At 37.0% G+C, this 144179-nt stretch overlaps 2 protein-coding genes, 1 long non-coding RNA gene and 1 other non-coding gene across 6 annotated transcripts; 1 reads left to right on the top strand and 3 right to left on the bottom strand.

The window, feature by feature from the left end:
* Positions 1–11680: 11680 nt before the first annotated feature.
* Positions 11681–11787, bottom strand: LOC145060759 (small nucleolar RNA R71). Its single transcript, XR_013686943.1, has one exon. It is a non-coding gene; the product is annotated as a small nucleolar RNA R71 (small nucleolar RNA).
* A 52138-nt stretch (positions 11788–63925) lies between these two features.
* On the bottom strand, positions 63926–65248 carry LOC145058211 (uncharacterized). Its single transcript, XR_013686270.1, has 2 exons — positions 64391–65248; positions 63926–64155 (listed from the first exon to the last, which is right to left on the bottom strand). It is a non-coding gene; the product is annotated as an uncharacterized LOC145058211 (long non-coding RNA).
* An 11743-nt stretch (positions 65249–76991) lies between these two features.
* LOC145059073 (protein NRT1/ PTR FAMILY 6.3-like) lies at positions 76992–81643 on the top strand. Its single transcript, XM_079006941.1, has 5 exons — positions 76992–77231; positions 77391–77568; positions 77680–77719; positions 77867–78447; positions 80563–81643. Exons 1-5 carry the CDS (start codon positions 77117–77119, stop codon positions 81437–81439), a joined length of 1791 nt encoding a protein of 596 aa, XP_078863067.1. The 5' UTR covers positions 76992–77116; the 3' UTR covers positions 81440–81643.
* Positions 81644–99793: 18150 nt separating this feature from the next.
* On the bottom strand, positions 99794–104791 carry ORP2A (OSBP(oxysterol binding protein)-related protein 2A). Of its 3 annotated transcripts, none has more exons than XM_079004653.1 (12): positions 104517–104791; positions 103919–104398; positions 102554–102913; positions 102361–102457; positions 101917–102287; positions 101686–101841; positions 101344–101511; positions 101005–101145; positions 100684–100896; positions 100486–100599; positions 100204–100395; positions 99794–100125 (listed from the first exon to the last, which is right to left on the bottom strand). In XM_079004653.1, exons 2-11 carry the CDS (start codon positions 104333–104335, stop codon positions 100216–100218), a joined length of 2217 nt encoding a protein of 738 aa, XP_078860779.1. In that variant the 5' UTR covers positions 104336–104398; positions 104517–104791; the 3' UTR covers positions 99794–100125; positions 100204–100215. The 3 variants fall into 3 exon arrangements, with proteins under 3 accessions (XP_078860779.1, XP_078860780.1, XP_078860781.1); XM_079004654.1 differs by having other exon boundaries at positions 104485–104791; XM_079004655.1 differs by lacking the exons at positions 103919–104398; positions 104517–104791 and adding an exon at positions 103386–103524.
* Between the last annotated feature and the right edge of the window lie 39388 nt (positions 104792–144179).

The following is a 144179-nucleotide window of genomic DNA, read 5'->3' on the forward strand; positions in this document are numbered from 1 at the left end:
TTGTCCCACTACAAGTCTATAATATATAGTACTATATTTATAAAAATATAAAATTTATAAAAAATGAAATATAATTAAATGGGTCATGTTCGAATCCTCTTCAGTTGAAAGTGTTGACCCTAACTCAACTCATTACTTTTCGTGTCGTGTCGTATCAACCCGTTACTTAAACGTATCGAGATCTCTTACCCAAACTCGTTAATTTCATATTGCGGTTCGTTTCGGGTTGTCGTATCGTGTTAGGCTTTGGCCAGGTCAAACTATATTCTCTTTTATTATGGTTCCTTATAGGAAAGCTTTTAATTATTTTGGTTTTTCGCGGGTTCTGAATTTCCTTATTTTTTTAAAGGGAAATTTGCAAAAGAACTTTTAAGTTTACGGAGTTTTTATAGTTTTACCATAAATATATGATTTTTTTTTCAAATTTACCACATAATTTTCATGTAACTTGTAATTTTATCCTTTTCAGGAACTTGACAATTGGCATGTCGCATGATCGTCTTATAAAAACTGGATACGATGATGAAGGGTTGCTCGAACTCGAGACGTATTAGGCGTAAGACATTCACCCTATTTGTTTCCCTTTCTAATGATTGCAAGTTTATTGTAACATCTCTTATCCGGGTTATTTGAAAACAAAAATTTACAACCAATTTTTAATATTAAAACAGAAGTTTAGATTTTAAAGTTTTGCGGAATGAAAAACTGTCCCAAAAGTATTTAAAAATTTTGTTGTTTCAAAATGTGAACTGTCAATAGGTATCATAAACAAGATTCAAGTTCCCCACAAGTCAGGACTTTTAATATGTCTTGCAACTCTAGTTCCTTAATTCTTCAATCCAAACACACAATAAAATAAGTTGGGCAATGAATTTTCCTAGTGAGTTACCTCAGATTGATTTAGTCATCGTAATAGATGACAATCCAACTTACACCAATCAAACATCCAAAAACAATTTAAATATATATATAACACATATTTTTAATAACCTAAATCAAGTCAAAGGGTATTATATGCCCAAAATATTAACTTCAAATAGTATTATTTCCAAAAGGACACATTGTTGGTTTCTCTACATCTAAACACATGATTATGCGCAACAAAAAAAACAATAATTCATATGTGTTCATGCAACCAAGATGATCTAACTTTCTTAATATTACCGCTACTACTACAAGAAAACAAGAAAAGTACAAACCTCTTTAGAATCCAATGATCTTCTTGCTTGAGAATTTGTTCTTTTCACCTTACTTGGATGAGAGGACCCAAATTAAAATCCCTTTAACACTTCACACCCAAGAACAATAAAGAACAAAACAAAATAAAACTAGGATAGAGGATAGACTGAAATTTATACAAACCCTACAAGGATTAAAAAATTCGATTACCTCAAGGAGAAGATGGGAGAACAAAATTTAGAAGCCTTGAATGAGCAAATAAGGTTCAATCCCTAGCACCCTATTTACATGCTTTAGTTGCTTAGTCCCAAAGAAAATCAAAATCCATGGATAAGCCCTATCCAATTCCATCCCTTACCCTATCCCTTAGGGATTTCCCGAATGTTTCAATTAATTAACATTCATCCCCTTGAATTAATTAATTCCCTATTAATTTCAAAAATGTTTCTAATTAATTTTTTAAGCCATGACAAATTAATAAACTAATTTCTACTAAAGTATTTTTGTCTTTTAATTAGGGAAACCGAAAAGGAACCTTCTAGTATCAGTAATATTACCAATAGTTATTGACCTTGGACACTCTTTGCAACACACAAAAGTCCCACATATTTCATAAACGGGTAAACTAGGTTCATAACACGATATAAGAGGCAATGCATGCAATTATTTCCACCTTTTGATAATGTCATAAGTCCAACTCACCATCAAATGCCTGATATGCAAAGATCACGACAAATGAAATTGTCAATGTTTTCTCTAATATCCACAAAGTAATCTCGATGGATAGATATGTAAGGCTCATGACGCACTAAACCGCCAAATTTTGCCTAAATATCCTTAAACTAGTCATTATGAGCCATCACTCTAAGCCACATAAGGGGTAGTGAACCTCTATATGTATACGTGAGGATTATCTAGAAATCTACTCAACAAAAGAAAAAAGGAAAAACAAAGGTCAATTTTGGTACTCGGGACCTACCTGTCACAACCTGTCCTCGCATGATATACAGAAGTGGGAGGCTTAAAAGATATTCAAAGAATGTAAGATTTTTGCTTATTATATTCAAATCATTATAAAAAAATTACATTTCTTGAATGCAATATTACATATAATAGACGAGTAGCAAGATATTCATTTTAGGAAAAACATAACAAACCTAAATGTAAGGTAGGGGATGTGTGTTCCCCATAATTCAACTTAGTCCAAAGCTTAGCAAACATCATACTCATCTTAGTTTGAACTACTTTTCTTCAAGCTATATTTTTCTTAATGAACGCATAGAGTTCTCACTAAGAGGTGTCAAATGACCAATATACATTTCTAGAATGGTTCTAGAACTTAAGCATCACCTAGAAGTAACTATGAATGAGTCAACATTCCATTAAGTGACTTATTAATACATTTATTAAGCTATTAACTACAATATGTATTTTTATAGTGTCAAAGCATTTCGTATACTAAAATATGAATGTAGGCAAAAACAATGTGTGATTTTGAGTCTCTACACAAAAGTTATGAAAAAAATATATATATATTTTTTTTGTCACAAAGTATAAAATGAATGCAGGGGAGCGAATTACAGAACTTGTTTTCTTTGCATTATATGAAACGTTTGACATAGTACTTCTATTTTTCATTTTACTTTCTCATTCGATAATCCTATTTTGAATATATGTTTTAAGTTATTTCCCAAACCTTTCAAACCAATTATATATGATCCTACACAAGTTTAGAGGATGTTTAATAAAAGGGAAATATTACTCTTATCTTTTGATAAAATATTTTTTTGGGTAACTAATTTTATAAATAATAATTTTCGAATCACTAACAAACATTTTTAATGTCTTCAAATGGAAACTCTTCAGGTTTAAATTTTTCACTACTGACTATCCTCTTGATGGATAACCTAAATGGCTTAAATTACATTGTTTGGTATTGAAATTTGGAATTTTACTCAAGTACGATAACAAAAATTAAGTCATTGAAGAATCTCTTCATGAAGAATATCCAATTAATGCAACCATAACTAAAAGTATGATGCTTGTTTTACTAATTGGACTAAGGTGGCTTGTCTAATGTTACCAAACATATTTATGTAACTCCAAAAGAGCCATGACAATCTTGGGGGATATGACATGGTCTTGCATCTCAAGAACATGTTCCAAGAGTAGGCATGAGCAGAGCGATTTGATACTATAAAATCTATCATTGGTTACAGGCTATAAAAGTAATTAGTATCAATGTACACATCCTTAAAATGAAGGTGAGATTTAACCAGTTGGAGCACCTAGACTTTATGATTATACATGAGTAAGCTACAGACATGATCCTAAACAAATTATCCAACACATAAAACCACTTCATTTTGAACTTTCATGTAAACAATCTGAAAATGACTATTACAAAGTTACATGGCATGATTAAGACTATCGTTTCTAACTTGAAAAAAAAAACAATACCTCTAGCTCAATTTCTCTCGTGTTATATATAAGGGAATAAAGTATAAAATGAGAAAGGCAAAGCCATTAGATGATAAACGAAAGGAAAAACTTTGTACAACCAACTTAGAGCCCAAGTTCAAATAAGGGAAATATCAAAGAGTCCTCAAGAACTCATATTCTTCCACCGCCACAGGATTAGAAAATTGAGGCATAAATGTCTATATTATCCAAATGTGCTCAAGAATGTAAACTTCAAGGGGTCGGGCAGCTCACACACACACACAGACACACACACACACACACATATATATATATATATATATATATATATATATATATATATATATGTGTGTGTGTGTGTGTGTGTGTTTGTGTGTGTGTGTGTGATAATGACTTGAGAGGTTAACCTATTTTAGTTTTTGATCATATTTGGTCATTAAATTAATATTCGTGTTTTATTAACCCATGAACTTGTTGAAACATGTATATTATACCAATATGACCGGTAATAATGGGTTTTGCTGGTTTCTGACGTTGTTTCCGGCTAAACATGAGTTTTCTAGTCATCTTCTCTGGTCAAACTCGATTTTCTAGCATTATTTCCGACGACATCTCTGTGAATACCCAAAATGGTCAAGAACTCTGATCTATTCTCTCATTCTCTTTTTACATGAACTCATGAACTCCAAAACATATACCATATCTTTGATTTGTGATGGACACACACATACATACTTATCAGATCACTGTTCATCGTCTTCAACCTCTGGTTATGGTGTTCTTAAGCAAATCTGAAATGATTTCTTGAGCTAAACTCTGGTTTTTTGAAGAATAAAACCTATAACTCAGAAAACATACTCAATCAAATCCTCCATGGCAGATCTAGCAAAAAAAAAAAAAACAAATCATACACATATATAAATCTAGTTCATGTTCATAAAATATCCTTATGGGTTTCATTTCGATTAATGGTAGATTTTGTTTCGATTTATAAACCCATAACTCAAATCTAAAGCACACACAGACACATGAACTCGAATCTGAAAAGGAGTTCATACAAGAAATCGACCTTCGGGATTTTTGGGTTTCTGATGAAGGAACTTGAGTTCTTCAAAACTTCCTTCTCGAAAATGGATTTCTGATCAGGGTTTCTTCAAAAAACAATGAGTTTGTTCCTTCAGGAAAATGGATTTTAAATCTGCCATGGATTTGTTCTTCAAAACTTGATTTATGATCTTCAAAAACCGATGAGTTTGTTGCTTTTGGAAAATGGATTTCAGATCGGCCATTGATGTGTTCTTCAAAACTTGATTTCTGATTTTATGTTGATTGACGCTGAAACTCATTTTCTGGGTTGAAGTGGTTGAATGATTTCTGGGTTGAAGAATTTTTGGGTCGAAGGGATGAACATGATTTTTGAGTTCAAGAGATTGATGAGCAAAAACACCATGAATCTGGAAAAAAATCGCATCTAGAGGAATTTAGGGCTAAGTTATTTTGTTTCTTACATTTATTGTGTGCTAGAATGCACCAATAGGAATTTAGTAAATTAAATAATTATTTAATTAAATAGATATAGATATTAAATGATTTCCATAATTATATGTATATTAAATTATATCTATAATTATAATTCTCTTTTTATGGAAATTAATTAAATCTGTTATTAATGTCAACAATAACATTCTTTCAGAATAAATTCGTATCTAGATTTTTATATATGAGTTCGTATTTTGTTTCAGGACTTATTCACTTATAATACAATAAAGTTGCATGGAATATGAAGAACGAGAGTGTATTCTACTAGAATACACTCTCATTCGTCTAGATATGAATTCATTCTGAAAGAATGTTATTGTTGACATTAATGATGAATTTAATTAGTTTGTATAAAAATGAGTTATAAGTATGGATAACATTTAATATATGTATAATTAATACTAAATTCCTATTGGTGCATTCTAGCACACAACAGATATGAAAAACATTTGAACCTACCTACCTATATATATATATATATATATATATATATATATATATATATATATATATATATATATATATATATATTAGACATGTGCCCGCGCAAAGTGGCGGCGACAAATAGTGTTCGGACGGTAATTAATTTATTTCGATGAATAGTTTCATTGCGGCTATTGGATCAAACCATAAAAACCTTTAAGTATAACCAAGTTACAATATTGATAATTTTTTCGTTTTTACAATCCTCAAACATTGAAAAGTCCATTTATCTGTCGTTTCTTTGTAAATTGCAATTAATCACTCATTCATAATGTTAACTTCTAATTACCGTAACATCTTAACCTGTTTCACAACTTTGACCGGTTTGCTGGGTTGTAAATTCAATCCGTTTTTTTTTCAATCTATTTTAAGTTGTTTTTTGTAGTCCTGAAACCATTTTAATTTATAAATTTAATGCAAATGTTTATCTATTTATTTGTTTATTATAGCATTTTACTTTTATTTTTTAATAACGTATTTTTCAATTTTTTTATCACTACCTCTCAGGAAAATCCTATGGTGTGAAGAAAACTACTGGAACATATCTCACCCGTATTTAAGATTTTCAACGTACTAAATATACAAACACCATGATATAATGGTTATAGATTTGATACCAATTAAGATTTTCAACCTACTAAATATACAAATGTAATATGTGTATTGAATGGTAAGCATAAGTTGATTGTACATGATGTAGTAGGTTTGGTACCTCTTAAATTTCAATGTCTAAAATGCTTTATATAATATATATATATATATATATATATATATAATAAAACTCCATTGTAATTTTACTTCTAATTCCTATATGTTAGACACACAATACAATACTCACATTTGTAGTGATGTGAAATAATCAAAATGAGGTAGTAGTACAATACATAAAACTTAACTTGATCACGAGCAACAAGAAAACATTTGTCTATAGTATTGAGAATTTTTAACATTCGTTTAATGGTGGTTAATTATCTTTATTTTTTAGATTTACACTAATTGATTTATGTGACAAAAAAACCAATATATCGTTATATGCATTATATAGAGATTGTTATGACTTTGGTTTCTGATAATGATACCAATTTATTTCATAAAAATAATGTAAATTTGTCTTCATGAAAAAGACTAACATACATGGAAAGGTATACATATAAAACATCACTTGTCGTAAAAGAATATGCTGAAACTAATTGAATTGGTTATGAGTAAACTTTTTTACTAGTGGGAATGATAAAATCTATCATGATTTTGATTACAATAGTAGCATATCATGACTATAAAATATGGAAAATATATGTAAAAACCATATTCCTCTACAAAATACTTATAGATGATTTATTCATGATAGAACTTGAGGTATTTGTATATGCCAAGTATCTAAACAAAATGTGTAAGCTTCAGATGTCTATTTATGGACTCAAGAAAGCATTTTAAAGCTGGAATCACAGCTTTAATGAGAAAATTAAGAAGTTTGGTTTTTGTTGTCATCTAATGACATAATACCCATTGGAAACGATGTTCCAATCTTGAATAGTACTAGATCTTGGTTTATTTATTTATTTTTATTTATTTTTATTATTTTTTTGTAAAAGACATGGGAGATGAAACATACTTTATGGTGTATCAACAAGTGTAGACATGGATCAAGATGCTTTACTAGGTTAGCACATAGTACATAAATATATAAGGTCTTGAAAAGATTCAAGATGCAAGACTATATCAGAGGGTTCATACCTATGCAACAAGATTTGGCATTTAACCTATCTTAGTATCCTAGCACAACCGTGGAGATAGAAATGATAAGTTTGATCCCATATGTTTATGTTATAAGATTAATAATGTATATCATGATATATATATATATATATATATATATATATATATATATATATATATATATATGATGCATGGTATGTCATGTGTATTAAGAATGACAAGTGGATATCATGAAAATCTAGGAAAAGCCCATTGGATGGCTGTTAAAAGTGTCCATAAATATTTGAGAATAAGAGCTCAAGGTAAAGGGTTACACTATTTCAAGATTCTTATATAGTGGTGAAGTATAGCTCAAAGTGATGGGTTACACTCATGCCGACTTCTAAACTGGTAGATATGATTCTCATTTACAGTTAGGATTTGAGTTCTTAGTGAACAGATGAGTAGTAACTTAATGTAGTACCAAGCAAAATATTATTGTTGATGAAAAAATGTATTCTTGAGTACATTGCAGCAATTAAAAATGCAAACGAAACCATAGACGAAGAAGTTCATTAGTGATCTTGGTGTTATTCCTAGTATAAGGATCATGTACATATTTATTGTGACAACGAGGGTGAAATATCTACGGAGAAATAACCCACGTCACATTGAAACACGTAAAATATACTTACAAAATATCATTATATTTGAAAGGGTGTTCAAATTAGAGACATTATGGTTATCAAAGATTATTTAGAAGGAAAACTTTGCTAATCCATTAACCAAGTTATCACTCCATACTAATAATGACTTTCATACTAGGTCTATTGGTATTAGACATGAAAATAACTTAGTTTATTTATTTTTTGAATTCATATAATATGGAATTTAAATAATATATTGACTATTATGCTGGGAGCTTAATATATGATGTACAACACTTATTTTTGTTAATTTGTTTATGTTTCTTTTATATTTATTAACTTCCTAAAATATTATTAATAATCTCCAAAGTCATTTGTTCTTCATTTGAACAATGTAGTGAATTAAGACAAATGTGCACTGCTAGTAGATTATCCAAAAATATTGGTATATAATAGAGATGAGACTATGACTTAAATATATTTTATAGAGATCAAGTATTGGAGTAACATGTACATAGAGATTACTTCATGGAAATGTGTCATGAGTATTTCAAAGATGGTAATATCTTATGCCTTTGAAATAATGATATGCAAGGAATAATAATAGTTTGTTTTACTTTTACGTGCTCTGATATTTTTTTCTAACTAACAACCATACTGATATTCTCAGGTATGATATGATAAATGCATAAAGCTCTATATTAGAAAGGTTAATTTGTTCTTCTTACATATGGTAGACGTTATACACATGGTCCCCTGGATCATTTGGTGATGAAAATAAAATTATAACTATACTCAAACTAAAATAATATGACTCAGTTATGTAGTTTATGCTTTAGTTCACCACAAATCTACATCGAGAAACATAAGCTTGAATGATTTATTAGAGACTTTCCATTCATGATGATATCTAAAGCAAAAGGATGATTGATCACTTATCTTGGACTGGATCCTACCTTAGGATTTAGATTTTTGTACTTGTCGCGGGTGACTTACCCAATTCTATTTTTGAGTGACAATGTATAGTTGTTGTTTCAAGTGCCGGTGGAAGTCCGTTGGAGATATTCCCACTTGCATGACAAATTGGTCATACTCCTAATAAATAGGCATATTGGTTTACACACTAATACAATAAAAAAGAAAGAGAACATAAAAAAGGTTAGTTTGTTATTCATCAATAAACAATGGTTTAGTTAGAAACAAAATGAGAGGGATCCATTTTGTCATTAGGAAAATGTTTAAAGGATAGTTATAATAAGATAATTATTATACGATAAACATCTTATTTATATAACCAGCATGCTGAGTTCCCGGTAAAGCTTCAGGAATTTTGGAATGGTGATTTTGAAGACGTGAATACCGTCAAAAGCGGGAGGTACAAAGAAGTGACCACTTCGTGATTGCAAAACGTTTCAACTCTTGCCTCATCCAACATTTGGATCGACGATGAACAACTTTACAACTCCGAGATACCAAACACCATCGCAATGAATCCTTTTCGAGAAATTGAGGGACGGTAGCAAACTTTACCCAATAGATTTCGAAAAAGCAGGTTATTACCACACCTAGAGAAAGAGAAGACGAAATTTGAAATTAATCCCAACAAATTCCAGATAAATGAAGGTGAAGAAGGAAAACCGAAATTAAAAGCCAAAGGGGGTCGAAGGCGGTGCGCTTGTGGTCTCCGTTCACCTCCAAACGGGAAATCGATGGGTAATCCTTCAACCGATTTAGGGTTCGAAGATGGATCGTACGTCTTCTTCATGGTCGTTGTCGTGCTATTCCGATCGTCACCGACAAATATCGGAGAAATTAACAAAAAAAAAAGAATATTGATTTTAATCGTCAACCTACACCATCAATTTAGAGCAGAAACATGAACATGCATCCAGGGTTCCTGAAGTTGGAGCTGTGGGAAGAACGGATCAGGCAGTGGTTGGCGGTGGAGGGAGCAAAGTGTAGAAGAAAGTAAGAGACTCGATTTGGTAGGCGGTGGAAGGATCGAGAAGAAAACATTGATAGCTGAGTATAACCGAGAGATAAAGGAGTAAATGGTGATGGGGCGATTACTATGGTCGAGAAGTGAACCCAAGGAACAGTACCCTGGTTAGCTACTGTTTCTAACAATGGTCATTCTTTAATATATATATATATATATATATATATATATATATATATATATATATATATATATATATATATATATATATATATATATATATATATATATATATAAAGAATTACCATAATATAAACTTACGTTGGTGAACATATAATTCACAAGGGATCGCATAAGTATAAAGGGCTCATTTTAACCCTATATGGAAGTGGAATTTTTATTCTCACTCTCTTTTTCTCCACTTTCTCTTGTTCGACTGACAAGATACACAAACCATTATAGGGTTTTGCGGCTCAATGCAAATTGACACATAACCTTTGTATGGTCGATTTTTATAATTGTTCTAACCATCTGGTTACTTGAATTTCCATTATTAGGGTATGACTACATTAGATGAGGCAAGAACATTGCTAGAAATGTAAACAATTTGATAAGGAAACATAAGGAAATTATGTATGTGAATCAATTTTTGAGTTATTATAAACTAATTTATAACCCGTGGGAACCACGGGTTATAAAATTAATTAAACTTTTATAATAAAAATTTATAATTATTAATTAATTTTTTTAAATAAATCATTTTAAATAAATTATTAATTAAGAGATATATCAAATTTTCAAAGTTATTATAATTTCAAATTTAACATATAATTAGAAAATGTAAATTTGACTTTTGAAATGAGTTGCTTAATATATCTACATAACATATGGTATAATATTAATGAGGAGTTGTATTAGAATGACACTTGGCAAAAGAAAATTAAAACTATTCATTTATTAGAATAGGGATATAACTTTTAATTATCATTGCCTTATCTACAAGAAGTTACTTTTCTACAATTAATTAATTTTTTCTCTTTGAGGTGCAACCGTCTTCACCATGTCGTGGTCCCGCTTCAGCGAATTTATTAGTTTATTGATTTTTATTCCTTTTACGCATTTTTTTTGTTTTTGCTTTGTTTCAGTGATTTATGACCCAAGGATCTAAAACTCCAATTGTTCCTCCACTAGAAGATCTAGAATCTGCTTTCCACTAGAAGAAGGACAAGAAGGGCGAATCGAAAAATACTTTCAAATCCGAAAAATTCGAACTTTTTGAGAGGACTCCAAGCAAGAAGGATGTAGGATACGAGCCAGAATCCTCTACCAAAGGAAGTTCATATGATTTAGAGTTAAAAATCGAAGAAGAATAGATGCAGACATTACGAGGATGACGAAGGGAGACTACAAGAAGAGGATACATGAAAAACATGGACCAGGTCTTGTTCCACCCGAGATACCATCCGAGAGAAGTTTTGAGCTCAAGGGACACATTTTATCCATCCTTAAGGGCATACCTTTCGCTGGTAAATACCATGAAGATGATTTCAAGCACATTGATGAGGTCAAAGACATTGCCAACTATTTTCATGATCCTAATTTACCAATGGAATCTGTTTTAATAAGGATGCTTCTGGTGACATTTATCGGTGAAGCAGAGTTTTGGTTGAAGTCTCTTGCACCTAGATCCTTCACTACATGGGAAAACCTTCGTGATGCTTTCATTGAGCAATTTAGTCCACTTTAGAATATCTCAAATCTTAAAAAGAAGATTTCTAACTTTCAACAAGAGGTAAGAGAGTCCTTATATGATGCTTGGGAGAGGTACAAGGTCTTGCTAAGAAGTTTCCCTCAACATGATTTGAATGTTCAACAAGAAGTTTCCATCTTCTATGATGGAGTCAACGTAACTACCCGACAACTTCTTTACTCACAAGAGCCTATGAAGAAGAAGGAACTGACAACTATAAAAGAATTAATTGAATAATTTTCAAATCATTCACACGAGTACCATACTCCACGAGATGATGTCACAAAAGGAAAAGGAAATGGAGGAAATGAGAATTCAGGTACAATCACAACTAAAGTAGATTATATGGATTGACGAATGACAAAATTAGATGAATCCATTCATTCCATAAGAGTTGGGTGTGATAATTGTAATGACCCATATTTGACTAAGGATTGTTATTTGGATGAAGTTGGGAAAAAGAAAGCACAAGTGTTCTACTGAAGTTGTGACAAGTATGATGAAGATTGGAGGAAGCCCAAGAAGGAGTGGTTTCCATACTATAAGTATAAGGAGCAAAAGGATGAGAAGTATAGCCAAACCAGTAGAGGTTTCTATCAAAAAGAGCAACCACCACCCGAAAAGAAGATGGATTTTGAGTCGGTATGTCATAGATTTATGGAAGCATCTGAAAAGAGACATGATACTACTAATTCAAATGTCAAAAATCATCAAGCTTCCATAAAAAATATAGAGACTCAACTTGGGCAATTGACCACCTAAAAACCTAGACCAAAGTCACAACCTCATGTCATGGAAATCTACACCGAAAAAGAGGTTCATTTTGAGCCCATAATGATCTATTAAGCAGCTATAATACAACCCAAGTCGTGTTTGGAAGATGTGAATCCCGAGGAAAAAAGATCAAAAAATGAAGTATTATCCGATGCCACACCACGTCGTGGTGATATGACCACGTCGTTGTCTAAAGTAGAAGAAATGTTATCTCTTCTTAATTCATTTCAGCCACATTTGCCATTTCTATCTCGAGCAATCAAACATTCTCTGGAGCCTGAGGCAAGGAAATTTAACAAGTGCTCTCACTCTCATTTAACCCCCATTCCTCAAATCAATGGCAAAACTTCCAAAGTTTTCAAAAGATATAATGAGTAATAGAAAGGAGTTGGAAATGCCCCAACAATAGTTCTTAATGAGTTGTGTTCAGCTGTGATTATCAAAGGATTACCAATCAAGATGGGAGATCCAGGTCAACTCACTCTGCCTTGTGAATTTGGCAATTCGACTTCTATTAATGCTTTAGCCGATTCAGGGGCAAGAATTAATCTCATGCCATATGCTTTCTACCAAAAGCTCGGATTACAAAAGCTCCAAGACCAAGGATGACCATTCGAATGGTGGATCACTTGACCACATATCCATGAGGAATCATTGAAGACTTACTAGTAAAAGTAGGAAAGTTTGTTTTTCTAGTCGACTTTTTGGTTCTCGACATGAAAGAGGAAAAAGAACTTCCAATTATTTTAGGAAGACCATTTTTTAGTACGGCAGAAGAATTAGTTGACATACATGACTCAAAGCTCACACTTCGTGTGGAAGATGATGTTATTACCTTTGAGATGAGTCCTAAAGTAAATCAGGAAGAGCCAAAAGATAAAGTGTCGAAGATGGATGTTGTGGAAGAAAATCTTGATATGTTTGTTGCAATTAAAAAGATGATGGAAGAAGAGTTAAAGGTTTGGGGGAGCTCCATGGTGAAAAAGTCGAACGTTTGAAACCAAGAGCATTGATTCCCATAACGTTTGAGGTGCTTGCGTTTACTACAGCTAAGGTTCAAGAGGAAGAAGATGTTGATGAAATAAAAGAGGACTTGTATGAAGAAGTAGAAGTAATTGATGATGAAATGTGTGGAGATTTGAAGGAGCCAAATTTTGTCAAGCTGGAGGTAGACAAGGAAGGTCCTAAGGGAGATGACAAGAAGGTAAAAAAAATCAAAGAAGAAAGAGAAGGGGTGAAGCGCAAGCATGAGGAAAGTGATGAGAAGAAGAAGAAGGAGAATTCGAAGAAGGCACACAAGAGAAGGGTTCAAGCTTACAAGCGAAAATGGAAGGAACAAAAGGAGAAAAGGGAGATCCCACTCTCAACCACAACAACGTAGAGTGGGAAGGAGTCTTACTCATGACTCATCAAAAAGAAGCGCTTCTCGGACAACCCGATTTTTAGAGTTTGCATTTTATTTACCTTTTGAATTCTTTTTTGTTTTTATTTTATTTTGGTTTTAGTTTGTTTTTTATCTAACCAATTGATCAAGTGTTTCTCTAGTCTTCTGACTTTATTTTGTAGTATATAAAAAAGAGATGTGAAGCAATGGAATGAACTTTACATATGATTTTATTATATTATATATAAATACAATATATGGTTTTAACTTTTAATAGTAATACTATTCTAGATGTAATTTAATTATTGCTATATAGTTTATTGTTTACAAAACAAAAAACATAATCATAATAAAAGCTCATTAAATTCCAAATAAGATAATAATAAAATTAATTCCTTCTAGTTATTTTTAGAAAAGAAACTTATTATTTAATTAAATATTACGAAATTCTAAAAAAAAACTTAAATAAAAAAGCATTATATTACAATCTTCATTCCAATCTATGATGGAATGAAAATTAGCTAAATGGAAGGAATCAGAATTCAAATGCCTTTGGGAATGCTCAATTCCATTCCATTCTTCCGATTCCATCATACCAAAAAAAAAAAAAATTCTTAATGCAAAAAAATAACTCGATAACGACTGAAGTAAAAATAAAGATATTACCAGGACTTCAAATTTGACCACATTATGGGAAGTCAACGCACCATCGTTTTCAACAATAGTCAACTCATCTCCAAAATAATTATGACTACTTTGCATAGAATCATTCACCATGCGTTTGGCACACCTGTGACCCACCTACATTTCATATTGTAATGACCTATTTTTTCCAACACACGTTCAACTCTTACTGTCATTATCTCTTGAGGACGTGCTCGAGACTGTAAAAAGAAAAATAAAAAACAATAAGAAAAAAATGTTTAATTTATTTAATTATTTCAAGAAACTTAACCTGAAATCCAAGAGCCCATTTTCATTCGACTTGGTTTCTGATATTCATTCCTTGATAATCCATGTAAGCAGGTGAGCGTTGTTCCATAATTGGAGAAGTAGGAGATTCGTTTGAAGTCATGCGGTTGAAGCCATCTTGTATTTTTTTCAGCCAAGGGCAAATCGGTAAATTGACAAACTTTGGATATATCATGTCATATATGTAATATTTATACGTGTATAGACCATAGATATATGAGTAAACAATTTTTTTCCCATTTTATAGAATACATGACAAACTTTTTAAGGATGGTTTTCATGAGAAGGACATTTTTTACTTTAAGCACCTGTAAAATGTTTTATAAAAATTATATATTTTGACAAAAAGTCAAAAACACCCCTCTTGTTTTACTCTATTTTAGACTTTTACTAATCCGACCTTCATGGGTATCTTTCATTTTCCAATTAACTTGGCAAGATCAAGCATAATGTTGTATGTGCTACGATTACTAAGGATTCTTCAAATCTGATTAAGGTTGTTTATTCTTTTAACAATGGTCAAAAGATGTTGTGCTTAAATTGTAAAAAATATAAAAAAAAATTTGTTGGTGGTTAAATTGAAAAAAAATTCTAAATCAAAGTCTTAGTGGTTAAATAAGATAAATACTTTTCTAGTGGTTAAAAACATAAACTAAAAACTTTTCACACAATAGTGATTTTGACAATTTCCCCTAAAAACAATTGAAGTAAAAAAGCTTACCTGTAAATCTGATTCGATGTTAAAGCTTTTTTTGTGAAAACTGTCTTTTTACTGCAACCTTAACTGATTAAAGAACACCAAGAAGTTAGGTGCTTACCTGTAAAACTTCTTGTTGCAAGATATTTTTAATAAACTAATTTCATCTGCAAATTTAATAAAAAAAATCAAAAAGAAAAATAAAAAACAATAAGAAAAAAAATGTTTAAAATTTTTAATTATTTCAAGAAACTTAACCTGAAGTCCAAGAGCCCATTTTCTTTCGACTTGGTTTCTGATATTCATTCATTGATAATCCATGTAAGTAGATGGGCGTTGTTCCACAATTGGAGAAGTAGGAGCTTCGTTTGAAGTCATGCGGTTGAATCCATCCTGTATTTTTTTCAGCCAAGGGCAAATCAGTAAATTGACAAACTTTGGATATATCATATCATATATGTAATATTTATACGTGTATAGACCATAGATATATGAGTTGCAGTAAGTGAGTGATGACTCAATATCAAATGTTACATTAGAGGAAATAGTTGCAGCAAGGATTTTACAATTTAGATGATTTCACTCTATAATTCCATCACAAAAGAGCTGTTTGCCAGGCTTGTTCACTAACATGTTCAAGCCATTGTCAATCGATCGTTTGTATCAAGTAAAAGCAAATTACAATGGTTATATATGTCATAATCAAGAACACTTTGAAATATAAAAGAAAGTCTAACCTCTCCATTAGCCTTCCATTGTTTCTTTGACTGAAAATAATCAAAGAAAGCAGGAAAAAATACATGTAAGAACAAATATTAGGTAAAGTTGGAAACCTTACCACAATCAACCCCAGAAAATCATTATTTTTGTTACTACAACTTGTTAAGTACAAAAAAAAAAAAACAGTTTGAATTCAAGAATTATGAGGGTAGTGATGCACAAAATCCCCATTACAAGAATCTTCGATCACCCCATCTTAACTAACGAAAAAATCTAACTAATCTACTCTCTCACTTTCTATATATATATATATATATATATATATATATATATATATATATATATCAAAATACTCATGTAAACAAGAAATTTTGTGTTTTAGGTAAAAAAAGAAATGGTATACAGTTTCTCCATTAATGTTTGTAAATATGCTTTATGATTGAGTATTTTGGGAAAACTATAGGAAGATACTTCAAGAATAAATAAGAGTGGTTAATTATCGGAGGTGAATCCTCGCACAACTCCGTCGTATTCATCGTCTCCGACTCCAATTTTCCACTCCAAGCTCTAACTTTCTACCTCTGTCATTTTCATTTCCCTCTCCAACCTTTGATTTTTTCTTTAATCCTCGATGTCTACCTCGACTTATAATCTCTAACCTTGTCACTTCCCGCTTGTCATACTCTCCACAAAATCACATAAGATTGCAGAAGCAATTTGGACCAATTTTAAGTTTGCTGGTTTTAATACTTTCTAAAACTCAAATCTGACCATCATCCGAACCAATAGATTTAATACATGAAAAGTTGATTTGGGTATAACAGTTTTCTACAAACATTTGCTTATTTGTAATACCTATGTGATCGATTTTTACGTACCTGAATGGTTCGTAGTCGCTACCGACAGAGATTCCGGCGGAGTTACAGAGTGGAGCGGAGATTCCGACGGAGTCGCTGCCGACGACATAGGCGGAAGCTTGGCAGATGACGTGAATCAGGTATTTGCGCAAAGGAGGTAGTGGTGGACTCTCGCCACCATATACTCGGTCGATTAGGGTTTTTTTATGCACACCCAAATCCATACACGAATTCGATCCGGTTTGAGCAATGAGGAACTTGTTAAGGTGATTGAAATGGCTTGAAATGTCTTCGGGTTGATGGGTTGTAGATGATTATGTCACGTGTGCCATCGATTAAACATACTAATCCATTGCAAGAACCCATAATCTTGATTGAAGTTTTAGGGTCCGTCTCAGGTGGCTTTGATTTGATGAGTAGTATTGTGTGTTTTGGAAGGAGACGGAAAGAATAAGGTTTCTATTTTGTGATGGCCGTTGTTGTGTGTAGAGGGAAGATTAGGGTACCATCTAATACCTAATACCATGTATAGCTATACTATGTGATTATAAGTTTAGTATTGTTGTACATGAGGTAATAGGTATTGTACCTCTTAATTTTCAAGAAATGGACAATATCCTTAATAATATAGTGTGTGTCTATATATATATATATATATATATATATATATATATATATATATATATATATACACACACACACTTCTTTTTATACTTTCATATAATTTTACAACATTTTTCAAGTGTTTCACATATTTTCTATGACAATTTAATATTTCCATATAACATTTTACAATAATTTCGTTAAAATGATAGTTTAAAACGTTGTATTAGAAAATTAAAAGTTTATAAACATATAATTAAAAAATATTAAAAAGTTGGAATAATTTTAAAATATTTACATTATATAGATTTTTTTGTTTTTGATTTGCTAAGTAATATTTTATTTTTAATTTTTTTAAAAGATCCTCCTTACTTATTGTTACATATTTAATTTATTTAATTTTATTATTAGATACTATTTACTTTAAAAATATTGTATATGTTTAAAAAAATAAGTAAAAAAATATAAGAGGCTATATATAATATTTCACAAAACAAAAACATATTTATTAATTTAGAAGTAAAGTTTAAAATTAATCAATATTTAATTATTATTTGAGAAATTATGGATATTTTAAAAATAACATTTGAAAAAAAAAAATAATACAAACAAAATATAAAAAAATAAAATTGCTACTAAAAGTGGGGAAAATAATTTATCAGGGTAATTAAGTGTTCGATTTGTTCACATTTATGCAATTTGTTTTAATAAAAATTTGACCATTTAACTTATTAATTTTTTCACAAATTACCATTGTCAACTGGTATAATCGATGACATTGAAAATATTAAGAAGGAATGAATTATTAATAAAACGACAATTAATACAAAAGTATATAAAACGACAATTAATACAAAAGCATATATGTGGTGCAAATTCAGTCCCAACAAAATGAATGACTCAGTTCGGTCTTTTTTATCATCAAATATTCTACTCAAAGTGCCTTTCAGCTTCACGTGTCAGTTGACTTTATCTCATATATCCCGGCACGAGTTTTCTTTTTCGTTTCTTAATGCCATCGCTTTATTTATATCCCTATTCTAATAAAAATGTGTTATCATATTAGGTCTTCTAATTAATATATATTTTATTCTTTTTTTATGTATCACCCTATTAAACCTCTTAATTAATACATGCTACTTGTCAACCTATTAATTATTTATTTCAAATTTTAAAATTTTCACTTTAATTACAATAAATTAATTACAATGCAATAAAAATTTAAAATAAAATTAATACAAATTATAACGTTATAATTTGTATAAATATAAATATAAATACTAGAGAGAGAGGGCACGAGTTTTCTTTTTCGTTTCTTAATGCCATTGTTTTATTTATATATAAATATAAATAAGAGAGAGAGAGAGAGAGAGAGAGAGAGAGAGAGAGAGAGAGAGAGAGAGAGAGAGAGAGAGAGAGAGAGAGAGAGAGAGAGAGAGAGAGAGAGAGAGAGAGAGAGAGAGAGAGAGAGAGAGAGAGAGAGAGAGAGAGAGAGAGAGAGAGAGAGAGAGAGAGAGAGAGAGAGAGAGAGAGAGAGAGAGAGAGAGAGAGAGAGAGAGAGAGAGAGAGAGAGAGAGAGAGAGAGAGAGAGAGAGAGAGAGAGAGAGAGAGAGAGAGAGAGAGAGAGAGAGAGAGAGAGAGTAATAATTTTTCAGTGGGACGTTAAACTCTGCCATTGACTCATTGATCCATTGAGTGAGACGTGGTGGAAAGAAAGAAAGAAATATATGTGGTTAATCGTTGTCTGGATTTTCAATTGTGTTTTTTATAGTTGATTTAAACCTTATATAAAATATATATCGTTTTATGCTATTATATAAATAAATTCTTTTATAAAACAGATGATCTGCATATTAAAAAAAATGTTGGATAAGTCATACCAGTGCGAGTAGCCAGTAGGTGCTGTAGTCAATTTAGAAAATTGAATTTGTTATTAAATTGTATAAATTTTCTTATATGATAGAAAAGGAAAAAAAAAATGATGATTCTGAAGTTGATACAATCCATTCAAGTTTTGACAAAATTTATCCTAAAATATAAATATATTAGGCTTTAAGCTTTCATTTATTGTTCGTTGTTTAACGTCCCACGCTTAGTATGGCAGAGTTTGTCTATTTAGTCGTTTATAGTCTTCTATATATCTTTATATTTATTTAGATTGCATGTAAACAATTTTTCTAGGATAAGTTAGTACTCATTTTTATTAGCTTATTCATGACACAACTATCCTTACGATTTACACTATTATTATTACTGACTCCGCACAGTAGAAGTTCTTCTTTTTGCGAAATTTCGTTATATATATATATATATATATATATATATATATATATAATATATATAAACTGATGCTAGGTAGCTTCTCAAACTGAGGATCGATACACTAGATGGTCCGTTTGACGATGTTACGAAGGAAGTTACACTGCAAAATAAGTAAACACTAGGTCAAGAAGCACTACCAAGAGACGGACCACAGTATTGCTCCCGAATGACTACGTTAAATATCAGATATTGATATTGTTTAATTGCTAGTAAACGAGTTATGGCCGGTCCAAAGGTTTCTTATGCCCCGGACGAAAAAAAAGTTATAATTCCCATTGGCCAATGTTTGTACAGTACATGTTAAACAAGTTAATATGTCATATAAATTTCTAAAACAAAACACTCGGGTGAAGTTTGCTTGAATTCATAAGAATTGGAATTGTATTCCATTAAAAGTTATGCTCGGTTCAAAATTATTCAGGAATTGAATTAGCTTAAAATTTCTAAAAAAAACTACCACCAAGTTAAATTAACTTACCATCCAACAAATAGGGGAATTGAATTACATTACTTCTTTATTTATAAAATACTAAAATACCATTATAAAATCTAGATTTATTTAAGTTTTTTGTTATCTCTTTCAAAATCTTTCACTCAACCGGCTCCCTTTTCATGTTTCTAACCGAATGTTGTACTTCATCTCCTCTTCTGCAATCGACTATTTACTCTTTAGACAAATGAAAAAAAATGATATGGATCAATGATCAAGTAATGGTTATCACATGATGAAATATGTATTAAAAGCCTTTTGTTATTTTTTAACCAAACATGTCACATTACTTTAATTTTCTTAAACTCCGAATAGATTGAAATCCAATCTTTTTTGATGAATTTCACTTTCTTTTCAAAACATTGCATGAACCAAACACCCCCTTAGACTTCTGTTAAAGAATCTATAATCATACAAATTCACCAAATGCGGTTCAGTGATCTTTGCCTGATTCTTTAAATTTTTTCCTAAAATATTTATTAAAATCTTTGCAAGGATTTAACAAAACTTGACCATAGAAGAAAAAACATGAAAAAAGCTCATAATTCCTTCTTGTTTGGTGATCAAAACTACTTAACAACCAATCTTCGATAACTTCCATCTTGGTTGCTCATCCAAACTGTTGACTCAACAATGAACTCATGTCAAGTACCTTTCTGAGTTCAAACCCATCATAAAGTGAGAAATATCAGTATAACAACAACATTTTATAACGAAATCTGATCATATGCAAAAAACAGAAACTCTAGTTAAAAACAAACATTCTACAAATAAATACAAAGAGAGAACCCTAACTCTTTATGATGTTCATATACAGCAAAACAACATTTTTTTGTAACTACAAGAAAATTAAGGAAAAACTTAAATGCATCTAATACTTTTGTACTATTAACCCATATGTAACAACATTTCAACGCCATTAAAACATAAAGAGTATAAAAAATCAATACTTTTGTCAATTCCACAATAACTTTTATACATTGCTACCTACAAACGGAAAATGTTCACTCAAAAGTCCAAATATCAAAGGCCTAGTGTTAGTATAATGAACTTCTAACAAACCCAGCAAAATTGGAATAATTTATGTAATTAATTCATTCAAAATTAAAATTCTAATTAAGTACAAATTAAATAAAATCCAAAAGTAACATATCAAAAAGATCTATATAAATTTTAATAATCACAACTGTAAATTCTTTGGAATATTCTTATTGGGTATGACTCATTTTAGCACCAAACAAATTTGCGTCTAGCTAGTAATTTAGGTGCATTTATTTTTTCACCATCCTTTGGTATGGTAGATGCTGGTGTTACTTGTAAGAAATTAAAAACCAATGTATCAAACATTAAATAAATCGTGAAGGATTATTATATAGATGTAGGTTGATAAAACATATACATATGTGTACCTACTGCATCCTTAACGGTTTTATTGATCAATTAAAACGACCTGGCCCTTTGGGCATGCCACAAAACAACCTACTACATCCTTAACGGTTTTGAAACCGTTATTTCCTATGTCGAGTATGCATGCTGCATCCACCAATGATTCTTGAATTGACACTTTACAACATGTTTTTGGGATTGGTTTGTGATGAAGCATTTGCTTCCCATATGTGATGTATACTTTACCAATAACAATCATTTGTGTTCTATAGTTGTGCCATAATTTACACCTCATTTCCTATCAAATAACCAATATTGGCATGTATGCATCAGAAAGAAATCAAAGTAAATAATATGTGAACATTTTGATGGATATACATACTTTTGGTGTTACTATTGGAGACATATTCTGTTGTGATTGAGACACTGAACTTGGAGACGTGTTTTGTTGTTATTCCGGGGTATTTATATCCGTCACATACTTTTGAATTTCCTATTTATATATAAAACACGTGAAAGAAGTTATTTATATATTTAAACTTCCTATGACATGCATAAATAATTAATTAGAAGCTTGTAATTGAAAAGTTTTAATACTTACCAATGATGTTATAGCCTAGACATCACTCCCATGAGTATATCAGTCAGACATCACTAAATGTAAGTCTTTGTTTTATAGTTCTTTTCGCAACTATAATAACGGTATTTTAGATTCCTCAATAATCCCAATGAATACATCAAGATATAGCTGATAAAGAATAACCATGTAAGATCATATTGGAGGTAGGATCTTTTTGGTAAATATGTGTATATATATATATATATATATATATATATAATATACTATTTGGAAAATCCATTTTAAACACCTTACTAAATCTAGCCCAGACATGACTCCCATGAGTATATCAGTCAATATAATGACTAGAATCATTAATAAATATTATTTATAGGTCCATAATAATGACTATTATTATAAATATAAGTTACACTTAAAGCAAAAGAAAGTGTAGCTTAAATTACAGACTTTTTTTAACAAAGTCTGGAAAGTTCGCAGGCAGGACTTCAGCCCGAAAGCTTCTATTTTCTAGGCTCTCTGATGTCTCATAGTTTTGCCAAAGTGGCTAAAACTTAAAGCAAATAAGAATTTAAGAGAGGAGCAAATGATTTTCAAGTGATAAAGGAAGTACAATTGAGCTGCTATTTATAGGTTGGTTTCAAGGGAGGTGCATCGTGCCCTTGTATGAGGCGCGTCGCTTCGGTAAGTTGGGCAACATGACCTTCACTATCATCGTGAAACATAAAGGAAGGGGAGTGATGCAACGTTGGCTTGTTGGCTGATGAAGTGAGTTGTCCGATAAGGACACATGGTACCTTCTGGTAGTGCGACGTCATCTCTTAACGGGTAATGTTTTGTAATCAAAAAATCATAATTTTAGCCTACGAGCTCCATTATCTACGTTCTTTATATCCAAGCATAGATGTCGATGAGTACTACAACTTTCATTCATACTTCTTCGGCTAATTCTCATCTTATTTTAAATTGAACAGTCCATGAAGATTAAACTGTAAAAAACCATGCAAATTTCATAACTTCTTCATATGAACTCTGTGCTCGACACTCTCTTTATCGACACGTATGTATTTCAAGAAATCAGACTTTCATTTAGATTAATTTGGCTAACAATCAACCAACATTTATTTTGATTTTTATGTGACACACTGATGTACCGTGTCGCATCGAAACTACGAAAAATTATAACTTACTCAATCATCCTAAATATTCTTTTACTTTTTTTTTTATGGAAACATGGTGTTCAAGATCAATTTTCGAAACATATAAATTTTTATTCTACAACGGAATAGATTAGAATAAAACGTGAACATCTTGAAATTCGACAAAGGATCACATTACATTAGCATGAAAGATTTAAATCAACAACCATAGAAGGATACGATGAACATCCTTTGTTTTCCTTTGGTCCTCACAGGAGGTTAAATGATGATGATGATGGCAAGAACCCAAAGTAGAATCACTCTAGAGAAAGTCCACCTACAAGCTCCAAACTCTTGATAGTACAACCTTTTGAGCTTGAACCACCAAGAACGAATTTTTGGTATTCAAGAGAGTGTGTATTCTCTTCTTTTATCAACTAATAACTTAGAAAGAGAAGGGGGAGAGTTTTTGAGAGATAATTTTCATTCATTTGCTAGAGCATTAGTAGAAATGAAAGGCTTTCACTCCTTTTAATCACCCCACACATGCAAAACTCAATCATAACTAACACAAATGTTTTTACATGCATCGACCATACATAAATGTGGTGTTGGGAGTGATTACACGAAATCATGAGTTAGAGAAGGAAGAGTTAGTCAAACACTCATTCTCTCTTCTGTTTAACACTCCAAGTCTTTTATTTTATAAAAGTAGTTTTTATATTTTATAAATACTTTCTAAAACATATATATCTCACACAAACTAAATAAATAAATCTCACACAAACTAAATCATTTAATAATTACACAACATAAGTACTAAACTTATAATAATTCATACACTTATGAATCACATTTTATTATTATTATTATTATTATTATTATTATTATTATTATTATTATCAAACAATAATTCCACGAGGTCTAATATTTTAATATGAAACAATTATTATTATTATTATTATTATTATTATTATTATGAAACAATAATTCCTGGGCACTTCATATATCAAAAGCATATGGATCGCTCTTTCTAGGTTTGAAGTTGTGACATTGGGAAGCTTCCAATAACCATATCTAAGGCTTAGGGATCCTCCATGATTGACTAAATAATCATTAAGGAGAATTTTCATATGCCATTTTGCATACCGTGGGCCGTGTTTAGAAGATGCGTGAGCATTCCGCATGGAAGACCAGCAGCAAGTCAGATCTTTAGTCGTATTTGTCGGAATTCAAGGAGACCGTAAGGTAGGCATATCGAGTTTGAATGCATGATGTGTAATGGTGTTCATAGTTTCAAGGTAGTTTGAGATTGGATCAGTCATGGGTGTAAGATCGGTGGTCCTCAAGTTCACACCTTTGAAGCGAGGTCAGTTGCAGGTTGTATGAGGATCGCTCTAGGTGCAAGTAAGTGATCAAACATGTTAGATACTTGTTCGATATTGAGAAGTTGTTCCTCATCTACCGATCAGTCGCCAAGGATTTGTGGTGGATTCAGCAGAAAGTGCTTAAGGATTTTGAGATTCTTTGAGGTATTGGGAATGATCACCCGGTATTGGAATGTACAAGTGATAGGCTTGGCCGGTCAAGGAAGACTAGCTGTTGTAAAGCTCAGGATGTCGAGTACTACCATTAGTAGGGATTGAGTGGTGGTAAGGCATTACTCTTAAGTGATGGGAAGTATCATTCGATTGGGTTATTTTATTCATTGAGATTGTCAACGGAAATTGAATGGTATCTCTTGTCGAAATTTAAATATCTCGATCCTTCGACATGGGAGTTATTGAATTGATGATTTTTCTGTTCCGATTAAAGGTTATAGTTCTATGTCGCGATCTGAAGCGGCTTAAGTATTTAGAGTCGTATCATTGGAAGCACTTGACATTATTGAGCTCGTTGAGATTTCAGAAATTATTCATCTGGTTTTGGAATGTCTGTGATCACTAATATTAGCTAGTAATGGAATGCTATTTCTTGTAAGCTTTGGTTGCCGGAATTTTGAATTATAAGGTTGTGAGATGGAATGGAAATCCATCAAATCTTGAGGATTGAAAGGGTGCAGTCGAACCCAAGTGGGGGAGAATCGTTATTCTAATGGATTTCACAAGAAAGGATATTCGGGTTTTGTTGCACATTAATAGTGATGCATGGCGGGTATGTGGATAGACCCAGGTCGACGGTGGTGTTAGAGCCTCTCTGACTACTCTTGTCTGATTAAGGCTTTGGGGTTTGAAGCATGACCCGAACACCTTGTTGATTCATGAAAAGTGAATCTCTAGTAATCCAAAGCAATCAAGTTCTGATGTCAGCTGAGTCAGAGATGAGATGAAGTTCTAAGATGAAGATCAATTCGAGATCAAGCAATTCCGAGATCAGAAGTCTACTTATGCCATTAATGTGTTTTGTCTTATTGTTGATGTAACAATTCATAGGACTTGCTTTTTTTTTATCTTTTAGATATCAGTTTGTCAAACACTGATTATTATCCAGTCCTAAGAATTTTCTTTAGTTTGTACTATGTTCTTCCTCCGCTATATAAGGAGTGAATGTTTTACCATTTCAAAACACAGTGAACAATTCAAAGTTATAATCCAAGAATAGCAAATATTCTCTTTGCATCACTTTCACTCTTCTTTAAGTCAAGTTCATTCATAACATTCTTGTTGTTCCTTAAATATATTTTCATCGATTATACTCTAAGTTTTCTTCATTTATTACTTGAACAGTTTGTGTAATATTTACCTTCAAGTCTTAACTAGTATTACCATATTCGATTGGAACCTAACATTAAGAGCAGACATTGATCTTAAAGATTAACTCAAGGTTTGAGTTTTCAAACCTTGTCCCTGTGCATTGGTAGAGAGACAACCGAGATGATCGTCCAAATTAAGGAACGAGTAAAGGCATCCAGGGACCGACAAAAGAGCTACGCGGATAAACGACGGAAACCCTTGGAATTCCAAGTTGACGACCGCGTGATGTTAAAGGTCTCGCCCTGGAAAAAGATGGTACACTTTGGGAAGCATGGAAATTGAATCCGAGGTACATTGGACCATTCGAGATCCTTGCCAGGATTGGTCCAGTGGCTTATAGACTTCGATTACCACAAGAACATAACAACATACATCCTACTTTCCATGTGTCCAATTTGAAGAAATGCATGTCTGATGAAACTCTCGTTGTCCCGCTTGATGAGATTGAGGTAAATGAGAACCTTCATTTCGTCGAGGAACCCGTAGAAATAATGGATAGGGAGGCTAAACGAACAAAACAAAGTCGCATCCCCATCGTGAAGGTCCGATGGAGCGCTAAACGAAGGCCCGAATTCACTTGGGAAAGTGAAGATCAAATGAAACAAAAGTACCCACATCTCTTCCCAAGTTCATGAGTGCCTACTCTAAATTAATTTTGGGCCTCAATTCCCTCTAACGGGGGGATGATGTAACAACTAGAAAATTCTGGGTCAAACCAAGTCTAAGGGGTCTTGTGTATAAGTGTACCCTCAATGTATATCTATGTAACCTTGATGCAATTATATTACAAAGTATATCTCTCTAAACTCTCTCAGTTTTAAATCTCTCTTTATCTCAAGTCTCTCCCAAACCTCTTTTAATGATATATAAAAAAAGAGAAATCACACTTCTTACCTCGGAACCTCATGACCTTGGAATTTTCCTCCACTCCGGAACCTTGGATTGAGTCCGGAAGTTTTGATCTTGGAGCCTCTAGCTTGCTTCGGAACTCTCACTCCGGAATGTGGACTCCAGAACATGTCGCATCAGACAGTCTCGCTCTGGAAGATCTCACATGCACTGGACTAGCTCGCAGCCTCGATAAGCTTGGCATCGCGGAAGGCCGACCCACACCGGACCCGCTGACTCTGTAACTGACTGAATGAATCCGTAACTTTCCCTTCTAACTCCGGAACTAGCTAAATGACTCTGGAACCCCTCCCGATTCCGAGCTCCACTCCGGATTTTGGCCATTTCAGACCTTTTCTTCATTCTGAGGAATTTTGATGTCAGGAATTCCATCAAACTCACATTTTTCATAACTTAGACCATCTAAACTCTTATTTTATACCAATTTAAAGGTTTAAAACACATTTGCATAGTAAAATATCTTTAAATCATAAAGTGACTTTGGTGATAATAAAGACAAGAAGGGTGTTGACTTGGTGACTTGATGACTATCCTCTTTTCCCATGCAAGAATAACAGCCATCAGTAACCCATGCAAAGTCTAATAGGTAACTAGGCAATTATCAAATCCAACCCTTCCTCTCTTAAAATGGCGTAAACAGCCATAAACCCCCACCACTTCTATTTCCTCCAATTTTACTCCAAAAATCTCTCAAGAAAACACACCAATGATCTTCCAAGTTCAAAAATCCTTCAAGTAGGTTCTTAAATTTGGTAAGTAATTTCGAGATTCCTAGTGTTTTAATACATTTCCATGTCTATTTCATCCTATTTACACACATTAAAAATGTGTTAAACCTTTAGGATAATATTACTCTCAAGGAAGTTCATCTACTCCATTCGAGTACCTAGGCTTGAAAACTTTTCAACACCTCTTCAAAATAAACCAACAAACCACTCAAGGTGAGTTCATATCCCACTATTTTTGAGATTTCTCAAATTTTTTTTTTGGGGGGGGGGATACAACCCAAACTATGTTATAACAAAATGTTATGATATGTGTTCATCTATATGTTGTATATGTGAATGCTATGTGATTTATTAGTTATTTCTAAACTTCCATGCATGATATGGAGTAGTTATGGCATATAACTATACAAAAACAAGTTTAAATTATATTACATGAACATATGGGAAAAATAATGACTTTTATGATAAAATAAGTTTTTCTATCAAGAATGAGTTTTTATAACTACTCTATGACAATGTTCTTTTGGGTTAAACCAAGTTATAGACTTTTTAAATCCATTATTTTTGGTATAACAAAATGTATAAATGGGTTTACTTTTCTCTGAATCTACAACTTTTTCAGTTAAACTATAATGGGTATAGTTTGTGGTTTATAGACACTAGCTTTTCTAGCTTAATACAAATAATTATATAGAATTATAATTATGTCACTCTATAAACTAGATGTTTTCACATACAAAAAGTATTACAGTACATTACACATAAAACGTTGGTACAGTTTGTAAGACACTTTCTTCACGTACTTTACTTAAACCACACCTTAAGTCCTGCATCATAACTAGAATCTCCTGGAGGGAAAGCGAGCGCGTTATGTATAGATCTTTACGGGATTGACAACCTCGTACCTAAGTTGTTCACTATAGTTCGACCAGAAGTCTAGGGTGACAAATGTCTACCAGCTCCGACGCCTGAAGGACGTCGTACATGCCACTTGTCATATTAAGTATGGTTATAATAAATCACATAAGGTATTAACAATCATTGGTTTACGGGGCTAATGCATCTTCATTCGGTTTTATAACATATGTAAAGCTATATGATACTACTTTACAATATGTCAGTTCTTACATATTTGGACTTAGGGTTTTAAGACTACATTTTAAACTTAAGAAAATATTGGATTTTTTGGAAAACTTTACGCTATCATTTACAAAGAAACATTATATATTTTATTCATACAAAAACGCTTATGAACTTACCAACTTTAATGTTGACGCTTTTCAAAACTGCTTGTATTCTCAGGAAACCAGTGAGCAGGTATTACAAAAACATTTCGAGGACAAGCATCACTACATCATGATTTTTACATTTTAATTATTTGTATATAACTTTTGAGTAAACAAGGTCTGTAAACAATGTAAAACTTGTATTCTTAATGTATGAATGTTTTTGATGCTATGATTCATTTGTATTCAGTTGTTGTGATACTGTCCATGAAGTCACTCCATCCGCCCTTAGACGTTTCTGCCATTCTAGTTTGGGGGTGTGACACGCGAAAAGATCGCGCAACCTCTCATCAATGGGCTCGGTATCGTAGCCCAACCTGGATCCCGATCCTGGTCCTGATCCAGATCCCCCAGCTCCATATCGTGTCACCACCATACTGCACTGCAATACCATAAAACATATCGATCAGGATGTCCAAAGAGAGGATCCTCCTACACCGGTTCTCCTTAGAGCTTCCAGATCTAACATCAATTCGGGTACAGGTCCTGTGCTTTCAGTAGTATGGGCCCAATACTACCTTCCACACCTACCTGTACCTTCCCCAAATCTCTACCTGGTAACCCTAATTCGTCCCAGATCAAAACATATTTCACGGGCTACTGCATGTCTCAAATCTTAGGTTATCCTAAGATTTTCTCAATCCCATTAAATCAGATATCAAATCAATCATAACAGGTTGCCTTTATGCATTCAAATTATACACAGTACAATATCAAATAGACTTTCAAATAATAGATTCTACCCTAAGACCACAACCAGACAAGGAGCAAGAAATAAGGCCAAATCAATCATTCTAAGGCTATAAGCTCCTAACTGTATACAATTTTTAAAGCATACACATAAGAAAATCCAAATGACTATTATAATCCAAATATCAGCATAACAGGGCTAAACATATTGGGGGAACTACTTACTTGAGCTTGGCCGATCATGCGCATTGCACTCTCCTCTTTTTCCATTTTAAGGAGTTTCCAACTTTTGATTTTTGAAAACAATTTTACCATTTCCTTAGTTTGAGTCCTGACACATCCGAGATTATGCTCGGATCCTCCAAACCAAGGCTCTGATACCAACTTGTAACGACCCAAATTTTCAAATAAAATTTTCATTTTTAATTAACCAAAACATTCCCATAAAATATGAAATGACAATGATAATTGTTTTAAAAATCCATAACATCAACATTTTATTTCAAATATCAGAGTGTCCCATCAAATTAAATGTCGGAGACTGCATGCCACACTATCAAGCTTTGTCATTGCCCTTAGGCTTAGAAGTACCTGAAACAAATCAACAAACTTTAAGCTAATGCTTAGTGAGTTCCCCAGAGCATAACCCACACAATCCACATAATCACATAATCTATATTAGCTACAAAATCTACATAAACCACATAAGCCATGCATATAACCTATAGGGATACCGTGAGCTCCCCCAGGGTCTTACTCCAGGATGCTATGGGCTTCCAACATGATCTTAAACCTAAGGGCCATGGGCTCCCCCATGGTCTTTAATAGGAAAGCCATGGGCTCCCGACATGGTCTTATATCCAAGTGTCATGGGCTCCCCCAGTGGTCTTTAATAGGAAAGCCATGGGCTCTCCACATGGTCTTACATCCAAGTACCATGGGCTCTCCACATGGTCTTACATCCAAGTGCCATGGGCTCCCCGATGGTTTTTCATACAAGTATACCACAGATAAAACTAGAATACCTCCTAGCATATAACCAACAATCATGCCACATAACACTACATCAACTAGTGTACCACATATAATAAAATGGGCCGGCCTTGGTGCCTTCGACCCATTGGTATGGTGAGGAGGCTCACGTCTCAAAAATGCTAAACTGATAAGATAAGATCAGATAAGTCCCAACACGCAGCTCCAACTCAACTGCTTACAATCATCATGTGACTGGTTTTGTCAAAATCCCGAAATACCAAAAATATCCTCAAAGTCAAACTTGGTCAACCATGGTCAAAGTCAAGGTCACCAATCCATGTTGAGCCATCTCGTCGAGTGGATATAGCAACTCGTCGAGTTCCTTATGTGTTCAGAAAACCGGGGAAAACCCTAGCCAACTTGCCGAGTTGCGTAGCATCCAAAAACAAGGAAACTCGTCCCAACTTGTCGAGTCGTCAGGGCAACTCGTCGAGTTTCCCCTGTCTTCATGCTTTCACTCCTTTCTAGATGAATCTAAAGCTCCATAGAACAATTCCTTAACCATAGAGACGTCTATAAGGGTAAAGTTTCCAACTTTTCCCCCAATGACCATCTAATATGCCTTAAACTCAAACCCTAGCTTCTTTGAGAAAGGTCTTGACTCATTAAGCCTTTAAACCCTCAACCCATCGACCCAAAACACGGTTTAGAGCTCAAACGGTTTTAAGAGTTCAAACATATTACTTATAATAATAAAAAAAACCATAAGGTATAAGATAATTAACTTAAATCATAAACAACTAATATCTTAAAAACATCAAATCAATACAAATTAACAATAAATATCTTAAAATTGTCTAATTTCATAATTTTTCAAAGTTGAACATAACAAAAAACCAATACTTTTGTCTTCTAGTATTTTATCCATCTTTCATCCATTAAACTTGTCTTATTTTTAATATATAATATATTAATAATTAATAAAGGCTTAATGAGTCAAGACCTTTCTCAAAGAAGCTAGGGTTTGAGTTTAAGGCATATTAGATGGTCATTGGGGGAAAAGTTGGAAACTTTACCCTTATAGACGTCTCTATGGTTAAGGATTTGTTCTATGGAGCTTTAGATTCATCTAGAAAGGAGTGAAAGCATGAAGACAGGGGAAACTCGACGAGTTGCCCTGACGACTCGACAAGTTGGGACGAGTTTCCTTGTTTTTGGATGCTACGCAACTCGGCGAGTTGGCTAGGGTTTTCCCCGGTTTTCTGAACACATAAGGAACTCGACGAGTTGCTATATCCACTTGACGAGTTGGCTCAACATGGATTGTTGACCTTGACTTTGACCATGGTTGACCAAGTTTGACTTTGAGGATATTTTTGGTATTTCGGGATTTTGACAAAACCAGTCACATGATGATTGTAAGCAGTTGATTTGGAGCTGCGTGTTGGGACTTATCTGATCTTATCTTATCAATTTAGCATTTTTGAGAGGTGAGCCTCCTCACCATACCAATGGGTCGAAGGCACCAAGGCCGGCCCATTTTATTATATGTGGTACACTAGTTGATGTAGTGTTATGTGGCATGATTGTTGGTTATATGCTAGGAGGTATTCTAGTTTTATATGTGGTATACTTGTATGAAAAACCATCGAGGAGCCCATGGCACTTGGATGTAAGACCATGTGGAGAGCCCATGGTACTTAGATGTAAGACCATGTGGAGAGCCCATGGCTTTCCTATTAAAGACCACTGGGGGAGCCCATGACACTTGGATATAAGACCATGTGGGGAGCCCATGGTTTTCCTATTAAAGACCATGGGGGAGCCCATGGCCCTTAGGTGTAAGATCATGTTGGAAGCCCGTAGCATCTTGGGGCAAGACCCTGGGGGGAGATCACGGTATCCCTATAGGTTATATACATGGCTTATGTGGTTTATGTAGCTTTTATAGCTAATATAGATTATGTGATTATGTGGATTGTGTGGGGTATGCTCTAGGGAGCTCACTAAGCATTAGCTTAATGTTTGTTGATTTGTTTCAGGTACTTCTAAGCCTAAGGGCAATGGCAAAGCTTGATAGCGTGGCATGCACTCTCCGACATTTAATTTGATGGGACACTCTGATATTTGAAATAAAATGTTGATGTTATGGATTTTTAAAACAATTGTCATTGTCATTTCATATTTTATGGGAATGTTTTGGTTAATTAAAAATGAAAAATTTATTTAAAAGTTTAGTGACTAAATGAACACAATTTTAAAAGTTAGGTGACTAAATGTGACCAAACCAAAAGTTAAATGACTAAATGAGCACAAAACCAAAAGTTTGATGACCTTTTAAAACTTAAAAAGAGTTAAGTGAGCAAATAAGCACAAAATTAAAAGTTAAGTGACAAAAATGACCTAAACCCTTTTTGAAAAACAGAAAACCTCACCATTGGCTTTTATTGTGGTTGCGGTTTTTACGGTTAATTTAAGTTGCGGTGCGGTTTTTGCTCACCCCTATCAGAAAGACATACCCAAAATATTGCATCCAACAATCATAAATGATGGACCGAATACGGCTCTCGTACCATGTAAACTAATGAACAAAATATCGCTACGGTTTAATTATTGAATAATAAAATAGTAGAATTACTCTCTATCTCTCTCTCTCTCTCTCTCTCTCTCTCTATATATATATATATATATATATATATATATATATATATATGACAAAACTGCAAAATTGGTCCCTATGGTATTCAAAAAACTTTGGATAGGGTCCAAAAAGTTTTTAACTTGCATGGATGGTCCAAAATCAAGGTTTTTCTTAGTTTTTGGTTTTGAAAAAACTGAAATGTCTATTTTACCCTTATTATTTCTTTTTTCCACTTTTTTTTATTGAGTTTAGTATTTAAAAAATTATAAATAATAAAAAAAAGATCACCCTACCCCTCTCTACGACTCCACCCACAACACCCCCTTCTCTCTCTCTCTCTCCCCCTTCTTCTTCTTCACCTGCAAATTAAAAAAAAAGATCAACCCATAACCCCATCGTTCTTCCATTTGACTTTCTTTTTGTCCCTCTCTTTCTCTCTCTCATACAAAACCTGCAACTCAAGAAAAAATTAAGAACAAAAAATTTGTATGTGTGTGCGCTTCGTTAGACACCAAGATCTCCAGCGAACACCAGAACTCCAAGATCGCCCCTACAATCTTCCCCTCGCCCTTTCACATGCAAAATCTTACTTTAACCTGCATCATCTTCCATATCTCTATCGACATCTTCCTAATTCAAAACTCAAATACACTAATGAAAACACATGCATAGACACACACACACAAACAACCTACAATAAATTTCCAGGTTTGAATCTTAACTTTACAAGCCCAAGATTTGCAATATCCATGACAGTCAACCTTAGAATTTACAAGACCCGTGTTGAATCGATTCATTTGGTTCAGTTAGACCTTGAACCTATGATTGAAGGGTAAGACTTCCATGTCTCTCCTATCTTCTTCTTGACCAAGAAACCCATCTGGATTAATCAGATGAAAAGATTCAGAATCCGGTCCACCCACAATGCATTCATAGATTGAATCAATTTGAGCATGAGATGAATAGGTTTATCTGTTTCAGAATTGTCGTTCAAATCAGAAAGATGGAATAACGTCAACACCCACATTCGTGGATTGAATCGATTCTGGTGAGTTATAGCATTCGAGGGCTAATCGGAACAAATTGCGAGCCAAATAGGGCTGCGGTAGTGGTCGACGATGGTGTCGATGATCACGGGTTTAGAGGATCATGGTGGTGTCACTGGGTTTAGGGAGGAGTATACGAAAGGAGAGGAAGAGTTCGAGCAGTGATCTTCTTGGTCATTAGAGAGAGAGAGAGAGAGAGTTTGTGTGTGTGTGTGTGTGTGCGCGTGTGTGTGAAGTAGGTCCATTCTTTTCTTTTCTATTTTTCATTGATACAAGATTAAAATAAAAATACAAAAAATACAAAAAAGAAATTAGAAGGGTAAAATCGTCCTTTCAGATTTCCCTAGGACCAAAAGCATAGAAATTTCTTAATTTTAGGAGTAAAACCACGGAAAGTATTCGATTTTAGACCTTCCATGCAAGTCAGAAACTTTTTAGACCCTATCCACAGATTTTCGTAAACCACAAGGACCAATTTTGCAGTTCTCTCTCTCTCTCTCTCTCTCTCTCTCTCTATATATATATATATATATATATATATATATATATATATATATATATATATATATATATATATATATATATATAGACACTGAGAAAGAGAGGTAAGTTCTTTTGAAAACTTAAAGTTTTACCAGAACTCGAGAACCATAATCCACTCATAATTTTTCAAAGTCAAAACTATCATTAGACCCATACTAAAAAAGATTTTGATCAAACTTGCTAAAATAAAAATTAGTAAAGTGCAAATTTGATCCTTATGGTATGCTAAAAAAATGCATATTAAGTCCACTTTTATTTGCATTGTCAGTCAAAATAAAAGTTCTAAATAACGTTAGACATAACTTAAAGAGACAAGTTAGTATATATATATATATATATATATATATATATATATATATATATATATATATATATATATATTCAATTAAGATTCATTTTTTATATACATATATGACTTAATGCGTCATTTTGTTAAAGTTTTACGTCAAATACAAGCTTTGAAGTCATGTGAGGACATGAAAAGCTTTTTAAAACTTTTGCAAAATTGAAACTTAGATGGAGATTTGGTTCTTGGGGTATTTAAAAAAGTGGGTATTTGATACCTCAATTTAGATGCCATCCAAGAAAAAAGGATTCAAACAGTACTATTTTAGGTATCACCCCGACCAAATCTGCACATAAGTTTTAATTTTGGATTGACTATTCCAATAAAAGAAAAAATGGACATAAACTGCATTTTTGGCATACAATTCTACAATTTACTCTAAAATATAAATTAGCAACAGAATACAATAAAGATTAAATTCATCAATTCTGAATTAGATGAAAGGAAATAAGTTAAATACCATGAAATTGAAGTGAAGTTGTGAAAGGAATCCATTCTTTTGTAGCATTTCTTATTTTCCTATCCCACATCAGACTAAGAATTTAAGTGAACTTAAAAAGTTTATATAAATGTAATAGAGGTCCTCTCCGTTTGCTGCGAGCGATTATGTTGGTAATTTGTTTATTTCTGCTTCATTGTCCCACTCTGGGAGATAAGCAAGTAAATGGACCTCAAGTCTTTACATAGTGAAATTGGTACCCCTATATTGTTTTGTGTCTTTCTTGTGCGTGGAATAATATATCTAGATTTTTATGATTTGATAATTTATATGAATGAGTAAGTACATATAATAGCATTCCTTACAAATTTATAGGCCAACTTCATTTTCTGCCATCTCTTTTATTGTAAGATACTTGGAATTAAAAAAATTTGTAGGGACAAATTAAAATTTTAATAAAATTTATGTCTAGAAGTATTGTTTTTATTGTGGCTAACGACGGTAAATCCAAAATCTCTAACAAAATATAGTTGACAAAGACAAAACAAGATTTGTAAATTCAATCACACAATTATATAAATAAACAAATCCGAACATCAAAATTTTTAATGATTTACTTGAACGTGATGCTAACTCCGCATGATTCACTTTCCGGCTGGATCTACTAATAGGGTCGTATATACATATGATTGAACCGACATTATATTACAAGAATGATCGTATCAATCTCTCAACCTATTTACTAAGGAGAAAATGGAGGACTCTAAATAAACAAATACTTACAACGATATATATATATATATATATATATATATATATATATATATATATATATATATATATATATATATATATATATATATATATATATATATATAGGGAAGTAAAAGACTGGAGGTTTGCAATTTTCGTTAGGCATTGATAATGTAGAGCTCATCACAAATAGGGTAGGAAAATCATATCATGCAACAAGGCAACTAGCAGAACAGAAGACAAACTCTTCCAAGCATTAGTTCACAAAATGTTGATGTTTTTGTCTTTAAAAACCAAGCAGCGCTACGGACAGTTTTCCTCCCAAATAGCTTGGACTTCAGGGTTTCCCACTATTTTGAGTTATAATGAAAATTCATAAACACTAATAAATGAAAATTCAAAAACACTTAATGAAAATTCAAAAACACTTAAAATTATAATTTTTTTTTATATAAAATATTTTAAAAAATAAACCTATTTTTTTTTTTTATTTCATATCTACTGTAATAAACGAATATAATTTTGCCACATATTATTCTCTAATTAGTTTTGATACTTTTCATTTTGTGATATTTTTTCAATAAATAATATCCACATGTTAATTTATGGTTTTTTTCAATTTTTAAAGTTAAAAAACTATACAATACTTATACTTATATATGTAAAGTATCAAATGTAATAAATATTATACTAAATTGCATTTCTTCATTCCTTATTTCAAAATTTTATTTTAAAAAATATTTATTATTTACATTTTAATAGTTTATTTTTTTTAATTAACCCATGTCATACACGGGTTTTACACCTAGTCTACTCTAATAAATGAAACTCTTTTTGTCACATGTCGTACTTTCATTGATCTGACCACATGTCATTTTGTGATTATTTTCAATTAAATTTTTTTCACATGATATTTTGTTGTTTTTTCCATTTTATTAAATTTCACATAATTTAAAATATAATAATAGCAATAAATGTAATAATAAATACATATCAATTTCAGTAATTGATTTTCCTTCTAATTTCAGTATTTCGAAATGAAAAATTTATTAGTTTTTTTTTTTTTTTTTATCTAAATTATTTGTTTAAATTTAAAAGATAGAAAATCACTTTAATTTTAATAATTCATTATTTTTCTAATTTTTCTTATAACTTCAAACTTTTTCAAATGTTTAGAATTTTCATATTTATTTTTCTTTTAAATAAACTGATATAATATATGAGTTTTACACCTAGTACGTTAAAAAGACAAAAAACAATTAAAAAAAGATCACAAATATACGCTCACTCTAATTTATATAGCATTCAAAAAAATTAAAAAATAATTAAAAATCCGAAAAAACCATCTCTTTTTCGGTATACGTCTAGGAGATATCCATGTTAATAAAAAAACATTTCACGAATTTATTTATTTATTTTGGAATGTACATATATTCACATTTGAATGTTCATATATGTACATGCATTCACATTTAATGTTTATTTTTTCAAAATATTTCAAAATCAACACAGCAATAGAACTCTAATACCAATGTTTAAAAGAATCGCAACTTGAAACCGTCCAAAAATCATCGAAAACATATATGTGTAGGCATTAGATGTGCATATATATATATATATATATATATATATATATATATATATATATATATATATATATATATATATATATATATATATATATATATATATATATATGCACATTTTCAAAAAATAAACAAATAAATAAATCGTCAAATTTTTTTTATCATGGATCTCCTCTTAGACAAAGATCTAGAAGTCCAATGGTAAGTTTGGTTTTGAAAAATGATGAACGGATTAGAAGTTCTCGAATTTTTAAAAAACATAGAAAACATAAATGTGCATGCATTATATATAGAGATGCACAAAACCCGAATCCGATCCGGATCCGAATCCGATCCGGTTTCGCTTACGTCATCAAAAATCCGATCCGAATCCGGGCAAAATCCGATCCGGTTCCAACCAAAATCCGAATCCGATTCTAATCCGATTTGAAACCGGTTTAAACCGATTTTAGTGGGTTTTAATCGGATTTTGGGGCGGATTTGGATCCGGTTTTTAGCGAATCCGGTTTACGATCCGGTATCAAATCCGATTTGGAATATAGGATTAGGATCCGATTGAAAATCCGGTTTTAAATCCGATCCGATCTGGTTTGGTCAAAACCGGTTTTGACCCAATCCGGTTTCGGATTGGATCCGGTTTTGAATAGTGAAACCGGTTTTTGTGTGCATCTCTAATTATATAAGATCAAATGATAACCATAAAAGGTTAAAAACCGTAATAACCACTCATTTTAAGTTATTCTAATATTTTGATTTTTTGTGTTTTGATAAATAGCTAAAAACCAATAAGAGCATAGTGGTCATTTTTAACTCTAGCAATAAATATATAACATCTAGTGACATTTCAAACACTTCCAAAAATTTTTGCAATAAAACTCTTTCATACCCTCTCAAACTCTCCCAACAACACAACCCTAACACCACTTATGTCACCTACCTTCGCCACCTGCCCCTACAGTCGTCGCCACCTGCCACCTTCCCTAGTCGGAATATCCACCATCGACCACTGGTAATCTCAGATCTAGACAAAAACTCCATCGTGGAACATCACCACTGATGAACGTGTAAAAATTGCCAAGCACGCATCACGTGCGTGTCTAGCGATCAAATTCACTGAGATTTGGGAGACGTGGATGAGCAGGAGAGCGACATGTGTCAACCTTTTGGTGGAGCCAACGCACTGGTGAGTGTTGCGCACCTATAAACGCATCGTGTGCACCCTAAAAATCCAACTATAAATAGAAGGTTCAACCCTCTTTATTTCACACCTCAAATCAGTTCTCTCTCTCTCTGGTTCAACGTTATCCCTCTTCCGAGCAATTTCGATCCGCCGAGCTTCCTGACGCAACACCCCAACTTTGAAAAGCACATTTCGAAAGCGAGTTTACACCCCCACTTTTAAAAATTTCAAAAGTTTTCTGGTGGGGGGGGGGGGGTGGAATACATGTTAGTCAATAAATTATTGATTTCTAAAATTATCTATAAATATTATATCATTATGACGCAACTTTATTATACTCAAATCCTTAGGATAATATTATGTCTGGTAGTTGCTCTACCTAAATGTCATGGATAATATTATGTCAAGTTGTCATGTTGTACAAATACTAAGGATAATATTATGTCTGGTAGTTACTCTACCCAAATCCTTAGGATAAAATTATGCCTAGTCGTTACTATGGTCGAATCTTTCAAATAAAATTGTATCTAGGCAGTACTCTGCCTGAGAATCCATACGAATCAACTAAACTAATATAATTATAAAGTAAAATCCAATTATATGAGCAAGGAAAAAATCAAAAGTATAATACAAGGCTAATCAAAATAAATGTTAATGAGACAGCTATTCCTCTGTTAGCGACTTAAACTTTAGCTAATCCCCGACCTATAATCGCTAAATCTTAAGTTAGTGGGAAAAGTTTGTATAGATCTATACGAGGGTGACACCCACACATGCAGTTGCTAGGTACAACCCATGGATAACTTTATAATCTACTACGACGTCCGATGAAGCGTCGTGTAGGGCAATTTTAAGTAAAAACTCGATTATGGAAACTCATTGTAACATTGCTCCGCTAACCTTAATTAAATAATCTACTTAGAGGGGAGTGCCTCGAAGTAGGATTGGTATACAAATTCAATGAAAAGAATAGCCTAAAAGAACAATAGTATAAGCATTATAGTTTAAAGGTGAAGAACGATAAAATAAGGAAAATATTCTTAAACTATACAATTTGTTTGTAGTTATTGACATCAGTGTCCATGACCAGTGGAAATCTAAATTATCTAGATAAATAAGTAATGATAAGGGTATAGCAAACTATTCATAAACAAAGATCCTGATTATTACTTAGGGATTATTTGGTGAAATCCCATCAGGAAAGATATACTTTCAATATCTAAGTAAAAACATGTGAGCTCACAAACATTATGTTGATGATTTTCAAAAATAGCATGTATTCCTAGGAAATCAAAGGATGGAAACTTGCGTCAGAAGAGAGCAAGACACAAGGATATAAACTAGTAATATGTTGTACTATTTAAGCCTAAATTTTTGAAGGTATTCAAACTAATGTAACCCCTGTTTTCAGTAATGTAATATTGAATATTTATGTCATTCTACCATTCAATAAATGTTCAATATCTATGATCCAACAATCTAACGCCGCACTACCCAACATTTTCGCCACTAATAGGCGGTGTGACATAACATCATCACCGACAACCACGACTGATGTCTCTTCACTTTGGTGAAACACGAAGCGCTTATATCCATTTATTTCCTCATGATATCCTATAGGACAAACGACTATATCTGTATCAGATTTGATGTAATTGAGCTCCAAAACCGATAAACACCACCATCGTCATCAATCACCACCATCGTTGTTGCTTATTTGCTCCGGTGAAACACGAAGAGCTTGCTTATATCTCTTTATCCATGATCTCCAGTGAAAAAAAAGTATATTTGCATCAAATCTGATGTATTTAAGCTCTAACAACGACAAAACGCCACCAATGTCGTCAATAGACGTCGCCTCTATTGTCCATTTCTTTGATGAAACTCCGCCAGGTTACATGCATCAATTCTTTCTAATATTCAGTGATACACCACTAGATCTACATAAGATCTTATGCGTTTGATGTACTTCAGTTATAGATTTGGTGGTTGTTGTGCACTTCAAGGTGGTCGACGACAGTTCAACCACCATTTAAAATTTGATGTACCTCCTTCTTATCTTCTATTCTTTGTGTATTTTTTCTTTGGATGGATCTCTAATGGTAATATTTAGATAGAAAGGTTCTTAAGTCAGATGAACAAAAGGTGTGGATGAAATGCCTCAATGAAAAGAAGGTATCTTTGATGTTGTGAATGAGTATTTGAAATAGTACCTTAAGTTGTGAATAGATTTATGAATTAGTCTTTTAAGTTGTGACTGAGTGTCTAAACTAGTATTTTAAAGTTTGAATAATAAATGAATTAGTATATTAAAGTGTGAACTCTGATTTTTCTTATCCATATATGATTTTTGGAGCTTGCTAAAGTTTAAGAGCTCCACATTTGATGATGTATGAGGAAACAAAACAACAAATAATATGTATTAGGGTTTTTCATATTATGATTTCTCCTCTTACCTGATTAGGTTTTTAATCTCTTGAAAGCTTAGTGCTCACTTTATCTATATCTCCTTGTTCTCTACTCTTTTATTTGACCACTTAATAGTATTTATGATATATTTATTAAGTTTAAATTCACTACAAGAAATTTGACATATAACCACTCTTTTTAAAAGCCAAAAAAATGTGACCATATCCTATTGTCACACTTTTTTGGTAAAAAATGTGACCGTATGTCATGACACCCTAGGTATCTTATGGTCACATTGAAATTCAACGTTTAAACGTGTGACCATATAATAAAAAAGTGTGGCAATTTTGTAATACCTCGATTTTCAAATATTATATTTTGACACTTTGAGTGAGATTTATTTTCAAAAAGGGTCCCATGTGGCAATTTAGGAACAGTGTGTGCCTGCATGAGTATGTTGGGTGTACTCTGTCCAGGCCAAACCCTAATTATTTAGGGTTTGAGCACTATATATTCGTCTTTATGGCTCAAGACCCCTTCCCCTCTTCAGCATCCATCTGGAAAATCGCTCCTTAGCCAACCCTAATACTCTCAAGCGTATTTTTGAGCAAATGTATATATTTTGGTATAACACCCTGTTCTGTATCATTTTCCATTTTGGGGTGGTGATCAAGGATTAAGAATTAGCAGACTTAGGACCCTTTAGAAACTGAGATGTGGACTCATTTGGAGGTGGATGATGTAATTTAGATGATTCGGGTATATGGTTTGAGTTTTGGAACCAAAGGGTATTTTGGTAATATCTCAGCTCGGGCTTTCATGGAAATTGGATGTTTGTTCAAGAAATTTTAAGGAAAGTATGAGTTGACTAAAGTGTAGAGCTTCTTATTAACTTTTCATGGATATAAGAATCATCGCAATCGGATTTATAATGAAGAATTTATAGCCTTCAGAGTGTTTTAGAGTATAAGAGGAAACCCTAGTACGCGGGGTGTACCTAAGGAGTACGTGGGGCGCACTGGTGCGAGGGTCAGTACGCGAGGCGTACATTGGTGTATGCTTAGCATACAAAGATGTATGGATCGGGGATGCGAGACCACATACGTTGGGCATACGAGGAGTACGCGAGGCGTACGAGGAATAAGTGAAAACCCTAATTTAGGGTGTTGTACCCTATATAAGCACTTTATGTCTGTAGGGATGGCCTCTCTACCAGCCTCCAAACCCCCAAAACTCTAGAAATCATCCCTTCTCCTCCATTGTTGTGTTTTTGAGCTCATTATGTACATCTTGATGTGTTTTGGTTCAGATTCACGAAGATGGAGTTTAGTGCAAGGTTGTGGATCAAGGAAGAGCTTGTGGATACTGATTCTATACTTCATTTCCAGCTTGTTTGAGGTAAAAAGTTATTACCTTGCTCATTAGAAGCTTAGATATAGCCTATATCGGTTTTAGACCCTTTTTGGCCCCATGAATGAGATCTAGTGGTTGGACACCACTCTAGGAGCTATGAGTTTCCACTCTTAGTGTTTCTAAGGTTTAAAGTCCATAAAGTTGTCACCTTTAGGGTTTAGAATCATCCGTGCATGAGATTATATCCTTTTTGTGAAAGTAAGGTGCTATATCTTGAAGTTGGGTTCTTTTGGGGCATGCAAAGTTACCAAGTCAGTGACTTTATGGTTCTAGACATTTATTAAGAAGTAGATTTGTGGTTTGGACTTCTAGTCTTAAGAATTAAGTTTTTATGAGGGTTTTTGCTAGTTAGGTGAGTACGTTGGGCGTATAAGTCTGTATGCATGGCATACAATCCATTTAGCCTGTACGCTTAGTGTTCAGTTGAGTATGCCTCACATACTCACCAGGATCGGACTTCAATGTTGGGCTATCTATTAGGCTTAGTTGTTTTGGGCCCTATTGGGCCATCAGGTTTTGGGCTAATATTTATTTTGAGAAGGCCTACAATGATTTGGGCCCATTTTGGAAAATTACACCATGAATTGGGCAGTGGGTGGCTAATTTTTTATTTGGGCCTTTTGGATTATTAGGTTTGGGCTTAAGTATTGGTCCAAATTAGGTAAGAGGTAAATTGGTCATTTACCCAAGTTATGGCTGATGGTTTGGATAAGGATTCCAATTGTTAAATGAATGTTATTTGATATTGATAGATCTGGGATTGTCGGACCAACAGCCAAGGTTATCGGTATGTTTCAGCAGTACGAGGTGAGTTTCCTCACTTGGTTTAGCCGTTAGCGGGTCGAAGGTACCAATGTCGGATATGGTATATGTTAGGTTGCCATATGTATGTGTGAGTCTTGCATGTGTTGTGTGATTGTATGCTTACCGGGCGAGGCCCGATGCCAGGTGGGGCCTGATGAGTATATTGTATGCTAGTTATCAGTATGTGTTTTTATAATTACCGGACGACGCCCGATATCGGGCAGGGCTCGATGACTGTATGGTATGCTATGGTCCTTGTGATTATTGCAGGTGTTTTTGTAACACTGTAAATTTTCAAACAAATATTTTTTTTTCATTTTTAAAACCCAATATCACATTTCTCAAAATCTCAAATGTATAAATTGTTTAAAACACAAGACCACAAAATGTCTGATAATATACCAGAATCCTCAAAGCATAATCTCAAACTAGTGTGTACAATCAAGTCGGCGCCTTCCCATGATCTTGAGAGGTACCTGAAACACATTTCACACAACGCTGTAAGCACAAATCTTAGTGAGTTCCCCAAAATACCACATACACAAATAATAAGCCTCTCATGGCTATAGCTCGACATGGACCCTCCGGTCATTTGTCTCGGTGAGGACCCTCCGGTCTCACGGATCAGTGTGGACCCTCCAGTCATGTGTCTCAGTGAAGATACCTCGGTATCACAGCTCGGGTTGGACCCTCCAGTCATGTATCTCAGTGAAGACCCTCCGGTCTCACAAATCGGTTTGGACCCTCCGGTCCTAACTCAGTAAGGCACAGAATAACATATAGCATAAATCACAAAGACAAAATGCATAGTATCACATAACTCAATATAAGCACATAAGACCCTCTGATCAATAACTCAAATAAGACCCTCCGGTCACACGGTATTACCACTCAGGTAAGTATAGTGAGAAGACTTACCTTGTAAGTAACCAAGTAGGTCTCGTACTCAACGATCGGTCTAGACTCCGCCTACATATCATAATCATCTCTAATTAACTCTTTATAACAACAACTTGTTGGGTCAAAAATATGGTTTATACTTTGCTTTTCTAAACATTTATTGTTTTTATTATTTAGGCCGAAAATAGTATTAGATTATTTGTAGCTTGGACCGAAAACCCATGTGTTTTTGGTCTAGCATTGGGTTTAGGCCTTGAGTTTGTGGCCCATATATATATATATATATATATATATATATATATATAAGTGTAAGGGGTGAGGAGTGAAAGAGACATAGAATAGAGAGGGACAAGGAGCTTAAGTGTATGTATTCTAAGGTGTGTTCTAGTGAGAGAAACAAGAGAGAAGAAGAGAGAGTGTGTGTGAATCTTGTGTAATGAACTTCAATCATATCATCAATACATTCAAGATTCATCATTGTCTTCTTCTCCTTCTCTTCTATTTTGATCTGACATTATCCGTTTGATTGAGATTCCGCACCATCAAACGGAGCTGATTGATACACAAGCAGATTTGGGGACTTACAATTGGTATCAGAGCTTGGATTGTATCAATCAATTTTGTCAGATCTGCAACTTATTTGATCTTATTTTTGAAGGATTTCCACGTTTTTGGATAGATCTTGGCAAAATAAGGGGGTTTGTTCTTCGTGTTTTTGATAAAAATGGGGTTTTGATCGATTTTTGGAGCTAAAAAGTCAAAAATCGTTGTTTTTGGTCGTAACCAGCGAGGGGGTGGCGGCGTGTATGGTCAGCAGTTAGGGTTTCCTCGGTTTACGGTCTGAGTTTATGGTCCTCGGTCTACGGTCGTCATCGCACGTGTACGACTCGGAGTTCACGGTCCAACAGTGTTTCCGGTTCGCACCTCGTTCTCGGTCTTTGCTTCGGTCTCGGTCAACAGTTGTAGTCGTCTTCGCACCTCGCACCTGTTCAGTAACCTTCGTCCTTGCATAAGCTTAATATAAAAAAAGAAATCGGATTTTTGGAGGTGTTGGGGATCGAACCCAGGTCTCTTGCCTCAGCATCACACGCGTCTTACCAATTGCTCTAGGCTGTCACTTCTTATTTCTCTTCCGAAGTTAATTAATAAAGCGTCTCTCTCGGTTCCAACTTTCACATTTTTGTCAATTTCAGCCAAAAAAATCAATTTCTTTTATTTTTAAATTCCTTTTTCACCCAAAAATTTTAGTTTTTAATTTTTGACTTTTAATTTTTACTTTTCACTTAAAATTTTGACTTTGACTTTCAAGTTTGACCTTTGACTTTAAAACTTTGACTTTTTCGTTTAACCTTCAAATTTTCAAATTTAGCTTTTCGGTTTTACTTTTAAGTTTGACTTTTTAAATTTGACTTTTAAGGTTGACTTTTGAGGTCTCAAGTCAAAGGGCACTTTTGATAAAAATGAGTTCCTCGTCCATTCCGGTTAATGAAGTTCCATGCTCTCAATCTTGTTAAACTACTATTAAATTTCTTCGAGATCAAATCGATTTATTAAAAAGAGAAAATGAGGATCTTAAATATGATGGCTATACTCTAAGGAAAGGTCAAAAACCCTTAAAAGCACAATTAGAAGCCAAAATCAAGGATTTCCGAAAGCTTCAAGATTACAACAACAAGTGTGAAAATTACGATTACATTAAGAAACAACTTGCTGCTGTAACTGAAGAATTTGACACTTTGAAAATTAAGTGTGGAAAAACAGATGTTAGTTTCAAAAATTATACTGCGTCAAGTAAGACAGTCGAGTCCTTAGTAGAAAAACAATTGATTTTTAAAGATAATCAATCCAAGGGTTTAGGGTATCACAGTGTGCCACCACCTTTTAATCATAACTATAACCCACCACTTGAGACCAACGAGGAAGAAATGCCTACTCAGTATGGCCAAACCCCTGCTCCAACTTCAGGTAAGACTGAACAATTAGGGCCAACTGAGGGTGTTGAGATGAAGGATACTAATGTTTCTACTTCCTGTGTAGGGAAAGTTATAGAGGATGAGAACAAGGAGAACACTATTGAACAAACCAATGACTCCTTGAACTCTGAATCTGTTGCTTCAAACTCAGTTTCTTCTAATCAACCTGCTGTTGAGAAGTACATGCCACCAAATCAAGTGAAACAGCCAATTTGCTGCAAGTGTGCTTGTGAGAACAATCAGAAACAAGAAAAGGACACACCACAAGGGGCAGGAAGAAACAACTTCACAGTGAAGAAAAAGAGTTTTTTCACTGTGGAACACCTTGACACATTGCCAGAAATTGTCCTAATCGCGCATACGTTCCCTACTATGCACAAGGCTGGTAGAACGCGCCAAAAGGGAGATACTTCAAAAGAAACCCCTCAAGGTCACGATCAGACCATGGTGACTGGAACGCGCACAAGGCCAATAATCCGAATCCCAAGGGCAAGAAGGGAATGCTAGCCAAGAAGTCCAATCCAAGAGATGCTCCAACGGAACAAAGACCGACTAGGTCAAAGTCATCCCGAAGATCGGCTTCAAGTTCCATATCAAATGCTGAGGCACCCATCGGATCGAAAAAGAAATGGGTTAAACCCAACTACCAATGGGTACCAAAGGCTCACTCTCCCAAATCTTCTAATGATTCTAATATTTCGTTATCTTCTGTTTGTGACAAGTAGGATATGTTATGGGAGAGGGTACCTTGCAAAGATGATAAAGGTCGACCTAGTTTCAAAATGGATTGGGTTCCAAAGACCAATTGATCTCACTCTGTGTCGGAGCAGCTATGGGGGCATATCATCAGACTTCGGTTTGTTGGTAGTGGCTGTTCCAGGCACATGATAGGGGACATTTCTCAATTTTACAACATTCAAACATTTGTTTGAGAGTATGTGTCCTATTGCAGGAAAGGAGGAAAGGAAGGAGTCACTCATAGGGTTTGTGCTTAACGACATGAAGAATTTTCGGATCTGTTCTGAGATTATGCGTGTTGTTCTCAGACCTTCTGGATGCAAATTCAATCGGTGACTTATGGTTTGAGTTTTCTTCTCTATACTCCTGAGCTTATCTTAAATTGTTTCGTTTTGAAAACAATCTTTTATTTTCTTATAGCTTTTTGTTAGTAGGTATTATTGGGAAGTGATATAAACATGTGTGATAACAGGCAATTAAAATCTGTGTAAAGTACCAAAGCTAAATTGTCTAGGCTCTGTGTTCGATACGCTGGTAGGCACGAATATTTAAATGGACTTGACTAGGCAGAAATGAACTTAAGGAATCTAAAGACTTGAAAAATCTTGACCTAGACAGTTCCATTTATACGACGCTTGGGTAGGTTGATCAGGGAGATATACATGAGAATCTACAGGTCACATTAAAAGAACTCGTATCTAGAACTGTGGTTTAACTTTTCCTTGATGTACGGATTTTGTCCTTAATTCCGGTATTGATGGGGCGACCGGGGAATTTCGATAAATTAGGTCTGTAGAAAGTTATTTTCTTTCTTTCTTACTGTTAGTCATATATTGCCTCCTCTGCGTGATCGAGAGATCCGACTTGGACTGCAACATATGCAACTATGTCTCTCTGCATCTTTTATCTATGTTATTCTTTTTGTCTGTTAGCCATATGCTGTCTCCTTTGCGTGATTAATAATCCGACCTGGTACATAACATATGCACCATTCTACTTCTCAATCCCTCTAAAACTCTAGTCAGTCATATGTTTGACCCTCTGCGTGATTGGAAGAGATCCGACCTGGGTGTACAACATATGCATTCTAAATCTATCATCTCTCCGAATAATTGTCTGCTCACCTAAAGTAAGGAGTATTTTGGAAGTCCTTGATTATTGGAGTATGTCAGGAAGTGGGAAACACGTTCTAGTACATTTAAAATTGAACAATTAATGAATTATGTGTAGATCTCGCTGCTCAACTTAGGTAGACAACAATATCCTTGGTCGTCGTCAGATGAATGGTCCTTAGGATGTTTATCTAGGAACACTGGATCAAATTGTCTTGTCACTTATATCATGTCCAAAATTTGTCACAATTTTTCTTGCTTAAGTGGACCACAATACCGGCGATCGACCAAATCTATTCATGAAAGGGGAGGTACCGACAAACGGATTAAGACTATCTAACAACTTTGATCCCAAATATTTTTGTTTTCATTAAATTTGTTCATAGTTTCCTCTATTCACAAATTTAGTGGGAGAATTAAAAAAAATTCAAAAATCAAACAAAAATCAGAAAATTCAAAAATCAAACAAAAATCAGAAAAACAAAAATCCAAAAATATTTTTGTTTCTGTTTTAGTTTGTGTGCTAAGGTTTCTTTTAGTTTGGTTTTGTCTTGAAAAGTGAATCCAGGTGTAGATGAGACTCATGGAGACTGTATCGAAGATTTTTCTGAGCCAAGGCTTCATCCGTGATCATCGAAGAATTCTCATTCGAAGGAGCAAGAAATGAAGATTATTCTTTCGACATTCAATCTTTCAACCCCTGAAGCAAGGTAAAGCTGAAATTGAAGATTATGTGACGGATTGCATTGAAGCCTCCTCAATCAGTCTGCTGCTATTTCGAACTTGCTAAAGTGATCCAGAAGATTAGTTCTCTCTGATGTTCTCTCTAAAGATTCTCAAACTGAAAGCGCTATCTTTCAAGAATCTTATCAAAAAGTCTCCTCACCCAATGTGCGTTTAGAGTCAAATTTTGAAGACAAGGCCAACTGCTCAAAATGAATTCATTCGTTGAAGATTCATCAAGTTCATCTTGAAGTTGTGAATAATTTGAAGATTAATGTTGAAGCCAACCTCTCGATGAAGATTGACAAGAAAAGCCAGCTACTTTTTAGGGCGAGCGTGTTGGGTAAATTAGAAAAGAAAGCTATAAACCAAGGGGGAGATTGTTGGGTCAAAAATATGGTTTATACTTTGCTTTTCTTAACATTTATTGTTTTTATTATTTGGGCCGAAAATAGTATTGGATTATTTGTAGCTTGGACCGAAAACCCATGTGTTTTCGGTCTAGCATTGGGTTTAGGCCGTGAGTTTGTGGCCCATATATATATATATATATATATATATATATATATATATATAAGTGTAAGGGATGAGGAGTGAAAGAGACATAGAATAGTGAGGGACAAGGAGCTTAAGTGTATGTATTCTAAGGTGTGTTCTTGAGAGAGAAACAAGAGAGAAGAAGTGTGTGTGTGTGTGTGTGAATCTTGTGTAACGAACTTGAATCATATCATTAATACATTCAAGATTCATCATCTTCTTCTTCTCCTTCTCTTCTATTTTGATATGACATCATCCGTTTGATTGGGATTCTGCACCATCAAACGGATCTGATTGATACACAAGCAGATTTGGGGACTTACACAACTCTAAATTGTTAGGTTACCCCTTTTCTAACTCTCGGAAAGGGTGAAAGACCATTTTACCCCTCCATGGTCTCCATAATCCATGTCTTGACAAAACCCTAAAAGTTGACGGAAGTCGACACTGTAGTTAACAGTCCATGTTGACCCAAATCGTCGTGTACATCTATGTGACTCATCGAGTTCCTTCATTTTCTCCGAAGTATCAGGGAAATCCAACTCAACTTGTCGAGTTGTCTCACTAACTCGCCGAGTTGTAACGTGTCCAGACTATCGGGGAAAAGCCTAGCCAAATCGTCGAGTCCCTTCAGCCATTCTCTCATTTAGACGATTTTAAGCAGAACTAAGGCCTCATACTCTAGATCTAGCCCTCTAAGGCTGAATTATCACGTAAAGTTGCAAGCTTTACGTCCATGCATGGCATCTAGGACTCAAAATGCAAAAACAAGCTCTATAGAGGGTTTAATACATGAAAGTTGGCCAATAGCTTGATAAAGCTTGAATCTTTAGGCCCAAGGGACCTCATATTGTCCAGATCCGAAGTCTCAACTCCATGGCAAACTCAAACAACTTAAGGACCCAAAGAAAAGATGGAAATGGCCATAAACTTCCTAGTGAAGAGATCTAACCAAACAATGATTAGGGTGATAGCTTTTTTACCTCCAAATAGTAGCTAGCACTGAAAGAACACTGGATCCAAGGGCTTCTTCTCGTTCCAAGCCTTTTGCTCTTCAATTTCCTTCCAAAAATGCACTAGAACATACAATCTTAGCCTTTCTCTCTCTCTCTCTCTCACATCTCACATATGAATACAGTTCGCTTAGGGTTTCTCTTAGTGGGTCAAGATGATAAGGGAGGTGGAAATGAAGGCTTAAGGTCCTTTAAATAGGGTATAAACTTTGAAAATTAGGGTTTTCACACTCAGCTCCTACTCATTGATTTGGGGTCCTCCAACTCGTCGAGTAGACTCTAAAAATCGCGTGGCCATTCTAACTCTCTACTCAACGAGTTGGATCCTCCAACTCGTCGAGTTGCTTTGACAAAATGAATATAATTTAATTAAATATTATAATTGGGAGTCGGGATGTTACAGTTTTTGCGACTATATTTTTATACGATTATAAGGTTATATGATTGTAGGTGTATCGAGCGGGGCCCAATGTCAGGTGGGGCGTGGTGATTGACCGATATGTAATCCGAGTGGGGTTCGATGTCGGGCGGAGCTTGAGGCCGAGTGGGACTCAATACCGGGCGAGGGCCGATGGAGGATGGTGGCCCAGTATATAATTTATATATGTGTGGTGTGTGGTATCTTGGAGAACTCACTAAGCTTTGTGCTTACGGTTTTCATTTTATGTTTCAGGTACTTCGGTTTTCATATGGAAGAGCTTGGGATGATTGCAGAGCACACACCACATATTTTTGCATTTTGTGATTTTTTTTCTAATATAATGATGTTTTGGATAAATCTTAATCACATTGTTTTTTGTGTAAATGATATTTATTAACGGTTTATTAATTTAAAAGCGATAAATTTAAGGTATTATATGTGGGACGTTAGAAGTTGGTATCAGAACCTTGGTTTGAGAGATTCGAACACACTCTCGGGTGTGTCTGAACTCCAATTGAGGATTTGGTAAAGTTTTTCAAAAATGAAAGAAAAATGATTTAAAAGAGAAAACAATTTTTCTAATACAAGAAAGGGTGTGGTGAGTGCAATCGAACGAGCTCAAGTAAGTTTCTCCCAAAATACGCACACATGTTATCTGGTATGATTTGATTTATGAATCTTTGAATCGCATGCTACTTAGGGATAAGGATCTGATTAGTTTTTCATGATAGAATGCTAGGAGAGATGCCTTGTATGCCTATTATATGAGCTTGTAGACTTGCATGCTAGTTCAGATTAGCTAGTGATAGGTTGGCCTGATATGTGATGCCTTGTAGCCTAGGAAGCATGGGATGCTAAATTGGGTATAATTTGTATGAAAAAGGCAATCAGTAGTGGGAGTGGGAGCTCCTAGTATGAGTGGTAGTATGTAGGATTGGATGCTTGTGATTATTCTATGGATTGGAGTGGTACTTTACTAATGTTACTTGCTTTGTGCTTTGTGGGACTCATAGGTGATGGGAGTTAGCTACTAAGTGAATATGATAAGTCATATGCGGCAAAGGTTGAATAATCTCAGAGTGATGGACATGACCCTATTGCACAGCTCTTTTATGATTCTAACCATTTTAGGGATGAGTCTGTTACTCGAAGGATTATCTAAGCTCTTTTTTTTGCATATGATTGTATTAATGAGGTGGGTGACTGGAATTATGGGGAGTCCTTCAGCAGTTGATGCTACGGTGAGGTCGTGAACCTAGGAAAACCTAGGGAATTGCTTTAGTGGGCATTGATTGTGTTGGCTAGCGAGTGTTTGGTGTATGGATTCGAGAAGGTTACATAGAGGATTTGAGAGGATTCTTGAGGAAAGTATGGATAAGTGTGGAAAGTAGTATTGGCTTTGTACTACTAAAAGCACAGGATCTATACTTGAATTGCGGAGAGTCTTGAAGAATCTGGGAAACCTATGGATGAGGATTCTTCGGTATGTTCTGATTATTTGCATTTTGTTTTTGGTATGGTGTTAAACACTCAGGAATGGGGTTCAAGTTCTGGTTCCGGCTAAGCTGCGGGTGTTGAGCCGATCGATGTGTGCATGCGAGAGTTCATCTCATTGGGGATTAATCGTGGTATTTTGGAATGGACCCAAGTGGTCTTTGGTTCAGTCAATGAAGGGATTTTGGAGCTCTTGGATGGTCATATCGGTGCCTTTCGGGCATAGATTGTAGCGGGGTAGTTAGGGGTTCATTTAGAGGCCAAAGCTTGTGGATCCCTAGAATCCTTCAGGAAGGAGGATCCTATTATTAATTCTTGTCATTTGGGATCACATGTGAGTTTTGCACCATGTCCTCAAGATGGTTGGTGTAACTCGGGAGGAGGAGGCCAAGATTCCTACAGATGCTTTTGTGGGTATGTTATCTTCTGCTTTCTTCTGTGTTGTTATCGGAAATTTGTATTATTTCGGAATTTTTCTTGGGTATGGGTAAGCAATATCTTGGGTTGGTTCTCTGCTATTTTTTGGGTTATCAAATATTGTTAAATGCCATTCTACATGCCGAGAGTCTTCAATGAATCTTTAGTGGGTTGTATCTATTGAGCAGATTTTTGTATGTTCAGTTGTTATTTCGAATATTGATAGGATCAATTCAAGGGTATTGTTTGGAGGATCCTTGGTTAGGGTTAGCGAGTTAGTTCTCAAGTAAAGTCAGGGTTCAATTGTTTTACCTTTTAATCTGGTGGGATCGGTAGTTGTTTATGGAAGAACTTTTTGGAGTTCAAACACTATCGTTGTTAGGAGAGGAACGGTAATAGGAAGATGGTGGTATCAGTTGCATGAGTTGTTTTTCCATATGAAATGTTAGGGGAGTTTTATTATCGCATGGTTTGTAGACGGTTAGATTCAATGATTCTTTTAGAATCGAAGTTGGGGTGAAGATTCGTCGGTTCAGGGCAAGTAATGGAACGCTAGTATTGGCAAGATCAGATCATAGTCGGTTCATGTTGTTCGAAGATAAGATGAGTTAGGAATCCATCAAGTTTCATGGGATAGGAGAACTTTGACAACTCTAAGTGGGGGAATATCGATCAGAATTTTCGGGAGTTGGATCAGGTGCGAAACTAGGGCAAGTTTCATATCCTAGTCAGGAGGAGAGACGACCCAAGTAGCCATTTAGATTGAGGTTGTGTATGTGGGAGGTCAGTAAACATCCAACTACTGGTCGGAGTCTCCTTGTTATGCCTAGCAGGCTTATGGTTAAGACCAGGTTAAGGGCTTCGGAGTTCGAAGCATGATACAAACACCTGATTGGATGCATTTGGATGCAGGTTTCAGCTCAGGATGTGTGAAGTTGTGATGGTTTGGGTGTGGTAAGGCCATGGGTGGTAACCATGGTTGGTTAGAAGTGTTGTAAGACTGCGATGGGATCGTAGCATTCACCAGTTCGAGGTAGACTATCGTTGGAGATGGTCATGAGCGTAAAGGAGATCAGTTTGTGCCTTGGGCATGCTGGTCAGGATTGTCGAGGAGTATTTCTGTGTTTTAGGTTAAGGACCATTAGGGTCCGAGGCGGAGTCGGGCTTGTATAGCTCTAGATGGGTGGGACCCATGGGCGAGGCCGCTCCATGGTATAGTTTGGGCGGGACCCGAGGGTGAGGCCCGTGTGATTATGGAAATACAGGTGAGACATGGTAAGAGACCATTGGGTCAAGGTATTGGATCTTGAGTTACAAGATTAAGTGTGTGGCCAGTGTGTGGCGTAAAGAGATATATAGGCTGGGTAGCCTTGTTATTTGGACTTTTGGGAACCTGGTGGCAGGACCAAGTGTGAGACTGGTAGTCTCTATGATGGGTTGGGAACCTTTATATATCCCGGGTTAGCGAGGGGTTGTTGTGAATCAGAAGGTTCCTGGTGAAATGCGAGTGTAGATCCTTGGATCTCAGGTTATAAGTTGTGTACCAAGTTGATTCCTGGTAGGAACTCGCATTGGGGATCGTGGGTATTTGCGTGTAAGGTCTTCGTTTCAGTGGGATATGAATTAAGGAATACGCATGCCAAGGTTATCATCTGAAGTATTTAGGGTTAAAGGATGGGTTCCAATTTGAAGGTAGATCAGACTCTTGTGGTTGTGTTTTGGGTTGGTTCTGTTTGTGGGGGGGGGGGTGGTCAAGTAAGCATGTGGTTTCAGAAATTCATCAGCAGTACATTGGTTCGACAGTTCAAGGAAGCAGTGTCTTGTTCAGCACCAGAAGGTTTATCTCCCAGTTTGTCTCGTGTTGTTCATTATGTTCATGGAGTTGTTATTACCAGGATAGGTCTTTCTCGAAGGATTATTTGAGCTTTCTGTCAAGAATAAGTGTTCTGCATCAATAATTGGTCTATGATTCTGTTTTCTAGTGGGAACCTCAAGTTATTTGAAGTTGAGTAGTTAGTTGGGAGTTAAGTGGAATGGATTTAACAATGGATCAGTATGGGCGGTCTGTCAGGGAGTCATACCATCAAGAGACTTCAGATTTCAGGTTGAGTATAGATAGTTATTTTGCAAGGGGTTATTTTAGGTTGACAAAGGATTCGTTCATCTTTGGGTTAGCGAGCCCTGATAGGGTTAGTCTGGGTTGCCTTAGGAAGGCTAAGGTATACTCGTGGTTGTGGCCATGTTGCTCAGATTGTCTGGTGTGCCGGGGATGGTAAGGAATGATTTCGAGGACAAAATCTAATTTAAGTGGGTGAGAGTTGTAACACCCTATTCCGAATTGTTTTCCACTTCGGGGTGGTGATCAAGGATTGAAAATTAGTAGACTTAGGACCCTTGAGGAGTTGACATTTGGACTCATTTGGAGGTGGATGATGTAATTTAGATGATCCGGGTGTTCGGTTTGTGTTTTGGAGGAAAAGGGTATCTTCGTAATATCTCAACTCGGTCTTTCATGGAAATTAGATGTTTGTTCGAGAAATTGTAAGGAAAGTATGACTTGATTAAAGCGTAGAGCATCTTGTTACCGTTTCATGGATATAAAGATCGTTGGAATCGGATTTATAACGAAGAAGTTATGGCCTTCGGAGTGTTTTAGGGTTTAAGAAGTAACCCTAGCACACGGGGCGTACTGGTACGATGGTCGGTATGCAAGGCGTATATTGGTGTACGCTTAGCATACTGCAAAGTGTTGATTGGGGATGTGAGACCTCGTACGTTGGGCATACGAAGAGTATGCGGGGCGTACGAGGAGTATGTGAAAACCCTAATTTAGAGTGTTGTAGCCTATATAAGCACTTTAAGTTTGTAGGGCTGGCCTCTCTACTATCCCCCAAGCCCACAAAACCCTACAAATCATCCCTTAGACTCCATTGTTGTGTATTTGAGCTCATTATGTGCATCTTGGTGTGTTTTGGTTCATATTCAAAAAGAAGGATTTTGGTACAAGGTTGTGGATCAAGGAAGAGCTTGTGAATCCTGATTCTCTGCTTCATTTCTAGCGTGTTTGAGGTAAAAGCTATGAACTTGCTCATTAGAAGCTGAGATCTAGCCTATATAGGTTTTGGACCCTTTTTGGCCCCATGAATGAGATCTAGTGGTTGGACACCGCTCTAGGAGCTATGAGTTGCAACTCTTGGTGTTTCTAAGATTCAAAGTCCATAAAGTTGTTACCTTTAGGGTTTAGAATTATCCGTGCATGAGATTATATCCATTTTGTGAAAGTAAGGTGCTATATCTTCAAGTTGGGTTCTTTTGGGGCCTGCAAAGTCACCAAGTCAATGACTTTATGGTTCTACACGTTTATTAAGATGTGGATCTGTGTTTTGGACTTCTAGTCTTAAGCATTAATTGATTAATGAGCGTTTTGGCTTGTTGGGTTTGTACGTATGGCGTACATGTCTGTACGCGTTGCGTACAAGCTATTTAGCATGTACGCTTCGCGTACAGCTGAGTACGCCCCACGTACTCAGCAAGATTGGAGTTCGATGTTGGGCTTCGACTTGGGCCATCTTATGGGTTTAGTTTTTTGGGCCCTATTGGGCCATCACGTTTTGGACTGATAATTATTTTGAGAAGGCCAACAATGGGTTTTGGCCCAATTTGGAAAATTGGGCCCTGAATTGGGCCTTGGGTGGCTAATTTCTTATTTGGCCCTTTTGGATTATTAGGTTTGGGCTTACGTCATGGTCCAAACTAGGTAAGGGGTAAAATTTTCATTTACCCTAGTTATGGTCTGATGGTTTGGATGGGAACCCAATTGTTATTTGAATTTTATTTGATATTGATAAATTAGGGATTGTCGAACCACCAGTTATGGACTATCTATATGTATCGGCACTGTGAGGTGAGTTTCTTTCTAGGATCAACGGGTCGAAGGCACCAATGTTGGCCCATGGTATATGTTACGATGTTAGATGTCTGCGTGACTCTTGCATGTGTTGTGTGGTGGTATGCATACCGGGTGAGGAACGATGCCAGGTGGGGCCTGATGAATATATTGTATGCTATTTATCAGTATGTTTTTTAATGCTTACTGGGTGAGGCCCGATGATGGGTGAGGCTTGATGACTGTATGGTATGCTGTGGTCCTTGTGATTATTGCAGGTGTTCGTAAGAATATATGTTTACATGATTATAAGGTTATATGATTACGGGTGTATCGGGTGGGGCCCAATGTCAGGCAGGGCTTGGTGATTGACAGATTTGTAATCAGAGCGGGGCTCGATGTCGGGCGGGGCCCGAGGCCAAGTGGGACTCGATATCAGGCGAGCCCTGGTGGAGGGCGGGGGCCTAGTATGTGATTGATGTATGTGCAGTATGTGGTATCTTGGGGAACTCACTAAGCTTTGTGCTGATGGTTTTCAGTTTATGTTTCAGGTACTTTGGTTTTCTAATGGAAAAGATCGGGATGATTGTAGAGCACACACTACATGTTTCTGCATTATGTGATTTACTCTGATATGATGATGTTTTGGATAAATGTTGATGACTTTATTTTTTGTGGAAATGATATGTATTAACAGTTTATTAATTTAAAAACGATATTTTTATGGGATTATATGTAGGACGTTACATTTGGTGTCGTTGGAGGAAAAATTTAGAAGAGAAGATCATCCTTAAAGAGTGGAACACCTTGGATACTATATCCAACCATCTTTTGGCACCCTTTGGAGGTATAAAGTTCTGAACTTGATGCTGATTTCATTTAGATCTTTTTAGCCATAGATTTGTGGTTATTTTTGGTCCCATGAGCTTGGTTTTATGAATAGGAGGTACTCTAATTCTTTTTAGTTGTTCTTTTAAAAGTTTGGGAGTGTCTTGAAGCATAAAAATGTGATCTTGGATGTGATATTTAGCCCATGCATGTGTTAGAGGATCTTATTGGGTTAAGAACATAGGGTTTTGGGTATTAAGCATTTCATAGCCAAGCAAAGTCATAAACTTGGAAACTTTATGACTTAGGACATCTTTTTCGGCTTTGATCTGAGTTTTGGGTGGAATGGATTAATGAAATAAGCTCTTAATGGAGTGTTCGTGTGTCATAGTTCTAGTCGACTCCACTGCTCAAATGTTGCTTGCTCTATGCTTTGTGGGACTCATATTGATTTGAGTAACTATTAAATGATTACGTTAAATTACATGTTATCAAGTTTAAATAATCTTAGAGTGAAGGATTTGGTCATATTATGCAGATCTTTTTTGAGTCTAACCATAGTAGTGTTGAGTGTTTTAGTCGAAATATTATTAATTTTTGTTGTATGTAATTGTATTCAAGAAGTGGTTAGCTGACATTAATTAATAGGGGTTCCTTTAGCAGCTAATGGCAGGGGGACGTGGGGAATCCTAGAGGGCCTAAGAAGTGCTTTAGTGTGGTTGTTACGCTGTTGAGCAAGTATTGGGAGTATTATTATGAATACATGACTTAGAAGACTCAGGATAATTCTTGAGGAAAATATGGATAGGTGTGGAATGTAGTATTAGGCCCATACTACTTGAAGCGTAGGTTTCATACTCGAACCGAGAAAAAAATCCAGAGATTCTAAGAAGTTGATCGGGCAGAAGATAACATGGTTTGATACCATGATTCGTGGTAGTTGTTCCATATCTGTCAGTCTTTTGGTTATGTTTTTTCAGGGATGAGGATGGGTCTGGTAATTGTTTTGGGCCTTAGGGGCGATGTTAGTTGAGTTTGATTGGTGTAGACCTAGGTGAGTTTGGTGGTTTTAAGGCCTCTAGGGCCTTGCTCAAGGTCGTGCATTTGAGTCGTGGGACTTAATAAGGAAACAATTGTTAAGATCGGATTGAGGATTGCAGCTGGAACTTGATTGGTTGACAGATGGATTAGAATGTCGTATCTATGGCAAGGATTATGTCCTGACAGTTTTCTGAGAAGGAGTGAGCAAGCTTGTGACTTTAAAAGTTGGGATGTAAACCTAACATGGGGGCTAGTTGGTTGCAGTGTTTGGCAGCAATATGATAGTGTGGGAATGCGTAGGAGGATTGATGTGGTGTGGATGCTCAATGATGTGATCAAGGGTCTGTTTTCCTTGGATGTAGGCAGGTCAGGTAACGGATTGATGGTTGGGATTGTAGGCAAGGAGTGTATGTTTGGGATATTAAGTCGGTGTTTTGCTTATGCAGTTGCATGAAATCCTTAATGTTAAAGGTGGTTTTGATTGAAAAAATTTATGAGGTTTTCATATGAAATTCAGAATCTCTTAGGGTTTCCTTAGTCCTTATCTGGAAGATCATCTTGCGTATGTTATACCATACAAGAGTCGGGGATGGTTTGTACTTGGTTGATTTGGTTTGATATATGGTTTGGATGCAACACCAATGGGTGATAGTTCGAACCCTAATTGGGGGAGAAATAGGTATTCTGTTGGAGGATCATCGATCTGTTCAAGTTTGTGATGTTGAAAGAATGGTTCATAAGGATTTGTGGTACGGGTTTATGCAATTTTGGTTCAATACTTGGCCAAGTCAGGGGTGTAGAGTAAGTGGTTATCGGAGGTATGTGTTCAGAGGATACACGAGTTGTCTCTCGGCAGAAAGTAGTTGCTTAACGAGCTCGTTGTATCCATTGGTTCCTTTTTGGATTCCAATTTATAAATGAGGAGTCGCCAGGATCATTCAGGTTGAGTATCGGTTGTTGAGGGATTTGCCAGCTCATTGTATGGATTACTATTTATAATCTAGCTTAGGCAGTTGTTGATTTGGAAATCAGTTACAGATTTGACTGGAATGCTGGTGATCACAATTAAGATGGGAATAACCATGAAAACCCGCTCAAACACCATCGATCAGTTTATAATCTCTCATTGATGTGCCGGTTAACTACACACGCTCCATTAACAATCATAAACAAGAGTTGTTTCATCATTTCACCTTTATAGTCCCAAATTAGTGTGATGGTTAACCACACATGCTTCGCTAACGACTCATAAGGAACGATGTGTGTTTTCATGGATTAGAATACAATTTCACATTTTTCCTAAAGTAACTAGAGTGGGATTTATAAAAGGTTTAGTTTCTTTGTAGTGTAATACTTTTAGAGGTTATGTCCTATCAAATCTGTTCGTGTAACGACCCTCCACCATACAATTGAGTGGTGGGTGAGAGTGGACACCCATTCAACGGTCATTTTATAGGTTGTTATCCTTATACCCTGCTTAGAGTATAACTTCATGAATAAGGCCTACTAATGATTTGAATGACTTGTCTTATACGTATAATATATTAAACTTTTAATCTAGGCCTGGCAAGCGTGTCGTGTTCGGGTTGGCGTGACGCAGGTTGGCGGGTTGGCGGCTCAAAATATGTCAACCCAAACACGACCCATTTAAATATACAGTTCACGGGTTGGCGGGTTTGGAACATAAACCCATATATGACCCACCAACCCATTTATTTATACGGGTTAACAAGTTGGCGGGTTCGTGGGTCAGATTTGGGTTCGTGGGTCCGAATTTTAGATATTTAAGTCTTAAACATCCAAATGAAAATTAAAAACATTTATAGATACATGTTACAGACTTAGCCTTATAGGTTATGACTTATGACCTTAGACCATCTACCACGAGTTATAATGTCAAAACAGTCAAATGGTGTGTGAATAAATGGTATATATTATATAATACTTATTAAATATTAATATTTGATACATAAATACATTTAAAAATAAAATAATTTTATTTACTAAGAATATAAATGGGTTGGCGGGTCAACCCGTTTATTTTTTGAGAAACTCATATATGACCCGTTTAATAAACGGGTTGGCAGGTTTAGCGGGTTGGCGGGTTGAAAAACTTAACCCAAACCCATTTATTTCGTGTCGTGTCGCATGTCGTGTTGAGAATTGTCAGCCTTATTTTAATCATAGATAGTATAAGGTGTATTTTAAATCTTTTCAAAATACTAGGTTTAAATATTAATTATCTAAATTAATAATATACATGATTAATCAATTTAAACATATCATGGATTTATAATTATCTTTTAATTAATTTTATAATTAAATTTATTATTAAACCGATAAGGGATAATTCAATTCTAATTAAACAATTATCAAGTAAGGATATCTCCTAATATTAAGGGATTTTATTTAACCATCGAAAACATGAAAAATCGGATCTTAACTGATTTCTAAGTAGATAATTCCCAAATAACAATCAGATAAATCAAATTAGGCAAGAAATCTTGAAATTATGTATTTATACTGAGTTCATGTCATAACAAACAATTTTCATGTCGTGAGATCAATCTGAGAGAAAAAAAATTGTTCAATTTAACTAATTTGCAATCAATGTTTGATAAGCCTAAGCTTTGATGCCAGTGATAGGTTTTATAGAAAACAAAATCATATAAAATTCAAAAAAAATAATTAACAATTAATAGGGTACATGCATCCTATAAAATATCTATGTCACAACACTTTGAAGGCAACATACTATGCACAAAAGAACAAGCATAAACCCTAACGAAATCAAAATAATTAGATTGGGGTTACATACATTTGATTTATTGTAGTAAACAAATCACTTCAATCTCCTTGTAGTGTAGGTTTTGGAAATCTTAGCACCAATAGTTTAACGCCTCTAATTGCTCACACCCAAACCCTAGAACTAGAAGACACTTAATGAGAGAGGACGAGAGTATAAATTTTGTTCATATACTCCTTAGAATGAAATACCACAAAATTTTATGACCAAAGGGTCCTATTTATAGTTTAGGTAACTTAGGGACAATGCAAGATTTAAATAATTAAATAATGGATTTAATTCCAATTCAAATAATTTCCTAATTATCATCTAGGAGGTTTCAGGAAACCTTAAGGAATTCCACAAAATTGTCTATGGCATGATGCTTCTAGAATTGCCTCATTTGTTCAACTATTAAACAATTACAAATTCACTCATTTGCACTTTTAATTAATTTTGGTTAATCCTAAATTAATTCCAGATTAATGCTGATTAATAATTAATTAATTGTAATTGATTTCGTATTAAATTATTAATCATATAAATTAATAAATAAATTTTATATTTCCTATTAACATATTAAGCATATAATATATTAACTAATTATTTCCTCATAATTTCTAATTAATTTATCAATCATATAATAATCTAACAAATTATCATATCTCTATAAATATCATTATAATCAAGTTCTAGTTACGAGGGAAATCTAACAAGAACTTTGTTTCTAATTACAATAATATAGCAATTTTGATAATGACTTAGAAAAATTATTCAACAATCATGACCATACTATTCACTCACTTTTTATTTTTTGTGAAACTCAAGCATAATCAATTAAAAAGGTGGAAAAGTTGTATGTATGTTATGATCATGTACATGCACTGATAGCCTCAATGGAACATTAATACGTTTACATGACATTTGATTTTGACGTAGCTTTATTTTTTTTCTCAAATTTGACATTCTATTTACCAATTTGTTATAATTTTGAGCACTTGATCAGTCAACCAAGTTGCCTCCTGACATGTCATCTCGATGATGTGACATATTGGCGTGTCAAAATTGAAAAAAAAAATTACGCTATACAAACTAAAATTTTACTTTTTTCAATTTGACATTAAGTTTTCATTTTTTTTTTCAATTTCGACACTCTATTTTGTTCCAATTCTACGTAATGTTGACAATTTTTCATTTGAAAGCGTATAAATTGTTTTTTTATTATATTTGAAACCTTATAAATATATTTTTTAAATTTATAATCCACATTTTTATAAATACAAAGGATTTTACATTCAAACCATAATGTTATGTATAAATATGTATTAATTATATTATAACTATATTTTTCATTAGATACACAACTTTAATATGATCTTCGAGGTGCGAAGTGCACGGTCAGATAAGCTAATATGATATCGGAAACACAGGGTCTAGGGGTTACTTTAATTACCAACTGACCGTTCGTTGTATATATTCATGATTTTTGGTTCTTGCATATATACTTTTTCTTCACATAACAATATACAAAAATCTTCTCTCAAATAACATCAAACAATATAAGGTATTCTATGTTTCTGAATTATAGATTTTGCATGAAATCAAAATTAAGTTTTCTTGGAGTATCCAAAATATGATTTTGTGTTACTCCGTTATCATGTCACGTCAACATCATAAAACCAAATAAAGCATGAAAAATCCAGTTAGAAGATAATTAATATACAGTAACATTGTGTTTTGAATGTAAAAAACATTGTATTTTTACAATAAATATGGTTTTTAAATTAAAAAGGATATATTTATACGTTTTAAAATATTATTTATACGATTTTATCTGAAACAAAAAAATGATATTCGATTTTGAACAAAAATATGAAATGTCAACACTGAAAAAAAAAAATTAAACAAATATATTATATTTGATTTAGAACAAAATAATGGAGTAAAATGTAACATCCCAATTTTCATGGCCAAAAATTTTATTTTTGATTAAGTAACTTATAAAATAGTTTACTGAAAAACATCTTAGATTCATATCGTTTCATAAATCATAGACACGTGTCTCAAACCTTAACATAAAATAATAATAATGTCAGAGTACAGTCCCAAAAATCTCATAATGTGGAAATCTTGAGTGTGTGAGTGATGCGCTGCTACCATGTTGGCTCTTTCCCTTTCGAAGAATAGGTACCTGAAACAAAACTGAAAATTATAAGCACGGAGCTTAGTGAGTTCCCCCATCATACCACATACCATATAACAAACATACTGTCGGGCAATTATGGGGGAGTTTTTAATCAACACATAGTGATTACAAATTTTATTTACCAAACAATAGTACATCCAAATTTAATTACTAAAACATAGTAATTTTGTTATATACGCCACTTTTTTCTTAAAAAATCAATCCCATATACTTCATTTACCAAATTGCCCTTGGCTTCCTCCATCTCTTTTCGTTGGTTATCTCTTTCATCCTACTAGCAAATCTTTCAACATCGATCACCACCTGTCATATCCGATCAACAACCTTTCCATCCCCTTTTCATCTCTATCGATCACTGCTCTGTCAACTAGCAAGTATCGTTGCTAAGTATCTTCGACGACAACACTTGGATTTTATTTTGGTGTTATCATAAACAAACCAACACTTGGGGATAGTTTAAATTTTCAACTAAGCGGTGGTTCGGATAACGACAGAGGGGTTGGGGGATTTGTAGGATTTCTGGTTCGAATGGTGCGATCGTTTAGTTATCTCTTCAAGCAAAACAGGAGAAGCTATTTCTTTCACTATCTTTTTTCTACCGGTCGATTAACTGGCAGTTTATAACCACGTCAACCCTGAGAAAGAAGAAAACTCATTGTCCCATCCGGAGCATGCACCTGCAACTCAAAACACAAAACAAATACACGAACATGGATTGTATTTTGTATAATTTGAACTAGACGACTCACATATTTCCCCGTTCATGATCTCTCATCATCCAAACCACTCTATCTTTCAACACCATTCCCCAAGTATCGGTGTAATTTTGAGGAACCAAATCAAAATCAAAATCCCTGTTTTTTTGGTGGTGTGGTTTTCGTAGATACATACCGGTGAAGGAAAGTTATTTTTTTTCAGTGTTGTGATCCATCGGAGATAACATGTGGTGTTCACTAGTAGAAATGGATAGAAAGAGAAAAATGAAGTCGGAGTTGGCAGGCGATGGTCGCCTGTACTAAGAAATGTGATAAGGAAGAAGTAGACTGATGAAGTTTGTAGAATAGATGGAAGGTTTGGGCCATCTGCTAAATTTCAGTATGCTTTTTATTTGTTTTTTATTTCTTTAATATAAAATGTGATGAGTTCTACAAAAGTGCCATGTTTTGGTATTTAAAATTGAAAGCACCATTGTTTGGTAAATAAAATTTTTAGTTACCATCTATAAGTAAAAACTCCAATTATGGGGTGCTCGGCCTACCTTGTCTGGCAATTCTGGGGTGCCGACCTACACTGTCTAGCACTTATGGGGCGCCAACCTACCCTCCGGTTCATCTCAAACGGCTACGTGGACTATTTCACCCCTAACACTACCACATAATCACATAGCATAAACATACTAGCAGGCATATCTGCAGTGCCCGACCTACCTTACGGTCCTTACGACCGTAACACGGGGACTATTCCCCCTACTATCTACTATCACATAACATCATATCATGCTAGCACATAATCATAACAGAGAACAACATACCAGATAATTATCAAGAATATAATTATCTATACTATAACTTTTACTAGTGAGCCGACCTTGGTGCCTTAGACCCATTTCTACTAGAAGGTAACTCACCCCAGTGTCATGAGGTGTCTAAACTGTCCTCGCTGAGGGAATCAACTCCTCTCGATCCCTACACATAACAATCTTCCTTAATTACCATTTCATGGTCAACTAAGGTCAAATTCAAAGTCAAGGTCAACACCTTGGTCAAAGTCAACTCTGGGTCAAAGGCAACATCTGGTTGACTTAACTCGCTGGGTTGACCCACCAACTCGCCGAGTCTTTCAAGAACTCGTCGAGTTCTCCTTCATACAAGGTTGGGACTTTCTACCACTGACTCGCCTGGTTCATCCTTGAACTCGTCAAGTCCTTCTTCATGCAAGAAGGCACGTATAGTCCTTGACTCACCGAGTTCCTTATGAACTCGTCGAGTTTGTCTTCGTGCAGATGGGACTTAGTCTTGAACTCGTTGAGTTATGTTCTTGAAATTGCCGAGTTCCATGATCTTCAGGCCTACAATGAACCCAACAGGATGAGTGTTCTTCCAGCTCAACACATTGTCCAATATCAGAAGAGGTTTGGGGGAAACTGCAACCCGACTCGCCGAGTCCCTCTATGTCCAAAACTATCCAGTTGACTTCGGTCTGGCTTAATGCATTCAAAACATATATCTGACCTCCTAGGGTCCATATTACACGTAAAGTTACAAACTTGACGTTCATGCATGGGGTATTTGGCTCAAATGGTCCTAAAAAGAGGTTTATATGGTGCATGGGACTCTTATAACAATAAAGTTGGCACCTTTATGCCATGAGAACCTTCCAAGGTTCAAGATCTAAAGTCAACAATTTACATTATGCTCTAAACCCGAAGGTGACTTAGAAATGCCCCAAAATGACAAGATTCAAGCCCTAAAGAAGATCTAACAAATGGGAAGTCAAGGTTGAAGCTTTTTATCTCAAACAAGCTGGAAATGCAACCAAGACTCTAGATCTATTGCCTTTTTCTTGAACGTCCAAGCCTTTCCTTCCTTCTCTAAGCTTCAAATCACAGAAATGGCACCAAAATAGCTTAAGAGCACTCATAACTGATTAGGGTTTCGAGAATGGGGTCTGAAGGTGATGGAGGTTGGAGTGGAGGCCACTTAATGTGTTCAAATAGGGTGCAAACCCTCAAATTTAAGGTTTCATTCAGACAGGTCTACTCATCGAGTCGGGGCTTCCGACTCGGCGAGTAGATTCTTCCACCCGCGTCCAAATTAGCCTCCCCTCGATGAGTTGAGGCCTCTAACTCGTCGAGTCCCAGAGTAAAAGTGCAAAAATTCTTATTTAAAATATATACCAAGAACCGGACGTTACAAATATCCCCCACTTATTTTAGACTTCGTCCTCAAAATCTGCTGCTGTATCTGGAAAAAGCTCGGGGTAGTGCTCTCTCATCTCGTCCTCCGGCTCCCAAGTCCATTTTGAGCCCTTGTGGTGCTGCCATTGTATCTTCACCAGCTTGACCCTCTTGTTCCTCGAATCCTTCGAATTCCTGTCAAGGATAGCTGCTAGTCGCTCAATGTAGTTCAGGTTGTCATCCACCTAAATATCCTCTAGAGGCACCACTGCAGAGTCGTCTACTAGACACTTCCGCAACTGGGAGACATGGAAGGTACTGTGAATATGGCTAAGCTCGGCTAGCAGATCCAGCCTATTTGTCACCTTGCCCACCCGGGCTGCAAGCCTGAAAGGACCAATATACATGGGGCCCAACTTGCCCTGTTTCCTGAACCCGATGACACCTTTCCAAGATGACACCTTCAGGAGAACCATATCCCCGACCTAGAACTCCAGGTCTGAACGACACTTGTCGGGATAACTTTTCTGCCGACTCTGAGAAGTCTGAAGCCTGCTTTGGACCTGCTAGATCATCTCCGTCGTCTTGAGTACCAATTCGGTACTCCCTATGACTCTTTGCCCAACCTCACCCTAGCATATCGGGGTCCTTCACCTCCTCCCATACAACATATCGAACGGAGGGCGATCAATACTCGTATGGTAGCTGTTTTTGTAGGAGAACTCAGCTAATGGAAGATAGATATCTCAGCTACCACCGAAGTCTAATACATATGCCCGTAACATATCCTCCAAGGTCTGGATGGTCTGCTCACTCTGACCATCCATATATGGGTAAAAAGCGGTGCTGAAGTCCAGACGGGTACCCAACTCATCGTGAAACTTCTTCCAGAACCTGGAAGTGAGCCATACGTCTCTGTCATAAATCATGAAGACTGGCACTCCGTGTCGAGCTACTACTTCTCAGATGTAGATATCGTCCAACTTCTCGGCCTAGAAGCTCTCCTAGATCGGTATGAAATGGACACTCTTGGTCAACCGATCCACAATGACCCAAATCGCATCCACTGTTGGATTAGATGTCTAAGCCGATAACTATTATTGGTATGTACTCGACCCGAGAGTAGCATGGTCCATTTGGGCTGCATAGCACCAGGACAATTTGTTAGGATGGACTATTGAGAGAAGGTTATATATGATTTATTAATATATTATGAGTTCTAATATATAATATGAAATCATATGTTTTAATTAGTATTGATCAAGAATTAATTTGGAATTAATTTAGTGATCAAAACAGACTAATTAAATCTATAGGGACTAATTGTGTTAATTAGTTATATTTATATGTGTTAGGATTATGATCCATGTTGGACCAAGTTTATGTATGGATACATAAAGAGTTGGGCCATACGAACCATGGATCATAAAACTCATGGGTATGGATTTGGGTTAAACCTATGACCCTTGGAATCCACCATATAAATATGTTGCTTCATGACCAAAAACATGTGCTTCTTTTCTTAGAGAAATATGGAGGTGTTTTGGTGCATGGAATTCTCTCTCAAGAATCACCTTTGTCCTAGGTGAGTTGTGATTCCATTTGAGGTGCAACACTTGGGGAACTAAGTTCTTAAAGGCCATAGTCTTTCTAGCAACACCAAATACATCAAGACTTTAAGATATAAAAAAAGGTATGTTACCCTAACTAGTATATTATATGGTTTATGTCAAATGCATGCTAGTTATAGGTTTACTGCCTTGGAAACCATTTGCATGTATAATTAGTGAAAACATAGATCCAAGGTTTTTAAGGTTGTATGTGCACCATAGTATGTTATAGTATACAAAACCCATCATCCACTCCCCGTGCGGTCCTGGGAAGATTCGTTTCCATAGTAATATCTTCCTATTTCTACATAGGGATATCCAACGGTTGTTGTAACGACGTGAAAATTTTAAAACAATATTTCATTTTTAAAATGCATACCTTTCATAACATATCGTATAAAAATCTATTTTATTCAATTACAAAGCACAACTCCATTATTAATCCAGGAACCATTTAACTCTTTCTCCGGTGTGTACAATCAAGTCGGTGCCGTCCCGTGATCCTGAGAAGAAAACCTGAAACATATAACACATAACACGGTAAACACAAAGCTTAGTGAGTTCTCCAAAATACCCATACAACACATACTAGCCACTCAAGGCTATAACTCTATGGACCCTCTGGTCCTAACTCTATGGCCCTTCCGGTCCTAACTCTGTGGACCCTCTGGCCCTAACTTTGTGGACCTTCCAGTCCTAAGCTCGTTGGACCCTCTGGTCCGGTCTGCTTGAGCCTTCCGGCCTCATGAATCGTTGAACCCTCTGGTCCGGTCTATAAACTCCGCATAGCATAAATCACAAAGACATAATGCATAGCATGTCACATATAATAGAATAACATAATACTCAATGTAAGCACATAAGACCATCCGGTCACACATAACTACCACTCAAGGTAAAGTATAGTGAGAAGACTCACCTCGGGTGAAGAACAGCTCCTGTAAACACTGCTGCTACGCACCAGCCTCTAACTTTGTGCCAAACCCACAATTATCTCAATTAGGAGCTAAGTCCAACCTCTCACTTATTGGGTATAAAGATAGACCACCTACCAGCCCATTAATGCCCTAACTCACTGGGCCCACCAAGGCCCAAAAATAAACGGGCCCACACACGGCCCAATTCCCAAACAAAAGGCAAGCCCAACCCAAGGTCCCCAAAGCACATATATATACACTTCTTTGGTCCAAGACTCTATTGCATGAAGCCCAAACTCCAGGCCCAACACTCAAGGCCCAACACAATACATAACTCAAAAGCCCACAGAAGGAGTTACGCGGGGCGTACCTCCTTGGTACGCTCAGCGTACTCCAGCGCGCGTGAAACTGATCGGGGACCTCAACACACTACGCGGTGCATTTTGAGACTTACGCCCAACGTAAGTCCCAGACTTATCTTTTTCTCTATTTTTGGTCTGAACAGGTTAAGTCATGGGCTCATATCACAAATCTAGGCTCTCTACTGCCTCTTCAGTCATAAAGTTGAAACCTTTGAGCCTTTGCATGGCTGAAAAGGCCACTAACCTCTCCAAACTCTTAACCTCTTTCCTCATTAAGTCCTTAACTCAAGCATAACTTAATGTTAACGACCAAGATTGGATTTTTACGAACTCACAACTCATAATACACTGAAATAAGGCAGATTCTAACCTATGGAGGCCATTTGCTCATAAAGCCTCCACCTTAGGACCAAAACCCTAAAAGTTGGTCCATCAAGCACAAAACAAAAATGATAAGGAAAGCTCTGAGCTTTTTACCTCTAAGTGAAGCTCCACCCTTTGAAGAACTCAGATCCAAACTTGTACTCCAACTTTTAGTCTCCACAAGAACCTCCTCTTCTTCTTCACCATCACACAATGGCACTTTCTAGCTCAAAACACCCACACATAACTTTAGAACGATGATGATGCTCTCTTAGGGTTTCTCTCTGTGAAATGGTGGCTGAGGAAGAGACTATATCATTCCTTTTATAGTCCTCTAGTCCCATTTAGGGTTTTGCATTTGGGCCAGTTACGCCTAACGTACTTCATGGAGTCTGTGTTTATTATAAGAGAATGAGTACATGCAGTGTACTCTTCAGTACGCCCGACGTACTCCTTTGCAACATTTTCCATTTAGGGGCTAATCTTGACGATTTGGAGAAGAAGAAGGGTTAAATAGATATAGCCAAATTCCCGGATGTTACAGTTGTGTCTTGTCGTGAGGCTTCTGGTGCTAAGCGTTGAACTTCCTACAGGTCAGGCAACTCTCAACGTACTATGCAACATCCTGCATCATGTAGGGCCACCAATAATCAGGACGAAGATCTCTGTACATCTTCATTGCCCCGGGATGAATAGAAAACCTGGATTTGTGCACCTCCTCCATCAGCACCTGGCACACACCTCCATGATACGAAACCCACACCCTACAGTGTAGTGTCAACAACCCACAGCTATCATAGTCGAAGAAGGAAACATGCCCCACAATACGCTCTCCCTTCCGATGTTCCTCCTTCATAGCCTCCTGCTGGGCCTCTCGAATCTGCTTCAAAAGCGGAAGCACTACTGTCATCCGCAAGAAAATATATCCGATCGTGGCCGCCTTGCGACTAAGAGCATTAGCCAGCACATTGGTCTTCCTTGGGTGGTAGAGGATCTCATAGTCATAATCCTTCATCACATCCAGCCACTGACGCTGCCTCATGTTCAGATTCGGCTGATCCATGAGGTACCTCAAACTCTTATGGTCCGTGTAATTAGTACATCGGACCCCATAGAGGTAGTGTCGCCAAATCTTGAGGGCGAAGACAACCACCCCAACTCTACATCGTGCGTCGGGTAGTTCGCCTCGTGAGGCTTCAGCTGTATCGAGGCGTAGGCGATAACATTCCCCCTCTGCATCAATACCGCGCCCAAACCAAAAATAGACGCATCACAGTAAACTACAAAATCCTCCACGCCCTCTGGCAAGGCTAGAATCAGCGCCTCACATAATCTCTGTGTCAATGTCTCGAATGCTACCTGCTGCTCAGGCCCTCAACGAAAGACCACGACTTTCTTCGTCAACCGGGTCAAGGGTACGGCTATCTTGGAGAAGTCCTGAAAGAACCTCCGTTAATAGCCTACCAATCCCAGGAAACCTTGAATCTCAGATGGAGACTTCGGAACCTCCTATCTCATCACAGCCTCTACTTTGGCCGGGTCGACCAGAATATCGTTCCGGTTGACAAGGTGCCCAAGAAACTGCACCTCGCGCAACCATAACTCACACTTGGAGAACATGGCATACAAGCTCTCCCTCCTCAGGGTATCCAAAACCTATCACAAGTTCTCCTCATGTTGCTCCTGCGTCTTGGAGTAAACCAAGATATAATCAATAAAACCTATCATACACCGATCCAACATCGGTCTGCATACGCGGTTCATGAGGTCCATGAACGCAGCAGGAGCATTGGTGAGCCCGAAGGGCATCACCACGAACTCATAATGGTCATAGCGAGTCCGGAAAGCAGTTTTCTATACGTCCTCATCTCTGACCATCATCTGATGGTAGCCTGATCGCAAATCAATCTTGGAAAACCAAGATGTCCTTGGTAGCTGGTCGAAGAGATCATCAATCCTCGGGAGTGGGTAACGGATTTTCACCGTTATCTTATTTAGCTCCCGGTAATCTATACACATCCGATGCGACCCGTCCTTCTTCATCACAAACAGGATTGGGGCTCCATAGGGTGAACTGCTCGGTCTAATGAATCACTTGTTTAATAGCTCCAACAACTGTGTAGACAACTCCTGCATCTCGGGAGGAGCCAATCAATATGGTGCCTTGGCTATCGGAGCCGCACCAGGGACCAGGTCGATCCTGAACTCTACTTGTCTCTCCGGAGGTATCACAAGCAGCTTCTCTGGGAATACATCTGCGTACTCTTGCACCACTGGTACATCACTCATCGTCACCCTACCCGCCTCCCGAGTATCCATAACATAGGCGACATTGCCAGCATAACCCTGCTGAAAGGTAGCGCCCAACCCTCGTTGCCGAGCATAAATCTAGTCCACGATGTGGCCTCTCGCCATAAATCACCAACTCTCCCCCACTTGGGGTCCTGACCCGTACCAACTGTTGCACGCAGTTGATCATTGCCCCATTGGGGCTCAACCAATCCATGCCTATAATAACCTTGTTCCTGCGTAACGGAATGGGAACCAAGTCTACCAGGTAGCGCTCCTCCTACAGTCTCGGAACATAATCTCTAAAAACCTCTGATGCTCGTACTGATCGGTCGTCGACAATCTCGACCTCTAGAGGGCAATCTAACATGCCCGAATACTCATGGAACGTATTGCTAAGTGTAAGAGAAAAAAATGATCGGGTAGCACCCGAATCGAACAACACCTGAACTAGAATACCGTTCACATGGAACGATCCTAAACAAAACACATAACATGGCACATAAATATCATAAACAACATATAAATAAAGCTAGGGAGAAGAAATCATACACGTCACCACATCATGTGCGGCGTGTGCCTCCTTGGTAGTCAACTGGAAAGCTCGGCTCCGAACCACTGGAGCCTCTGACTTGCCCTGCCGGCCATCAGTGATCCGCAGGGTCGCTAGGGCTAGCACTGCCGCTGCTTTCAATCTCGGGAAATCAACCTTTTGTGGCCCTTCTGATTGTAATGGAAGCAAATCAGGTCTGATGTTTGGAATGTGGGGGTAGGGGCAGCACAATCCATGCTAAAGTGCCCCATCTTGCCGTACTTGTAGCAGCCCGATGATCCCAATCTACAAGCTCCCTCATGCGACCTACCACATTTCCTGCAGCGGCTCTGGCCCAGCTGGCCCTTCGACCTAGTGTCGGATCCCTTGGATTTCTTCCCCGAAACCCTAGTAACCTGCTCCGTCTCCGCCTTCCTCTTCCTGAGGTGCTCTAAATCAATCTTCGTCTCCCTCGCCCTGGTAATCATGGAATCCAGGGTCGGGTATGTTGAGTAGCTGACATGCTTCCGGATATCAGCTCTCAACATATCATGATATCGGGTCTTCCGCACCTCCTCATCTCATGCATATTGAGGCACCAATAAGGCCCTCTCCAGAAACTTGGTGGTAATCTCCGCCACCGTCTCAGTAGTCTGTCTCATGTCAAGAAACTCCTTGGTCAGCTGCTGAAGCTCCACAACCGGCACAAACTCAGCCCTAAACCTGGTCACAAAGCCAGACTAGGCCATAACCTCAATGGCTGGGGCTCCCAAAGAATCACCAACTGACTTCCACCAATCTCTAGCCCTGTCCCTCAAACATCCTGCAGCGTACCGGACCTTAGACCCCTTAAGGCAGAAGCTCGTCAATTAGGCAGACTCCATGTCTGCAATCCATCTCCTGGCAACAATGGGGTCCTTCACCCTGTGGAAGTCCGGAGCACCACATCCCCTGAAGTCCTTAAAGGACAGTGTGGGCGCCCTTGACTGGCTAGACGCCCAGTCACTCTTAAACGCCCTGAGGCAATCCTCCATCAGCTCAATAATCCCCTCCTTGATCGACCCGAAAATCACCGGGTTCGACTAAATGATGCCTCTAGTGATCTTAGAAGCAATGAACTCACGTAGTCCCTCATCAACTGGCTCGACACCTGATCCTGATCCTGACCCTGAACCTCCTCCCCCGTGTCGCATAATCGTCACCATTCTGAAACAAAATACATAATTGTCAGGGTCATACATAACTTCGAGAGGTCTCACATACTACAAGTTCCCTGGTTCTATCTCAGCCCTCCTTGACTTAAGTACGGATCCTCTGCTTCCAGTAGTACGACCTCATACTACCTTCCACATTTATCTGTACTTTCCTCAAGGATTGCCTTGACTTTACCAAGTCCCTTCTACTACTACCGCTTTCTGCACTAATCTCATCCTAGGCTTACCATAAGGTAACTCTTCGACCTACTCTCCGCCATCAGCTGCATAAGGAATTCCTGCCACCTTTAGCTAACTAGCTTACGAATACCATTACATATCACTAAGACCAGATAATTTTTCGAATGAGAGGTCCTACCGTACAAGTCTACAACGTTTGGACTCAAATAAGAGCTGCGCAATAGAGCTAGACCTAACCTTCTGAAATTATTTAGTCCTCGTAATATGTAACTTAGTGTATCCTTTTACTAGTTAGCTAAAGATAACTAGAACTCTCAAAAGCACGAAGCAAGCAACATTCGAGCATTGGGTAACCATACCAAGCATATCCTATTCAGGCCATCATATTACTAACTACTTAGTTCTAGCATGTAACTCAATAAGCACATATAGCAGGCACATAAGGCATCTTCCTAGATCCTTAGCCCTAATCTAGCATGCAGTTCTCATAATCATAACATAACATAACATGTATGGGTATCTTGGGAAAAACTTACTTGAGCTCGGCCGGTTGCACGCATCACACACCCTGTTCTTTCTCAAAACCTTTTTATTTTAAATTTTAGAAAAAATATTTTCTTGTAAAAATCTTTTAAACCCCCGATTTAAGTCCAACACCGCCCCCCGCGCGCGCGGAGGTGCGTCCTTTATGCCATGACAACCTTCCAAGGTTCAAGATCTGAAGTCAACACTCTACATTACGCTATAAACCCGAATGTGACTTAGAAATGCCCCAAAAATGACAAGATTCAAGCCCTAAAGAAGATCTAACAAATGGGAAATCAAGGTTGAATCTTTTTACCTCAAACAAGCTGGAAATGCAACCAAGACTCTGGATCTACTGCCTTCTTCTTGAACCTCCAAGCCTTTCCTTCCTTCTCTAAGCTTCAAATCACACAAATGGCACCAAAATAGCTCAAGAGCACTCACAACTGATTAGGGTTTCGAGAATGGGGTATGAGGGTGATGGAGGCTGGAGTGGAGGCCTCTTAATGTGTTTAAATAGTTGTAAACCCTCAAATTTAGGATTTCATTCAGACAGGTCTACTCGTCGAGTCGGGGCTTCCGACTCGGCGAGTAGATTCTTCCACCCGCATCCAAATTAGCCTCCGCTCGACGAGTTGGGGCCTCCAACTCGTCGAGTCCCAGAGTAAAAGTGCAAAAATTCTTATTTAAAATACGTACCGGGAACCGGGCGTTACATAAAAATTGAAAAATAAAAAATTAAAATTTAGTGTTCAAATTGGAAAAAAAAAGCAAAATTTTGATATTTTTCTGATATATTTTTTCAACTTTGACACTTCAACATGCAATGTCAGCATGTCACGTCATCAAAACTGATATATCATCCTATCACATCATCAGGCAACCTGATTGACTGGTCAAATAGTCAGAATTGTAACAAATTGGAAAATAAAATGTCAAATTTAAGACAAAATATAATGCAATATCAAAATCGAATTATCGTATAAACTTAATGAAGTTTGTGAAATTTGCCCACAATTATTCCATATCACCTCCTATTACTCCCTTGTATTGTCGATTATAACACTTATCTAAACCCTTCGCATCATGGATTTTATATATGTAAGAAGTGTAATGCCTTGTACTTTTTTTTCCCTAAAATAAGGTTTTCCACCTATATATTGGACGTGTTCGTCAAAATTAGCTGGTAGCAGGTAGCGAGTAGCTTGTAACTTGTAGTTACATAAAGTAGTATTTGAATTTGGAACATTTTGTTTAAACTAAACGCCGGAATCTTGTAGTGTCGAACGAGACATTCTGTTCAAAACGGTTCGTTTTGTCAAACGCTAGAAATTCTCAAAAGCTATGTGCCAAACACGTCCATTGTGTTCTTGGCGTTTTGTTTTGCTTCCTATTATCATCATCATTCTAGTCAAATTACTATCCAAATGATATAGCTGAAGAAACCGAAACCATTCCTATCTGGAGTGTCGACGTCTATAAATATGTAATACTTTCTTTTATTAAAATCTACTTTCTCATTCGTTGAAAATTAATTATAAGAATTTTTTAGAACAAATTAATGTTAAAATTATTTGTTTTTCTATATATTATGAGTAATGCAAATAACAAATGGTATCGATTTGGATTAGGTTCTCTATATTATTGATATTGAATTGAATGAATATACATCGACCTGATATATATATATATATATATATATATATATATATATATATATATATATATATATATATATATATATATATATATATATATATATACATGAAGCGTTTTACAACTAATATTATGCCATAGAAATTAGAAAATTAATGCTGTCTATAAAAGGAATGGATATAATCAATAATAATATAATGCCATAAAAATGGATATCATCAATAATAAGATAATTAGATATAATCACACATCGATTGCTATAAAAGGCCCCTCGGTATTGCCTAAAATTTATGGAATATTAAGCATCTCATCCTCCCCAATATCTTTGATCTTTCCCCCCAACCTTCAAATCCTAAGCAGCATATACTAACATTGTATACAGAAGCAACCAAAATATATAATATGGCTCTCCCTGAATTACAGGTAGCAAAAACTCTAAGTGATGCTTGGGACTACAAGGGTCAGCCGGCTCACCGTGCCACCACCGGTGGCTGGATTAGTGCCGCCATGATTCTAGGTTCATCACCCTTCCTGTCCTATTCTGTATCCATGTCTTTCATTATAAACTCAGTTGATATTGTTTCCGAGCATCATTCTTGGTTTCCTGCTCCATTTCTTTGTTTTTACGATTATGATTAAGATTAAGATAATCTAAGATGAAGTATCGTCTATTCAGGAGTGGAAGCATGTGAAAGGTTAGCGACTTTAGGTATCGCTGTAAATTTGGTGACATATTTGACCGGGACGATGCATTTTGGAAATGCTAGCTCCGCCAATGATGTCACCAATTTTTTGGGTACCTCTTTCATGTTATGTCTTCTTGGAGGTTTTGTTGCTGACACTTTTCTTGGCCGGTAATTACTGAATCACATATATATCAACCAATTTATTCCTTAATTATATGAAGCTTTCATGAGTAAATGTAAATTTTTCTCATTTTATGTTACGGATGTGTTTAATTATAGGTACCTCACCATCGCCATATTCGCAGCAGTTCAAGCAACGGTAAGACTGACACATTTCATCCATTTAGATACTATGCAACAATATATAATATCATGTGTATATACATAAATGTAAACTGATTAAACTATGTCCACTATGTTTTCTCAGTCTGAACTCTTACTTGTTTTTGTAATGATTAATTAACAGGGTGTGACACTTTTAACCATCACAACCGCCATCCCTAGCCTTAAACCACCAAAATGCACCCCTGACAGCGGCAACTCATGTGCTAAGGCTACCGAGGTCCAGCTGACGTTTCTCTACCTTGCACTCTACCTGACAGCTCTGGGGACTGGTGGACTCAAATCAAGTGTTTCGGGTTTTGGGTCAGACCAGTTTGATGAGTCCGATAAAGGGGAAAAGACCCAAATGGTGGCTTTCTTCAGCTGGTTCTTCTTCTTCATAAGTATCGGGTCACTTGGGGCAGTTACTGTTCTTGTTTATATCCAGGACAATCTTGGTCGTCGTTGGGGGTATGGGATCGTGGCTTGTGTCATTGTTACGGGGTTGGTGATCTTCTTGTTGGGTACAAAAAGGTATCGGTTCAAGAAGCTTGTGGGTAGTCCTTTAACACAGATAGCTTCGGTTTTCGTGGGGGCATGGAAGAAGAGACACATGGAGCTTCCTTCGGATCCTTCCTTATTGTTCAACGTGGATGATATTGTAATTAACGAAGGAGCTGATAGCAAGAAAAGCAAGCAGAAGTTGCCACACAGCAAAGAATATCGGTGAGTCCTTTTCACTTTCTGTTTATTTGTCTTTATATCTAGATTTAGCTTCTGTTTTTAATAGATGATAAATTCCGCCGTGGTAAATTTTATTAATTTATTATTTATTGAAAAGGTTCATGAGACATGAGAATATGTGTGACCAATAGAAAGTAATTTCAACATTTGTTCTTGCATAAAAGAGATTATTCTAATTAATTTCCTTTTAGCATAAATAAAATATTATCCAAACTATATTTACAAGTTGGCCTTTGTTTTAGTTTTCTTTTTCGGTTGATTATTAAACTTTAGATGATAAAGAATCTTGACTTAACTTGATGCATTTTCTTATTAAAAGAATGTACGTATTATTAGATAAATCTAACATGCAATATATGAAACATAGTCGACTCTCATCTTCTCAATATGGTATGACTGAGTGTTTATGAAAAAATATATTATTAGTAGTTAATTATTTAGAATAAAGTTTATTTATGAAGTTAGCTTTTCTCAATTTTCAAACTAAAACAAGTATTTAACTTAGAATTTCAAACTTTTATTTAAACGATGACGTGCATAATTGAGCATGTGGAGATCATTATAAGAGTTAAGCTTATGATGGGTCCCATGTTTTGGCAATCAATTATGAAAATAATAGATTGAAAATATACTTTGAATAATATGGCCAATTGGCAATAAGATCCACGAATGATTGATCTTGTTCTTCAAATTTGCCAACAAAACTTGTGGGTGCCATCTTTTGTCCATAACTCAAGCAACTAGAATAATAAGCCAATCCTAGGCCACCATATTCCTTGTTATATATTTATACCAATAATTCTTGCTTGCCTACAAAATATACTAAAAAATCATTTACCAGTTTTGTTTTAGCATGGATTTTATTTACTTAAGATATTATTTGTTCTACTTCATAAAAAATATAGTATAACTTAATGAAAAAAAGTAATTTATTGTTGGTTAAATGCTTAATAATTAGATTCAAAGTTTATGAGGTTTGAAAACAAAAACAAAAAGCTAAAAGCAAGTATATACAGAAAGGTAAAAGCTAACTATTTCAGTTTGTTTGTTTATGTTTTTTTTAATAATTTTATATCATAATTAAAAGTATAATAACTTGGAATCCTACAGATTATCTAAAGACCCAAAAAGATTCCTTATATTGTTTCACATTTTCAATGATTTTGAAACCACGCACTTTGTGGTTGTCTGCATCTTTCAACACTGTTAGGCGTCAATGCCAATTATTTAAGGAGAAACATTAATGCTCTTGATATATCACTTTCTACTACTTTATCATGCACCGACTGCATAACCCTTCGATAAAAAAAAATATACTCTAATTAGTAATTACCATTCATAATATTTCTTAATTTTACCTACCATCGCAATTGGTGTCCATCGAAAAGAAAACTTACCTTGGAAAACAGAAACCCAAATATCTGTCAATCTTTCTTGGATATATTGTAAAAGTTACGATTATTATATTGTGTTATTATATATGATATGATTTATGATGAGTATCTTAATCATTTAAGTTTTAGATTTTTTTAAACATACATGTGCATGCATCTGTCTTGATTGTGCTATAGATAACCAATAGTGCACCATCAAGATCACGAGGTTCTGATCGAACGTACAGTCTGTCTTCAATCAATCTTGATGCTAGTTGTATAATGTGAAAACCAAGTTTTCTGTCTTGTAACCCTAACCCTAGCCAAAGTCTTGTAGATATTCACACCCTTTTGTCTCCTATCGGTGAAACAAGGCCAACTTGGATTTAGACTCAGAAAAAGACGTCTAAAGAAAGAATAAAAGTTAATCAATCATGCACTAAAAAGACAACCATCAGCAACACACGGATATGGAACTCCAACAGCCGATGACAAAACTTCTATTGATCGTATTAGTTATACAAAAAAAAATATTACATCCATATTTGCTAAACACGTCTTAATGAGAGTTGATCAGGATATATATACACTAAAAAAGAGATTTAGACAATCGTGTGATGCATCCTGACTATAAAAATAAAGTACTATAGTTAGAGACAGTTGGCTTTCACTTGACCATATATATTCTTTTTATTGTTATTGATTGATCTATTATTTTTGGCAGTTTCCTTGACAAGGCAGCAATTAAAGATGGAGAAAGATCATTCGAATCACTAGCTACAGTCGACAAATGGAATCTTTCAACTTTAACTGATGTCGAGGAAGTGAAAATGGTGATCAGAATGTTACCAACTTGGGCTACCACAATACTATTTTGGACAGTTTATGCGCAAATGACCACACTCTCAGTGTCACAAGCTACCACAATGAATAGACACATCGGAAACTCTTTTCAGATCCCTGCCGCTTCCCTTACAGTTTTCTTTGTAGGAAGCATTCTTTTAACGGTGCCAATCTATGATCGAATCATTGTTCCAATTGCCAAACGGTATCTCAAACACCCACAAGGGCTAAGCCCTCTACAGCGTATAGGAATAGGACTAGTCCTATCCATCTTAGCCATGGTTGCAGCTGCTATATGCGAGATCAAACGACTACGAGTTGCTAGGTCTCATGGCATAGTAGATGATCCCTCTAAGGTGGTCCCAATAACAGTCTTTATGTTGGCTCCGCAGTTTGTATTAGTGGGTGCAGGTGAGGCGTTTACTTACATAGGACAGCTTGACTTCTTCTTAAGGGAGTGCCCAAAAGGGATGAAAACAATGAGCACTGGATTGTTTCTAAGCACATTATCGTTAGGGTTCTTCTTTAGCTCTATTTTGGTGACAATAGTTCACAAGATTACAGGAGACAAGAAGCCATGGATAGCTGATAACTTGAACCAGGGGAGGCTTTACAACTTCTATTGGTTACTTGCAATTTTAAGCCTTGTGAACTTTGGGATATTTCTGGTTGTGGCAAAAGGTTATGTCTACAAGGAGCGTAGGCTTGCTGAAGAAGGCATCGAGTTGGAAGAGGATGACTTTGTAGGCCATGCATAAATTTGGAGTTATTTTTTGTTTAGATTTCCCTTTTGATGTAAAATTCTGATTGCTATTTCTCCCTCTTTGTTGTTATGCCATGTTTGGTCCTAACTTTTTGTGAAAAGAAATAAGGGACAACAATGGAAATGTAAAAAAAGGAAGGCCATTTTTGTTGTTCATATGAAAAAAGGAGGCTTTGACGAATAAATGGGTGTTCAAATCTTTTTCGGTCTTTGTGGTTTGCTTGCTTATAACTATTTTTCTTAATTTCAACTCATACCACGATGTAGAGTATTAAATGTGTTGGTGCATAATGCAGCCTTTGTAAAATTGTAATATTTCACTTTGATGTGTATTAGACTATGCTTACTTCCCATTTTTATGCAACATTTTTTTATTGCTGGTTCTTGTTTACTATTTTATGTGAATTCCAAAAAATATTATCTACTAGTGAGTTATTACTTAGTTATAACACCTTAAAGCATCTACAATGGAATGTCACATCATTTTTTATATTCTATATGATTTTATCAATTTTTTATTAAAATATATTGAACTCTATAAAATTCATTGGAAAATTACAAAAACTAACTTAGAGTATATATTTAAGATTAAAAACTTTACTTTTATCTATTGAAAAGTTCAGTGGTCACTAAACTCCAAAAAATGTCAAAGTGACATCGGTAGAATTTAATGTATTGAATGACAACTATATTTGTCATCTCATTAACTCTCACATAAAACTCACCATTTTAGATAACCTAATAATTAGTTAGCAAAGTTTCCTAATTAATTATTATGCATTAGTACTTTTCTTGGATTAAGTGTAGATGCAAAATTCTCAAAACTTGATTGGTTTATGTCTTCTATATCAAACTTCTCTTATGATTCGACTTGAGCATCTCGCATTAGTCTTTTTTTTTAATGCTAATCTTTTGTTTGTCGTTCAAAAAAAACTATTATGTTTTATAGAGAATGCTTTGGGTGATGGTCTGATGGGTATCCAATAACTATCACCCCTCCCTTCGGTGAAATAATAATCAGCGCACACATAACTTTTGTTCTTTCTTCTCATTCTTTACCTTTCTTCCCTAGACACATGGAAATAGTTTTCACTAGCTAGTATGCCTCTCATACCTCGCCTTTTGGTACAACTACTGATGCACAAGGTACAATATGAAGAAGGCGAAAAGGGAGACGAGGCTCGGGGAGATCTTCTCGTAAATGGATTTATCCCTTAAGTAACAGGACATATGGGGCGATGTTAGCATCCTCATCACCTTCACGCTCGATATTGTCCACCCTTAGGACAATGTTTGTAAGGCTACATATAAGGCTCTTAGATGTCATTATTTTTCAATCAAATCTTTCAGAAGCCTCTTTCCTATATATATTACCTTGGTGATTACATCATTCTTGTAACCTCCCTCCACAGTCGATTTTACAAGAATAAATAAGAGTTCCCTTCTGGTTTTTCCAAGAGTGTTTTCACCCAAGTTTTTTTTTCTATTCGTGGTTTTATGTGTTGGGTTAAGATGCACCCTCGAGAAATACAACGACAATGATATAGATAAGTTTGCTAAGAAAATTAAACAGGAACAATGTAACACCCCTCGCATGGGCCTATTTGAATTGCCTTTAATTAAATCTTTCAAAATAGTTTTAAACTTGTAGTTTGCAGGAAAAACGATTTCCAAAGTTTAATTCTATATTTTACAAAGTTCAAACACGGATAACAGTCTCATTTAAAATTTTCCAAAACCATTTAGGGGTTTAATACAACATATCATGCAAGAGTGCTAAAACAGATATCAAAATAATGGTTTAAGAAGATATTACAAATCAAAGGTCTTTTAAATATCCAAAGCTTATGAGTCTCCTAAGCTTCTACCAATGTCTACTAACTTGAAACAATTTATCAATAAGTAGGTTAGGCTATAGGGAAGCCTAATGAGTACAATCTCAGGGTCAGACGTTATGGACGGTGTATGAATGAATATTGCGGTGCATATACCAATGTACAAACTCGTACTTTCTAAAAAACAACAAATCAACATCAAAGGTTAGCGTGGGGGTAAAATTAGTTATAAGACAAAGTACATTATCAATTGTGACAATTCCCAAATAAACTTCATTGTCAAGTATCTAATACCAAGTGTATAACGTCCCAAAAATTCATTGTAAATTTTTCATTTTTCAAACCATAAACAATACAACAATTTGTTCCAAAACCAGCCAAAGTAATTACATCAGAACAAAAGTTATAAAAAGCTAATGTGGAAAACGTCGGGGGATGATGTGCATTCACCCCAGGCCCGTCCCTTTCGTATAAGAAGTACCAAAAACCAAGAACATAAAGTCGTAAGCACAAAGCTTAGTGAGTTCCCTAAAATAAAAAATACCATACATACAATAGAGATTGTTATGTGCCAACCATAGTCTTGTCATTATGTCATGATTCGTATCATGGTCGCTCCTTGTCAGGCTTGGGAGCCAAAACCGTAAGTCTTACAAACAAGTGTCAAGAGGCACCTTGTAACAACGTGAAAATTTAAAACAATTTTTCTTTCATTTTTCAACCATAACATATCTCATATAAATCATTTCAAAACACAACTGTATCAAATGTTATCACGGTAAAACATATCCCAGAATCTCAAGTACAAAATCCTCTGTCAATGTGTACTAATCACGTCGGCGTCTTCCCGCGATCCTCGCTAATACCTGAAACACATATCACATAACATGGTAAGCATAATTGCTTATTGAGTTCCCCAAAATACTACATACAACACATAAGCTACTCGAGGATATAGCTCTATGAGACCTTCCGGTCAATGTGTCTCAGGGGCCTTCCGGTCTCACAATCTGAGTAGACCTTACAGTCCTACTCTGTCGGCCTTCAGGACCATACCATATTGACCTTCCGGTCCATCCACTGCAGGCCTTTCGGTCCATACCCTGTTGACCTTCCGGTCCATACCATACTACTCATAACATACATAACATATACATATCACATGGAAACATATATCACATACTCGTCATAGAACATACGACCTTCCAGTCACATATAATTACCATTCAAGGTAAGGTAGATTGAGAAGACTCACCTCGTATGATGTCTAGTATACTCTCGTTCTCGATATCCCCGATCTAGCCTCCTCCTATCAAAATGATAATATCTCTAATCAATACTCTCTTTATGTTCTCATCTCTTAAGAATGGGTAGAAGACCATTCTACCCCTCCATGACCTCTCTTGAATCAGTTTGACCAAAACCCTAAGGTCAACGGAAGTCAGCTCCAGTCAACGGTCCAACTTTGACCAGACTCGTCGAGTGCACTTGGGTGACTCGGCGAGTCCATGTGTGTCCTCTGAATCCCCCTAAGGCCTCACTCAACTCGTCAAGTTACCCTTTCACTCGACGGGTTAACACTGATCACGAATCGCGGGCAACCCGATCCAACTCGTCGGGTCCTCTCATGAACCCAACGAGTTTCCTCCATGGCAATACTCAATTGACCTTCTGAGGTCCGATCTCTTTCTCTAACTTATAGATCTGACCTTCTAGCACCCAAAAGTCACGTAAAGGTTCAATCTTTATGTCCATGCACCACACATCTAGCTCTATTTGATAAAATAACCCTCACAATGGTGTCGTAGGCTCAATACTCTTATGTGACTGCATAAAGCTAGGTTGTTGGGACTCTTTGGACCTCTCAAGATCTAATGTCTATACCACAAAAGGACTCCACATACTCCATAACTCAAGTAAAAAAGGGGCAAGGAAACCCGAGATTTATGAGATCCACTATATACACGAAAATAGGCATGAATTCATACCTCAAACAACAACCTTTGATGAAGTGATAGTAGATCTGAGCTCCCCAATTAGCCTAGCTTGAATCCCTTCATTCCTTCTTGCAAGAATGCACTAATGGTGATGAAATTAGCTCCTTCCCTCACTCTCTATGCTCTCTGGTTCGTTTAGGGTTTCTCAAGGGTGTGTGGCCGCAAATGAAGGCCATAAGGACCCTTAAATAGGGCGCAGGCCCAAAGATTTAGGGTTTTTGTCCACGGAGAGGACTCGTCGAGTCGACTTGCCGACTCGTCGAGTCCATTCATTAATCCGAGTCATCAGTCGTGATCCTACTCGACGAGTTTAGGTGTCAACTCGTCGAGTCCCTCTTCTTAACTCAAAAATAAATACTTAAATTATGATACCTGGAAATCCGGATGTTACACACCTCTTGATCTTCCATGAAAGTATCACAAAAAAAAACTAGCATACTATATACAACTGCCAGGATCCAGTCCCTGGTCTTGCATATAATTTGTTGGGAGCCACCTTTAGGTCTTTCATACAAATGTTAAGGGCCACCTCATGATCTTCCTATATAACATAAAGCAATGGGCAGACATTGGTTCCTTCGACCCCTATGTATAGTGAGGAGAGTCATCTGAATCACAATGCTGACTAAAACCTCATGCAACGCCACACTGACTACAGCCAACAGCTCTTACCGCCAAAATATGGGTGTTAAACACCTCCTAACAATCCACACAAGGCAAACCCTAAGTCTACCTTCTAAAAACATAGATTGACCAAAAGTCAATGACCAGAGTTGATTTTAGGCAATTGTCATGTCGTGGCCTTCCTTAGCCCCGTCATGGCCTTCACTTAACCAAACATACATGAAATTCCATGGCGCCACATCGTGGCGACCTATGGCCATGCTATGGGCACTAGGTTTCTAGCAACTTCATGGATTAAGCTACTTTCTTCAATTCCAAGAGCTCCAAAGCTCAGATCTAGTCCATAGTATGGTCTAAATGGATAAAGTTTCCAACTTTATCCACTAAGACATGTAAAGAGATAAAGATCTCTAACCCTAGGTCGAAAACCCGTGACATCTTAACCAATAAGCTCTTAATCCGAAAAGTTCTTAACCCAACCACTCCATAAGGGTTTCTAATGATGGATTTATCATAAAGGTGGAAGCTTTATAGACATATATGTCCAATACATGTCTAAGATCCTTCTCGGGTCAAAATATGAACTCTAAAGGCCAAAACTTAGGCAAATGATAAGAACATCCATCAAAAACTAGATCCATAACATATAATACTATTGAGACTCAGGAGAGTCATAAAGTTGCCAACTTTATGAGTTCCTTCCCTCCAAGCTTTATAAAACATGAAGAACATGGGATAATATTCAAGATCTAACTACCAAATGACATAAAGAAAGGAACTTGGACACTTACAAAGGTACAGAGATAATATGAGGTGATGATAATGCTGATTCCTTGCAAACTCCACCAAAAGATCACCTTTTTCTTCTTCTTCTCTTCACTAAGCCAAGAAAACTCTCAAATAGACCAAGAATCAAGAAATGGATGAAGGCTAGGGTTTTCTGAGGTGAAAGGGGACTTGGAGGCTGATAATGAGCCCTATAATGGGTTTATAAGGGGTTAAACATGAAGGGAACCCTAAATGAGTCATGGGCTTGGGCCTGATTAGCTACTACGCGGTAGCCTTCCTTGGCCATGTCGTGGTGGCCCAAACATATGTGATCCGCTTAACCATTGCCACGTCGTAGAATACTAGTACCCCGAACGATTCGGTTAATTCTTCCATAACCCCACTTAAATTAGATTTCGTCCTTGCAATCACTTATCACCACATTCCAAGCACCCCGAACGATTCAGTTAATTCTTCTAGAACCCCGATAAAATTAGATTTCGTCCTTGCAATCACTTACCACCATATTCCAAGTACCCCGAACGATTTAGTTAATTCTTCCAGAACCCCGATAAAATTCGACTCTGACATACAATGGCCCTCCAGTATTAAATAATCAAACCCAACCTTAGCAGGACTCACACACTGACGACGAACGAATCCTTTCCCCACTAATCTTAACCAATGAAGAATAACCATCATTACTCAGCTCAAATCCAGAAATCCAATATCTTTTTGTGAGTTCCCGACATATAAAACCATTCTTAATCAATGCCAATGCGACTCTACTTCAAAACCTAAACCGAATGAAAATCCTTCTGACACTGAATTACTTGTTGATTCTACTGAGAAACAAAATCCCCGACCATTAATCGTTGTCAAAAACCTTTCACTTGAAAACAAAGACGGCTCCCAACATGAGTCTCAATCATTGGTACCAAGCCAGGCTCATCTTGTTGATCCATAATCATATTTCAAATCTAACCTAGACCTCCTTGGCCTTGTACTTACCTTCCAATTTAACCAAAATATTAGAGTCCCAACCAGTTGTTGAGACTGAGAGCCTCACAAACATACACACCACATGACTCTGAACGAGGGTCTATCTGGCAAGATCTATACTAGCCTACTTAATGGCTCCAACAGCCTTCCTAATCCAACCAGGGATAACATAACCAACCATTACACTGATGCAACATAATCTACTTTGCTTTAAATGAATGTTACTCGCCCAATTGTAGTCTTACATCACAACCGGTCCCAAACGACCTCAACCTTCCTCAATCCCATGAATGTTGTGGCATTCCCACTATCTCACTACCCGACCTACCATGGTCTAATCCCACCTAAAGGAAACGACGAGCATGATCATATTTCCTCAACATCCTTGCAACTGCTCATGTATCGGGTGAATGCTATGGGCCACCCCGTAGTCTTATAACACTACAACACTACCTGCCAATCTAGAGAATGTTATGGCCACCCCACAGTCTTACAACACTCTTACCGCCACCTGCCATCCTAATGAACGATACAGCTACCCTGTAGTCTAACAACACTTCTACCACTACCTGCCACCCTAGTGAATGCTACGATCACCCCACAATCTTACAACACTCCCACTAAAGCCTATCAATATGTAACATCCCAAAATCACAATAAAAAATTTCATTTTCAAATCAAAAGAAACCATTGTTTTCAAACAAAACCCATAACAAAACCAATTATAAAGTACAAATATCCACGATCAATGTATCATAAATCTCCAACAACATGTCATGAAAGGACATGTACGATCACGCCTTCGCCTTGCCATGATCATCTAAACTACCGGAAAAAATAAATTGAATCTTTAAGCCAAAGCTTTGTTAGTTCTCCCAAAGTACCACACAGAACATATATAACATATACAATCATGAATGCTAGGTCCAATCAATCATCAGAATGGAATACCTTCAGGTTCATAGCCATCGGGATGGATTACCCATGGCCCAATAAGTCATTGGACTGCAATGCCACAATACAACATGTCCAATCAGTCATCGAACTCGTATACCTTCGGGTCCAGAACCATCGGGGTGGATTACCCTCGATTTTTTGGCTCACACACATAACAAGAAAGCCTTAACCCCAAGCCACATTATGTCGACATATGCAATAGATAACACTATAAACAAGCAACAGGCAACAATCAAATCTATATATCACTACTACATATCACATCCTATATACCATGATACAGATCTAACTGATCACTACAACATAACAACATCCTATATATCAAGATACAGATCTAACAGATCCCTATATCATAACAACATCCAATATACCAAGATACATAACCTAGGGGGCAAACATTGGTGCCTTAGACCCATAAGTACAGTGAGTAAAACTCACCTCTCAATCCGGAAAGATAGTTGAACAAGACACTACTCTGAATATCAGCTCTACAAGTCACCTATACATCAAATAGTGACCAAAATCAACTATAACTCAAAATACCCAAAATACCCTTAGGCCAAACTTGGTTAAATCCTAATCAAAGTCTAAAGTCAAAGAAGTAAATCGAGTCCACTCAAATGAGTACGCCTAGCGTACTAAACTTGTACGCACAGCATACTAGGAGCTTGACCAAAAAGTGGGTTGTTGACCACGTACGCACAATGTACTCTAGCGTATGCCCAACGTATGTGCCAGCCAACTTCTCATTCTATTAAGAGCTTAAACCCTTAATCCCTTTCGTCTAAAACCTAGATCTAGTCCTAAGAAAACCTCTTAAGTCATAAAGTTTCCCACTTTATGACTTTGCATGGCTAGGAAGTGCTCAATACTAAAAACTCTAACTTCTTAACTCATTAAGACATTACAATGCATGCATGGAAGAAAACTAATGACCAAGATTGCATTTTTATGACCTTAGACACTCCAAAACGTCTGGAAGGACAATTCATTTGGGTCCAGAGCATGCAATACTCAAGAAGATCATTGAGTGGGGACAAAAGCCCATAATAACATCACAAAAGTTAGATCTAACTAAATAAGCATCAAGGTATAAACTTTATACCTTATGGAGATGTAGGAAGGTGCAAAACTTCCATTTCCAAGGTTGCTTCAAGCTTCCAAGATATTCTCCTTTCCTTCTCCTTCCTTTATGAACACCAAAAGACACTAATGGCTCAAGGATGCTAAAAAAATGGATTAGGGTTAGCTAGGGTCGAATATGGAGGTGGGGGCTGAAGAATGAAGAGGTATCAATTATTTGAGGACGTTTAAATAGTGCCTAAACCCTAAAAATTATGGTTTGACCCCTAACCACGTACGCCCAACGTACGCATGCAATCTCCACTTTTCATTATAATGCCATTTGGGACCAATTTGCAACCAATTCTCATACCAAGGACCAAAATGTAAAATACCTATAAATAGAGATGTTACAATTCTCCTTACTTGAATTAGACTTAGTACTCGAAGTAAGATGTTGTGAATAGCTTAGGGTAATGATCTCGCATCTTTGTCTCGGGTTCCTAAGTCTATTCGGAACCCTTCCATTATTGCCACTGGACCTTGGCCAAAGATACCAACTTGTTGGGCAAGGCTTTCGTCTTCTTATCCAAGATCGCTACTGGTCTCTCAGCACAATTCAGGTAATCATCAACTTCAATATCGTCCATGGGAAGAACCGTTCAGTCATCAGACACACACGTCAAAAGCTGATAAACATGTAAGGTGTTGTGAATCAAATTGAGCTTCTCAGGCAAATCCAACGGATAAGCTACCCTGCCAACCCTGGAAATCACTCGAAACGGACCAATATATCGGGGTCCTAACTTTCCCTTCTTCCTGAAGCATATTACACCCTTTTAGGGAGATACCTTCAGTAGAAACATATCGATGACTTGGAACTCTAACTCCAATCGGCGCTTGTCGACATAACTCTTCTTCCAGCTCTGAGCTATTTGCAACCTCTATCCGATCTGCTGAATAATCTCTATTGTCTAAAGGACTACTTCAGTCCTTCCCATAACCCTATGAATAACCTCTCCCCATCAAATCGGGGTACGACACTTCCTCCCATAGAGGAGCTTGAATGGCGGCACACTAATAATGGAGTGATAGTTGTGTTGTAAGAAAGCTTAGCCACAGGAAGGTATTAGTCCCAGCACCCACTGAAATCTATGACACAGGCCTTAAACATATCTGCAAGTGTATGAATGGCCCTCTCGCTCTGGTCATTAGTCTACGGATGATAAGCAATGCTAAAATGCAACCTCGTACCCAGTTCCTCGTGGAACCTCTACAAAAACCGCGAAGTGAACCGAACATCCCGGTCTGAAACAATAGAAACTGGAATAGCATGATGGGCGATGATCTCATATACATACACATCATCCAATTTCTCGGTTGAGGAACTCTCTCAAATAGCTAAGAAGTGGGCACTCTTGGTCAGACACCCCACTATTAGTATTACTCAAATTGCATCAAAACCCTTAGCCGTCTGAGGTAGCTTGGTGATGAAATCCATGGTGATATGTTCCCATTTCCACAAGGGGCCCTCTAAAGGCTGAAGCTTTACATGCATCTTCTGGTGCTTGGCCTTGACCATCCGACAGTTCAAGCACCTCTCAACATACCAGGATATCTCCCTCTTCATTCACACCCACCAGTAGCTAAGTCGTAAATCCTGATACATCATGGTGGCTCCATGGTGTATCAAAAATATGGACTTATGTGCCTCCTCCAACATAGTCTGTTTGATCCCACCAAAATCCAATGTAGAAACCCGACCACACTGGGTGAACAATCCATGACTGTAAGTGAAAAACCTGTCAATATCACCCCTGATCCTCTCATTTTTTCAATGATCCTTCTTAACTCCCTCGAACTGCGCCTTCCTAATCAAATCCATAAGTGGAGAATCAATCGAAATCCTCATACATAAACTCCCAACCGAGGAACTAGCTGATTTGCGGCTCAAAGCATCAGTGACCACATTCGCTTTTCGCGGGTGGTACAGAATCTCGCAGTCATCATCCTTAACTACGTTAAGCCATCTATATTGTCTCATGTTCAGATTCGTCTTATCCATGAGATATCTCAAACTCTTGTGATCCATGTAGATAGTACACCAAACCCCATACAAATAAGGCCGCCAAATCATGAGAGCAAATACCACTGATCCCAACTCCAAATCATGAGTCGGATTCTGAACCTCATGCGGTTTCATCTACCAAGAAGCATAAGCAATAACCCTCCCCCGCTACATAATAACTTCCCCTAGTCCGATGATGGATGCACAAAATACGTCAAAATCCTCAAAACCATCGGGAAGGGTCAACACTGGGGCCTCGCGTTACTTCTGCCTCAACCTCTCGAATGCAACATGCTACTCAGGGCCCTAATCGAAATCCACACCCTTCCTAGTCAAACGAGTCAGAGGTACTACAACCTCAATCTTGGCTGGGTTGACCAAAATCTTGTTTTGGTTAACGAGGTGTCCCAATAATTGGACCTCCCGTAACCAAAACTCACACTTTAAGAACTTGGCATAAAGTCGTTCCCACCTCAAAACCTAGAAATCCTGCATTATGTCTTTGTGATTTATGATGTGTATTATTCTGAGCTTAATGAGTTAGGACTGGAGGGTTCATCCCAGTTGTGGGACCGGAGGGTTCCACTGAGCCACATTGACCGGAGGGTCTTATCTAAGTATAGCCATGAGAGGCTAATGATCTATGTGTGGTATTTTAGGGAGCTCACTAAGATTCGTGCTTACCGTGTTATGTGTTATGTGTTTCAGGTACTTCTCAGGATCCCGGGAAGGCGCCGACTTGATTATACACACGAGGCGGAGTTAAATTTTGAGGATCCTGGTTATGTTTAAAACATTTTTCTGAATATGTGTTTTGAAAACATTATCATTTGGGGGGTTTTAAGAACTATGTTATGAGAATTATGTGATTTTTAAAATGAAATTTTTGTTTGAAAATTTACGGTGTTACAAATATGCAAATGTAACTTACAAATATGAAAAAATAATGTGTTAGGATGTTAGAGATCAAACACTAGCAAAAGCTTCAAAGTTTCCTATTTCCAATGCTCTTTGGTAGTGCGGCTTGTCCAAATGACTTGAAACCCTAAAATAAGGCTAAAATGAAAAACACCAAGAAAGCAGTTATGTGCAAGTTTGAGTTAATTTATATAGTATAAATTATAACTGAATTGGTGATTATTTTATAAGATGAATTGCTACAATTTTGAGTTAATTTAGTAATGTGTTTCATTTTGAATGTTTAGAACCCACTTTCCGAATATTAATTTACTTAAACCTCCTCCACATTAGGTCATACTCTTGCAAGTAAGTAGTGATTAAGACTAACATGGAGTATTAGTAGAATGTACATGGTGATGGGACATAGCATGGAGATTGCAACTAACACTCATGAATACTTTATTAAGATGTACGTATTTGAACAACCCGTACTTAGAGATTACTTAATGGATAAAATCACAAGTAATTCTAAAATGATAACATCTCTTATTCTTCAAATTGAAATACATGATGTTTTTACTTTACAAATATGTTATACATTGATCTTCTCTAACGCTATCCGTAACCGGTAGTAATAAAGGATATGTCCATATATGACATGATGATTAGATGAAACCATGTAGTCAATATTTATTTGTTCCTTCTTCTCTAACATGATAAGAGATATCCTTTGATTTTGTGTGACATCTAAAGTGCTTGGCTGAGCCCTGATTGAAATTGATGTGCTCAACTTAATAATCTGATGTAGTCATCATAAATATTTATCATAAAACATAATATTGAACATTGATATTGACCATTATCCGAGTATCAAGTTCATAGATATATCTTGTAAAACAAAGGAATAGTTGATTACTCATCTAAGGGTTGAATCTTGATATGATCTGAGTTCGGTAGTTGCATTGGATGACATACTATATGTTGATTATTTGAGAAGTATTAGACGTCATATAGTTGATGACTTGTCTGAGTGGAATACTATTAGAAAGAGTGTCCAATATGATAATTATTGGTAATATTTCTAATAGTAGTGGAGTCTATTTGGGTAGCACTTAATACCCAGTTAAGCAATTAAAAGACATAAAGAATTTAGGAGAAATTAGTTTATTAATTTGTCATGTTATGATAAATTAATTAAAAACTATTTTGGAATTAATTAGGAGTAAATTAATTAGAGTGACTAAATATTAATTGATTAAAAGTTTTAATTAATTGGAACATTCAAGAAAGATAGAATAGGGTTGGATGAATTTGGATAAGCCCTATCAGAGTTTCGGAGTTGCTTTGGGACCAAGCAACTGGAAGTCTATAAATAGGGAGCTAGGGATCAAACCCTAGATGCTCATTTTCTACCTCCAAAATTCAGATCTCATCTTCCCTTCCACTCATAGGACGAAAATCATAACCCTTCTAGGGTTTTGGAGTTTTGGATCTTGCCTCCTCTCTCCTAGGGTTTTAGAGTTTTTCTCTCTTAATATTCTTGGGTGCGATACTATTAGAGGGATTCTATGTTGAGTCCTCTCAACCAAGAAAAGGTGGCAAGAACTTGATCTCAATCATGAACACATTTGAATTTTTATATGCTTTCGCTGCCTAGGAACTTGTTTTAGTATGCATAAAACCTATCAGCCTGTTCCAATTATAGTTGAAAGAAATGTCAACCAAAGTTTGAATTTCGGGTTAAATAAGCCTTAGGTGATATCTTCATTCCATAATATTCCAGGAGTCGATAGTTGGTGTGATTTTCACATAGTGTAAAGGTTAAAGTTGCCTTGAAGGAGTATCATAATAAACTGATGTTAGAATTGAACACCAAAATCTAAGGGTGAGCATTTCGACGGAATCGGACCGAACCGGCTCTTGGACTGGACTGGTTTGGCAAAAATTAGCGGACCTTGGACCAGACCTGTTGAGGCCGGTCCATGTCTGGGTTTTTCATTTCTTGTACCCGTTGGACCAGTACACCATTAGGTGTATATGGTACAACTCGTTGAAGCCCTACCGAAAGTTAGTTTATATATTATGTCTATAGGGGTGAGTGTTTGAAGCACAACTAGATTGCATTGGACTGGCTCTTAGACCAGACCGGTTTTGCTGAATTTGGTGCACCTTGGACCGGACCTGTTGAGTTCGTTCCACGTCAGGTTCTGATCTACTCCCGAGGTCCAAATGCTCACCTTTACCAAAATCTAACATATCATCTTGTTTAAGTTTTAATCTTCTATTTGGAATTGGGGTTTCCAAATTTGGGGCTTATGTTTTTTTAGAACAACAACTCACACACCTACTAATCATACTCTTAAATCTAGACCTTTTTTCCACCATTGGACTTGAACCCTCAACCAGATGGGGGAGGGGCACCTTTCCAATACACATATCGTTGGGCTACAAGCCATTTAGTCAAATTTGGGGGTTAAGTGAGATATAAACTATTCGCTAAGGATTATTGAATATATATTATATAAAATTTCAAGTTTGTCGTTAATTCATGATTGAAATAATATTAACATACTCATATTACATTGATAAATATACATGTGTGGGGTGAAAATTGAATGATTTTAGATGATAAAATGTTATTGTTGAGAATAAGGATTGCACTTTATTTATGTGAAAATGATGTAAATATGATATGGAACCATTCTTCTTCAAGTCTACAGCCAAGGTGAATAACTTTCTACTTATTATATCTTATAATTGTGAATCGTGATCTCACTACTAGAAAATAGGCCTTTAATGACACGCAGACTATGACACTCATTTTTGTATGTCATGTCTCAATGTGATAGTAAAAAGAATAAAAATATGGAGTACACTTAATCAAATATGCGTGTCCTGCTTTATTGTCGTTTTATAATTATATTCCAACACCCCACTTTAAAGACTACGTTATCCCAAAATCAAAGAAGAACTAGGGATTTAGGGTTTTATCTTCTATTTCAACGTTATTATATGAAATCAGTAATTCATATCCCCTCAATCTTGATTTGATTCACTTGATTCTATGAAACCATATATGAGTTTCTCTCCCTTCCACACTGATTCATCTTCCTCATTGGCACTCCCTCTCATTCACTGGCTCGACAAAGTGCTCCGTAGGCTTGATTTGTTTGATTCGTTTGCAATTTTGTTTAGTATGTTTGAAGTCTTGCATATGTATGATTTTTTGAATTACTAAAACCGAAGGAAAACTAGTATAATGACTTATTTGAACTTAATGTATATCTTTGGGAAAATTATATAAATTAGCACAAATGATAACTAATGTTCTAACTTTCAATTCACGTTAGGTTAACTATATAATGAGGATTTATTTGTTTGTATTCGTCTTTGGAGAATTATTGGGCACATTGTGCATTTGTAAGTTGTCTTTTTTTTTTTTTTGTAAAACAGAAACAACCCCTTAGTAACGTGAGAGTGTAGCAACCGAAGTTGTAGAAATGGGGGATGCCATTAAATAAGCAGGGGTGATTGAGAACTTAAGGTCGATGGTGTTCAAGGAATCAGAGAGTTTAAAAGGCATTTGTGCTATAATCCAAGGCCACGATTTCAACAATATGATTGACTATTCACATATTCTTAACTCCCTAATTTCCATAGGCTTCCAAGCTTCTAATCTCTCTGATGCCATTGAAACTATTAATCAAATGGTAAGTTTTTTGTTCTCAAATTCGTTATTACCTTATATTGTTTTTATTTCTTGGATTTAGGTTATTGTATTGAAATGTATTGTTTTGTTTATATATACTTAGGTTATTCTATTCTAACTAATTATTGTGCGGATATCGTATGCTATGAGAATTACTAAGAGAATAAGTTGTTTAGCAATGAGAATACGTTCAATCTTACATAACTATTGTCATTAACACTCATTCTCACTAATTAAATCGTCTATAAGGTTATTATACATTTATTATTGTTATTCTCATTTCTATCAGAATGTTTATTGGGTCGTATTCTGTCAGAATGAAAATGAGTGAAAAACGTTGTGTGAGAATAAAAATAAATAATAATTAGCTAGAATGCATGAAAATGACGATATTTTTGTAAGGTTGAACGTATTCGCATTGCTAAACAACTTATTCTTTTAGTAATTCTCACAGCATATGATATCCGCACAATAATTAGTTAGAGTACTTGAACCTAGTTCTCTCTCTCTCTCTCTCTCTATATATATATATATATATATATATATATATATATATATATATATATAATTTTGTATTATGAGACAATAATTGTTATTTAATTTGAAAATTAGTAATTCTATATTTATTTTTCAAAAACACTTAAAGTTATGACACGCAAAATACATGACATAAAATATGTCGTAAACATGTATCGTAAATGTGTGTCATTAAAGCTTTTTCATAAAAAAAGATGACACGGAATTTTTTTGTCATAAAATGTGTGTCATAAGTTTATGACAAGCAAATGCATGTATCTTCCTTTATGACAGGGGTTTTAATGACACGTATTTGCATGGCATCTGACCCTTTTATGATATGTATTGTGTGTTATTAAAAGGCTGTTTTTTAGTAGTGTCAATCTGCATATTGAATGATATGTTACTTGTGTTACATATAGTTGAAGTCAATGAAGTGTTAATTGAGTAACCAAGAGAGAATTTGGTTCATAAACATGCATTGTAAAGGAGTTATCGACTTATTGGAATTTATATATGTGGGATATTAAGCTCAACTGGAAGCTATTGTGGGATATTGAATCAATAAGATGTCCTATTTATGATATTGAAAGATAATGAGAATTTTGGTTCATGTCAAATGGTTTTGGTAAATTGATCACTAAGCTCCATAGCTTATATATAGTTTAATTAATGTTAATTTCATGTACCACCCCAAGTCCCAAAGGTATGGAGCTACCTAGTTTAAGCTCTCAAATGGATTATCTAAGTAGGTCATATTTATTTATATTATTTGTTAGTACTCTCAACAGCCAAGAGACTAAAGCATACATAGTACATCTTAACGCTTTCACGACCAGTTGCATAAAGTTTTGTAGGTCGATATCATCATTAGTTGAGTACTCACAAGGATCAACTTCCTTCACAATTAACTCTATCAATATTAGCTTTTCACTAAAATAAATTGTTATATTGAGCGTCTTATTCCCTTTACATCATGCATAAAAGGAGATTCATTTCATGAAATGCCAAGACATGCCTTATAATCAATATATTTACTATCTCTTTATGACCAACAAACAATCAGAATCTACACCACTTGCATATGTTCAAGGCTCACATGCATCCAATCACTCACAAGTATTATTAATTGCGTCGTAAATAGACATGATTCAGCTAACAAATTAAAATGGACAGTTTTCAACCTTCTAAACGCTTCAAGGAATGTGTTTTAGATAAGAGGAAATGACCATTATTAAATGTTCTTTCACAACATGAAATACATATGCCTTGTTTAGCAGCCCACTTGAAAACAAGTCTACTTGCACCATATAAAGGGTGACTTACACAATTAACATCTAAAATTAAAGCAAGCTTCACAGATAAGATTTAAACTAATTATTTCAATAAATATTGTATCACTGGATTTCTATATATCTCGTATATATGGGGTTGAAACCATGACACACCAAAAATATTGCTAGTGTTCCACAATGAACCTCTCACATAGGTCTTAGGATTGATTGACGTGGATCGTTCAAATGGTATAGTTTACTATTTTTTATTTATAGGACATTTTTTCTGAAAAATAAATAAATAAATAAAAATTCTTACCACAGTTGCTAATGCCCAAACATTTATGAGCGGCTGAGAGACTAATTAAGAGGCATGTACGTACAAGATAAATTTGATCGATTTCATAGTTAATTTCATCCACTAAATTAGTTAAATTTAAGCGAAAGAAAAATACGTGAATAGTGCTTACAAATCATCAAAACTAAAAACGAAAATGCGCATTTAAATTTGGTCAATAATCCATTTTTTAGCCATTGATCGGGTCGATCCCGGGTTGAATATATATGGCTAGTTACCCACCTCCCCCTAAAGTCACTCAATAAATATAAAATATCCCAATACCTCCGAACCATTTTTCTCACTCCAGCCTCTATTTCTCTCTTAAAATCTCTCTGCAATTTCATTCAACTTTCAAATCATCAATTTTCTAATTCCAAATAATTGAAAACCCGTACAGTGTTATATTAAACACAAATATTTAAGGATCATAAAAATGGTGTTTGCAAAGTGGTGAAAGAAGGCAATATCGATATGCTACAAAGTAATATTGAAGCGGACGACGCTTTATTTATTTAGAGGGAAGTCTTTTGGATAAAAACAAATGATGAGTAGGCCAAAAGGTTTTTGAAGCCTAAATTAACAGCAAAATAAGACTAGAATTCGACTAGGTTAAGTCACCATAAATCATAATTCTTTGGTCCATGTAAAGATTATTGTGGTAGCTTGGAGGTGTTGTATCATTAATCAAATAGAGGGTCGAGTCAACATCATGGAATCTCTCACATAAGGGTGACATTGGATCACAAGCTTCATAAATGTTAATTGCAGAGTCTCATTATCATACACAACCAACATGTCACTCTCACTTATACGTGTTTGTTTTGAATTTGAAAAAAAAGCTTGATTTACCACTTTGCAAGCTATCACAAAATTCTTTCTCGATGTCGTGTTTCCAGTAGGTTCATAAAAAACAACACATATTTTTAGTCTTTTAATTTTTCTCTGGTGATTATCCCTCAACAAATCAAAATCACAACAAACCGATGGGTTTAGATTGCATTTAAGAACTTTGACCATATCATCTTCCAATAGTACTAATGAAAGTGGAAGTCTATCAAGATACCATTGTGAGAAAAAAAAAAGTTTGTAAATCGGGCTTTTCTAATTTGGGCTGAAGCCATATTGGTCATGGATCTTCTACCCTCTAGGACCCAATCGTTTTGGCTAATTGGGCCAGTCTAAGCACTCTTAATGGGCCTCGAACCAAATATCTGAATCTATTTAAATCATCACCAACTTATTTCACGTTAAATAAACGAAAAAAGTCAAACAATTTGCACCATAAACATATTAAAAATAAAACAAAACATTTAGATACAATTATTTCACCAAAGATATTATATATCATTGCATCAACAAAACTTAAATCATAAAAAAGATAAAAACTATTTCCCTAAAAATACATTCTTCTCTAACACCTACCATCTAAACAAATTCCTTTTCTTCACCATATTTCACTCTCTTTTTTTTTTCTTTCATTTATTTCTATCATCCAAAACAATACAACAATAGTAGTAGTAAAACTCATCATCATCATCTAAATTAATTCACTAACAAGTCAGCTTTCACTATATAACAACAACAAATTACAAACACTACGCCGTGTGGGTGAGGTGGGTCCCGCTTCCTCTGCACACCAAAATCAAAATAACGTAAACAAATTTTGAATAATATACTTTAATAAATAAATAAAAATGAAATTGTTACCTTAAACCAAATTTAGGAGTTATTATTAACAAACAATGTGTCTTGAGTAAATTCACCAAATATATTAGGGCAATCTTCCCAATTTTGTTCTTCTCTTTTTTCCCAATAGCCGCCTACGTATTTATAGGTCCCATCTTCTCCATCTTTTTCAAACCACCTTGGCTTCCATCCGTTTTCTTGTAATTTTCTCGACTACAAAAATCACCAAAATACACTTTTTAATAATATTCGTTATACAGGTCAAAAAAAGTCTAAAATACCCATCGAATATGAAAAATATACCATTCTTTGCCTTGTCTCCAATCGTAATTTCTCAGAATTCGCCATGTCATATTCGCCATTCTCCAAATGCCTCTGATCTGGTCTAAGTCTTGAATCCGTTGGTGGAAGTTTCTCCTTTTTTTTTAAAATACCCAAAATCAGATATAAAAAAAAAAAAATAGTTGAATGAATGTATCATATATTTTTTTATTAATTTACCTTGAGTCCTGGTGTTAACTCGTTCAATGTGATAGCGAATGAAGTTAAATTATAACGAGTAAGATTGACAGGTGGCATAGTCCTTTTCCACAAAAGATTTTCATCTTTTGTTTTACTTGTTCCCTCACCAATTGTGTAGTAAATACTATTGTCCCATTTTCCAAATATTGTCGCGTGTTTTTTACCACTTGAATCTTCGATAACCCCATGAACCTATTCAAAACATATAAATCTTACTTACATTTTTATTTTTATTTTTATTTTTATTTTTATAAATAAAAGTGTGAGAATAGAATAGATTTATTTATTTAATTTAATTACCTGGTGAGGATTCCTATCAAGAAGAGACTGTTCTTTAAATCTAAGCTTGCAAGATAACTCTCTATTACCAACTATATGCATAAGTCCATGATGATCACAATATACTTTTCCCAAAATAAGATTATAAATACTTGTTGTCACCTGTATTTTAGATAAAAAAAAAAAAAAAAAAAAACAAACAATTACTGTATTTAAAAAGGGTTCAAATTTTCATAAATGGTCCCTACTAATTTTTAATATCAAGGATGTGGTTTGAAAACTTTTAATCATCTTTTACATACGACAGAGGCCATTTATGAAACTTTGAACTCAAGGGCAAAATCGTCTTTTTTTACATACCTTACTCCAATGGAAAACTTCACCATCATCAAACTCAAGGGTCAAAAGTCCAACAGGGTCAAGCTGAATTGATCTCCCCCAAAATTTTGTTCTTATGTTGCTGTCCCCCCAAAATTTCCACCCTCTACCCTCACAGTGACAGGCTATCAGGGTAGGATGATGGCTCACCTGACATGTCAGGGTAATTTAGTAATTTACAAAAAAAAAAAAAAAAAAAAAACAAAACTTTTTTCTTTATATGTCAATTTAATTTCATTTAGTTTATTAACTTGACATAACAAACAAATTCCATTCCAACATACCAAATGTATAAACAAGATTCAAGTAGGAAATACAACAAACCTTTTCAGAAAAGAATCGAACGCCTTTTTCAGGGTAATCAGCTTCATAAGTTTCCCCTAATAAAGGATTGAAAGGTTTACAATGTCTTCCTTCAGAAGAAGCATAACCAGAAACTGCAAATGCTGCAACATTCAAGAGTCTTTGAAGACTATTGCCCTAGGACAAAAACACAAGGACATTAATTTCCTATTTTCCACCACATTTTTAAATTTATAAAAAAATAAATTATACCTCTTTTCCATACTGATATGCACGATCAAGAAGGTAAGAGTATTCAAGATCTTCAAAACACTTTTGGAGAGATGAAATAGGCTCATTGAAATAAACAGGTAGACATACACGTGTAAGATCTTTTCCTACATTGTCTTTAATCATTGACCATAAACTTACACCTTTTTCTTTCTCAATTGGATCTGGAAGCTTCTTTCTTCTTTCAAATCTCAACTGTTTGCTGTTTCTTTCATCCATAAAATCAGATTCCTTTGCTATAATTTGTCCAGAAAAATGATCTTTTGTGTCAAAAAAGTAACTTTCTTCTTCCTCTGAACCTTCCTCAAGCTCTTGTTTTTCAACATCATCCGATGATTCAGTTGTACTCCATTCTGAATATTATCAAGGGTAAAAATGACAATATGGTAATTAACTAAAAGTCACTGAATTAGAAAAATAACTTACCACTGTATTTTCCACGTTGAATATCTGATAACTCGTGTTGTGTTAATTGATATTCGCCTTCAGGAACTCCAGAGGGTTCGGTTTCTAAATTAGCAGCCTGATAGATTAATGTAAATCAAGATTTCAAATTACAAATAAATTCAACATTTTTAACCCAAAATAAATAAATAAATAAGAATTGAAGAAAATTTACCTCGAGTTGCCTCAAGGTGTCGAGCAAACTGGAACGTTCTTCACAGAGAACTCTAACTTGGCCTTGAATTTCTGAAAATTCTGTGAGCATAATCTGCTCACAGTCTTTTACAAGTACTTCACTTGTACCTTCTTCAAGTAAACGTTGCTTTAACTTTTCAGTTGATAATGATATATCGGTTTGTACAATGGATATTTTGTCATTTAATCTTCTTAAAGAAAACAGATTTCTAGCAGAAGCCAAAGCTTCAATCCAAGCTACTCGTTCTTCCTTCAAACTAGTCCTCAAATGAAGTGTCTTTGTAGCAGTGAATATGTAAAAGCGTCTACTATCGGATCTGCTCTCTCGAAATGATGAGATCTGTAAAAAAGAAATATATATATATATGTGAAAATTATCACATTGTGATTGGTTTTTGAAATCCGAAAAGAATACGAAAGCAAAATAACAGAATAACAGAATCGAGATCATTAAGATGCAGGTTTTACCCTAAAACAGAATACGACAGAATGATGAGAAAATTGGTGGAGAAGACAATGATTTCTTGGGAAAGAGTGTTCGACATGGATTTGAATTAAGATCGTCAGATCAAGTAAAAGAACACGACAGAAAAATGTGCAAACGGATCCTTTGTGTAGTCAATTCCAGCTTTAATTAAACAAAATAAAAAACTTATTTGGGGAAAAAGCTGTGATCTAGAACAAAATTCCAGTCGATGAACTTGGAAGAAATTGAAATTAAATTAGTGAAAAAAGCGTAATAGTGAAGAATTTATATGAACGTGTAGTCATAGTAAGAATAGTCAAATGAAAGAGACAGGGAAAAAGCTCACCACAAGACAAGATCCAGATGAAATGAGGGTATGAAATAGAAGGACAAAGCAAAAACACATCCAGATTTTGATCAAATAAGCACAAAATGGGGTGCTAGTGTCACACTAATAGATAAAGGGGTAGGCCTGCTATACAGAAGGTAAACCCATTGGATTGGATAGCCACTTTGTGTGGCCCTCTTGACGTGACCCCAAGATCCAGTCCTTTAGTCCTTTTTATTTTGTTTCATATACCCATTTTGATAAATCATTCAGATTTCATGAGTAATCAAAATTCAAACTTATGTGTGAATGTAAATGTAATGTAGGTTTAAGTTGTGATCAATGGAGGTGAGCTCGGAAATCGAGAAAAATCGGAGTACGTTTTCTGGTTCAATTTATTGCAGTTTGAGGGAAGAAGTTTTTCACCTGAAGATTGGGAACATTTTCCTAGAACAAGAGGTTTAACAGTATTTTCTTTTTCTCTCTGAGAAAAAATTGTTAACCCTTATTTGTTTAATTTGAGTTTATCAATCAGTTGATGGATTGATTACCTTGAGATGAACGATTCCGACGGTTTTCTGATGCTTATTGCGTCTGGTGCCAGAACTATTAAGACGTTTGAGTCTTCCGGAAGATACATCGCCGATGAATCTAACGTCATCAGCGGCGATGAGGCTTTCTGGCCGGAGGATCTTCGAGTAGGAGAGGACGCCGTTCCGTAGAAGAAACCACCTGGATCTCCATCCTTTACCGTAGTTAGTCCATTTGTAGAGGACGCCGGCGAAGCTGCTACTTCCGGAGCCGGAATCAGATCCAGAAGAAGGCCATCCAATGGCATTGGGATCGGATCTCATGTCGGCAACAGAACAAGACCTCGACAACGTCGGCATCGGCTCCGGTGAGTTGTCTCCGATCGCTGAACTCTCCAGCGATATGCAACAGAGCGGATACATTTCCTTCACTCGCATTCCGTTAATCCGGAGAACTCCCGTGGCACAAAAAACCCCGTCAAAATCTGATCAAATCGCCATCTATACATCAACAAACACAAAATCGCAAATCAAAAAACTAATCACTTCATAAATCAATCAATACGCAGGACAACAGTCACGCATACATTAAACAAAACAATCTTGTAGATATACATACAGAGATGATGCAAGATTGCGGAGGAGATGCCACAAAACTTAGAGAGAGAAAGGATTGAAAGACAAATTCAAGTAAAAAAAGGAGGCTTTGGGTGTTATTACACCATTATTATAGTATTATAAATATATATGGATACAGAGAGGATGAATGGCAAAAGGGTCATTTCAAGAAGACCACCATGGAAGTAGAGTTTCGGTAGAACTATAAGTTTAGAAAAGAAGAGACTTCATTTTCTGTCAAACTCTCACCCAGATGAGAGAGAAACAGAGGTACATGCAGATACAATAGGTGAATATATATATATATATATATATATATATATATATATATATATATATATATATATATATATATATATATAGGGTTAGGTTATTTTGTTTTCACTATCTATTACGTGTATGTATGACTGATTCTGGACCAATCATTTTAGTTATTTTAAGAAAGTAATTAATGCATATTACATGTTGAAGATATAATAAATATTAATTACATCTTCAACATTTAATATGCATTAATTAATTTTTTTAAAATAACTAAAATGATTGGTCCAGAATCAGTCATACATGCACACAATAGATATTGAAAACATTTGAACCTAACTTTATATATATATATATATATATATATATATATATATATATATATATATATATATATATATATATATATATATATATATATATATATATATATATATATATATATATATATATATATATATATATATATATAGTGTTAGGTTGACGTGAGACGACCGAATTTTGTAAAACCGTGAGACGCAATCGTAGTCACTCATTTAGTAGATAAAAAAAACCCTTTTAAAATGCAAAATAATAAAAAAAATTTACATATATTATTTTCGGAATTTATATTTTCAAAAAAAAAATTTAAAAATACATATTTTTACATATTCTAATAGAATATTAGAATATTCTATATATCTGACAAATTTAGTAGAATATTCTAACATTTAAAAATCATATTAAAATATTTACAGTGTAATATTCTATTAAAATATTTCACGTGTTTTACAAAAAAAAAAAAAAACAGCAATTTTTTTTATTTTTTTATTTTTTTTAGATAATTAAAGATCCAAAAACAATAATTAAAAAAAATTGGATTTTTTCTTTTATTTTGCATTTTAAAATTATTTTAAGATTTGATCTCACGGTCTCATAAAATTAGCACGGTCTCAAATAAACCTGAACCATTATTATTATTATTATTATTATTATTATTATTATTATTATTATATATGTGTGTGTGGAAAAGTTCAATAGATAAACCATTATTAATCTAAGTAACCAAACAAATCAATCCAAAACGTCGAAATTTAAAGCGATCAAGGATAAAAAGAAGGGTTGTACATTTTTACAATGGACACACATGCACCGGATTATAACAAAACCCTTTTTTTTGTTTAGAATTTTTTTTAGGCTATGTTTTTTATCGAAAAAAAAATCGAGTATACCGTTGTTCACGATTTTTCGCCCTCGTTTCAAAGAGATACATAATGATAGATAAAAAACGAACTTTTTTTTCGAAAAAAAACTCACTTCATTTTCTTTATTGAAAAGTTAAGGTCTATTTTTTTATAGAAAAAAATTAATAAAGATATCAAAATTCATGTTTTTTTTTGTAATTTTTTAAACATAATTTCATATTAATATTTTTAGTATATTTTTTATTTTTTTGATAAAAACAAACTTAAATATTAAAAAAAACTAACAAAATGAAGTGTGTTATTTTCGAAAAAAATTATTTTTTATATATCAACATGGATATTTATGGAAAGAGGATGAAAAATCGAAAACAACGGTATATTCGGTTTTTTTATAAAAAATGTGGCTTAAAAAAATTTAAGCGTAAAAAGAGGTGGATTTTTGGTAAGGAGATGGATTTTTTGGTATAATCTAATGTGTGCGTCCAACGTAAAAGTGTACATCTATTTTTTTTGGGCGTTGATCATTATGATTTCCGACGCTCACGAATGGTTCATTGGTTCCTTGTTAATTATAGTTTTCTATTAAACCTCACCCTATATATATATATATATATATATATATATATATATATATATATATATATATATATATATATATATGAAAATAATTATTAAACTTTATTATTAGTTATTATGAAATAAATAATTATTAATTTTATATAAAATATTTTTCGTTATAAATTATATTTATATTGTGTGTTTCTACTATTAATGTAAATAAATAAATAAATATAGATATTTTGTTCAAGAATTATAAACTAATTTATATAAATGAATTTAATATTTAAAATTTTTTATTTTGCTTCAAATTGAATTTCTTAATTATCTTTTTAAATTTAATTCTTCAAACTTTTGACAATTATTAATAAGTTATTTGTGCATAATTGATTTGTACAAAAAAACTCTATAGTTTATTCATTTCGAAATTCTAGACATGACTTATATATATATATATATATATATATATATATATATATATATATATATATATATATATATATATATATTGGGTTTAGGAAATATGTGGCTGTCATGTACCTAAGCTTATATATAGAACCCTCCAAACAATGTAATTTTTATTCATTTATATCCAGACTAATCATGATATCTCTTTTACTATTTTTCCTTAATCATGTGGCTTACTAAATCGATCAAATTTATGTTCTTTTTATTCATTGTGTCTAAGAACATTATCACACCCACGTGGCAATGACATGGACTTCTTTGATCTAGATGGCAATGACGTGGAATTGGCAAAGTGCAAGGTAGGATGGGTGTCACCGGGTGACCGCTTCAAGTTTTTAAAAAATGACCTTTTAAAACTTACAAACACAAGTAGGTGCCCCCAAAATGCCAAAATAGCCACGAGAGACCATTTAAATCAATATACTAAAGTTTTTTGGTTACAATGACAATAACCATTTTTTAAAAATTAAAAGGCTTTTATACCATTTACCCTTTTAAAGCCATCATTATATACATATTTCATTTACCCTTTAAAGCCTCGTTAGATACGTATTTCATTTACTAGTTTATAACCCGTGCGAACCACGGTTATAAAATTAATTGAACTTTTATACTAAAAATTAATAATTATTAATCAGTTATTTTAAATAAATTATTGATTAAGAGATATATCAGATTTTTAAAGTTATTATAACTTCAAATTTAACATATAATTTGAAAATATAAATTTGAATTTTGAAATGAGTTGCGTAATATATATACATGACACATGACATAATATTAATAAGGAGTTGTATTAGAGTGACACTTGGCAAAAAGAGATTAAAACTATTCATTTATCAGAATAGGGATATATATATATATATATATATATATATATATATATCCCTATTCTGATAAATGAATAGTTTTAATCTCTTTTTGCCAAGTGTCACTCTAATACAACTCCTTATTAATATTATGTCATGTGTCATGTATATATATTACGCAACTCATTTCAAAATTCAAATTTATATTTTCAAATTAAAACTATTCATTTATCAGAATAGGGTTTATATATATATATATATATATATATATATATATATATATATATATATATATATATATATATATACCCGTATAAAACGGCAAATAGTTTTTTTGACGGATATATTCTTATCGGAAAATAATTATTAAACTTTATTATTAGTTATTATGAAATAAATAATTACCAATTTTATATAAAATATTTTTCTTTATAACTTATATTTATATTGTGTGTTTCTATTATTAATGTAAATTAATTAATATAGATATTTTTTCAAAGATTTATAAACTAATTTATATAAATGAATTTAATCTTTTAAAATTTTTATTTTGCTCCAAATTGAATTTCTTAATTATTTTTTTTAATTTAATTCTTCAAACTTTTGACAAATATTAATAAATTATTTATGCATAGTTCTATAGTGTATACATTTTGAAATTCAAGACATGACTTATATATATATATATATATATATATATATATATATATATATATATATATATATATATGTAATTGCAAAAATGGTCCCTATGGTTGGCAAAATCAAGCATTTTGATCCAAAAGGTTTTGATGATGCATAGATGGTCCAAAAGTGAATATTTATACAAGTTTTGGTCCCTCTAGCTAATAATCGTTAGAATGGCATGTTAGAGGGCAAAACTATAACGCCCAAAAATTTCAACCAATTTTAAACATTTTATTTCCTTCAATAACCATTACGTTCATACATCTTGTTTTCAAAATAGTTTAAACATCATAGTATTTCCCCAGAATCATATCACATAAAGCATAAAACATGAGGATCGGTACGATCACGCCTTCGCCTTGTCACGATCTCTTGAAGCACCTGAAACAATAAACCACAACTGTATGCCCGAAAGCTTAGTGAGTTCCCCTAAAGTACCCATACACAGAAAAACATACGCATAAAGCAACGAACAGCATACTACGGGTCCAATCAACCTTCCGGTTGGAATACCCCTGGCCCTCAACCATCGGGTTGGAATGCCTACATACTACGAGCCCAATCATCCTACCGGGATGGGATACTCTCGGCCCACAACCATCGGGTTAGAATGCCCAAACCCCTATACATACAACAATAACTACTATGGATCCAATCATCCCTCAGGATGGAATACCCCAGGCCCCTCAACCATCGGGTGTGAATGCCAAACTACTATGAGTCCAGTCATCCTACCGGGATGGAATACTCCTGGCCCACAACCATCGGGTTGGAATGCCCCACTTCCTATACATACTGTAATTACTACTACTATGGGTCCAATCATCCCTCAGGATGGAATACCCCAGGCCCCTCAACCATCGAGTTCGAATGCCAAACTACTATGAGTCCAATCATCCTACCTGGATAGGATACTTCTGGCCCACAACCATCGGGTTAGAATGCCAATCTACACTAGCAGACATGCACACATAACAGACAACCACGTAATACTCTACATAACCAACACACTAGGGCCTATCATTCTACTGGGATGGAATACCCTCTACTACTTTTCAACACATATAACCTGCAGGTAACCTCCTACTAGCGTACATAAGGCAAGACCAACTACCGATCTATAAATAATCACTACCCAACTACCAGGGCGTTGATCCAACAAAACTAGCCATCATCATATCTGAGCCTGCTCCGAAGCAAACTCCGGGCAAAACATCTCCCTCTCAGTGAACATCTGGGTGATCTCTGTCACGGACTCTGAACCCTGCTTCAGTTCCAGGAACTCTTGAGCCAACCTCTCTCTCTCTCTCTCTCTCAACCTGCGGAACATGACGAGTACTGAACATTTCTCGAAACTGATCCCATGAAACCGCAGCCCGCTACGCCTCAGAATAAGATCCCGTGGTCAACCTCCACCAATCCTTCGCCCCGAGCCTCAAAAGGTTCAAAGCACACCTCACCTTCTGATCCGTAGGGCATGAACACGTGAAGAAGCAACCTTCCACGTCTGACAACCATCTCATAGCAACGATCGGATCTTGAACTCCATCAAAAGTAGGGGGCTTCGTATTGTCGAAATCCCGATACTGAAAGCCCCGACTGGCTCCTCCCCCTGACGCTTCCATAGCCGTTGCAGCTGCCGCGACCGCTGTCTCTTCAAGATCCGCATAGCGCTCATCACAATACTCAACCATGGCGGTCTTGATCGACCCAAACAGCTCTGGTAACTCAGACCGGAACATAGCAGCAACCTCATCATGCAGGATATCACGAATCCTAGCATCCAACTCCTCTGTACTCATTTGACCAATAACCTCGGGTGGTGCTGATCCATCCTGACCACCCTCTCCTGATCCCGATCCCGAACCAGATCCTGAATCGAAACGTCTCGCATCCGCCATGCTGAAATGAACCATAAGAATCTCAGATGCCTCACATAACCGTCGAGAACTAACCTCTAACCAACAACCTAGGGGTTGTGACTTCCTTGACACGCGTATGGGTACTATGCTTTCAGTAGTACGGGCCCATACTACCTTCCACACCTACCCATATTTTTCTCAAGTGTCACCACAACGCCCTAAGTACAACATATATAGCAAGCACTCAATCCTCACCTGTAGAGGAATACCGAATAGCTCTTCTCAAGGAACCCTAGGCTAGCAGACATCATAAATCAGGCAATCCTATCATGCAATTCTTGAAGATCCCTAGCCTAGTACTAGCATGTTGTTCTAACATATCTCAAAACAAATAACTTGTATGGTATTTTGGGGTAACTTACTGGCTCCGGCTGATCGTACCCTCTGCGTCCTCCTTTACTTATTTTGAAAACCATTTTTGAAAACCTCTCCTTGATTTGAGACTCGATTCACATAAATGTTCCTCCAATTCACTCAAACCAAGGCTTTGATACCAACTTGTAACGCCAAAAAATTTCAACCAATTTTAAACATTTTATTTCATTCAATAACCATTACGTTCATACATCTTGTTTTAAAAATAGTTTAAACATCAGAGTATTTCCCCAGAATCATATCACATAAAGCATAAAACATGAGGAGCGGTACGATCATGCCTTCGCCTTGCCACGATCTCCTGAAGCACCTGAAACAATAAACCACAACTGTATGCCCGAAAGCTTAGCGAGTTCCCCCAAAGTACCCATACACACAAAAACATACGCATAAAGCAACGAACAGCATACTACGGGTCCAATCAACCTTCCGGTTGGAATACCCCTGGCCCTCAACCATCGGGTTGGAATGCCTACATACTACGAGCCCAATCATCCTACCGGGATGGGATACTCTCGGCCCACAACCATCGGGTTGGAATGCCCAAACCCCTATATGTACAATAATAACTACTATGGGTCCAATCATCCCTCAGGATGGAATAACCCAGGCCCCTCAACCATCGGGTGTGAATGCCAAACTACTATGAGTCCAGTCATCCTACCGGGATGGAATACTCCTGGCCCACAACCATCGGGTTGGAATGCCCCACTTCCTATACATACTGTAATTACTACTACTATGGGTCCAATCATCCCTCGGGATGGAATACCCCAGGCCCCTCAACCATCGGGTTCGAATGCCAAACTACTATGAGTCCAATCATCCTACCTGGATGGGATACTTCTGGCCCACAACCATCGGGTTAGAATGCCAATCTACACTAGCAGACATGCACACATAACAGACAACCACGTAATACTCTACATAACCAACACACTAGGGCCCTATCATCCTACCAGGATGGAATACCCTCTACTACTGTTCAACATATATAACCCGCAAGTAACCTCCTACCAGCATACATAAGGCAAGACCAACTACCGGTCTATAAATAATCACTACCTAACTACCAGGGCGCTGATCCAACAAAACTAGCCATCATACAACTATCCTTTTCTCTAGGATACTAAGCTAACAAAGCATATCATCATATCACTATCCTATCTACCAGGATACTACCAAGCATATCATCACATAACATAAAAAGCTCTAACGGCAATTCAAAGGGCCGGCCTTGGTGCCTTAGACCCTTGAGTACAGTGAGGAAATCTCACCTTGCAACTGCCGAAATCCTGCAAATCTCTGTCTGCTATTTCACCGGGAATCCTAACTATCACATGCAAAATCATCACATTAGAATCCATCATGACTTTTAGGCCAAGTGTCCACAACACTCCTTCAGTCCATTATCCTCTTATTGGACCAAGACCCAAAACCAAATCCTCTTGTAAAGCCCAATATTGGCCCAATTTACTAAATTGGGCCCATCTCACTAAACGGCCTAGATCCAAGGTCCAGTATAATTATTGGGTCCAAAATACTTCATCCATAATATTCAGTCACAGCCCAAGCCCCACTAGCCCATAAACAGCCCAAACACTTAAGGCCCAAAATCGAAAACCCAACAAAAGGAGTACGATGGGCGTACTTCGATTCTCGCGAACTGGAAACGGGACACTGACCCACTACGCTGGGCGTACATCAATTTATGTGGGGCGTACGTTTGCTGTTCTAAAACTCCTCATAAATTCTTAATGGCTTAAGCTCGAAAGCCCAAACTTCAGATCCATCGACCAAACATGCCTTGAATTCATAAAGTCTCAAACTTTATTACTTGGGACGTCCATAAAGCTCTTAACTCCAGGTCTTAATTCATTAAGACCTACCTACATCATACATGAGACCACCAAAGCCATTGGGACCTCATTTTTCTCACTCAAGACCTTTCCTAAGGTTTGAAAGGACAACTAATCTCAGCTAACTCGCATCATGCATCACTTTGAGGTTTTGTGACAAGAAATGGTGTCAAAACTTCATAACACCTAGATCTACACAAAATAGATGTCAAGCAAGAGACTTTATACCTCAAAGGGCTCCAGAAGATGATGTCTTCCCAGATCTACGAGCTCCAGCCTCCCAACTCCTTCCTTAACAACTTCTTCTTTCTTCTTCAAGGCTCTCCTTTGCCAAACCAAGCTCCCCAAGGTCAAATATCCCCAATAATGGAAGAAGAACGGCTACTTAGGGTTTCTGAGGGTAAGAGGGCAGATATGGAGGCTAGGGTTGGAACCATAATGTTCCTTATATAGTGGTTGGCCTAAAATTAGGGTTTTTAGACACTGGACGTACGCTGGGCGTACATCCTGTACGTTGGGCGTACGCCCCCAACACTCGCATTTACTTAACCAATCTATGTTGGGCATAACCTAGCTTACGTTGGGCGTACCCAGCCAATCACACGCATGCACTCCATGCATGCCTAGGACCCCTTTGTCAAATATTTCCTTTAGGGACCATTATTAACACTATCTTCAAAGTGTCATAACTCCTTTATTCTAAGTCCGTTTCCGACGGACTTTATATCCACCAAAAGGTGGCGAGAAGCCCTACACTTCTAGCAACACACCCCGTCCCGAAACCTTCTCAAATAAAACCCATTGCCCATAAAAGACGGAAACGCCCTTACTCATGATCTCGGGGGTCCATAAATAATTACTCTTAAAACGGGGCGTTACAATCCTCCCCCACTTACATTTGATTTCACCCTCGAAATCGCCAATTGCCAACTCTTGCTACCCAAAATCCTAAAAGGCACATTCACGCCCCTAAAGTGTGACGATCACCAAGGGAGGCTAACCCCACTAGAACTCTATCTTGAGGAGATACCTACTCCTTCTCATGCAGACTTAAATACCTATCTCTCTGAAAAGCCCTAAACTTAGAAAGTTAGTTTGGATCCGTCTCCTAGACAGGCCGTCCAAACTAACCATCCCCTAACCTCTTCCTATTGCTATAAAAAGAGACTACTCCTCCATGGGAACTTGAATTCCCAACCTGAAAACGGGACCACGAGTCATACTCTACTGTCGGCCACACTTGGTCTCTCTTAACTCATACCCAAACGAACATGCATCGATACTCGCACCAAAACCAACACCCATGTCTGGCCCAATCAGCCTCGGGATGGAATACCAGGCATGCCTACAATGGGTCTGCTCATCCCTAGGATGGAATACCCTCAGATTCTACTCATGTTTGGCCCAATCAACCCTCGGGTTGGAATACCAAACACATCTGGTCCAATCAATCATAGGGTCCGGTCATCCTCATGATGGAATACCCCAGATTGGAATACTTCCACATACATAACTCAAACCCATAACCATACTCGAAACCAAGGACCTTGTCCTTGCATCACCCTTGAACTCTCTGGTTCACCACGCCTGAGTCATACTTCCCTAACACGATCTCTAGGTCCTTGACCTCTGACTGCAATATCCTTGCACGGTCCTCATCACCGGTTCAGACTGCTCCCGAGTCTGTTAACCTGTTATCTTACTTTCCTCTGTCCAACCCTCCAATATGGAGCCACTATCCCCCTCCTCTTCCAAGGAGACTGAAAACATGCTTACGCATCATCCAACATTGTCACAGCGACAGATCCGTGCTATACCTCACCCCTTAGCGTTGCCCACCGCTATCTTATAACATGCATACATACTCAGAGACTGATCATATAACCAACAATCCGTACATAGCCTATTGCATTTCCTCGAAACATGCAAGCCCTTACTATAACCAAACCACCTCATCGCACCGTCCCAATGACCGACGTTCAAGCCGCTCCAGGCAACCTCCTACAACCATCAGCTCCTTCGAGAATTCCCAATTCTCCCCCACTTAGGGCACTAACCACCATCCAATGGCGGCGAAGCTAACACGCTGTTCAATCGAACCCACTAATACGCCGAACTTCAAGGAACCTAAGTTCCTGCTGAAAGTTCCCGAATTCTCAAACCATAACTTTCCCCTCTCACGAACCCCACACTGGATATAAACCCTCGATACTAAATCTTCTCTAAATTATGCAACACTTTAATATCTCATGCAAGAAACAACATCTAATAATCATAACATAAACGAGATAAAGCAGAAGAACATACCGACTGACACCTCTGGCTCAGATCTGATCTCCTTGGACATAAGCTGATAAGCACACCCTGGAGCCCTTGGAGGCTCCGCCAGACCCTGACTCCCGTCAGTAAGTCTCAAAGTGGCTGGCGCTGGGGCCTGCACTGACCTGGCAGCTAGCAGAGGACACTGGGCCTTCAAATGGCCCACCTGATCACAATGATAACAAAGTCGAACTCCGGCAGCTGGAGCCTGCTGTCTGCAATCCATGGCTATGTGGCCCTCCTTTCCACACTTGTGGCACCCCAAAGAAGAACGACAACTACCCTCGTGCACCTTGCCGCACTTCCCGCAAGTGCAACTCCTCTGACCTCCCGGTCGATAATCAGCGGGCCTTATCCGCTTTGGTGCAGGCTGTGACTGCACCGGGGCCTGCCTATGCTCTCTCAACTGGAGCTCAATCTCTAACTCGCGCCGCCTAGCGGCCTCCTGCAACTCCAACAAGGTACTACACCTCTGAGTGGATACAAACTATCTGATGTCCCTCTTGAGCATACTCAGATATCGAGACATCTGAGCCCGCTCCAAAGCAAACTCCGGGCAAAACATTGCCCTCTCAGTGAACATCCGGGTGATCTCTGTCACTGTCTCTGAACCCTGCTTCAGTTCCAGGAACTCTTGAGCCAACCTCTCTCTCTCTCTCTCTCAACCTGCGGAACATAACGAGTACTGAACATTTCTCGAAACTGATCCCACAAAACCGCAGCCTGCTGCGCCTCAGAATAAGATCCCGTGGTCAACCTTCACCAATCCTTCGCCCCGAGCCTCAAAAGGTTCAAAGCACACCTCACCCTCTAATACGTAGGGCATGAACACGTGAAGAAGCAACCTTCCACGTCTGACAACCATCTCATAGCAACGATCGGATCCTGAACTCCATCAAAACTAAGGGGCTTCGTATTGTCGAAATCCCGATACTGAAAGCCCCGACTGGCTCCTCCCCCTGCCGCTTCCACAGCCATTGCGACTGCCGCGGCCGCTGTCTTTGCAAGAGCCGCATAGCGCTCATCAAAATACTCAACCATGGCGGTCTTGATCGACCCAAACAGCTCTGGTAACTCAGCCCGAAACATAGCAACAACCTCATCATGCAGGATATCACAAATCCTAGCATCCAACTCCTTCGTACTCATCTGACCACTCTCTCCTGATCCCGATCCCGAACCAGATCCTGAATCGAAACGTCTCGCATCCGCCATGCTGAAATGAACCATAAGAATCTCAGATACCTCGCATAACCGCCGAAAACTAACCTCTAACCAACAACCTAGGGGTTGTGACTTCCTTGACACGCGTATGGGTCCTGTGCTTTCAGTAGTACGGGCCCATACTACCTTCCACACCTACCCATATTTGTCTCAAGTATCACCACAACGCCCTAAGTACAACATACATAGCAAGCACTCAATCCTCACCCGTAGAGGAATACTGAATTGCTCTTATCAAGGAACCCTAGGCTAGCAGGCATCATAAATCAGGCAATCCTATCATGCAATTCTTGAAGATCCCTAGCCTAGTACTAGCATGCTGTTCTAACATATCTTAAAACAAATAACTTGTATAGTATTTTGGGGTAACTTACTGGCTCCGGCTGATCGTACCCTCTGCGTCCTCTTTACTTATTTTGAAAACCATTTTTGAAAGCCTCTCATTAATTTGAGACAGGATTCACATAAATGTTCCTCCAATTCACTCAAACCAAGGCTTTGATACCAACTTGTAACGCCAAAAAATATCAACCAATTTTAAACATTTTATTTCATTCAATAACCATTACGTTCATACATCTTGTTTTCAAAATAGATTAAACATTAGAGTATTTCCCCAGAATCATATCACAGAAAGCATAAAACATGAGGAGTGGTACGATCACGCCTTCGCCTTGCCACGATCTTCTGAAGCACCTGAAACAATAAACCACAACTGTATGCCCGAAAGCTTAGCGAGTTCCCCCAAAGTACCCATACACACAAAAACATACGCATAAAGCAACGAACAACATACTACGGGTCCAATCAACCTTCCGGTTGGAATACCCCTGGCCCTCAACCATCGGGTTGGAATGCCTACATACTACGAGCCCAATCATCCTACTGGGATGGGATACTCTCGGCCCACAACCATCAGGTTGGAATGCCCAAACCCCTATACGTACAACAATAACTACTATGGGTCCAATCATCCCTCAGGATGGAATACCCCAGGCCCTCAACCATCAGGTGTGAATGCCAAACTACTATGAGTCCAGTCATCCTACTGGGATGGAATACTCCTGGCCCACAACCATCGGGTTGGAATGCCCCACTTCCTATACATACTGTAATTACTACTACTATGGGTCCAATCATCCCTCGGGATGGAATACCCTAGGCCCCTCAACCATCGGGTTCGAATGCCAAACTACTATGAGTCTAATCATCCTACCTGGATGGGATACTCCTGGCCCACAACCATCGGGTTGGAATTCCAATCTACACTAGCAGACATGCACACATAATAGACAACCACGTAATATTCTATAGAACCAACACACTAGGGCCCTATCATCCTACCGAGATGGAATACCCTTTACTACTGTTCAACATACATAACTCGCAGGTAACCTCCTACCAACGTACCTAAGGCAAGACCAACTACCGGTCTATAAATAATCACTACCCAACTACCAGGGCGCTGATCCAACAAAACTATCCATCATCATATCACTATCCTATCTACCAAGATACTACCAAGCATATCATCACATAACATAACAAGCTCTAACGACAATTCAAATGGTCGGACCTGGTACCTTAGACCCTTGAGTACAGTGAGGAAAACTCACCTTGCAACTACCGAAATCCTGCAAATCTCTATCTGTTGATTCACCGGGAATCCCAACTATCACATGCAAAATCATCACATTAGAATCCCTCATGACTTTCTAGGCCAAGTGTCCACAACACTCCTTAAGTCCATTATCCTCTTATTAGACCAAGACCCAAAACCAAATCCTCTCGCAAAGCCCAATATTTGACCAATTTACTAAATTGGACCCATCTCACTAAACGGGCCTAGATCCAAGGTCCAATATAAGTATTGGGTCCAAAATACTCCATCCATAATATTCAGTCACGGCCCAAGCCCCACTAGCCCATAAACAACCCAAACACTTAAGGCCCAAAATAAAAAACTCAACAGAGGGAGTACGTTGGGCGTACTTCGATTCTCGCGAATTGGAAACGGGACACTGACCCATTACGCTAGGAGTACATCAATTTATGCGGGGCGTACGTTTGCTGATCTAAAACTCCTCATAAATTCTTAATGGCTTAAGCTCTTAAGCCCAAACTTCAGATCCATCGACCAAACATGCCTAGGATTCATAAAGTCTCAAACTTTATTACTTGGGACGTCTATAAAGCTCTTAACTCAAGGTATTAATCCATTAAGACCTACCTACATCATACATGAGACCACCAAAGCCATTGGGACCTCATTTTTCTCACTCAAGACCTTTCCTAAGGTCTGAAAGGATAGCTAATCTCAGCCAACTCGCATCATGCATCACTTTGGGGTTTTGAGACTAGAAATGGTGTCAAAACTTAATAACACCTAGATCTACACAAAATAGATGTCAAGCAAGAGACTTTATACCTCAAAAGGGCTCCAGAAGATGATGTCTTCGTAGATCTACGAGCTCCAACCACCCAAATCATTCCTTGACAACTTATTTTTTCTTCTTCTAGGCTCTCCTTTGGCAAACCAAGGTCCCCAAGGTCAAATATCCCCAACAATGGAAGAAGAATGGTTACTTAGGGTTTCTGAGGGTAAGAGGGCAGATATGGAGGCTTGGGTTGGAACCATAATGTTCTTTATATAGTGGATGGCCCTAAAGTTAGGGTTTCTGGACACTGGACGTATGCTGGGCGTACGCCCCCAACACCCGCGTTCACTTAACCAATCTACGCTGGGCGTAACCTAGCTTACGTTGGGCATACCCAACCAATCACACGCATGCACTCCATGCATGCCTAGGACCCCTTTGTAAAATATTTCCTTTAGGGACCATTATTGACACTATCTTCAAAGTGTCATAACTCCTTTATTCTAAGTCCGTTTCCAATGGACTTTATATCCACCAAAAGGTGGCGAGAAGCCCTACGCTTCTACCAACACACCCCGTCCCGAAACCTTCTCGAATAAAACCCATTGCCCATAAAAGGCCGAAACGCTCTTACTCATGATCTCTGGGGTCCATAAATAATTACTCTTAAAACAGGGCGTTACAAAAACCTAGAGGGGTAATTTCGTCTTTCTGCATTGGTTCTTTTATTAGGACAATATAAAAAAAACTTTGTGCATCTCCAATTGAAACCATCGTCGCTGATCCAGCCTCTCTACTAAATCCTCGCTTTGTTAGACACAAAAAAACCTAATCGATCAAAGCTACTTGTGCGCCTGATCCTTAAAGAGGATTAATAAATAGTGAGTGTTGCTCATCGTGTTTATAATGTGGGAAGTTAGGGATGACAATGTCGATTTTTATTCAAACACAATAAATGGCAATGTACTATCTTTCTCGTTTATATTTAACCTCTGCAATCGTTTATATATTGTAGTTATTTATATTTAACCTTTAAAATCGTTTATATGTATTGTGAAATCATTTCTATGTTGAAATCGCTTATATGTATTTTGAAGTCGTTAATATTATGAAATTCTTTTAGTGTGTAAATGTACTCTTTATCTCCAATATTTTGATGCATACACCTTATATCGTAATGTACAGGGGATACGGTTCAAGATTTTGATCCCTTTTTCGGGAAGATTCATATTATGCAACAATTGATGATGTTGAAGTAAAGTAGGAGGTAATGAAAACGGTGGAAATGGTTCACAAATAGGTGAAAGGGGTTAGGATGTGTAACATTCTGACTCCCAGGTACAAATTTAAATCATTTTATATTCATTTTGACAGGGAAACTCGACGAGTTGGAGTCCCCAACTCGACGATTAGAGATTGAGATAGTCGCGTAATTTTTAGAGTCTACTCGACAAATTGGGGGGACTTAGCCCTAAAAACCTTTGTTGAGCTTTGTGTTGGCAACTTAGCCCTATATGCCATTCATGGACGTAAAGCTTGCAACATTACGTGGTATTTCAGCCTCAGAAGGCTAGATCTAGAGTATAGGGCCTCAGTTTTGCTTAAAAGTGTCTGAATGAGGGAATTGACTTAAGGAACTCGACGAGTTGGAGAGCCAACTCAACGAGTTGGTTAGGGTTTTCCCAGATAGTCTGGACGCATTACAATCTCGGCGAGTTGGTGAGACAACTCGACGAGTTAAGTTGGATTTTCTCGATATCTCAAAGAAATGAAGGAACTCGACGAGTCGCATAGTTGCACTTGACGAGTTGAGTTCACATGGACTGCTGAATTGAGTGTTGACTTCTGTTGACTTTTAGGGTTTGGGCAAGTTATGGATTATGGAGACCATGAGGGGTAAAATGGTCTTTCACCCTTTCCGAGAGTTAGAAAATGGGTTAGCTTAACATCTTTGTAGTTGTTGATTATAAATTGTTAATTAGAGACGTTTATGACATGTAGGCGGAGTTTAGACTGATTATTAAGTACGAGACCTACTTGCTTACTTACAAGGCTAGTCTTCTCACTATACTTAACTGAGTGGTAATACTGTGTGACCGGAGGGTCTTATTTGAGTTATTGATTGGAGGGTCTTGTCTGCTTATATTGAGTTTTGTGATATCATGCATTTTGTCTTTGTGATTATGTTTTATATTATTATGTGCCTTATTGAGTTAGGACCGGAGGGTCCAAACTGAGCTGTGAGACTGGAGGGTCCATATTGAGATACCGGACTTGAGGCTCCATCCCGAGTTGTAAAACCGGAGGGTCTTTACTGAGACACATGACCGGAGGGTCCTTATCGAGCTATAGCCATGAGAGGCTAATTATTTGTGTGTGGTATTTTAGGGAGCTCACTAAGCTTTGTGCTTACACTGTTGTATGAAATGTGTTTCACGTACCTCTCATGATCGCGGGAAGGTGCAAGCATGATTCTACACACCAGCTTGAGATTATGTTTTGAGGATTCTGGGATATTGCCAAACATTTTGTTATCTTGTGTTTTGAACAACTTATACATTTGGGTTTGAGAAATGTGAAATGGTGTTTTGTGTGGTTTTAAAAATGAAAATTTTATTTGAAAATTTAGAGTGTTACAAGTTGGTATCAGAGCCTTCGTTTGAGGGATTCGGATGTACCCTCGGGTATGTCTGGACTCAAACTAAGGATTTGAGGAAATTTTCTAAAAAGAGATGATTTTCTAAAACGAGTAAAACCTTTTAAGAGAAAACAAGATGAAGCAGTGTGTATAATCAGCCAGAGCCTGAACGGTGATTTCCTAAAATACCATTATTTGTTTATACTATTAGATAAGATACTTATGAGATATTAGAGTTGCATGCTAGAGGATAGACTAGGTATTTCATGAATTTAGAGCTAGAGTTGCATAATTCATGATGTCTTAGCCTAGGGGGATGCTATTGATTTATATTATTTGTTATTTGCTCTGTATGTGTGTGTATTGAGTAGGAGTACCTAGCAGGAATCTTTTAGAGAAAGCTTTGAGTCGAGGAGTAATCTAGGAGAGATCCCCAGATGTTCATTGAGAAATCTACTGAGAGAGTAGTGTGATATCTGTGAGGGATAGAGTGCTTGTGAATTAGGATCCTAGGAGGAGGACTTGGGACGACTATGGGTTGGTGTGGAAGGTAGTATTGGGGTCATACTACTAAAAGCATCGGATTTGTATGCGACCCAAGTAAGAAACTTAAGATGCTAAGGAGCATGTACGGGTGGGTAATCGAGTGTGTATTTGAGCTAGTCCCTAATGATTTTTGTGTTTGTGTTTCAGAGAGACTATCGTGATTACCCATAACAACTCCGGGGGTAGTGGTACTAGTGACGAGGATATCTGCATGATCATTGCTGAGGAGGTGGCCGCAGCTATTAGGGAGGCCATACCAGAGATGTTCGGGTCTATTAAGACCACACTGATTGAGACTTTTGATGAGCGATATGCTGCTGTCACCAAGGCTGCTGTTGTCATAGCCCTAGCTGCTGCGATGCCATAAGGGGATGACTTATTGTTGTTTTGGGAGTTCAGCAACACGAAGCCACCATAGTTTGACGGGACCCAGGACCCGATTTCTGCCATGAGATGGATCTCCGACATTGAGGGGTGTTTCTATACGTGTTCATGCCCGGAGTACTTGAGAGGTTGGTTTGCACTGAACCGACTTCACTTGGGAGCGAAGGACTAGTGGAAGTTTGTGACGACTGATTTCACTCCTATAGACCATGCTGTAGTGACTTGGGAGAGGTTTACCCAGTTGTTCAGAGACGAGTATGTTCCCTAGGTGGAGAGAGAACATTTGGCCTAAGAGTTTCTGTCTCTCAAGCAGAAGAGAGAAACAGTGACAGAGATTACGAGGATGCTTCATGAGAGGGCATTGTTTTGCCCTGAGCACGTGTCTACTGAGCAGACACGTGTGAGCCAGTACTTGAGCATTTTGATGAGAGATATTCGGGAGTTCGTGGCAAACTCATCATATCGGACATTGGCTGAGTTACAGACCAATGTCAAGAGGAGAAAGATTGAGCTGGAGGTTCAGACCAGGGAGGAGGGAGAGCCTCAAAGGAGGGACATGAGATCAGTGTAGTCGGAGCTGGCGACGAAGCATGCTAAGCCCGCTGATTTGAGAGCAAGAGTCCAGAAGGTCCGCAGTTGTGGCAAGTGCGGTAAGAGTCACGAGGGATCTTTTCAAGAAGGGATTTGCCACAAATGTGGCAAGGAGGGGTATATGGCGAAGGACTGCCCCAATGGATTTTTGGTTTGCTTTCATTGCACCCAGACTGGCCACCAGAAGGCCGAGTGTCCTCATCTCACTTAGGGACCAGCCCAGGCTTCTACTCTTACTGCTTTACGTGTTACTGATGGCCAGCCGGGGAAGGCCAAGGCTCCGAGAGCTCGTGGGAGAGCATTCCAGCTGACTGCGGAGGAGGTCTGCGCAACGCCTGATGTTGTTGCTGGTATGTATCTCCTTATTCATGTTATTTTGATATTTCTTTATGCTTATACTATGTTGCATATAGGTACTTTTCATGTGAGTTCTGTGCCTGCCTTGGTGTTTTTTGACTCGGGTGCGAGTCGATCTTTTGTGTCTTTATCCTTTAGTCGTTACATTAGTGTAGACGCAAGGCATTGAGGCGAACACTGAGGGTTTTTATAGTTGGTAAGCATGCAGTTTTGCCACTGATGTATTCTGGGGATGTGTATTAGAGATTTTTGGTGTTGAGTTTCAGATAGATCTGGTGCCGATAGCAATAGGTGATGTTTGTGTCATAGTGGGCATGGATTGGTTGAGCCGGTTTGGAGTTGTGATTGACTGTGAGCGTAATATGGTGACCACCCGAGACCCTAGTGGGGGAGTACTTAATTTTTATGGCAAGGGAACTAGATCGGGATCAACTTTCTGCTCTGTCGCCAGGGCGAGGCAGAGTCTACAGCGGGAGTGCATGGGCTTTTTAGCATACGTGATGGATACGCGAGTTGGCACCGAGAGGCTGAGTTCTATTTCTGATGTTTCGGTAGTATGTGAGTTCCCGGATGTTTTCCCTGAGGAATTTTCTGGTGTGCCATCTGAGAGGCAGGTGGAGTTCCGGATCGATCTGATTCCTGGGGCAGTGCCTATTGCCAAGGCAACTTAACGCCTTGCACCGTCGGAGATGCAGGAGTTATCCTTGCAGCTCTAGGAGCTGTTGGGGAAGGGTTTCATTAGAACGAGTAGCTCGCCGTGGGGAGCACCAATCCTTTTTGTCAAGATAAATGATGGTTCACACCGGATGTGCATTGACTACCGGGAGTTGAAAAAGTTGACGGTCAAGAACCGTTATCCACTATCGAGGATCGACGATTTGTTTGATCAGTTTCAGGGGGCGTCTTGGTTTTCTAAGATTGATTTGAGATCCAGGTATCATCAGATGGGAGTCTGCGAGGAGGATATTCAAAAGATGGCCTTTCAGACTCGTTATAAGCACTACGAGTTTGTGGTGATGCCTTTCGGGGTTACGAATGCACCAGCAACGTTCATGGACCTCATGAACCGGGTGTGCATGCCCATGTTGGATCGGTCGGTGATTGTGCTCATCGATGACATTTTTGTGTACACCAGAAAATTCCTCAGGGAACAACATGAGGAGCATCTGCAAGAGATTTTTAGGGTATTGAGGATGGAGAGGCTTTATGCCAAATTCTCCAAGTGTGATTTCTGGTTACGAGAGGTCCAGTTTTTAGGACACCTCGTTAACCAGAATGGGATTTTGGTTGACCCGACCAAGATTGAGGCAGTTATGTGATGGGAGGTGCTGAGATCCCCATCCGAGTTCATGAGTTTTCTGGGCCTGGCAGACTACTATCGGAGGTTTATTAGAGATTTTTCCAAGATTAGCATTCCTCTCACCAGATTAACCAGGAAGGGTGTTACTTTTGTTTGGGGGCCCGAGCAGCAGGCTTCATTCGAGACTCTTCGCCAGAGATTGTGCGAAGCCCCAGTGTTAGCTCTATCGGAAGGAGTAGAAGACTTTGTAGTCTATTGTGATGCATCCATATCTGAGATGGGTGTTATGTTGATGCAGAGGGGACACATGATAGCATATGTGTCGAGGTAGCTGAAGCCTCACGAGACGAGGTATCCCACCCATAATTTGGAGTTGAGTGTGGTGGTATTCGCCCATAAGATTTGGCACCACTATCTTTATGGTGTCCGATGTACCATAGAAACGGACCATTAGAGCATGAAGCACCTTATGGATCAAACCAACCTGAATATGAGATAGAGGAGTTGGTTGTAAGTAGTAAAAGACTATGATTGCGAGATTTTGTATCACCCTGGCAAGGCTAATGTGGTAGCCGATGCCCTGAGTCGTAGGGCAGCGAGTGCTCCGATCCGAGATGTGTGTATGAGGATGACGGTGATGACTCCAGTCTCAAATACCATCCGAGAGGCCCAAGTGGTGGCCATGAGACCAGAGAACCGTAAGAGAGAGCGGGTGATTGGGCAGATTTTTGAGTTTGAGACTAATAGTCAGGGGCTTATGACCTTTTGTGGGCGGATATGGGTACCATATTCGGGTGGAGCTCGGCCTATTTGATGGAGGAGGCCCATAGGTCGAGATTCTCGATCCATCCTGGGGCCACCAAGATGTATTTTTATTTGAAAAAGGATTATTGGTGGCCCTGTATGAAGAGAGGTGTGGTATGGGTAGTCGAGAGATACTTGACCTGTCGTCAGGTCAAGGCAAAGCACCAGCGTCCCCATGGCCAGTTGCAGCCTTTGGAGATTCCCCTGTGGAAGTGAGAATATATCTTCGTGGATTTTATTACCAATTTACCGAGGACTACGTGAGGTGTCGATGCGATATGGGTGATTGTAGATCGGTTGACAAAGAGTGCTCTTTTTTGGCTATAAGCGGGAGCTCTTTGTGGAGAAATTGGCCGAGGTCTACGTTTGAGAGGTGGTGGCACGACATGGGGTGACAACATCGATAGTGTCAGATTGGGATGTGCGTTTTACTTCTAGGTTCTAGAAAAGATTTCATGAGGAGTTGGGTACCCGGCTACATTTCAACACTGCTTACCACCCACAGACAGACAGGCAGAGCGAGCGGACAATTCGGACGCTCGAGGACATGTTGCGCACATGTGTTATGGACTTCGGTGGAATTTGGGACACTTACTTGACCTTGGCTAAGTTTTCATACAATAACAACCATCACTCCAGTATCGGTATGCCTCCCTTTGAGCTTTTGTACAAGAGGAGGTCTTGGACTCCCATCTGTTAGGGAGGGGTAGGGCAAAGAGTGATGTGGAGCATTGAGATAGTGCTTAAGATGATAGAGAAAATCCAACTAGTCATACAGAGATTACTGATGGCACTGAGTCGTCAGAAGAGTTACGCAGACCAGAGACGTTCCGAGCTAGAATTCCAGGTTTGAGATTTTGTCCTCCTGAAGGTACCCCCATGGAAAGGGGTGATCCGATTTAGGAAGCGGGGCAAGCTGGGCCCTAGATACATTAGTCCTTTCATAGTGATTACTCAAGTAGGTAAGGTGGCTTATCGGCTAGAGCTGCATGCAGAGTTGAGCCATATTCATAGCGCCTTCCATGTATCCCAGTTGAGGAAATGTATAGCCGATGAGACGACAATGGTCCCTTTAGAGGACATTCACGTTGATAATCGCCTGAACTACATCGAGAATTCGGCGGTGATTTTGGATAAGAAGGTGAAGGTCTTGAGGAATAAAGAGTTTCCCTTGGTTCAGGTTTAGTGGAAGCATCAGAGGGGATCTAAGTGGACTTAGGAGTCGGAGTCCGAGATGCGTGAGAAATGCCCAAAGCTGTTTCCGGAGGATGACTTCGAGGCGAAGTCTGATTCTAGTGGGGGAGAATTGTAACATCCCGACTCCCAGGTACAAATTTAAATCGTTTTATATTCATTTTGACAGGGAAAATCGACGAGTTGGAGGCCCTAACTCGCCGAGTGGAGATTGAGATAGCCGCGTGATTTTTAGAGTCTACTCGACTAGTTGGGGGGACCCAACTTGATGGGTAGGATTTGAGTGTGAAAACCCTAATTTTCAGGGCTTACACCCTATTTAAAGGACCTTAAGTCCTTTACCCCGCCTCCCTCATTACCTTAGCACCCTGATAGAAACCCTAATCGAGTTGTTATCATCTGTGTGTGTGTGAGAGAGAGAGAGAGGCTAAGAGTGTGTGTTTTGGTGCATTATTTGTAGGAGCTTGAAGAGTAAAGGGCCTGGAATGAGAAGGAAGCTTTGGATCCGGCCTTTATTCAATGGTAGCAGCCCTTTGAAGGTAAAAAGGCATTACCTTGACCACTTGTTTGTTAGATCTCTCCATTAGAGAGTTTATGGTCATTTCTATCTTCTCTTTAATTCCTTTAGTTATTTAAGCATGCTTTGAAGATGAGACTTCAGATCTGGACAATAATAGGTCCCTTAGACCTAAAGGTTCAAGCTTTATCAAGCTTTGACCAACTTTAATGCCTTAAAACCTTTGTTGCGCTTTGTGTTGGTAACTTAGCCCTAGATGCCATGCACGGACGTAAAGCTTGTAGCTTTACATGGTATTTCAGCCTTAGAAGGCTAGATCTAGAGTATGGAGCCTCAGTTCTGCTTAAAAGCATATGAATGAGAGAACGGACTGAAGGAACTCGATGAGTTGGAGAACCAACTCGACGAGTTGGTTAGGGTTTTCCCTGATAGTCTGGACGCGTTACAATATCGACGAGTTGAGTTCGATTTTCCTGATATCTCATAGAAACGAAGGAGCTCGATGAGTCGCATAGTTTCACTCGACGAGTTGGGTCAAAATGGACTGTTGACTCGAGTGTTGACTTCCGTTGACTTTTAGGGTTTGGTCAAGTTATGGATTATGGAGACCATGGAGGGGTAAAATGGTCTTTCACCCTTTCCGAGAGTTAGAAAATGGGTTAGCTTAACATCTTTGGAGTTGCTGAGTATAAATTGTTAATTACAGATGATTATGACGTGTAGGCGGAGTTTAGACCAATTGTTGAGTACGAGACCTACTTGCTTACTTACGAGGTGAGTCTTCTCACTATACTTACTTGAGTGGTAATACTGTGTGACCGAAGGGTCTAATTTGAGGTATTTACCGGAGGGTCTTATGTGCTTATACTGAGTTATGTGATATCTTGCATTTTGTCTTTGTGATTTATGTTGTATATTATTTTGTGCCTTATTGAGTTAGGACCGGAGGGTCCAAACCTAGTTGTGAGACCGGAGGGTCCTCGCTGAGATACAAGACTGGAGGGTCCAACTTGAGTTGTGAGACCGGAGGGTCTTCACTGAGACACGTGACCGGAGGGTCCTTATCGAGCTATAGCCATGAGAGGCTAATTATTTGTGTGTGGTATTTTGGGGAACTCACTAAGCTTCGTGCTTACAGTGTTGTGTGAAATGTGTTTCAGGTACCTCTCTGGATTGTGGGAAGGCGTCGGCATGATTGTACACACCAGCTTGAGATTATGTTTTGAGGATTTTGGGATATTGTCAAACATTTTGTTGTCTTGTGTTTTGAACAACTTATACATTTGGGTTTGAGAAATGTGAAATGGTTTTTTGTGTGGTTTTAAAAATAAAATTTTTATTTGAAAATTTAGAGTATTAGAGGATAACAATGATTATTTAGAAGATGAAGAAAATTATGCGAGTAATGTGGAGGTGGATATGAATATGCTGGCAAAATGGATGCTACAGAAGTGACGAATGATACAAATGAAGAAGTTGACCTTGAAAATGTTGAGGTAATTGATAATGATGAGTGGGACTCCCTAGGAGAGGATAGTGGAGATCAGAAGGGGAAAGCAATGTAAAAAAATTAGGGAAGGAAAAAATATGCTCTCGTGGTGAAGTGCATGCAATGACTTTTCACATTGGTCAAAAATACAAATCCAAGCAAGAAATAAAAGTGAAGGTCAACCAACATGCAATTGCAACAATAAGAAATATTTCCTTCAAGAAAAACGATAAATTGGGACTTGGAGTAGTATTTAAAGTGAATGTACCCGAGGTAAATGCAAGTGGTTTACGGTGGGCTAGTAAAGGGTAATAAAAGCATATATACTTGGCCAATGCAAGCCCCATGATCAAAAGATAGTGAATATTGGTTTGTTAAAACATTAACAGACAAACACACTTGTCTAGAAAGTAGAAAAATTAGGGTTTGCACCTTGAAATCCATATCTTCTAAAATCTTTGATCGGGTTGAGTTAAACCTTACTGTTCCACTTCACAACATTTAAGAACAAATTGTAAAGAAGTTTCAACTAGGTGTTTCGATCTACAAGGCACATAGGGAAAAAGCAGCAGCAACAACGCAAGTTATTGATGACTACAAGAAGAAATACGAGGTCTTGAGAGACTATCTCCTAAAACTACAAGCCGCTAATGAGGGTACAACAGTAAAGCTTGAAGTTGTTACCGAGGGTAACCTTTCTTCAGAAACCAGGTAGTTCAAAAGAGTTTATGTACACTTTGGGGAACTTAAGAAAGGGTTTAAAGTTGGCTTAATAGACATTATTGGGTTAGATGTTGCTTTTATGAAAAGACCCTTTCCAGGATAAGTTCACAATGATGTTGGAGTAAACTCAAATAATGGCATATACCTTGTAGCATATGTCGTTGTTGAAGCTAAAAATATCAATAGCTGGAAGTTGTTTCTTGAATGTTTGTGGGGTGATTTAGAACTATACATAAATTCAAACTTTGCATTTTTATCAGTGATAGGCAAAAGGTATCATATAATTTAAATTCCATAGCATCTTACCTATATTTTCATAACCATTTTCTAATTTTATCAATGATAGCATATTTCCTTCATTTAGTTCTTTCTAATTTTATGCTAATAAGTAATAGGGCATCTTACTTGAAATTCACAACTATTCCCATATGCATAACATATATTTTTCCTCAGACAAATCTATGAAAATATGAGGAAAACATGGAAAACTAGAGAGTATAAAGACTGTCTTTGGGAGTATGAAATAGCTACTACAGTGCAAAAAATTCAGAATTACATGACTAAGTTAAGTCAGTTTGAAGGAGAAGCTTTTGAGTGGTTGAAGAAAATCCCTTCACAACATTGGGCTAGAAGCCATTTTCCTGCTATCCATATAATTAAACCTCATCAAATCTTTTTTTACTAGTTATTTATCACAGTTGTTTCTTTTTAAAGGGAGGATGGGTTCAAATATTTGGCTCAACAATTTACGTGAGGTCTTTAATAACTATCTTATTCATGGGAGGGACAAGCCCATTATAAGTTGCATGGAATTCATTAGGCAATACATAATGAAACACATATGCAACGTGATGGAAGTGATGAATAAAACTCATCTCAGACTGTGATGTTCGATTCACCTCCCATTTATGACAGAAGTTTCACGAGGAACTAGGCACGTGTGATATCCCTATTTTCACGGCCAGAAAAGACCAATTTGTTTATGTTTTGTTTTATAAAATCAGAGTAATCTTTTGATAAAAACAATTGCGGAATTTGTTCCCAAAACAAAATGTGATAAGAATTTATCAAAGCATTTCTTTAAAGAAATGTATTTTGCATTATATAACAAAAATCTCGGGATGTAATGTTTGGATAGAGACCAAAAACATAAACAATACAAAATAGACCTTACAACAGTTATTTACAACTACTGATCTATAATAAAAAAATATCTTGATAAGTCATCCAACTTGTGCTCTTGCGCTATTACCTGTAATACAAAGAAACTGAGTGGGTCAGGCTTGGGAGCCTGGTGAGCATATAGGATTGTCAACCCACAATAAGATAATTATTATATTTAATCATCAAACAATCAACCTAATTACCCATCCTTATTATCTTCTTTATTTCTTAAGGTTTTACCCCAAGAATCAGCTATCCTTCCTTCATTCATTCCTTAGGATTGACCTAAGTAATTGGCACAAAGTCCATTGCTGCCTGAGGTTCATCTACACAGTACTAAATCCATAGCTACCAAGGTTCATCTACATAGTACTAAATCCATAGCTACCATCGTTCATCTACACAGTACTAAATCCATAGCTACCATCGTTCATCTACACAGTGCTAAATCCATAGCTACCAAGGTTCATCTACACAGTACTAAATCCATAGCTACCCTTGTTCTTATAAAAGGCACTAAGTGCATAGCTGCCAGGGTTTTTAGAGTACACCGGTGAACATTAAGTTCACAACACCTACAAGTTGCGAGCCTACTAGTGTTCCACAAGACTGTCTAGAATAATCATTGGTTGTCATCCCTACTTTGCAGAATGACGGGGCCATCGTTTGGGTAAAGTTTTCACTCATTTTTCACCTGTCACCCTCATCTCATGATCAATATCATCTTTCATCTCATCCTCAAACTCATCCTTCATTACACACAAACTATTCCGTCTACCCATGTTCTACCCAACATATTTGTAGATAAAAGTTACATATGTAGTTTAAACCATTTAAAAACCTGTATAAAACATTTATTCAACATCCATCTCAAGTAAACAAACAATATATAAACACATAGCACGCATTTCATAGCAAATACTTCATATCTATGTGTTACAAGAAAGTAACTACACACTCACTTGATTAGACGATGCTCGGACAACACTACGGCTCTTCAAGTACTATTCTTTTGATGTAACCGGGATATCTTCCAAAACCGGGCTTCTCACGGGAAGAGCTTCGGCTCGAAACTCTTTTCTTCTCGGGATCTTCGGGGCTTCGGGACTTGCTTCGGGTGTCAGGGTGATACCGGGGCTTTGAGGGGTATTTCTTGCAAAGTAGAAGAAAGAAGAGGGGTGAAGAATGGTAAACTGGCAACTAAAACCGGCTGGCCTCGCTCACTATTTATAGGGCTGAAACCCCGAGTTACGCTGGGCGTACGTCCCTGTACGCGAGGCGTACTGGCTCGTCGACATGTACGTTCGACATACTAAGCGGATAAGCTCAGACGCAACAAGGCTACGAGTCCAAGCAATCATGAAAATGGAGTAGGCTTCGTGGCCCAATTCAGACCATGCACAAGAGTACGCTAGGCGTACTCCCAATTTCTAAACTTCTAAAATTCGTATCTTTCGCATACGAGCTCCGTTTTTGACGTTCTTTATAACCATGCATAGATGAGACTATGCTCTACAACTTTCATTTAGACTCGTCGGCTAATTTTGACTTTATTTTTATTATTATATTTTTAGTAGGCTGGGATAGGAAAAGTCTGTTATATATTCATAACTTCTTCATCTGACGTCCGTTTTCGTCTGTCTTTTTACAATTGCGCTACTATTAACGAGATCTTCAATTCTCGTTTAGATTGTTTCGAGTAAAAATCACTCGACCTCATATTCGAACTTTAGGTTGCATACTGTTAAGCTGAAACTTCAAAAAATCATAACTTCCTCATACGAAGACAGATTTAGACGTTATTTTTATGCACACTCTCGGTTTAACGTATTCTACAACTTTTGTTTAGATCGCTAAGGATAAATATCGTTCTATCATAAATTCACTATTTACGTCACGTAGTGCCGTACCGGTTCTTTCACGAAACTTCGACAAGTCATAACTTCTTCGTTATAACTCGGACTTCCGTATTCTTTATATACCCATAATCCTTGTCTCGACCACTACCTCTTTATGTATAAACATCGGGTTTATCTAATATTTTATTTTGACACTTATTTTTATCCTTAATCATAATAATTAAGTTTAAAGCACATAATTCATTCTTATTACTTCAAAACAAGTTCCAATGTTTGACTTAGACTATTATATTATCATTAATGCTTAGCCATGAAACACGGGCGTTACAATTCTCTCCTCCTTAGAATGATTATGTCCCTAGAATCATACATTAGCAAACAAATGCAGATAGCGACTCAGCATGTCATTCTCCGTTTCCCAGGAGATATTTAGCCCATTCGAATGTTTTGATCGCATAAGCACTAAATCAACCACATTGCGTCGCAACTTCTTAGTCTTACGGTCAACGATTTCTTCCGGTTCTGCAATTAACCTCTTGTTTCCATCCAACCTTAATTCAAAATTGGAATTATGTCGGGAACTTCTCCTGTGAACTTCCGTAAATAACACCCATTGAAAGTGTTATGAATACCATCTAATTCTTCTAGTAGTTCTAGCTTGTAAGCTCAGTTCACAATCCTCTGAAGAACTTTAAACGGTCCAATAAACCTTGGAATCCATTTTCCCCGAACCACGTAACATATTCATCTTAGTCGGACTTGATTCGATATGTCCTCAAGAGTCGGAGTATTAATCATGTTCCTAATCATTACCGAAACGATGGTAACGACGAACATGAACAAAAATGGAATCAATTACTAGCTTCTTGATAACCTTGTGACTTTCCTTGATCCAAGTGTGAGTCCTGTGCTTCCGGTAGTATAGTCCTCTACTACCATTCACACCTACTCATACTCGTCTCAAGTATTGTCTCGCAGTTTAACCAAGTCACCATTCATAAATCATACAATCATTCAACACATCAGATAAAAAAACTAGGGTTTATATTATTTCTTGAAACTATTACACAGAGGTTCAAGTTCACCCGATACTATGTCTCTAATAGGACACACCACATGTTACTATTCACATTGTTACTTCATAATTTGATCTTTGGATATGAAATCCTTATTCTTGATTCCTCACGTTATTGTCTACTTCGTCGAGGATCATGTGGAATGCCCTTGGCTTTGGTGGTGCCTCTAGCCTTGCTGTCCCATTTTTCTTTGGGCAGTCTCTAGACATGTGCCCCTTGCCTCTGCATCCGTAGCATACCTTATCATTTTGTGTACAATTCATGGAATAGTGCCCGATCCTTCCACATTTGTAACAGGTTACTTCTTCGTTGCATGTTCCAAAGTGCTTCTTCCTGCACTTTTCACACCACTTGGCTCCATACCTCTGGTCATCCAGGTTAGACTTTGTGAACTTTCCCTTATTATCAGGTCTTGAGGATCCTTCTAGCTTCCTCTTCTCTCCAACTTTAGCTTTCTCCAGACCCTTTCCCCTTATTTGGGTCTCAACATTCTTGGCTGCCCAGATGGCGGCTTTCAAAGTGGTTACTTGGTTAACCATTGGACCAAAGTCTGATGGTAATCCATTGGCAAACTTGTTGACCTTGGAAAGTTTTGTTGGAAGTAGGTAAGGAACAAGCTTCATCTTCTCCGTAAAACTAGTAGCGTACTCGGTGATGATCAATCTCCCCTTCTTCAGATTCTGGAACTAATTGTTGATTTCCAGAAGAACCTTCTCAGAGCAGTATTGCATCTTTAGTTGCACCATAAAATCTTCCCAAGATATCTTGCTAGCTTCTCCCTTAGACATCGAACCAGCTAGTAGCTTCCACCAGTTCAACACACCAGACTTTAACAGAGGAATTGTGAGAGCGGTTTTCTGTCTGTTGCTACACTCGCAACTCTCAAATATTGTTTCCATCTCGGAGATCTAGTCCATAACTTCCACTGATGTCAGGCTTTCAGATAGACACGGTAGTTTGGATGCCATGAAATCCTTGTACTTGCATCCGTATCTGTCATTTCCTCCATCCTGATTGTTTCGTCTATCTATCGGTGGGTTGGCTTGACCAACGGTACCACTATAGTTCCCTCCTTCTGACTTCCCATCATTTAGCGCAGGCTGTTCAACTGGTATTGTAAGTTCTTCACGATTCTGCCGAAGCAGACGTCTAGTTTCCTCCATCTAACGATCCAACATCATTTGAATCATCGCTTGTACCCCAGCCATTGTCATTGGCTAAGGTACTGCTGCTACCACAACTACTTGCTTAACCATAGGTGGTTGATTCCTGTTTTTGTTTGCATTTCCAACTTCACTTCTTGTTCTTGCCATTTTTGATCTATATACTGAATAAGGTGAATTTAGATCCTCATTCACGATAGATATTAAATCATACTTATCACCCTGAAACATTTACATGCTAGTTCTAATATCATAGTCGTACGCTTAGATTCCTAAACATATAAGGTTTCTAGATTCGGTCGGCAACAGACCATAGATCCGAACAAACAATTTCATATATGGCAAACATATAGCATTTAGCACATAAAAACATTTTAGGCATCTTTCCTAAAATATACTAGTGCTCGTGTCTAAAGTATGGTAGACACTCATCTCACAATTATTGCTTAGCATTCAAAGTTTAAGTCTAGAAATCCTACAAATTCCTAGTTCGCTTAAACTAATGCTCTAATACCAACTGTGACATCCCCATTTTCACAGCCAGAAAAGACCGATTTGTTTATGATTTGTTTTATAAAATCAGAGTAATATTTTGATTAAAACAATTGCAGAATTTGTTCCTAAAACAAAATGTGATAAGAATTTATCAAAGCATTTCTTTAAAGAAATGTATTTTGCATTATATAACGAAAATCTCGGGATGTCATGTTCGGATACAGACAAAAAACATAAACAGTACAAAATAGACCTTACAACAGTTATTTACAACTACTGATCTATAATCCAAAATATCTTGATAAGTCATCCAACTTATGCTCTCGCGCCACTACCTGTAATACAAAGAAACTGAGTGGGTCAGACTTGGGAGCCTGGTGAACATATAGGATTTTCAACCCACAATAAGATAATTGTTATATTTAATCATCAAACAATCAACCCAATTACCCATCCCCATTATCTTCTTTATTTCTTAAGGTTTTACCCCAAGAATCAGCTATCCTTCCTTCATTCATTCCTAAGGATTGACCTAAGGAATTGGCACAAAGTCCATTGCTGCCCGAGGTTCATCTACATAGTACTAAATCCATAGCTACCAAGGTTCATCTACACAGTACTAAATTTATAGCTACCATCGTTCATCTACACAGTACTAAATCCATAGCTACCATCGTTCATCTACACATAACTAAATCCATAGCTACCAAGGTTCATCTACACAATACTAAATCCATAGCTACCCTTGTTCTTATAAAAAGACACTAAGTCCATAGCTGCCAGGGTTTTTAGAGTACACCGGTGAACATTAAGTTCACAACACCTACAAGTTGCGAGTCTGCTAGTGTTCCACAGGACTGTCTAGAATAATCATTGGTTTTCATCCCTACTTTGCTGAATGACGGGGCCATCGTTTGGGTAAAGTTTTCACTCATTTTTCACATGTCACCCTCATCTCATGATCAATATCATCTTTTGTCTCATCCTCAAACTCATCCTTCATCACACACAAACTATTTTGTCTACCCATGTTCTACCAAATATATTTGTAGATAAAAGTTACATATGCAGTTTAAACCATTTAAAAACCTGTATAAAACATTCATTCAACATCCATCTCAAGTAAACAAACAATATATAAACACATAACACGTATTTCATAGCAAATACTTCATATCTATGTGTTAGAAGAAAGTAACTACACATTCACTTGATCAGACGATGATCGGACATCACTACGTCTCTTCAAGTACTATTATTTTGATGTAACCGGGATATCTTCCAAAAACCGGGCTTCTCATGGGCAGAGTTTCGGCTCGAAACTCTTTTCTTCTCGGGATCTTCGAGGCTTCGGGACTTGTTTCGGGTGTCGGGTTGATACCGGGGCTTCGAGGGGCATTTCTTGCAAAGTAGAAGAAAGAAGAGGGGTGAAGAATGGTAAATTGGCAACCATAACCGGCTGGCCTCGCTCACTATTTATAGGGATGAAATCCCGAGTTACGTTGGACGTATGTCCTTGTATGCGGGGCGTACTGGCTCGTCGACATGTACGTCGGGCGTACATATTGTATGTTGGGCGTACTAAGCAGATAAGCTCGGACACATATTGTATGTCGGGCGTACATATTGTATGTTGTGCGTACATATTGTGCGTACTCCTAATTTCCAAACTTCTAAAATTCGTATCTTTCGCATACGAGCTCCGTTTTTGACGTTCTTTATATCCACGCGTAGGTGAGACTATGCTCTACAACTTTCATTTAGACTCTTCGGCTAATTTTGACTTTATTTTTATTATTATATTTTTAGTAGGCCGTGACAGAAAAAGTCCATTATAAATTCATAACTTCTTCATCCGACGTCTGTTTTCGTCTGTCTTTTTACCGTTGCATTACTATTAACGAGTTCTTCGATTCTCATTAGATTGTTTCAACTAAAAATCACTCGATCTCATATTCGAACTTTGGGTTGCATACTGCTAAGCTGAAACTTCGAAAAATCATAACTTCCTCATACGAAGTCAGATTTAGACGTTCTTTTTATGCATGCTCTCGGTTTAACGTATTCTACAACTTTTGTTTAGATCACGAAGGCTAAATATCGTTCTATCGTAAATTCACTATTTACATCACGCAGTTGCATACCAGTTCTGTCGTGAAACTTCAACAGGTCATAACTTCTTCGTTATAACTCGTATTTCGGCATTCTTTATATACCCGTAATCCTTGTCTCGACCACTACCTCTTTATGTATAAACATCGGGTTTATATAATATTTTATTATGATGCTTATTTTTTATTCTTAATCATAATAATTAAGTTTAAAGCACATAATTCATTCTTATTACTTCGAAACGAGTTCCAATGGTTGAATGAGACTATTATATTATCATTAATGCTTAGCCCTGAAACGCGGGTGTTAAAGCATACAACTGCATTTTAGCACTGCATACCATCCGGAGACCGAGCGGACCATTCAGACCTTTGAGGATATGTTGCAGGCCTGTGTTATTGAATTTGGTGGGAGTTGGGACTCCTACCTACCACTTGCAGAGTTCTCCTACAACAACTTTCATTTTGGTATTGGTGCTCCACCATTTGAGCTGTTGTTTGGACGGAGATGTCGAACCCCATTCTGTTGGGGTGAGATTGGTCACAGGGTGATGGGTCAGACCGAGGTAGTTCTGTAGACTACCTAGAGGATCCAACAGATCTGGCAGCAACTGCAGACTGCTCATAGTCGGCAGAAGAGTTACGCCGACCAGCGCCGATCTGAGATAGAGTTTCAGGTTGGCGACATGGTGCTACTGAAGGTCTCACCCTGGTAGGGTGTGATTCACTTAAGAAAGACAGGGAAGTTGGGTCCCCGATACATTGGACCCTTTCGGGTTATTTTCAGGGTTGGCAAGGTGGCATATAGACTGGATCTCCCAGACGAGCTTAGTCAGATTCACAACACTTTTCACGTCTCGTAATTGCGACAGTACATATTAGATGAGGATGTAGCCGTGTCATTGGATGACATCTAGATGGATGAGTGCCTGAACTATGTCGAGAGGCCCATAGCGATATTGGAGAGAAAGGTGAAGGTTCTGAGGAACAAGGAAGTACCTTTGGTGAACGTACAATGGCAGCATCGAAGGGGTTCCGAGTGGACCTGGGAGCTGGAGGCCGAGATGCGGGAGCATTATCCAGATCTGTTTACTGTAGCAGACTTCGAGGACAAAGTCTAGGTCAAGTGGGGGAGAGTTGTAACATCCTAGAATTAGCATTTTCATATCCTCCTTTTATTATTTTGTCATTTTTAGTCCTTGTGGATGGAAGGGTGAAGCCATGAGATGTCTAAGGGCTAAAGTTGCAACTTTGGGATCAAGAGGAGTACGCTAAGCGTACATAAGGGTACACTGAGCGTACTCGCGCCCTAGTACGTTGGGCGTACACTTGTGTACGCTGGGCGTACTCACGTCGGATGGAAACCCTAATATTTAGGGTTTAGGTGCTATATAAGGGTCCTTATGAGCTTATAACCCTCTATCATTTCAACCTCCATAGCTTTGAGACGTTTTCCCCAAACCCTAACCCCTCTCTTAAGTGTGTGAGATAAATGTGTGTGTTTTGAGTAGTTAAAGAAGAAAGTATTGCATCAATGTGTTGGATAAGTGAGGAAAGCTTGAAGATCTGAGGTTATCTTGTTCTCTAGAAGCTCCAGGAGGTAAAAAGCTCCAACCTTTATGATTGTATGATGTTGATCTTGCCATAATAGCTTTATGTCACCTTTCTTGTCCCAAAAAGTCCCAAGTTTGTGCATGTTATGTTTTGAACTTGATAAGTTGTCCTTTCAGACTCTAAGAAGGGTTCTAAATGATAAAAATGATGTCCGAATGGCTAGAAGTGTCCCATGCATGTAGTAGAAAGGTCTTAATGGATAAGACCATGGATCAGGGGTTTTTTGGATGTCCAAAGTCTTAAAGTTCGAGACTTTATGATTCTAAGGCTCATTTAGTCAATGGATCCGGAGTTAGGGCTTAAGTACTTAATCCATTAAGAACTTATTAGAGTTTCTAGAAAAGGTCGCGTAAGCCATTGTACACCCAGTGTACTGAGTCAACCACCCCAATGGTGGTCAATGCAAGGCGGAGTACGCGTACCAGAGGAGTGCGTCCAACGTACGCCTTCTGATGGGCTTTTGCGCTTTGGGTTTTGGATTGGGCCACCTTTGGGTTATTATGGTTTGGGCCTTTGTTCTACTTTCTGAATAAATGTATTTTGGGCCTAATATGGAAATGGACCATAGGGTGAGGCCCAATTAAAGAGTTGGGCCCAATTGGGAAAATTTGGCCAATGATGGGCCTTGTATATTTGGACTTTTGGATCATGGATTTGGAATTGGGCCTTGGCCCAAATTAGAGAAAGGAAAAAATGGACTATTACCCTATGTAGGATCCTTGGTCAAGATTGATATTCCAATTGTTGATTTAGTATTTGTTATTTTGGATAGTTTGGGATTTTCGATGAGACAATGGTCGGAGACTTTCAGTCCAGTCCAACACTACTTGTGAGGTGAGTTTTCCTCACAATACTAACAGGGTCGAAGGCACCAATGCTGACCCTTTTTGGATTCTTATCCAGGTTATCACATTATGATATGCTTGGTGATCTATTAGATCTGTATCCTGGTATATAAGATGATGTTACGTTTAGTGACATGTTAGGTCGGTATCCTGGTATATAGGATGATGCTATGATTAGTGATCTGTTAGATCGGTTTGACTGTTTGTACATGCTAACATTTGTTATTTATGTGTTGATTATATGCTTGGGGGTGGGTTGAGGCGGTCCTGCTTTGTGTTATAGGCGAACATACCCATGGCGGCCCAGATAGACTGAAGGCCCAATGGGGCATACCAGTCAGGCCGAAGGCCCGGAGAATGGTCCAGATAGGTTGAAGGCCTGGTAGGGTGGACCAGACATGCTGAAGGTTCTGAGAGTGGGCCAGACAGACTGAAGGCCTGGTGAGGTCGGTCCATTCATACTGCAGACTCTATATGCATGCTGTTTGTTATGATATTGTTTTGTTTGTACGACATTTGTATTTTGGAGTAACTCACTAAGCTTCGGGCTTACAGTTTTGGATTTTGTTTCATGTACTTCGGATGATCGTGGGAAGGCAAAGGCTTGATCGTGCACCTCCTCGCATTTTATGATTTTGATTTCTGGGGTACTCTTATATGAAACTATTTTGAAAACATTTTGTAATAAATAATGGTTTTTGGATGCTTGAAAAAGTTTCATATTTTCATGAATTTTATGGATGTTAAAATCTTCTAATCAGTTTGGAATGTTTCTTGGGCCTCATGGACTAGAAAAGTTATGATCTTTTGCCACCCCTTTTATCCATGCAAGTTATCTTGGCCCTTTCGCCATTTTGGTGTATTAAAGTCTAGATCTTGAAAGATTGCGACATTATTATGGATAAAGTTGGAAACTTTATCCATATACACATCTTATTGATTAAGATCTGAAAGTTGGAGACTTGGACTTAGGGGGTGTTTGGCTTGTCTTTTTGAGAGGCAAAAGTTCTTTTTGGAAAAGTTACAAAAATTCAGGTTTTCCTAACTTTTCCAAAAAGTCCGTTTTCCTTGTATCTAAAATCCAAAAGTAGCTTTTAAAATGTTTCTACCAAACATCTTTTACCTTTTATCTTTTCCAAAAAGGACTTTTGCCTCTCAAAAAGACAAGCCAAACACCCCCTTAATGTATTAAGTTGAGAAAGATGCATTTTGGTTCTCTTTGAGACTTAAAGTCTAGATCTTGGTGGTTTGGACCTTCCTAATGGATAAAGTTAGAAATTTTATCCATTAAGACCTTGGAAAGGATCAGATCTGAGCTTTGGAGCTCTTGAAATCAAAAGAAAATGGATTAAGCTTGTTTAACCTGTCAAGATGAGTCCCCATGGCGTGGCCTTAGGCTGCCATGAAGTGGAAATTGGGGAATCATCTACTGTTTTGGTATTTTATTCCCATGATGTGGTCAAGGAAGGCCACGACATGGAGGGTTGCTGATTGATATTTCTGACATTGACTTTGACCATCGACTTTTTGACCAGTTTGACTTTTGGTCAAACTTGAGTAGAATTAAGCATTTGGCTAAGGATTGGTTTCAGTTTGGCTTTAGGAAGCTTGGGTTGGATGTTTTGTTGTCGAGGTAATTGTTGTGCTTTCGTTGAATAGTTCAGGTGAGTCTCTTCACTATACTCATGGGTCGAAGGCACTAATGTCGACCCAATGGATTATGTTATATAAAATGCTAGTTGTCTTTGTGATACTTGCATGAAAGACCATGAGGGTAGCCCATGAGACTTGGTTGTAAGACCCTGTGAGTAGCCATGTCATTCTAAGGAAAGACCATGGGGGTAGCCCATGGAACTTGGTTGTAAGACCCTTGGAGTAGCCATGACACTCCAAGGAAATACCATAGGGGTAGCCCATGACACTTGGTTGTAAGACCTTGGGAGTAGCCATGGAATTCCAAGGAAAAGACCATGGGGGTAGCCCATGGCAACTGTATGTATGGTATGTGGTATTTTAGGGAACCCACTAAGCTTTATGCTTACGGTTTATGTTTAAAATGTTTCAGGTACTACTAGTTTCAAAAGGAAGGGTATGGCATGATTGCACTACACCCCTTAGAGATTTATTCCGCGTTGACTATTTATGATTTTACTCTGATGTTTTTAGAATAATTTTATTATGATCATCTTTTGGGATAATGAATGAATGATTTTGACTTATTTAAAATAATTTTTTTACTTGGAAATTTTGGGACGTTACAATTAACAAGACAAAGAATGGTAGGGAATATAGGACTCAATTTAGATCATGTTTCCCCTAGGTCCACACCATAAAGGCCTACCGAGAACCATAATCAAGAGGTGCCTGGAGACAATGTGGAGATATAGAAAACAACTATTTTTGAACCTGTTATGGAGTTGTTGCAGCATTAGTTAATTCTGACAACATGATTGTCTTTGCTATTGTTTTTCAATCCTATGACCATGTTGATAAGCCTTTTCATACAATAGTAGCATCAATAGCAAGTGTCAATAGGTCTAGTTACAAAAACTCTTTTATTCATAATACGTACACAAGCAACTAACACTGAATTATGAAATGATTGTTGTTGAAAAGACATGGAACAAATTATTAGAAATATAGAGGGAAAGAAGTTAACAAATGAATTTACTATCAATTAATATACACAAGCTTAGTAGTAATGATAAGCATAGTTTTCTCAAAAAATTGTGTCAACTGCACGAGGTTAATTTTTGGGGCATTCAAGAAACAAAAATAAGCCGTTTACAAGTATTTTTTGTTAGAGGACTATGGAGCAATATGTTTTTTTTTGTGAATTCATGTGCTAGAGAGAAATCAAGAGGAATATTATATGTTTGGAATCACTAAATTTCCCAAAAATAATAATCAATGTAGTGAAAATAAAATTGATATTGATGGTATATGATTGTATAATAACATGAAAGTGCTTATAGTAAATGTTATGCAGTCAATATAGAGAATATGAATCGTGGTCTATATTTTTGGCATTGATCAGTCAATATGATATTGAAGTGATTGTTATAGGTGATTTTAATGTTGCCAGGGAACCGAGTCGGAGGCTTTGATCGTTTTTAAATCAATACATGGATGATATATTGAATACTTTTACTTTAGAATATGAGTTAGTTGACATTTATTTTGGTGGGTACAGCTTCATGTGGTCTAATCTAAAAGCCTTTAAAACGAACATGTTTGATCGATGCTTTCAATTAGAAGGTATTCTTGATAACTTTCTAAATTTATATGGAATCATCATAGATCTTCGATTTCCCGATGATAGACCTATCGCTTTAAGGGAGGATGTAACTCCTAAAAAAGGTTATTATCTTGAAGGTCTTTCTCTCTATTTTGTTCAAATGTTTAACCATTAAGTTGTGGATGCTTAGTAGGGGTTGAGAGATCCCTTGTCGTCGATAAAGAAAAGAAGGTAGAACCAATAGTGTAACATCCCAAAAATACGAGCCAAAAATTTCATTTTTGAAACATGTACTTAGCACAACATCAGGAATAAAACGTTCAACGATCATATCATTTCACAAAAGATAGTGTAACATCCTTCCCCTTCTCATGATGCGGAATACAAGCATGTGTGCGATGTACCGCTACCGCGCCAGCTCCTTCCCCTTCGAAGAAGAGGTACCTGAAACCAAAACTGAAAACTGTAAGCACGAAGCTTAGTGAGTTCCCCCAACATACCACATACCATACAATCACATATCGAACATATATTGTCAGGCATATCTGGGTGCCCGACCTACCCCTTCGGTCCTCTCGACCGGATACTGTCTAGTACATCTGGGAGCTGTCCTCCCCTTCGGTCCTCTCGACCGGATACTGACTAGCATATCTGGGTGCTAGTCTCCCCTTCGGTCCTCTCGACCGGAATCTGGGGACTATTTCACCTCCTACTACTACCACATAACACATATCACATAATCTATCTAGCATGGCTGGGCACGACCGCCCCTTCGGCCCTATCGACCGGTACTCTGGGGACTATCTCCCCCTACTGTCACTAGCACATAGCAGCATATCATACTAGCACATAAACATATCACAGGTAGTAGCAACCTTAGATGAATATCACAGAGACAATCATCTATCATACAACTCCTACTGGTGGGCCGGCATTGTGGCCGTAGACCCACTGCTACTGGAAGGTAACTCACCTCAAAGTAGTTGCTGATCTGCGTGGGAACTGACCGTCGTCTGCTGCTGCTGCTCCGGAAATCCTCCGGCTATAATTCCGACAAAACCCTTAGTCAAATACTACTAACCGACCTCGAGGTAAAATGACCATTTACCCCAACCAAACCAAGAGTCAAAGTCAAAGTCACTGCCAGTTGACACGACTCGCCGAGTCCATGAACAACTCGCCGAGTCCATGCGAGCAGACTCCCCACTCGCTTCCAGATCCTTATTCGAACATCCTTTATGAGGATCTGGGGTTTCTGGGACTAACGGAACACGTTAGATTGCAAATCCTACGTGAAAACACGAAGGGTTGGACTTCTGGCACTTAAACCCTTCGTACACAATAACAGTTCATGCAACTTGCCGAGTTTGAGGAACAACTCGTCGAGTACCAGGCAATCTTCAAAGGACTCGCTGAGTTGTTCATCCAACTCGCCGAGTCTAAGGCCATATTCATAGAACTTGCCGAGTTCCACCTTGGGACTCGCCGAGTCCCTTGACCCATTTCCCATAT

Source organism: Lactuca serriola, chromosome 6 (genome assembly GCF_051521515.1).
Source record: "Lactuca serriola cultivar US96UC23 chromosome 6, Lser_US96UC23_V15, whole genome shotgun sequence".
NCBI classification, from domain to species: domain Eukaryota; kingdom Viridiplantae; phylum Streptophyta; class Magnoliopsida; order Asterales; family Asteraceae; genus Lactuca; species Lactuca serriola.

What these genes read in the sequence shown, in the direction of transcription:
- LOC145059073 (XM_079006941.1), top strand. Translation starts at nt 77,117, where the DNA reads ATGGCTCTCCCTGAATTACAGGTAGCAAAAACTCTAAGTGATGCTTGG. An exon ending in TCGCAGCAGTTCAAGCAACG is followed by an intron (nt 77,720 to 77,866) that starts GTAAGACTGACA and finishes ATTAATTAACAG; the next exon opens with GGTGTGACACTTTTAACCAT. An exon ending in CCACACAGCAAAGAATATCG is followed by an intron (nt 78,448 to 80,562) that starts GTGAGTCCTTTT and finishes TATTTTTGGCAG; the next exon opens with TTTCCTTGACAAGGCAGCAA.
- ORP2A (XM_079004653.1), bottom strand. Translation starts at nt 104,335, where the DNA reads ATGCGAGTGAAGGAAATGTATCCGCTCTGTTGCATATCGCTGGAGAGT. An exon ending in TCGGAATCGTTCATCTCAAG is followed by an intron (nt 102,914 to 103,918) that starts GTAATCAATCCA and finishes TCTTTTTTACAG; the next exon opens with ATCTCATCATTTCGAGAGAG. An exon ending in TTCGATTCTTTTCTGAAAAG is followed by an intron (nt 101,512 to 101,685) that starts GTTTGTTGTATT and finishes CTGACATGTCAG; the next exon opens with GTGAGCCATCATCCTACCCT.